Raw genomic sequence first — 141535 nt, 5'->3', positions numbered from 1 at the left:
AAGCCCAGTAAGCACTAAAATATGCTGCTAAAGTTCTTAATTCAGTTCTGGGGTTGGCTGAAAGTGTAGGCAAGTTAGACTCCCCAGGCTGGCAGCTCTCACAGTTTACATACAGGTGAGCTTGAGATGGCTCCCGCCTGGACAGGGGCTGCCGGGAAGAGGTGAGGATGTTCATGGCATCTGCAGCGGCAGCCTGTTCCTGCAGTTAGTCCTGGAGGGACTCCTGGTCCTCAGGAGTAGCATAAGAAAGTCCCAGGGAAGGGAGGAAGGGGCAGTCCCGCTGGCTTTCTTTGTTCTGTAGTTGGACCTTTTTCTAACTGGAAGATGAACAGGGGCTGTGGAGCAAAGAGGAAAAGTTACTTCTTGCAATGGATGTGGGAGAAGACTGGTACAAGGGTACAGAGGAAGTCTGTGGGCCCTGGAAAGAAAAGAGCAGCCAAAGGGAGACATCCTTCCTCCTACCTCCAATCACCTGGAACCTTCCCGCAGACCCAAAACTGCCTCAAAACTCTGGTATTCCTTTCCAACCCCAAAGCATCTATGAAGTGTTGAGTAACCTCTGATTAAAGAGTGCCCAATGGCACTAGCTGTGCAATAGCCAGAGTCTGCAGACCACATCTTCTAGATCTGATGATACACAGCCCTTGACGCACTGTGTTATCCTTATAGTGCTCTACTAGGTGACTTCTTAATGTGCTTTGTGCATGTGATCGTTATTAACAATGTTATTTGGTGATCTAAACTTGGGAGAGATTGACTTTCTCATTATGGAAATAAAGGTCAGTTGCAAAACTCCAGATCTACCCTAGAATTTTGGATGTCCCTAATGTCCAGGATTTTTCCTCAGATTCTTTTCCAGGACAGACTAGAATTTTGAAAGTATTTAACAAACTATGCTAAGATCAGAAACATCAGAAAATCGGCAATGTTTAGAGTTTATGTCTTCATGGGTACACGGAAAAGGACAGATAATGGTTAAGGACTTAACCAGAAGCAGCTGAAGTTTTTTGTATTGCAGGGAAAGTTATTTTCCCTTTCCTGTGTTCTGAAGACTAAGGAATAACTTACACATTTTGAAGTGATTTGAACTTCTGCTTCCTCATCCTAGTGAACACTGGTAGGAACAACAGCTCTTGCGGCAGTTTCTGTCATTATATCCATCAATGGACATGCGTATTATCCATTGATTTCCTGCTTAACTCTTTCAGTTGTATGATTTCTTGCCAGTTTTGTAACTGCTTGTTTTGCTGTTGAGAGCAGGATCTACCTACCAAGGGGTATAAAACATGCACCCTTCCTAAAAGTATTATGTCTGTTTTAATTTTTTCTCATTTCCTCTTATTTTTCTAAAAAAAAAAAACCTAAAATTCAGACTTAGGATTGTGACTAAGAAAGTGTATAAAACAGGTTGCTAAGGCACATGGAAAATAAGGAGGTGATTGGTGACAGCTGACACAGCTTCACTAAAGGCAAATTGTGTCTGATAAATTTGGTGGCCTTCTACGATGGGGTTACGGTGTTGGTCGATAAAGGAAGAGCAACTGACATCATCTACCTGGACTTGTGCAAGGCATTTGACACTGACCCACACAACGTCGTCATCTCTAAATTGGAGAGACATGGATTTGATGGATGGACACTGGGTGGGTAAGGTATTGGCTGGATGGTCGCACCCAAAGAGTTACGATTAATGGCTCGATGTCCGAGTGCAGACCAGTGACGAGCGACATTCCTCAGGGATCAGTACTGGAACCTGTGCTGTTTAACACCTTTGCCAGCGACATCAGGATCAAGTGAACCTCAGCAAGTTTGCTGATGACACCAAGCTATATGGAGCACTTGACATGCTGGAGGGAAGGGATGCCATCCAGAGGAACCTGGACAGGCTGGAGAGGTGGCCTGTGTGAACATCATGAAGTTCAACCAGGACAAGGACAAGATCCTGCACATGGGTCAGGGCAACCCCCAGCGCAATTCCAGGCTGGGTGGAGAATGGCTGGAGAGCAACCCTGAGGAGAAGGACTTGGGGGTGTTGGAGGATGAGAAGCTCAACATGAGCCAGCAACATGCGCTGGCAGCCCAGAAACCCCCCACAGCCTGGGCTGCATCCCCAGCAGCGTGGGCAGCAGGGCGAGGGGGGGATTCTGCCCCTCTGCTCCGCTCGGGGGAGACCCCCCTTCAGTGCTGCCTCCAGCTCTGGGGCACCAACAGCAGAAGGACACGGAGCTGTTGGAGCGGGGCCAGAGGAGGCCCCGGAGATGCTGGGAGGGCTGGAGCCCCTCTGCTGTGAGGACAGGCTGAGAGAGTTGGGGGGGTTCAGCCTGGAGAAGAGAAGGCTCCGGGGAGACCTTGGAGCCCCTTCCAGTCCCTCAAGGGGCTCCAGGAAAGCTGGGGAGGGACTCTGGATCAGGGAGGGGAGCCATGGGACAAGGGGGAACGGTTTTAAACGAAAAGAGTGGAGATTTAGATGAGATCTCAGGAAGAAATTCTTTGCTGTGAGGGTGGTGAGCCCCTGGCCCAGGTTGCCCAGAGAAGCTGTGGCTGCCCCATCCCTGGAGGGGTTCAAGGCCAGGCTGGACGGGGCTTGGAGCAACCTGGTGTGGTGGGAGGTGTCCCTGCCCAGGGCAGGGGGTGGCACTGGTGATCTCTAAGTTCCCTTCCAACCCAAACCATTCCAGGATTCCATGACTTAGTGGTAAAAAACTGTATGTAATTTTGGCTACGGTATTTAGCAATCTCCCTTCAGATACACATAGGATTAATTCCTAATTTAATTAAGGATAAATTCCTAATTTAATTAGGAAAATGAATTTTTTCTTTGAGTTTCTTTCCAGAGCATAGAAATTGCTGGAGTCACTCACCCGGAAGCAAGAAGTTGCTTTGCTCAGCTGCCATTGAGCTGTCTGTGGAACGATGGAAGCTGTTTGCATTTACTACGAAAAGCTGCTGCAATTTATTTTCACATTTTGCTAAGTCCAACAAAACTAACCTTCGTGCATGACAATTGTCAATCCACAAGACAGATTTTCAGAAAATGATGAGCAAATAAAACACAGGATTGGGGATGAATGTTTCTTTACAAGCAGCTTATATTCTATTTCCAACGACTTTTGTAGGCAAGTGTAAAATGTGGAAAAGAATCCCATATGCTGTTGAGTAAAATATTTCTACTTAATGAGAATCCTTGGGACGACGTGGCGGAGGGTCCTCGCTCAATTCACCTAAGAGCGCTTCTCTGTATGCCCAACGCTATTTTGAGTCCTGCTAAGTTGTCACCTTCAAAAATATCTGACACTACTTAGTTCAGTCATTCTTTCCCTATTTTTCTTTCAGATTTGGAGGGAAGTTCCCCCCAGATTAAACATAGATGGAGCAATCCTACACTCACATATATGACTACACTTTATCCTCTTCCTGCATCAAGCACGACGAGATTGATGTGGAATTTCTGCAGTTTGTATTCTACGTTTCCTACTAAGGAAGGTGAAATACCAGATCACATAACAACTCAGACTTGTAAACCATTTCCTGACTCTCATCTGTCACTGCGAGAGAGGGATGCATCACACTTAACACTACCGGCCGCGTCATGGTGAACCGCTGCTCACCCACAGCCCTGCGGGCTCACGCTGCTGCTGGAAACACTCGAGCAGACACGCTCACCACCAGGCTGGCATGGCCGCAGCCAGCCGGGCAGCAGCAGCAGCTCCGGCGATGCCGTGCCACCCCTTTGCATGCCGGCGGTTGGTCCTGTGCTGGCTCTGCTTCAGCAGCGCGTAATGGGCAGCGTGAGCGGACACCAAACCCGGCGTCGGAAATGCGGTTTCTGAGCCAGCAGCACCGAGACAGATTGCTGCGGGGATCCGCAGATTTGCCTTAAAAGCAGGGCTCGGCAGCGCAGCCTCATGCTCCCTGCAACTTCGTTACCCCCGCTCCGTTCATCACTTAAATCTGTCAGAAAAAGGGGGCTTGGCGTGGGATGATTCGCTGCCACTTGATGACGGGAGATCTGTCTTTCAAGAGGCGCCCTGTCGGCTCTGGGGGTGAGGGCTGCGGCCAGCTGGAAATTCCCACCGCCACGGCTGCCCCCCCAGCACTGCAGGGGCACCGAGCTGGGGCAGCAGGCTGGAAACAGTGTTAAAAACCTTCTGAAAGTATGGTTTTGCAAATCTTTCGTGTCTTTAATAAAAATGCTAATGGCTCCTCAGCCAGGGGGAAAATCACTGGGTGCCACTGGGGCAGGCTGGAGAGGTTGGGGCTGAGGAGAGGGGCCGAGGGATGAGAAGGGGAGTCACGGGATGAGGAGAGGGGCCATGGGATGAAGAGAGGGGCCGAAGGATGAGGAGAGCCGCCGGGGGATGATCAGAGTGGCCATGGGGATGTGGAGCGGGGCTATGGCGATGAGGAGAGGAGCCGTGGGGAAGAGCTGGAGCGGGGTTTCCTCATCCTTGCCCACTTCCCCCCCTCGCCCCACACGGCCTGTGGAAGAAGCGCCGGCGGGGGACCAAAGGCAAGCGGGCGGCCAGGCCCATCGGCGGCTGCGGGCGGCCAGGCCCGGCGGGGGGCGGTACCGAGGCCGGGGCGGGGCGGGGTCCGCCATTGCCGGGGCGTGGCGGCGGCCGCGGTGGCTGCCGGGGCGCGCGGGACGGCGGCGGCGAGCGGAGGTGACCGGGGCGGGGGTGCGGGGAGGCGGCGGGCTCGGGGAAGGGCCGGCGGGCAGGGGAAGGGCCGCGGCCGCCTCCTCCACTGCGGCGGTGCCATCGCCTCTCCCTGGAAAATGTCCACCCCCGCTGCAGCGCGGGGCTCCCGGGCGGGGAACTCCCGCTGCCCACCTTTGCCCCGGCGGCGGGGTTTCTCCAGGAAATGCCCGTTCCCCCCGCCGCTGCCGCCTGTCTCCAACCGCAGCGGTGGCTGGGCAGGGCCGGGCCTCGCTGGGCCTTCCCTGAGGCGCCTGGGCTCGGCCTTGCCCGGGGGAGGTCAGAGGGGAGCGGGGAGGGCCCTGAGCTCTTCGGCCGGATGAAGCACATCTGAAATATACATATTTCACCATCCCTGGAGGTGTTTAAAAAAAGGGTAGATGGGGCATTTAGGGACATGGTTTAGAAGTGGCTTTTGTCAGGGTAGGTTAAAGGTTGGACTCGATGATCTTAAAGGTCCCTTCCAACCTCAGCGATTCTATGATTCTATATAGGTGGGCTTGAAATATACATATATATGGGCTTGAAATGTGCGTCTTTACCGTGGGTCAGTAACGGGCCCTGGGGTAGGAGTCGGCTCCCTCAGCTGATGCTCCCACCCGTGCACAGCCCCGGGGCCCTGCCTGCACCTGGGGCCTCCAGAGCCCCCTGCCTTCTTCCTTCCCCTCATATGGTGACAAGGGTAGTTAATGCTGGCTGTCCCCTACAAATTGGAATGCGGCCCTGTGAGAAACAGGGGCCAGAGTGGGGCTGGCTCAATGTGTTGCAGTACCGCAGTGGATTTTTAAAGGGGGAAAAAAATATTGTGGCCTCTGTTGCTTTTCGGGGATTCTGAAAGCGCGTGCGTGGCATTTGTGTTGTGGAATAAAGTATGTTTCTCATACACTTCAAGGCTTATTTTTGGCCGTTGTTTTTTATTTAATGATAAATAATATGGCAGCTTGATTAACCTGGAGTTGATTAGCTTCTCAGTTGAAAACAAATTAAGAGTTTTGCCTTCATATGTTCTGTACCTTGAGCCACAACTGAAGAGCCTTAACTGTGTTTTTTTTAAGATGTTCATAGTATTTTGTGCTTGGATAGATGTGTTGTCAGCTTTCAGTGCTGATATGCTGTGATTTTTGCCTTTTAGATTTTTTTCACAAAGCTTTATTTTACAGGATTTGTAACGTTTACACTTCTGACTTTGGAAGAGAAGTTGTTCTGCAGAAATGTCAAAGATTGAGAAAATGAGTATCCTCGGAGTGAGGAGTTTTGGGGTAGAGGATAAAGATAAACAAATTATCACTTTTCTTAATCCATTAACTATTTTGGTGGGACCAAATGGTGCAGGAAAAACGGTAAGGCTTACTATGTGTTTGGTTTTGAATTGCAAATAGCTCAGAAAGGCCTCAAAATATGAATAATGATCTCTACATAAAGGTATAATATTGCATAAATCTTGCTGTTTACTGAAAATATTGTGTTGTTTAGCATTAGTAGAGATTTGCTTTCACACCAGGATTTTGCAGAGCACTGGTTGATATTTTACCTGGGAAATTGATCCAGATCCTGATTAAAACTGATTTCGCAAAGTACCGTATTCTCATGATACTCAAAAATTAAAATGTTATTTCTTATTTCTCTGTCCTTGCATATTTAACTCATTTATAAATATTTGGGCTGTCACTGTAATTTTGCCTGTGGTCCATCTTGTTTACTCTAAATTGCCGTTATAACTATATACTTACTTCTCTTTCCTTAGACTATCATTGAATGTCTTAAATATATATCCACTGGAGATTTTCCTCCTGGCACCAAAGGAAGCTCATTTGTTCATGATCCGAAGGTAAAAGTCATAGTGACTAGATTTGATGTGTCTTTACTCCTAAGTCACATAATTGACTGCCTTCAGTGTTGTGATGAAAACAGGGATGCTCAAGTTCTAGGGAGACATGAGCTGACCGTATTGTTTCAGGAAAAACAAAGAGCTGGGGGAGATTAGAACATTACCCACAGCTGGGAAGGCATGTATTCATTTGGATGTTGAGAAGAATTTCCCTTACTCAGTTTTTTTGTTTCTACTAAAGGTTGCCAATGAAACAGATGTTAGAGCTCAGATTCGATTACAGTTTCGAGATGTAAATGGAGAGCTCGTAGCTGTTCAGCGGTCCATGGTCTGTACCCAGAAAGGCAAGAAAACAGAATTTAAAACACTTGAAGGTGTCATTACTAGAACAAAGTAAGTTGTCAAGTGTTTTTTTTCCTGCTTTGTCATGAAGATTGATTTGGGGTTTGTATCTTTTTATGTATAAGAAAAAACTTGATAATGTATTCCTTTTGAAGTCGCTACCAGTGCTCTTAAAGTGATGAAACTACATAGCTTTAATCTATTAGTTGATTCAGAAATCCTACATTTGATAGCCACTGCTTTAAGAACTGCTTATATCTATTAACTTGCATTTATTTGAAAATTGTATTAATAATGATACAGTTTAAAAGTAGCATTGTGTGGAGTATGTAGGCTTTACTTCCTTTAGCACCGTTTTCACTTTCAGATCATCGTTGGTCCTTGTTTAACTCTGATATCCACTATTTAAGAAGTGCGTTTGCTTAACTTCATTCGAGATCGTTTTTGCTCCCTCTAGCGGTTTTGTGTAGTTTAAAATGTGTAATAGTCTTGACTACAAATATCGACAGTGTTAAATGCATATGTTGAACATGGTAATTATATGCTTAAAAACTGTTACTTGTCAAGTTTTTGAATTGGTACGTTATAATGAGATTATACTGTTAATAATGCAGTTAACTTTTAAAAGAATTTGCTAGTAACTTTTTGTGGATTTTCTTTATCTGTGTTACATAGGCATGGCGAGAAGGTTAGCCTGAGTTCCAAGTGTGCAGAAATTGATCGAGAGATGATCAGTGCCCTTGGTGTTTCCAAATCAGTGATTAACAATGTCATTTTCTGCCACCAAGAAGAATCAAACTGGCCATTAAGTGAAGGGAAAGCCCTGAAGCAAAAATTTGATGAGATCTTTTCAGCAACAAGGTTTTTCTCTTTACTGTAATTAAATAAAAACAAAGTAAGAAAATGTTTTCTTTAATAATGTAGGTGTTAATGAAAATGTCTAAGGCATTGTTTCATACATTGGTATTGCTATATTGCCAATAGGATCTGAAATTCTGTCTTTTTTAAAGGTATATTAAAGCACTCGAAACTCTCCGTCAGGTACGACTGAAACAAAGCTCGAAAGTAAAAGAGTGTCAGGCAGAACTGAAATATCTAAAACAGAATAAAGAAAAAGCACAGGAAATCCAAGATCATCTTAGCAATAGAGAGGCTCAACTGGCTGCTTCTAAGGACAATGTAAAATCAATTGAGAATCAACTTGATCCTCTAAAGGTAATTTGCATGACGATTACATTAAGACTTTAAGACAAAACAACACATAAGTACTTAAGAACACAGAAAAACATGGAAGCTGTACAAATTTATTGATTAAAATCTGTGTCATCTAATTGTCTACTCTGAAGCAGAACCAACTATACCTCAACAAACCTGGCAGATGCTCTTCTAATCTGTAAACAGTCATTGGAGGTTTAAGAACATAGTTTGTGAAATTCTTGTAGTGGCATTGTTTTTCCATAGCTAAATTTAAAATCTTTCTAAAATTTCCCTGGTAACTGAAACTATTATAAACTGCAACTAAAACAAAAACTAAACTAAAACTTTAAAAACCCTATTTAAAAAAAATACTTTATAAAGCTGAAGATTTTACACTTAGACTAACTATATTTTATAGAACCATTGATTATGGAATTCAAAAGCAGGTAAGATATTTTATTTACAGCATTCTTTCCTTTGCAGACTTCTCTGGCAGCGGTTGAACAGAATCTCATGAAAGTAATGAGGCTCGACAATGATGTAAAAGCCCTGGAGAGCCGGAGGAGGCAGATGGAGAAAGATAATCAAGATTTGCAACAGAAGATGGAAAAGGTTGCCTTTTAAATTCCACACTGCCATTCTTTGTGCTGAAGAATCAGTCTGTGTTTTGCTACCCAGTGAACTGTGTATTTTATTATGCATCAGATGGTGGTGAAGAAAATTTTCATAGCCCATATAGCTCACCTGATATTATCAGATGTTGCAAATATGGCTCAATAAAGCTGTATTCGTTTCATGTAATTTGGGTTAAATTGCTTTTTGTAACTTTTTTCTCCACCATAGACTAACTTGCCAGGAAGACAAACCTGACAAAAGTTTTCATAAAAGTGATAATTGCTGGTAACAATGCCCTGTGGTGCGTAACTTGGAAATATCTACCTCTCTCACAATATGTTAATGATAGTCAGCACTTGTTTTGACCGTTATGGGATGTCTCCTGATGTTAATATTGTTCCTCTCCCTGGAGATTTTTTTTTGTTTCTTTCTCTTAAAATAAGAAATAACAGTCAGCCTTACATTGTGATTGTGCTGAGGTATTGAAAACTATTTTGACAAACGTGAAGAAATTCTTTAGTGGTAAAAATTTAAACTAATTTGTTTTATCAACCTAAGAAAAACAGGTATTCCAGGTTTGCTTGTAGCATATATAATTTTTCTCAGTATATGTCTTAGTATAGAAATTGTGTATGGGAGGTGTTTATCTCTTATTTCTTGAATTCTGTTCTGGTGAAAACTATACTGTTTTATAAACATCATTGATTGGCTTATAAATTAAGTTAAAAAGCTAACTTTATTCTGTATTGTATTTGGCATACAGGTTTTTCAAGGAACAGATGAACAACTAAGGGATAGATACCAGAACCACCAGAAAACAGTGAAGGAGAAGGAGACGAGATTGTTGGACTGTAAGCGTGAATTAGATAAAGCCACTAAAGAATGCCAGAGATTTAACAGTGAGAAATCAGAACTACTTATTGAACGAGGTATTTTAGACTTAACCTGTAACTTTGTATTTATTTTTTAATGTAATTAAGGTCTGAAATGGAACTACTGATAAGAATCGAAGAGATTTGAACTGGACAAACCCCCAGAATGTGTATGAGGTTGGAGTCAGCTGCACAGTATGGTGTGAGAATCTCACAGGTGGACAGGTCTTAGTATTCCTCTCCTGGAGTTTCTAATGTGCACTTGTTGTTTTGAGGTATAATTATAACATGTAGTACCTTTGTTCTTAAATTGATCACTCTTTATACAAATATTCAAAATGGATAAGTTATGGTGGAATAGAACAATGTCAGTCTAGCAATTTACAACACAGTTGTTTTCACTGTCTGAGCTTGTACTTTCTTTAGGCAATGAAAATGCGTGCTAAGCAGATGTGATTGTGTATGTGTGTTTTAATCAAGGAAAAAGTGAAAGCTCAATGCTCAGGGTCTCGGGGGGCAGGGGCCTAGTCAGAGGGCTTTAGTATAATACTCTTTCATATATCGTTTATTCTCTTTTAGATGGTCTATGGGGATTTCAGTAAAGCTGTAGGAGTTAAGACACAGAATATATGCCTACACAAAATATGTTTGGGCTTGCTTTGTTTATATTTATCAGAATAATATTTTCAGTGTTTTAAGAGGCTTTGTTTTAAATTCTTGATTTACTTAATTAATAAAAATTTAGTTGAAATAGCAATCTCTCAAGCTAAAGCTTGTTCTTATTCTGGAGCTTTTTGTGTTGTTTAAAAATATCTCCGTTTCAAAGACTTTAAGAAAATGGTTGCAGCTGTTTTTGAATCCCAGATACATCTTCTGCCTCGGTTTTTGAGCATTTATGTCGTGTTTTCTTTTTGTGAAGGTCGTCTTCAAATGCAAGCAGATCGTCACCAAGAACACATCGCAACGAGGGATTCATTAATTCAGTCTTTGGCAGTACAGCTGGAATTAGATGGTTTTGAGCGAGCACCTTTTAATGAAAGGCACATTACCAATTTTCACAGGTTGTTGAAGGAAAGACAGAAAAGAGATATAGAAGCCGCAAATCATTTAATGGTAAGAATTTTGTTGTTTTAGTAGTGTAGTTATTATTGGTTATTAGTGTGTTATTGGTCCAAAAGTGTCTTCATGGTGCTGGGAGGAAGAGTGTTGGGGGGGGGGGGTGGAACTGAAACCATTTTTTTTCTTCTAGAATTCTTTATTATGAGTTGCCTGAATCTTTCCATGGAAATCAGTTTTGGAACTAAGCGTGGTCATCAAGTGATCGGAATTGCCAAAGCTATTGAACAGGCAGTTCTTCAGATAGGTTTTGCTCTGCAGCCCTCTCAAGCAGGTGGATCACTGACAAGCTAAAAATGGGCAACTGGTTAGAAAATAAGCAACTTTTTGTTGAAGTCACCTTCAAAATGGAGTTGCTCTCGCAGAACGCTAACACTATGATGCATCTGCGTTTTCCTATTGAAACATTTAAACAGAAAATGTTTTGACAAGTTCTGGTTATCTAAGTATTTCAATATCTTGTATTACAGTGGTGAATATTTGCAAGCAAACGTGAAGAAGTGTTTTTAAATGTTGTTTTCCTGTGGAAAAAAATAATATTATTGCTAATTTCTTTCAGAGAGAATTTGCACGAAAAGAAACAATGAAACAAAAACAGATAGATGAAATAAGAGACAAGAAAACTGGATTAGAAAGAACCATTGACCTGAAATCAGACATTCAAAATAAGAAACAAGTTGAGCTGAAGAATGTAAAATACGAATTGCAGCAGTTGGAGGGGTTTTCAGACAGAATTCTGGAGTTGGATCAGGAGATTGTCAAGACAGTAAGTTAATGTAATGTTTACTCCATCTGCTGCTTTTTGCCCTTTTAATACCCTCTCTATGCTTTGTTCAGATGGTGCACCCTTGGGGGCAGGTAGTGTTTGCTATTTTGTTCTTTACAGTGCACGTATAGAATACACTGCTGCTGCTTGGTGAGTTATAAACAGGGTAATAGCCACAGCTGATGATATCATAACATTAGTCAATCTTAAATTATTGGGCCAGAAAAGTATGGACTGAAGTGCTCTGCTACCTACATTTTTCTATATAACTTGTCTGTGAGATGTGCTAGTTGGTTGTGTTTTATCCGATGAAGTATTATAAAGTTACATGCATTTATATCCCAGTTGAACAGCTGGTTGTGCCTTTGTAACCAAATATTTTATGTTTGTTAGGGCTGTATTAATTCAGTGCTCGACAGTGTTCCTTCCAGACTCCTCACTAGGATAATTCCAAGTTTAATGTACAGTAGATGCTAAAATACAGAGAATCAATCTAAATATGAACGAGCTTCCTGAAGCTAAATCATGTGATTATGGCTTGTGGTAAAAACATGAGCAACTTGGGGCAGTACTGTATTTCAGAACTGCATCCAATGCGCCCAGTATCTGTGTTATTTTCCCCATGCCAGCATCCCAGCCTTTGTCCTTTTTCATGTATTCTTTACAAATCTTGTGTCATTCCTGTAACGACTAATGATACTGCAGCTGGGCAGCTTAAGAGCTTTTTTCTGTCTCCTTTAGTTAGAAGTGTATTGACCAGTGCAATTATTTAAATCTTCTGGGCTTTTATTTTTTGTTTAGGAACATGAGCTGGAGAAGGCTGAGAGGAACAGCAATGTAGAAACACTCGAACTGGAAGTACAAACTCTGCAAAATGAGAAAATAAACCTGGACAAAGCTCTTCGGAAGCTGGATCAAGAGATGGAACAGTTGAATCTACATACCATGACAATTACCCAAATGGAGATGCTGAAAAAAGACAAAGTAATTTTTCTATCATCATCTCGTAAGAGAGGGGCGAGAAATTAATATAGTCCCTTCAAGATTTGTGTATTTTTCAGGTGTTTAGCAACAGTTGTATGTAAAGTTTCTGTCTTGACTTCATAGAAGCCATTAACTCCACAAATTAATTGAGTGACATAAACTTGAAGATATGAAAAAATTAATGGAAAATGCTTCATTTCCACAGGCAGAGAAAGAAGAGCAGATCAGAAGAGTAAAATCAAGACATTCTGATGAGCTGACAGCACTGTTGGGATACTTTCCAAATAAAAACCAACTTGAAGATTGGCTTCATAATAGAAATAGAAAGATTAATCAGACAAGGGATAATCTTGCTGTCCTTAAGTAGGTATTAATTTAACTGATGATGTCTCCATAAGTATTTTTTAATTATGAATTTAAATGTTGGAAAGTTTAATATGCTTAACATACTTGTTACTTTAATTCGTTACTGTTTATTTAAGTAGCCGCAAAATCAAAGAAAGCATCCTGCAGAATTTTGGTAATGTATAGCTGATACAGTTTGTGCTAGCTAATAAGATCATAATGTTTGTAGTACATCAAAGGCAGCATTAAAGGCAGATAGCAGAATGTTGTGGAAGATCCTTAATTGTTTATACTAATCCTAGCTGAACGAATGTGCTTGGGGAGAAAATATTACTGGTCTTCTGATTTTCTATTAAGTCAGAGGGTAGGTAGTTGCTCTGTCACGAGTTTATATGTGAGTACCTGCTCCTGATTTCATTTGATTATATAAAACAATTTGTTAGAAAGAATAGGTAACATCAGCACACTATGCAATGATGCACATTAAACTTCAACAAAACAAAACCCCCAGAATTTTAATTGTAAGAATATTGTTTAATTCAAAAGTATGGAACATAAATAGAAGGATGCTAACATTCTTTGCTTAAGAGGTTCAATAATATCTCATAAGCAATAATTGCAGTTGGGGGGGGGGAAGTTGATAATATATTATTCTAGAAAGTTTTGTATGGCTTTGTCATTAGAAATTAGTTTCTCATCATTAAGCATCTAGAAAACAAAAGGGAATTAAAATGGAACACTTCATGCTGTACTTTGATTACTGAAAAATCGATGCAATAGATTTCCTGAAAAATCATTAAACAAGAACAGCAATACCAATTTCAGATTAACTTTCCTGTGTTTTTGGTTTTGCTTGAACAGTTTGGAATCTTTTTTTTTTTTTTTTTTAGCAAACGACTGGCATCTGTAGAATGTGATAAAACTCATTTCAGTAATGAGCTAAGAAAAAAAGAAGAACAATTGTCACTTCATGAAGCAAAGCTCTTTGATGTTTGTGGAAGCCAAGATTTTGACAGTGATCTGAACAAGCTTCAAGATGAAATTGAAAAAAGTTCAAAACAGCGAGGTAAATTCATATGTAGCTCTACTTTTTTCCCTAAAGTTTGTTTTAAGTGTAAGCCACTGATACTGAGACAGTTTGCTGCTTGTGCAGGCCAAACAGTCAGCACAGAAGCTGATGTAAGGGAATTACTGAATCTTACTATTTTTGAACAAATTTTCCTTTACTACTATTTCTGTTTTATGCATAAGCAGGATCTGTTGTTTTAATTCTTTTAGTTACTTCATTTACACGTAATAAGAGAAATACCTGCTTTGGCTTGCTGTGTATGTAGAACGTGACATTCTCAAAGCAAAGGAAACGTTTGAGTGCTTGGATCTGCCAGGTGTGAAGACAAGTGCAGAACCAGCCGTTTGGCGTGGGGTTGGCCCATAGGGCCTACTACTAACTGAAAGAAAGTAATTTCTGAAGGAAGTACTCACTTCCACTGTTAATTACAGCAGGATGAGCTTGGTTTAATAAAAGAGGCTTGTAGAATAATTCAGGTTGACGAGGTCTTCGGGAGGTTACCTAGAGCAACCTGCCGAAAGCAGGGGCAGCATTGAATTCAGACCAGGTCACTTAAGACCATTTCGATTTCCAGTCCTTGTGATTTTGCAGGTTATAATTTTGTCTCATTTATAGTAAATGCATATCTAGTTTATATCTGATTATGCACTACTAATGTTTTCACATGAAGTCTTTTGTTTGTTTTTAAACCAGCTGTGCTTGCTGGAGCCACTGCAGTTTATTCACAGTTCATTACACAACTGAGAGAGGAGAACCAGTCGTGTTGTCCAGTTTGCCAAAGAGATTTTGAATCAGAGGCCGAGCTGCAAGATGTAATTAGTGACCTGCAGTCTAAACTGCGTCTTGCTCCAGACAAACTGAAGTCTACAGAGTCTGAGCTTAAAAGAAAAGAGAAAAGACGTGATGAAATGATGAGCCTTAAACCCCTTAGGTAAAGTACTTAGCAGACGGTATTGTTGCAAGGTGTTTTCTTTCAAATGCTTTTTTTTTGATTATTAAAAATTATGTGGACGTCAAGGAAGCTTTATTTTAAGGCTAGCTAATTCATTCAAAAATCTCATAATTGAGAAATATTTTGCTAGAACTTGTACTCTGCTCATTTGGACTTTAGTATTAAACTATTTTATATTTTTGGTATTTCTGGTCCTTTGGGGCTTCTCATGAGAGTGAGGCAGAAAAAGTGATTATATACTTACTGTTCTACCAGTTATTTACGCTATGCAGGCACAGTTCCCCTCCTTGTTTTTTATCATTGTAATTTAAAATAGACAGGTTGGTTCTGTTGTTATTGAAATGTTTTCATATGTCACCTTAAATATGTTTCTTAAAAATGCTGAAATGGAGGTTGTATAGACAATATGGGAACTGAATCTATATTAAACAGCCTTTAATAATGTCTTGATTTGTATCTCCTTTAACGATAGTTTTTGTTGCTGGGAGTTTTTTATGAATTGTACATTCTAGAAAGGCATCTCTAGAATTTATAGTGGATTCTCAATGTTGTTTATGTTTCCTTGAGGTTCAGTCATTTGCAGTTCCATCATTTGGGAATGCATCTCTGTTTCTGATAATGATAAACCATAGACTGAATTTATTCCTCTATTTTAGTTATTTAAAAAGCCTTTTTATGGTTGGGTTTTTTTGTTTTGTTTTAATTTCTAAGATAATACAAAGTGTAGGTAATCTTAACAAATTCAGAAAGGGTGCCTACGGTATTTTCCAGTTTCCAGGCTGAATTTGTCTGGTTTTTTAAAGCTACGAAAACATTAGACAGCTTGGTTTGTTGTTGCCTCCCTTCTCTCTTCCCCCTTGTCTCCTTCCAAAACATAAGCAAATAACACTAGCCCTAAGGAGATTTTGTCAGACTCCTGTTTTCTTTTTCTTGGCATATGAGCAGCATTTAAAGTAAGAGTATGCAGGTTTCCTGCCAGTAGGTGAAGAGGCTCCAGTCTCAAGAAATTTGCAGTGTTTCTGAGAGAATTTGCAGACTATATGTTAGAGGGCAGACCTTTCCTTCGCAAGAGGGCACTCTTGTACAGTGGATTTAGACCCTCTCGTGAGCACTTGCTGTAATTATGTTAAAAACAAACAAAAAACCTTATTTGCTTGTTTGTTTCATTTCACCTATCTAAAATGAGGGATGTATTACCTTAGCTGGGCATATAACGTAAGCTTAATTGAACATTGGCAAGGTTAAGGGGATACTATTTTGCCCAAATTTAGTCTGCTACTATTAAATCATATCACAGATTTTGTCATCATGAACGTCTTGAATTCATGCTGCTGTTTTTAACAAGGGAAATTTTACCGATTTGTATTTCATCGAAGGCGAACTGTACTTGACCTCCATGAAAAGGACATACCAGACTTGAGGAACAAGATACAGAGTGCAAACAGGGATTTAACAGGCCTGAAGGTTGAGATAGAAGAACAGGAATCACTCTTGCAGACAGCTTTGTCTGAAGAGGAAGGTGCCAAGGCATGTTTACAGGATATAACACTAATGGAAAGGCACCAGGTATGCTTTGGTAATTCTTTTAATATATAAAATGATACTCCCTTGCTAGCTTTTAAACATGTAGTTATTCAATAATGTGACAAAGCTTTGGAGGCCTTAAGGCTTTTCAAGCAAAGTAAAATTACTTTAAAAGACAGCATAACATAGGTGATCTCGGTACTTCAGATTTTATGTAATGATTTTTGCTTTTGAGGACCCATGGAGTCCCTGGAGTTCAATTCAGTTCTGTGCTATAGTACCTGGGAAAAGAAAGAGGTGTAATCCAGAACTCGAGCATGACCACAAGTACACCAAAGTGTTTTTCAGTCCTCATAGTCATTATAGTTCAGTGTATTCTCAGCATCTACTCTGTCTACTTTCTGAAATCTTGTCACGTGTGCTTCCGACCAACAGAGACAAGTAGCACATGTTCTCAGGTAGCCTGGGGATGTCAAAAGCCCATCCATCCCTATTGACTGATTTCCTCTCATAATATGGAATCTCAGTTTCTAGCAGCCTGTGGACTGACGTAACCTTGCTGCTAATGATGTGACATTGCTCCAGTAGAGGAGATAAATTTGAAGGTCTTGAGTCGTGTGTGCCTCAGGCCCCAGGCTTGTTCTTGTGTGCCAAAGATAAAACATATTGTTAAACCCTAATACAATAGTAAAAGTACTTTTCCTCATACTTTCAGACTGATATTAGGGATGTTGAACGAAAAATTGCTCAGCAGGAGGCTAAGCTGCTAGGGGTTGACTTAAGTAGAACTGTTCTACAAGTAAGCCATGAAAAACAAGAGAAAAAACACTTGTGGGATACAGGTAAGTCATACAAAGCTGGTATTTCATTTTTATATTGAAAATAATGTTCTAAACTTGCTGCCATTAAAATGTAAACTTTACTTATTTTACATTCTGAAATAACTGTATTCTAAGCATTGTTTTGATTTTTTGGGGTCATACTAGCATAAGTTAGAGTTAAATTTTCATAAGGAAGACAAATGTTCTTAGTAATAGATTGACTCTTTCACTCTGTGTTTGTTTTCAACCACAGTTACTGGTAAAATTGAGTTAAATCAAAAACTCAAGCAAGACCAGCAAAATCAGATTCAGCAGCTAAAGAGTACAGTTAATGAGCTTAAAGCGGAGAAACTTCAGATTGCCAGCAGCATGCAGCGTCGACAACAGCTGGAGGAACAAACAGTGGAATTAACCACTGAGGTTCAGTCCTTATGCAGGGAGATCAAGGTAGGAGATACTGTTAATTGTTAACCTTTAGCTTTGTTGTCCTGAAAAAAAAATATTTTATGTTTAACATTGTCTGTAATCCTAGCAAATAAGGTGTATTTTTAAATGTTTGTTCTGCTATGGCATATCTTTAGGAATTTCCAGAACTTTATTAATACATATTGTCACATCTTTTTTTTTTTAACACACCCCCAAAAAAAGAAGTAACAACATGGCTCTTTTTTTACCACTTGAGAACTTGTTGATCTTTAATGGAATGAGAGAATAAAAAGGACTTTCTCCAACTGCTTTTCAGGAAGCAAAAGAACAGGTGTTTCCTTTGGATGCAACTTTAGAAAAACTGCAGGAGGAGAAGGAGGATCTAATGAATAAAAGGACTGCAAGTAATAAGGAAACACAAGAGAAGGTCTGTTTGCTTTTGGCGTAGCTGGGAGATAGGATTATATACTGTTTTTCAGGCATGGATGGAAGCCACAATGATGAGTTCGCTTTGAGGAAACAGCAGTGACTTCAGCAAATGCTCTAGATTGGCGCAACTTTTAGGGAAGAAAAGGAGCGTAACCAAGTCAGGAGATGAACTCAATTGTAATTAACCTTTGGCAGCCTTGTCAAAAGGCTTTTGGGGACATTTGGCAATATTTAGTGACCAGTGGTACTAAAAGCAGTTCCCAATAGATCTAAGAGAAATAGCCAGGATGTATATAACCTGTCTTTGCCAAGAGACAAACCTGTTTTTCTTGGGTGAAGTGGCCCTCTTGTATAAGCACAAATGAGTGATTTACCACTTGCTCCTTATTACTGTGAAAATGTTTTCCAAAGCATCTGGATTTCAAAAGCTGAAGTATTTATGATAAGTAATTGTACTTTGACAGTAGTGTTATCCAGTATCTAATCTTTGATACAGAGTGTATCACTTCTTGGGCATAAGACTGTTCATTTGAAATATTTTCCCTGCAGATAAATGGCATAGAAGAGAAAGTTAAGGATATAAACAAGTACATGAAAGAAATTGAAAACTATATTCAACAAGGAAAAGAAGACTATAAAAAGGTAACCTAAAAACCAGTCAATAAAAAGTTGACATTAAAAGTGCTCTTGGGTTTAAATCGTGTACTGTTTTATTTCTTTAGCAAAAGGAGTCTGAACTTGATGAAGTAAATTCTCAGCTAGCTACCTGTGAGAAACAGAAGGAAAAGATAAGTAAAGAGATGGAAATGATTCGACAAGATATTGACACTCAAAAGGTAGATGTGTTGTTTTACAGTAAAGTATATTTTGCATAGTTGAAATAATTTCTGGTTTTGGTTTAAGTCTGCCTAGGTCTGTAGCATTGCAAAGTTTGTCTCCTGATTTACTTAATCAGTTGTTAGTCAGAATAGCTGCTATACATGTATTAGGCTGAAAAACGTCTTGATATTTTTATATGCAAAAGTAGATTTTGCATTTTAAAAAACTTTTGTCTATAATTATCGTTTTGTGGTATTTTCAAAAAGGTTAAGTCTGTTGGGATGTAGCCAGCGTTTGCAAAATTATCTTTGTGTGGAGAATACCTGCCTTCTGAAATAAGGTACCAAATCGCAGGTACCAAAAGTTGCTAGTTACTCCAGATTTTGTCATGTACTTTAAATTCTTCTGTATATATTTCAAATATTGTTTACACTCTTTATAGGAAAGATGTCTTTCCCCTTTCTACCCTACCACTTAATATCTAACTTTGTAGAACTGAGATGGGGGACTTTGTTAAATCTCATCCTAAATTATTTTCTGAGTTTGAAACATTGATTAATATTTGCACACGGGATCGCTCTTGTGTTTGCCTGTAATAATACTGTATTGTTTCAGATGGATATATGAAATAATACTGCTGATTTCCATTATACCCTATTTCTAGCACCAGATAAGTTCTCCCTGTCATAATTTCTGTTGTTAATTATTTTATGCTTGTAGCATGTTTCAGAGTTGTGCAGCACTCATACTTTGTAATTGAGAATCAGTGTACTGAAACTTTATACCACTTCTTGTTTTCTGTGGAGATAGATACAGCAGAGGTGGCTAGAGGATAATCTTACTTTGAGGAAGCGGAATGAAGAGCTAAAAGAGGTTGAAGACAATATAAAACACCTGGTGAAGGAGATGGGAGAAATGAAAGTCCCACAATTGAAAAAGTAAGCACCTTCAAAACAGAATGCCATGTTTTGCACAAGAATTCACTGAATATCTGAAGGTACTATTCACTGTATTTCAGCGTGTTTCCTGGTCCGCCTTTCTACCCATTCAGGTAGAACTCTTCCTCCTTCAAACTCACGTTTGCATAATATCCCCAGAATGACAACATCAATGACTCAGTGAAGTTATGTAGTGCTTCTAGCTAGAAATACATATCCAAAACACAGCAGCTACTCGGAAGAAAATTAACTCTGTCCCAGCTGAAACCAGGACGTGGCCATGTGCATGTGCCTGTTCCAGTCTAATGCATTTATTTTTTTTTTTTTAGTGAGTTCCACAGTTAAATCCGCATTTACAAAATAATTCATGTCTCTGGATAAGAATATTTAGTTTTCACTTTCAGTCTGCTCACTTAGGTCTCAGCAGCAAATGTTGTGTTTAGTTCAGTGGTCTAATATTAATTCCTTAGATAATAAACACCTTTGAAAAGGAATTAACCCAATGCTGGTTCTTATGTGTGAATCCTTTATTTAGCTTTCTAGAGGTTACCCAATTAATTCTTATTTTGCACAGTATCCTAATTTAATTCCACCTATGAAATAATTATTTTATATGTTTCTGCATATAGCACTTTGGCCCTCAGACTTGGTAAGTTGCTTCTCCCACTCAGAGTAGTGATTTGTATGTGTTCTTAACAAACTTAAAAATATTTTTATTTCAATGTCTTAATTTCAGTGACATTAATACTATAATTTTAACTGTTACAGACTTTATAGATACAATATAATGAGCTACTGTCTCATATAAATTTAAAATTGGAACCCTGATTGTGAAACACTAAATACAAAAGACTTGTATATCAACTATGGTTTCAGTGAACAGAAGCATTTAGAGGAGAAGATAGACTCTCTGAAAAGAAACCATCATGTTGCACTTGGCCGACAACGTGGATTTGAGGAAGAGATTGTTCGGTTTAAAAAGGAACTTCGAGAGCCACAATTCAAAGATGCAGAGGAAAAATATAGGGAGATGATGATTATTATGAGAACAACAGAACTAGCAAACAAAGATCTGGATCTTTATTACAAGGCTCTTGATAAGTAAGTATATGAGGGTAATTCTTGAATGTTTTAGGCTTTATTACTATTGAAAACTTCGATGCAAAAGCAGCTTTCAATTTCAGACTTCTGGGTGTAACTTAAATAGTAAATTGATATAATTTTTTGAGATATATAATTATTTCTCTTTATAAAATCAGACATTTAAATGTTAAGATAACATAACATGGTACACTTTTTAAAGTAAATTAATGAAAATATGCTACAAAATGCACAGGATTGGTAGGATGTAGGAAATTTGTAAGTTAATGTATATAATGTGCATACAGTAAATGCATTGGTGGTTGTAACTGGAGTTTAATATAGTCATAGATAAGTCCAGTGATCTTTATAATTTTATTCCCAATTCTCTGTAGGACTATCTGAGTTATGGTTGTTTGTGTTAGGACTCATATTTGCAATGCAACAATTCAAGTTGAGAGACAATAGTGAATGAACCCAACATACCACCCACCTCTGCATTCTGTGATGAATTCTTGGTGTGAAATAATCTTTTGCTGTCTTGCCTGTGGTGGTCCAGACAATAAACACATTCAATTTTGTTTTTCATGTGAAAACATGGAAGAGCCAGCGGAGCCATAGGCTGTTCCTCTGATCTTTTTCCTCTCTAGCATTTTTTTTCCACTTGAAAGCATTTTTAGGAAGCTTTTGTAAGTGTGTCTCCCAAAATTGCTAATGGTTTTCCTTTCTTACGGTAATTGTTGGTGGGATTTTTTGGTTTTGTGCCTTTTTTTTTTTTTTTTTAGGAAAGTATTACAGGATACACAGTGGGAGAATGTGTTTCTTAAAAGTCTGTCTTACATGTTCTCTCAAAATATATAAACTCCTCAGTACGAGTTTAGGAAAGGTGAAATCTGTGTTGAAATCCTTCATTATTGAACTGGATCTTTCTTGCGTAGTCTCTCCTACTAGTTTCTTTTCTACAGCAGTATGTTTTAGTATCTTTTGGTCATACTTCAACATGCCAGGTAAACTACATCTTTCCCATGATCATCTTTTCAGGCAAACAATTGTGTTTTCGTTAAAGAATATTACAATATAGAGATGTTTTTTCCCCTTTTCCAGTGTGGGTGGGTTTGTGTTTACATTAGAGAAGGCAAGATCAAAAGAAGCATGTCTTGCATTTGATGGAAACTGTAGTGAAATTTGTGATTGTTTCTGCTTCCTCTGGAAGCTTGTATTCTAGCCTTGGACTGACTGGCCAAAAATAGTGTCTCAAAATTTGTAAACAAATGCAAAGTAAAACTATGGCTCCCTAAAAAACCCTGTAAGTTCAATTATAACGATGGAATTGCAGTGAGCTGTTGCAACTTGATGGACAATGGTGAAGGATCAGTGCATGTGCTTCAGGAAATACAAAACTGGTGCTCAGTGACAGAAAGATAAACTGAATATTAGGAATAAATAAGAGAAAGAAAGAGAAACATTTTGGCCACTGTATGAATTCCCAATACACCCATGTCTTGAATATAGTATGGAATTTTGGTCCCCTGTATTAAAAAGGGTCTGGTAGTGCAGGGAAAAGAAGCACAGGAGAGCAGTAACGTGGTTGAAGGTACAGCATAATGGTCAAGAAGAGAAACTAAGTAGATGAGAATTTTCCAAGTTGAGAAGACAGGTTTCAATGGTTATTAAACACAGGGGTCTAGAGGAACCCTGTTTTAAGCAGTATTAACGATAAAGTAAATATCTCTCATATTAGAATGTAAGATAATCCAAAATTTATTTTCTGAAGATGGAAATTGTTCAGAGCATGTATGATTCTTCCTTTCAGCTTAAATGGAAATGCACTCCAAGAATTTCCCTTTTAGAATTCAGAATCTTTTTGTATGGTATCAGATCGTCTATTGTTTCTATTTAAGGCAAAACAGGAAATCTGTCTTGTAATTTCAAGAAAAATAGATAAGCATCACTTATTGGTAATCATCTGAAAAATCGGTGAGACGAAATGTTAATGGTCAGAGATTGAAAACTATCTGTAGCTGGGAAAACCAACATTTTGGGTGTTTGTGCTATCAGTTGATCTTTATTGACTTAATATTCAGAAGTTTTTGATAAATATTGATGAGGAATGCATTCTTGGGTTTAATTGAGTGAATAATCGAAAGCAATGTCTTCTTTCTTCAGACTTAACAATTCCTATTAGAGTTGATACTTCAGTATTCCCCAGAACACGTGGAAATAATTCCTGTAAGTGAGGAAGTAGGAAAAGTGTATGTAAGAGTCCATTACAGAAATACATTCCACCATGTTTTTTTTTTTGAAAGAAGACATTGGCATAAATTGAGCAAGCATTTTTTTTTTCATTACAGAGCACTTTTTCTTTAAAAAGTCAAGTTAGAAATGTAGCATCCTGTCCTTTCTTGAGTGCTTTCATAAGGAATCGTCTATTATTGAACTGAAGTCCTGTTGATATATTAACCAGAGAAATTAAATTGAAGACTATTAATGACATCCTGTGTTACTTTTGCTGCTGAAGAGGAAGGTATCTCTAGTCACAACATCTGTTAGCGTAATTATATTCTCGATACAGAATTCTCTGCTCTGAGGAAACTTCACAGGCTCTCCTTTCCTTCTGAGACACAATTATTTGCATTGTTGGGGGACCGTGCCAATGAGTAACACTACTGTTGTTTTGGAAGACTTAACATCAGATTTGTCTTCTTGGTGTCAGCCTGAAAATATACCTCATGCAGAAATTAAAATCTCTTAAAAAGTCAGGTAAACTTGCTCTCTGAGTGACTGACTGCCAATCCTTTTGTCTTCATTACTCTCCTACTTCTTGAGACTGAGCTCTTTGTGAGAGTAGAATTATTTAGGCAGTAGACTGTGGTTAGTCTTTAGATACTTCTGCATTCAAAAAGAACTAGTATTTATTACATTTTTAGTAAACATATTTAGGGAATGGAAAGGGAGCTGCCGACTGCCTTAGGGGTCCTGTAGTCCATAGAAGTCTGTGACTGCAACTGTAACAGTTTACACTTTTTGTTCTCTTCCTCGTTAGAGCAATAATGACATTTCATAGCATGAAGATGGAAGAAATCAACAAAATAATTCGTGACCTTTGGCGAAGCACCTACAGAGGACAAGGTATGTATTTTTTATTTTTGTTCACACGTATTCATTTAAGACAGAGCACAGCATACTGAAAAGTGTTTGTTCAAAATACTGAAAATCCGGGGTCTGAAAATAGTTAGTTTCATTCTAAAGGCTGCATCTGTTGGTCACCCCTGTAACCTCCCTTTTATTACAGATTATGTAGTTAGTTACAGGATAAATACAGGTAATTTTCCCTTTTCGATATTTTCCAAAGTTAAGGTTTCCTTGAGACAGGGGAACTGCACAAGTTCATTTCTTCAATTTTGGAAAAATTAATTTCAAAGATGTATGTATTAGTGGGAGTTCTGAATAGAATTTTTGTGGTTACTGTGTATTATATCTTTCAACTCTGTTTAATCCTGTGATATTTTTGAAGATAGTGTAAAAACCATCTCCTTCCCATTTTCAGATATTGAATATATAGAAATCCGTTCTGATGCAGATGAGAATGTCTCAGCCTCTGATAAAAGAAGAAGTTACAATTATAGAGTGGTAATGATAAAGGGAGATACAGCACTGGATATGCGAGGAAGGTGTAGTGCTGGACAAAAGGTAATAGCATTTTATTTTCAGTACACAGGAAAGAGAATTCTGAAAACTGACTCGAGTGAATGCAAGAGAGCAGTAACACGTTCTGAAGTGATGGTGAAGAACAGGTGGCTCCAACTCTAATTTACAATTCTTGTATAACTTTCCTTCACTGTATCTGGATTTTGCTGACAGTATGCAATATATGATTTTGAACATCTGAACCCTATTCTGGGGTGCCAAAATCTGTTGCTTCAGTTGGGAACTGGTCTGAGTCCCTGCAGGAGGGAAGGGTTCAACTTCCCTCTCTCCTCAAGTTCCAGTCCTCCCAGTCTCTTGCTAGTTACCACTAAGGTTCCCGTACCATTAGGTCTGTTGCTTTGCTCCCATGTTTTTTCCTTCTTGAGGGCTGGCCCTTGGTCTTCTTTTCACAACTGCATCTACCTCTAAGTATGATAAGGTTTCTTTTTCTCCAAGTTATGCTACTCTCCCCTGCTGCTGATTGTGACCTTTCGGTTCGTGTCACCAAACACCATACCATGCCATACTTTCAGGCGTTGCATTTGGTGCTGTCCTGTCTGTGTCAACGATCAGCTCTGCAGTCTGGCTGCTCAGCCATCTTTGTACTTGAATAACGCACACTGGCCAAGTGGCCTGATACCACACGGCCTTGACAGTACCAGTGATCAGCAGTTCATCATAGCCTGTTTCATGTTGGGACTCCAGAGTTGTTTCCGCCTGTCTGTTATGTTATGACAGAGCATCTAAAATATTCCTCAGCAAGAGAAAAGAACCAGCCTTGTTCATCTGCCTCCAAAATCACTATCTGTACTGTTCTTTAAATTTTTTAATATTTTTTTTAAAAAGTTGAGCTATGGAAAAAACATAATACTTGTAGCCATTTGACACTTAGCACATTGGTTATGCAGCTTCGGCAACCAAAGCTACCTGCAGTATTACAGCAGGAAACTCTGCCTCTTCCTTAGATGAATCATTTCCACCAGAAGAAGCAATCTTCCTAAATGCAGAGATAGCAGAAAGGGACAAAAATGCAGCCAGAGCTGCTCTTACTTCTTCCCTGCTGGAACACTTTCTGCCCATCCTTTGTGCCTGCTGCACAGTAAATAGAAGACCTGGATTGCTCTCCCCAACATTTAAATTGCATTTGAGGCTCTCTGCAAGGTGCCGGTGCCAGCCTAGCCCGAGGACACTGCAGCTGTATGAGGGAGGCACATTCTTCTTCCTCTTCTGCAGTGGGAGCTGGAGCTTTCTAGCTCCCTTTCCTCTGCAGTAGCTGAAAGGGTTGTGATGCCAACAGATTTCTGTCTCTTCAGTGTTGAGGAAGAATTGCCATTATTTGAAGTAACAAACTCCCTACTTCCTTACCTGCAGAGTAGCAATTCCCACTGTTGTTGTTTACTCCAGCGGAGATTCATTGGCAGACAGGCCTTTTCAGCGACTAGATGGTACAGACAGTAGTAGAAAATGAAATCAAGGAATGGAACAAAACGAGACACAATATTTTTAAGCACATACAGCAATAGAATCATGAAAGGATAGTTTGTGAGAAGATGAGTATTGTATTGTTGCTTGAATATAAAAAATGTTCTCAAATAAATTCCCACCTGAGTGTGGATGTGCACTTGGTTCTGAAAACTCCATACTGATTTGGGGGGAAATCCAGATCTTATAAAACAGCAGTACAGGCAAAAAATGTGTCCTCTCCTGAAGTAGTCTAGGATGTTACGTTAGAGTCCTATGTAAATGAGAGTGAAACTTGTTCACAGTTTCTTAGCCTATATTCTGAGAATTCTTTGATCGTGAACTGTGATGCCAGCAGTTGTGATAATTGGAAAGTATTTTTGGCAGCAGTTTCCATCAAGTGTTCTGTCATTTTCACTAGTTCAGGAGATCTAATAATATTAGGCATGTTAACACAAAACTAACATGTAAGGTGGTCAATTCTACTGTCTTCGGTTTTAGGAAGTAGTCAGGAGTTCAGTTACTCAAACTTAGTGATATGCATACAGATTTCCACCATCCCGGCTGCAGTGGGGCAGGGGGCTTGGGGTGTAGGGGTGATGCAGGCAGCAAGGTCGTAGTACCTTTACCTCGGATTGGAAGCCTTACTTCCAGTATCTCCTGAATTATTGAGTATTTGACTTCTCTGATATTTTCCCAAGAGTACTTTGTAGAATGGATCTTTCAGTTCAAACTTGAAGACTTAATGTAGTTTTTCAGTCATTAATTAGTTATTGTCATTTTGTGAACTATCAGTAGTTTACTATAAACTTCAGTCATGGTTTGTAATGGCATTGAAACAGCATGTTACATGTAGTTCCTCCATAAACACTTTGAAAAGTGAGATTTTGGTCATGTGGGGGTTTTTTTTGTTTGTTTGTTTTTTTCCCCATAGGTGCTTGCTTCTCTCATTATTCGTCTTGCTCTAGCAGAAACGTTCTGTCTCAACTGTGGTATATTGGCACTAGATGAGCCTACTACCAATCTTGATCGAGAAAACATAGAGTCCCTTGCACATGCCCTGGTGGAGTAAGTGATCTCTTCTTCTGAAGCTTAAAGATGGATATTTTTCAAATATTAATAGTAATCGGCAGAAGTGAATTATATTTCAAGCTGACATTTCTTTGTTGGCAGCTGTAAATATGCATACAGAGCAGTAGCTTTAAATTTCCTATCCTTTGTCTGGAAGAGGAAGAATATTTCTTAAATAATTTGGGATTTTTTTATGTAGGTAAAAAGAGTTGCTAATCAGCATTAGTTTGCTTGACAGTTCATATCATTCATTACCAATAATTACATATTTTTGTACTATGTATTTACGGGTTCTCTAAAACTAGAATGTGATTTAGATAAACATACACTAAATGATATCTCTTTGTAGGATAATAAAAAGCCGCTCACAACAGCGTAACTTTCAGCTTCTGGTGATAACTCATGATGAAGATTTTGTTGAACTTCTGGGCCGTTCTGAATATGTGGAAACATTCTACAGGATAAAGAAGAACATTGACCAGTGCTCTGAGATCATGAAATGCAGTGTCAGCTCCCTGGGCTCATATGTTCATTAGAATTTCTAGTAATTACATATTATAGACTGGCTTAGCTGCTGAACTTGATAGAACTCAAATGAAGGCATCTGAAAATCTAGTTCCTTCATGTCATATACTACTGAAGATTTCTGACAATTTTAGCTAGAGTCTGGAACTATTAGACTTTTAAAACTTTGTATCTTCCTACATATTTCTGTGCCTGGGTTTAAGCATCTCTATGATTTGCAAGAATTTAAATGAATACAGCGCAGTTAACTTTTAGATGTATTTTATGCTTTGAAAGTGAAAATAAAGTTGTAGTGTTCTTTGTGTATGTTGTGGTGCGGAGATCCAGATGCTGGTTCTTTGGAACATCTGCAGCTCTGCCGATAGAAGAAGGCTTGCTCTCCATCAGTGCGTTAGGGTGAGTTCACCATTGATTTGTGTCTCTAGTCAAGGCATGTTCATAGCTACCTGCCCAGTCTACACAAAATTCACAGGCTTCAAAGAGAACTTTCATTACTTCTTCTACAAGATAACATTGCTCAGGCTTCACAAAATATAGCAGCTTTCTTCAGAATAACAGAAATTACAAGGTGAATAAGTGAATGGATGCCAGAAGCATATTCTAGCCCTATTCTCTTTGCTTTAGGGTCATTTACCTTTCTGCTGCTTTAAGATGGTGACATTTATGAGAGTTATGTCATATTCTGATTCTCGATGAGATACAGTCAAGTTCTGTGAAAATGATACAAAAATGCCTTAGAGAGTTAATTTGTGTGAATGCTGACCTTCATCTGCACCATTCAGAGTTCTTCCAGAAGCTGTTTTGCTTGGTACAGCAACACCCGACGGCCCTGCAGAGCACAGGCCAAGGACAACCTAAAACTCCGACTAACAACGGAAAGCCAACAGCGCTGGCACGCTTCAAAATGCAAAGGACCTAATCATCATAAGTCCTGAGATTTCAGAGGGTTCCTCAGCAACATGCCTTGCTGCCTCTGAAGCCACGCGAGCCCTGGGGGATGTGATTTCTGGGTCTCTGTTTCTTCATAACCGGGTAAGGGGGCACCTCCTCTACCTTGATCCCTGGGTACCGGGTGCAAGTCCACAAGCAGAAGCTGCATCTACAGCTTTTTAAATCCTTGCAGATAGCAGTGATTGGCAGAACCTCCTTAGCAGACAGTGTATGACCAAAGCTCAATGTCAGAGGAAGAATCTTTAAACCACGGTGAAGAAAAATGTTGATCACAGTAACATCAGGACATTTGCCTTTGGTAAATAGGGGATTGAGCGTGAGAACGTTGCACACTGCCTTCCCCACGCTTCAGGATGCAGGAATCCCTTTTTTGCACATTTCCCGGGGCTGAAGGGGGTGAGGACAGGGTCTGGAGTGCGGGTGCAGCTGGTGGGTGCCACCAGGGCCTGGGGACAGTTAAGCACCACGGACAGAGGCAGCCCCAGGGCCTTGGCCCGAGGGGACGGTGACGTGTGGCCCTGCCAGCCCACGGGGCCTCTGCTGAGCCCCGCACCTTAAACCGTCTCACCTGCCAAAGGGTGTAGGCAACACCTGCACCAGAAAAGACAAAACCCAACAGTACCCTGGGTTGCGTTCTTCATCTCGGTGTTTTTCATCCTTCTGCGTGGCCAGAGGGTCAAGCGAACTTGGCAGCTGGTGCCTTCAAGGGTAACACCAGAAACTGAGCACTTGAACTAAGGATTATTTCCGCCTGAGTATTCTGAAACTGCAAGTCACTAGAGTCAGGGTGGCCCCAGCCATTGGGAAACCACTCAGAGATAAGTGAATGAATGGGACTTCCTAGCAATTATGCTCTTTCACCAATCCCCCTGAAAAAGCAATTAACACCAAACTTGGTGGGGGGGCGGGAGGGAAGGCAAAGGAAAATGCTACTAACGTGCATTACGTTTGCAGTTTTAAATAAGAAGCTTCACTGAGTCTAGTACTACTTCCTGAAGGGGAATTTTCTTTAAGATATAATCAACAGAAAAAAAAAAAAAAAGTCTTTGAATTTTCAAATGTTCCTGTACTACCTGTTTATGTTAGCATGACACATACATCCCAACTCATGAAGAATTACATTGTCTTCAGAAGCAACTCCCCAACCTTTGTGAATTCTGTGCTTTTTTTTTTCACCCAAGTTAAAGCTGTGATTTGCAATTCCTCTATAAAGTAGTTTTGGTGGATTTTTGCCTAAATCAGCCCTTCTCTGTTCCTCACCTACAAAGTTTAGCCTCACACCCGTATTCTGGGGATTAAACTTTTTGCCAGAATTTGGAAGAAATACAGAAAATGTGGTGGGAAACTAACTTGTCCTGTATCAAGTGTCAGTGTTAAAATGACAAAAATTCATCCATGTAACTATTATTTTTTTTCACACCTTTCATCTGAATAATCCATAGGCTCCTCTGTAGCTAACAGCGGGGGAAAGAGATGCCACCAGCCCTGTGGTTTTGATACGGGGCCAGGAAAACAAAAAAATATGCTCATGTGAATGAAGCGTAGGAGGAACTTTAAAGAATTCCATGATCTGCTGCTCGTGGGCACCTCAGGGAGAGCGAGGCGAGTGGTGGTCCTCGCTGGGACCGCTGGAGGAGCTTCTCTGCTGCCTCTCCTGTGGCACCCAGAGGAAGCGTCGCTGCCAGTAGGCGCCGTCAGCCGCCCCCAGCCCCACGTCAAGGGCATCCCTGCTCCGCCACGGCTTCCTGCCTGCGGTCCCGGCCTCCTCACCAGCCTTCTCCTGCGGGTAGAGGGCTGAGGGTGAGGGTGGTGAGCGGAGCAGAATATCAGGGAAAATGTTGTTGCCCTTGCTGACATACGTGATGCAACACAAAGTTCACACTGTCTATAGTACAGAACCAAGCAAAGATATTTCAAGGTAAGTGAGACAAATTTATTGTGGTGACTCATTGGGCAGGTGACAGCAGTGCAGAAACGGGCTCTCCGCTTGTCATTTTGGTCAGAGCTGTGGTGGATTTCCAGCAGAGGAACACCAGCGCAGGAGAGTGGCTCTGCAGCAGCCATCCTCCACCCAGCGATGCACGGACACACCTTCACAAGGAAGGCACAGCCACGGGCAGACACTCAGGTATGCCATGATTTAAGAACAAAAAATTATAGAATCGTGGAGTCATAGAATGGTTTGGGTTGGAAGGGACCTTTAAAGGCCATCTAGTGCCACCCCCTGCCCTGGGCAGGGACACCTCCCACCACACCAGGTTGCTCCAAGCCCCGTCCAACCTGGCCTTGAACACCTCCAGGGATGGGGCAGCCACAGCTTCTCTGGGCAACCTGGGCCAGGGGCTCACCACCCTCTCAGCAAAGAATTTCTTCCTGAGATCTCATCTAAATCTCCACTCTTTTCGTTTAAAACCGTTCCCCCTCGTCCTATGGCTCCCCTTCCTGCTCCAGAGTCCCTCCCCAGCTTTCCTGGAGCCCCTTGAGGGACTGGAAGGGGCTCCAAGGTCTCCCCGGAGCCTTCTCTTCTCCAGGCTGAACCCCCCCAGCTCTCCCAGCCTGTCCTCACAGCAGAGGGGCTCCAGCCCTCCCAGCATCTCCGGGGCCTCCTCTGGCCCCGCTCCAACAGCTCCGTGTCCTTCTGCTGTTGGTGCCCCAGAGCTGGAGGCAGCACTGCAGGGGGGTCTCCCCAGAGCGGAGCAGAGGGGCAGAATCCCCACCTCCCCCTGCTGCCCACGCTGCTGGGGATGCAGCCCAGGATGCGGTGATGACCTAGAAGTAATTTTAAATGGTTTCACAGAACTCTCAGTGTGATCGCAGCGGGTTCAGGAGCCAAGAATCAGGCAGTAGCCTGGGATGGTGGTTTCATAGCCAAGCAGGCACCCAGCACCCCTCTGAGAGCACCAGGTACCTCCCAAACAAATGCTAGGAGCCTGGGAAAGGGCACTTGGGTATGAATCCCTTCCCAGGGATTTGTCTGGCTGCAGCCTCAGCCCTGGCAAACGCTTTTGGAGCCAGGAACCTGCAGCAGACTGAGGGCTCCAGCATGCGCCGCTCAAGCAAATGACTTTCCTCCCAGCTCCACACACATCATTGATTTCTTCAGTAACAAAACTTATTCTCAGTTTATCTGCACTTAGTAGGCGAGGTGGCAACTACTCTCACTAGAAAAAAAATGGCCTTAAAGGCATCCTTATCTGAAGAGTCTTCTAAGTGGAATTAATATTAGCAGTGGGAAACCAATACTTCAGCGTTCTGGTGCTTCCGTCACTATGATTACGTATCACGGTACCGCGCTCTCTGCTTACAGACTGCTGCAAAAGCTGCTTGGCCCAGAGTGATCAACTTCAGAGATGACTTTTTAATTTCTTTTTTTTTTTTTTTTGCAACCAAAACGGCTTTCTGACCTGCCCGAAGTAACAAAGGGACTTACACAGCCTGTAACTTGGTACTTCCAGGAACGCCAGTTCCATAAAGTTCCTAGCTGAGGAGGTCCAGTTTTGCTACTGCATGCTACTTTTTAGGCAAAGAGCTTTTGTATGCCCTAAAAATTAAAAAAAAACAAACCGATCCAATCAGCTGTGATTATCTATAAACAAACACCACACACCAAAGCAATAAATATAGATGATGCTTTCAAAAGCTTAATCATTTAATGTCTCCTTGTAACTTTGTTAGCATTTAAATGTCACAGTAAATATCATTTCTAATCTATTTCAGTATGACGGTTTGTTTACAACCCCCCTGGGGCGAGCTGCCAGGAGCCAGCACTTACTCTCTACTCGCTGCAGGTTTACACCTTCGGGAAATATGATGCAATTTGCAAGTTCTCCTTCATCCGGCTTCATCCTACTCTGTGTAATTTGATTTATGCAGGAAAAAACCCCAGAACCTGCTGTAGCTGTAGCTCACCTTTGCCTCCAGCTGCACCAGGCTGCAGTGCCATCCCAGCTCAGGGTCTGAAACACTCACAGTTTGTAAACTCAACCACTGATTCAAGAGATATTGCATGTGCTGATGCTAGACATTATATGGTGACCCACATTTGGGTGTTTTTTTCATGTTATAAAATGTTTTCTTTAACTTCTCCCCCATCTTCTGAAAGTAAGGAACAGCACACACCAGCAAACGGCTTGGAGAAAAGCGTCGTGGCTTCTCCATGAGGATTTCACAGGAGGTAAGGCTGGAACTGTGTTGGAAACAGAAAATGGTCAGTAGGGTTGTCCAAAGTCAGGCCCTCAGAAATGATAGAAGACACCCACCGTTGTTTGTATCACCTCAATTACAGCATCCGCTCGACCTTATGAGTTCTGACATTGTTTCTTAATTACACCATCCCGCCCTGTCCCTCCACAAAGCCTGCGGCTCGGGGCAGCCGGGGGGGGCCATGGCTGCTGACGCGGAGGCGGGAGGTGGTGCGGCCGCTCACCCGTGCCCAGAGAGCCAGGAAGAGGCGTGCAGGGCCCTGCCGGAGGAGGACGGGCAGCCGGGCCCTGGGCATCGCCCAGGACAATCATAGAGTCGTCTCGGTTGGAAGGGACCTTTCAGATCATCCACTCGAACCATCAACCTAACACTGCCAAGCCCACCACTGAACCGTGTCCCTCAGCACCGCTTCCACCCGTCTTTTCAATTCCTCCGGGGTGTCGGGGTGCTGTCCCCACCCTGGGCCGGGAATGGCCAAAGGCAGCTGGGCGGGAAACTCCTCCCGCTCCTCCTGCTGCGACTGCCCAGTGCTGAGACAAAGCTGCCGCCTGTTTCACTGGAAAGGTACGAATTCAGCCCATCTAGAACTATGGACCGCCGTTCCTCCATTTCCTGCAGAGCTGGGAAAGAGAAGGGGACTCTGCCACTGGGACCTGTAGCCCCTGTAAATCTGACTTAGCCACCAGCCATACCTCTTTCTTACCATTGACTCCCATGGATTCCACCAGTGCCCACTGATGCCGTCCCGTGCTGGTGGTGGCCACAGCTCCAGCCTGTCCCCCTGCTCTTCATTTGTGTGTGATGACTGTGGGCAACCAACCTTGGCTTCGCTGATAGGAAAAAAAAAAAGGAAAAAGAGAAAAAAAACCCCATGGCTTTGGGCACAGAACAAAGCAAAATTTCTGGTTTCGGTTGCACTGAGGGTCTCTTCAGGTGGTTCCTCTGCTTTCTGGTGTTATCACCCAGAGATGCAGCTACGGAAAGGTCCAACTGGCGCCAAGCCCAGTGTGCACCTTCCCCCTGCCCGGCCTCTCCTGCACATGGCGGCAAGAGGAGCCTGATGGGGAAAATTGCAACACCTAAATCAACCACTTGCATTATTTTTCTGAACTGATCGGGGACCAATTTGGGGTGGCTTAAATCAGGCATAAGAGCGTGGGCGCCCCGCCCCGCCCCCACCAGCTGCAGGACCCCCGGGACCCTCCTGCGTTCTACCTCTGGCCACAGCTGGAAGCAAAACTGGCTCTTTTGTGAGGAGGCCGGGGTCACACCCCTGGGGTTCTGCGTCTACCCCAGCCGGCAGCAGCGGGCGCGGGGACGTGGTGTCCCAGCCCATGCACCCTCATCCTTAGGGAAGGGCTGCTCGGCCGGCAGCGCCCGGCTCAGCCCCGGGGGTGATGCACAGGCAGAAATTTCCCTTATTACTTCACAATCACCACTGGGTTTAGTGCTCAGAGCGGCCGAAGATGCTCTGAAGGAGCTTTTTCGGTTCCCTTCAGGCCAATGACGCTCCCGAAGGGCTGCAAGCCCCTCTCCCGTGCTGCCTCCCACCCGAGCCCCCAGCTCGACGCCGTTTCTCAGAACTGGGCTCCGCATTCTAGCTATCATTTGCCACCCACACGAGCCAAATTGATACATGTCAGCTTTTCCCATCATCAGGTTGTCTTTACCATATCAATAGTTTGGGGGAATGATTTTATCTGCCTTTGGGGGAGGTGACACACGCTCTCCTCGCAGGGTTTGCAGATGCAGGGTGTTCCCAGCCAAAGGCTCCCACCCCCCCGGAGTCCCGCAGTTCCCCTGGGACCACTGTGCCAGGGCACAGGGCACCTTCCCTGGGGCCACAGTGCATCCTGCTCCGGCATTCCGCCCTTCAGCTCAGCTCAAGGGACCCGGGGACACCGAGTTTGGGACACACGGACACTGCCCTGGACACACACCAGCTCCTGACCTTCCTCCCAGTCCCAGGCTCCCGTCTGGCTCTGACCCAGCCTTTTGATTTTGCAGAGAATTAAATGATTGGGAACCATCACCATCTTTTTTTCCAGGAAAACCAATTTTTTCAGGCTAATACAGGCAATGAACCTGGAGTGCTGCAGCCCAGTCCTGCCACTGTGCTGATAGATCTTCCCGTCCAAAAAGAACGCAGGGAAATGGGAAAGGGCTGGTTTGAGATGCGAAGGTGAGCGCTTCCTCGGGCTATGCAGCACCTCAACTTTACTGAAAAAAAAAAAAAGCAAGCTGGTTGAAGTTCAAATGTCTATAAATTTAACAATTTATAACTACTTGCAAGCCTCTGACCAGGTATAAGGCGACGTCTGGGGCAGCGTTGGGTGTTGGCGTGAGCAGAGCCATGAGGTGCTGCTGGCACCGAGCTGCTTCTCCCGTGCTGGCAGCAGCGCCTGGGAAAAGGCATTGCAGAATTTGGGGAACAAATGAGCCATTTTGGCAAGTCAACTTTTTTCCCCACAATATTCCCACTAACAGTTCAGCCACGTTGGGAAAAAACTGTGGGTTCTTGTCTGCTCTTCTGCTGACAGATGCGGGGGTTTGAGTCTCTGTTGATTTTCTGATGTCCTCTGGGATGGTGTGGGACATCGTGGGATGGCGTGGAATGGCATGGGACAAGCGTGGGATGGCATGGGACGGTGTGGGACAGCATGGGATAGTGTGGGACATCACGGCCCATGGGCACAGCACCACGTGTGGCTGAAAGGCGCCGTGCTGAGCCAGGCACTGCAGGAGCCATCCTTGCAGGGCGGGATACGTGCTACAGAGCTGAGCAAGTCCTAGTTAAAACCCAAACACCCACACGCCAGAAAACCCCCTCAGCTACTTCTTCCTTTACATGCAAGAGCATTTTTTTGTTTCTTTGCAGATGTTTAACATCTTGATAAAAGTTTTGAGGTTTTCTTGTCTTTTCAAATCTGACTTTGGCTACCTGAGCTTGCCGGAGCTGTTTGCCATTATGGCCAAAGTTTTTGGCATGAATTTTTTTCTGACTCACGGTTCAGCTGTTCCTCTGCGACAGCAACCGCGCACCATTTCCTTCTCCGAAGTGTTGCTGTCACCACCGGCAGTGACCAAGCTGCGACACAGGGCACTGTGGTCCTGTAAAGTCTCCTGGGCCACCATGGGGTGGGAGCAGAGGTCCTTCACGTCAATGGAAAAGATGGCAAGTGGTCGGGGTGCCCCGGAAAGCAGTGCCGGGCACCGGGGTGCTCCCACCCGCATCCCGTGATGGTGTCCCCGGGGCAGGTGGGTGTTGAGACGGTGGCAGGACACTGTGCAGGTGGCAGAGGGGCATGTTCAAGTGCAAAAGCCAATAGCTGCTTTTGTGTCACTTCAGCTCCTGGATATCTAACCTGAGGGTGATGCCTATCCCCAGGCTGCAGCCGCAGCACCGAGGCGCAGACCCACCTAGACAGTGGGGCTGGTCTGGCTTCTGGCACACAGTGAGGAAACAACTCCAAATTCAACCAGACACTCGCTGGGGTCATATTGTCCCCCAGGAGACATCGACAGCCAGGGCAGGAGCCAAGAGCCCAGCAGGCATCCAGCCACATGCATCCCGGAGCCGGTCCTTCTGCGTAACCCATTGTCTTTTGCACCAACAAGACAAGGAAAGCTTCGGCAGGTATTTCTCCACACGTAAGATCATGGCTTGACTTCACTCGAGCCTTGCAATGGGCTTGGTTAAGTCATGGACACGTTCATGGTTTTCTACATGCAGCACGTTACAAACACGCTCGATAGTAAATAGATCCTCAGACATCAAAGAGAAATTCTCAACTTTTCATCCCAGTATCGCTTCATCTATCAATTAGGTGATTAAAATCTGCACGGTAGCTGAATAGCAGATAATGTTGGTTAAGGGCGAAAAGTCTTCGCTGTCATTACATAATGCCCTTCTTTGGGGTGAGTGGCACTTCCCACTGTCACGCCTGATCAGCACAGGAAGACACCTATATTTGGTAGTCAATGGAGACTATAAAAATGGTGCTGTGCCAAGCAGCGAGGCAGAGAGGCCCTGGCCAGCCAGCCCAGCCGGCACGGGAAGCACTCAGAAGGCGGCGGCAGGATGCTCCCCTCGCTGAAGGCTGCTTTCGCTCTCCTCTCCCTGCTCCAGCTTGTTTCTTCCAGACCACCGATGACTACCTCTCCCAAGCTAAAGCTGTCAGAGATCACCCACCGCATCCAACGGCTCAACTCAGGAGTGCAGGTAAATGCCGCTACACCTCCTGGCGTGCGTTTGCTTACAGACCAAAGGAACGTTAGTGATGATGATGATGATGATGATGATGATGATGTTCCTTGCTGCTTTGGGCACCCCAGCCCATTTCAGCCTAGACTTTGTGTGCTCAGCACTGGACTTGGTGGTACAAGTGGCTGCTGGGGTCGGGCAGGGTGAAGTTTTCCACCCAACATTGGGCACATTGCAGAAAAACATGCTGAGAAACAAGAGAACCTCCCTGTCCAACAGGCAGAGCTGTGTCGGGGTGACTGGGGCAGCTCGGTGATGGGGACATGGTGGCCCGGCACTGTGTCAGCTGCCGGGGGGTCCCTGCTCTGCGCTGGTCCATGGCACCCCCTGAGCACCCAGGGACCCTCCTGCGCTCCCCAAACTGCTCGCGAGGGCTGTACAAACCCAGGGCCTGTCTTCCCAGGAACCTGTTTTGAAAAAATTTGCTGAAATGCAGGTCTTGGTGGTGGCATCAGCTGGGGTACATCCATGCGATGTACCCATAGAGAGGGATGGGGACATGGTCCTCCTTCCCAGGGGAGGGTGCAGCCGGCGGCTCCTCAGGGACAGCCTCATAACGATGGTCTCATAATAGCGATCTCGTAATGAATGTCTCATAATGACAGCTCTACCTTGTGTTGCCTCTCCAGGTCCCCTGCAATGACACCCGAGTGGCACAGGTCGCCTTCACGGATCGAAAGGTAAAAGATGGCGGAGAGATAGATGGAAAACGCATTTGTTATAAACACAGACACAGCCGGCGCCCTCCTGGCCGCGGTGCACAGCCCACGTAGCAGGGGTGGTTTCATTAGTCACCCAGCAAGAGCTGCTCGAGTGCCAGTGGCTGGGGCGAGCACGGAGCTTGATGCCTCCGGTGCCTCTGCCCGCCCCGGCCCCCCCGAGCCCAGGGTCCCAGTCACCGCACCGGGGCTGCCATCGCAGCCGTAAAATGAAAGCAGTTTAGGGAGTCGCTGCGGAATCTCCCACCAGCCTTGGACACTTTGATAAGTGACATCAGCTTAAATCAACTACTTGGTTGTAATGAAGTTTTTCCCCCACCGTGTCTCCCAGCTGTCGGAGCAGGAGCTGCTGTGCCAGGCTGCCACGGCGCTCACCAAAGTCACCAGATGCAAGAAAGACTACGAGCCGTTCATCGTCAACCTGCAGAGCCTGCACGGCAAGATGGTAAGCAGGAGCTGCAGCCCCCCCCCGGCTCCCCCTGCGCTGGCTTTGCCCCGCATCAGCCCCGCTCCGCTCCCAGCTCCCCAGATGGACCCCGGGGACGGACCCAGCCGGGGTTTGTGACCATGCGTGGGGCCAGACCTGGGCAGCACAGCCCTGCAGGACAACCTTCCTCATGGGAAGAGGCTGGATGTCCCCACCAGCCCCCCCACCCCCGACCAGTGGCCCTGGGGGGGTCACACCGCTGGGCACCGGGGCCAGGTGCTTTTCCTGAGCAAAGGACAAATTCCCAACCTCCTGGGGCAGCGACCTCCCAAATCTTAACTCAGTTATTACAGAATATTTATATGGGAGACACAGGCAATGGCAACAAACCATCTGCTTGGGCTGGTAGCCTGGCTACCTGCTGTCTGAGCTGCCAAATCCTGCTGTCAGCTCTAATGTATTCATGCCTTTCCTTCCCCAGAACTGCTCCCTGAGCAACGAAAACGAGATCTACCTGCGCAACTTCTTGCCGGAGCTGGGGAATTTCACCCAGGGGATGTACAGGCGCCTGGCCACGTCGGCTGCTCAGTGAGACGGGCACCGCTCCGGCCAGAGCCGCCGCTGCCAGCCCCGAGCCCAGGGACCTTACTGCTGGTAGCTCTGAAAATAGGTTTTGCAGAGTTTGGTTGTTTTTTTTTTTTTTTTTTTTTTTTTTGCTCCTCGTCGCATGCATTTCCTCAGCTCTGCCCCAGCCCTCCTAAACCCAGTGCAACCCCAACAGCAAGTCCCTGCGATGGGAAACGTCCCCTTCCCGGCATCTCCCAAGCTTTCTGTCCGAGTGCCATGCGTTAGGCATTACTCAACCTCTGCAGGAGATGTCTCCTCTGGACAAGGCTGCCCTTACTGCTCCCTCGCAGCCCTGTGGCTCTTCCAGACGGCACGAGGCGGGATGTGACGCCTTGGGAGGGATGGATGCGACCCCTCGAGAGGGATCCAGCCTCTTAGGATGGATCCAACCTCTCAGGATGGATGCAGACCCTTCGGGAGGGATCCAACCCCTTGGGAGGGATGCAACCCCCCTGGGAGGGATGCAACCCCCTCAGGAGGGATGGATGCGAGCCCTCGGGAGGGACGTGACCCCCAGGAAGGCTGTCGGGAGGGTTTGCAGGGCCGGGAGGAGCAGAGCATCACTCCTGGACCAGGCGGCTGAGGAGGCTGAGCTTTTAACTCGTTCACCTCCTCCTGCAGCACCTACCAAAACCAAAACCAAATTATCTGCTTCCTGTTCCCTTTCATGAAGGGAGGCTTCTTTGTAATCGCCTTCTCTTCCCAAAGAGATCACAAGCTAGGCTGAAATGATGCATTTTTCGCTAACGCGTTACTCCAGCAGCCCAGGGCGGGAGGACTCCCTGCCCGGTGGGAGAGGAGCCGGGGAAATGCAGTGTCTGGGAGCGAGAGGCGGGAGGGGAAACAGCGGCGGGGGGGACATGCCTCCCCAGCAGCCACAGCCGGTACCAGAACCTTTAACGTGTCGCTGTTATTGTCGGTGGGCTTTTAAGTTATTAATATTGAAGACCGGGCGAGTCTGTAGGATAACTTTGGATCTAATGGGTGCTCATTGGCATCGTTCTTCTAGAGTTTATTTATTATTATATTTTATTTAAATAACTTATTTTTATACTGCGCAATCTAAAGATTCAAGACCACAAAGTCCCAGCTGTTGAGAGCTCTTCTTCGCTTGGGACCCAAAACAAAAAGGAAAAGCCAGCGTTCAGAATAGAATAGGTGTTTTATTTGTAACTTATATAAGTGTAGTTCTATGGAATACAGCCATATTTAAAATACTGCTACCTCATTCCTAGGGAACTATTATTGCCTAATTGCCTTTCCATGACAACAAATGAATGTGTGCTGTAATTTATTGTTCTTCCCTCTATTTAAAGTATTTGTATTACAACAGAGTTAATATATTCAAATTACCATGTATTTGGATGTCTTCGTTTTAATTTTTTTTTTTTCATTTCAACTTTGCACTGATGTTATAAAAGTGTCTCAGGGCTTAAGCAATAAACTACTGAATAATGAGCTCTTGGTACGAATGGTTTATGCTGTTGATTCCCCTCGTCTTACCTTCAGCAGTCAATGAAGAGCATCGGAGGGTGCTGGCTCCTTGGTCAGTCGGCACGGCGGGGGCAAGGGGATGGGGAAGGATGGAATTTCTTGGGGCAATACCCAGCAAATCTACCCAGGCTTCCATCAAAGAGCAATATTCCAAGCAAGCAAAAGGCACCAAGGAACATACCTGGCTTGTGGCTCAGGGAAACTCCTACGCCAGTGGCTGGACGGTCGCATCCAGAGGGCGGTGGTCAATGGCTCGATGTCCAGATGGAGAGGGGTGACAAGCGGTGTCCCTCAGGGATCCGTACTGGGACTGGTGCTGTTCAACATCTTCATCAATGATTTAGACAGTGGCATCAAGTGCACCCTCAGCAAGTCTGCTGACGACACTAAGCTGAGTGGTGCTGTCGATGTGCCAGAGGGACGGGAGTTCATCCAGAGCGACCTGGACGAGCTAGAGTGGTTGGCCCGAGCAAATCTTATGAAGTTCAACAAGGCCAAGTGCGAGGTCCTACACTTGGGCCGGGACAACCCTCGTCATCAATACAGGCTGGGGGAGGATGTGATAGAGAGCAGCCCTGCGGAAAAGGACTTGGGGGTACTGATGGATGAAAAGCTGGACATGAGCCAACAATGTGCACTTGCAGCCAAGAAGGCCAATCGCATCCTGGGCTGCATCAAAAGAACCGTGGCCAGAAGATCCAGAGAGGTGATTCTCCCCCTCTACTCTGCTCTGGTGAGACCCCACCTGCAGTACCGTGTCCAGCTGAGGAACCCTCAGCACAAGAAGGACATGGACCTGTTGGAGCGGGTCCAGAGGAGGCCACAAAGGTGATCAAAGGGCTGGAGCACCTCTGCTGTGAGGACAGGCTGAGAGAGTTGGGGTTGTTCAGCCTGGAGAAGAGAAGGCTCCAGGGAGACCTTATAGCAGCCTTCCAATACCTGAAGGGGGCCTACAAGAAAGCTGGGGAGGGGCTGTTTGCAAGGGCATATAGCGATAGGACGAGGGCCAATGGCTTTAAACTAGAGCAGGGCAGGTTTAGATAATCTTTAGACATTAGGAAGAAGTTCTTTACAATGAGGGTGGTGAGACACTGGCACAGGTTGCCCAGAGAGGTGGTGGAGGCCCCATCCCTGGAGACATTCAAGACCAGGCTGGATGAGGCTCTGAGCAACCTGATCTAGTTAAAGATGCCCCTGCTGACTGCAGGGGGGTTGGACTAGATGACCTTTAAAGGTCCCTTCCAACCCAACACATTCCATGATTCTATGAAACACGGGGTGAAGGGAAGGGCTGGAGGAGCGGGGATGGGAGTCGGCGCTTGGGAATAGGGTCTTGATGAAGGGGGGGGGTGTGTCAGGGCACAGACCATGGTCTGGGGTGGGGGGCGGCAGGGCTGAAATGGCACCCAGCGGGCGGCAAAGCGGCGCCAGTGGGGCAAGGAACACTTTGCCCATGGGAGAGGGAAGGGACAGGGCCGGCTCATGGGACGGGCACCTGCTTGGGTGCCAGCAGTGGCAGGTACACGGGTAGGAAATAAATGGGCAACCCGTCTGTTGGGAATCGCTAGACATGCAGGACATTGTTATAAATGCAGGAAATTGCTATAAATGCATGTGATGGGGGCGTTAACTGCAGCCTTTGGATTTGCTCTGGATAAACCCCAGCATTATTCACACCAGCTCCAGATACGGCAGGCAACAGAAATGCATGAGAAGTGCAGCACATCCCTGCCGCCACCAGCCAAAATGTCCCCTGGGCAGCGCGTGACGCCCAGGCAAAACCTTGTGGCTCTTTCTCAGCGTCTGTCCTGGAATCACTCCAGCTTGGGCCAAGGAAAAAAGGGGGAAAGCCGAGCCGGTGGCTGTGGCTTTCAGCAGAGCCCTTGGCTCGGTGGCTGCGGGGACACCAGTGCTGGGAGCCCAGGCAGGATCCTCGTGCGATGGGGAGACACTTCAAACCCCAGAGCGCAAGGGGCAGAAGGGCAGTGGAGAAAAACTGAGGACGTGTTTCTGAACCAAGCCCCTTCCTTCGGCAGGGAAAACGGCAGCAGGGGCATCCCCTGAAGGATGGAGGGACGAAGGCACTGCCGGGGCTCTAGAAACGACCCTCTCGCCCCGCACGGGCAGAGTTGGGACTGTGCTGGGGCCGTCCCTCTGGCGAGCGATGGGGCCGTCACCACCATCAGCCACATCCCACCCTCGGGAAAGAACATGGGAATTTTTTCCTTCACTGGTGACTTTCCCATCACACAGTGATGCAGTTTTCCACCATGATTCAGCCCCGGTAGCTCAAAGGTTACATTTTTCTGTTAATATAGCGTTTTCTGTTCATTTACTCCACCCTGATCACTGGGGAAACCACTGGGGCTGCGGGATGGCACCACCACCTCCATCCCCTTCTCCAGCATCACTTTTAGGCAGGGAGCCTCCCACCACCATCCGTCCCAGACCCAGGGGGGCGCTCCAGGAATCCCGTCGAGGAGCCCGGCCCCATGGCCACCATCGGCAGAGGCCACCGCGGCGGCGCAGTCCCGCAGCCGGGGCTTATCTACTCTCCATCGCACACGGTGCAGGTAGGAAACGGCGCAGCACTCCACTGGCAAATCCCTCGCAAAGGTCTTTCTGAGTCAGTGGCACTAACTTCATCTGGGGCATTTCGTAATCAGACAAACAAAATTACTCTCAGTCTGGCTGCTCCTGGATTAATCGAGCACTCGCAAACTCTTATCAAGCATCTGATGGCAAGTTGCTATTTGAGTTAGAAAAATACCTATTAGTTATTACAAAACTCCGAAGTTTCCCAGCTCAGCGGATTTCTCAGCGTGATTTCCTGCGGCAGCGCTGGTCGGTGGTGCCAGCAGAGCCCATCATCGCTGAGCCCATCACTGAGCCCACCACTGAGCCCACCATCACTAAGCCCATCATTGAGCCCATCATCACTAAGCCCATCACTGAGCCCATCATCGAGCCCATCGCTGAGCCCGTCATCACTAAGCCCATCGCTGAGCCCGTCACTGAGCCACCAGCTCCCCGAGACGCTGGGTGCCGAAGCAGAGTCACAAAACCCCATTTTCCCCACACTCCCAGCACCAACGCCGCAGGGCCACCAGCTCCCTGTCCCTCACCCACATCACTGCAGGGTGCCATGGGCAAGGACACTTTTCGGGGGTCCCGTTTGGCCAGGAGGGCCCCCAGCTCTCCAAAACCCCCTGGCCCCGGGAGGCGATGATGCCCCGCTCCCGTCCGGGAGGGTTTTGTCCCCACGGGCCCCAGACAGGGCTCTGCCGTGCTTTCTGTTTCTCCCCGGCACAGGTTAAGATAAGCATAGATAGAAAATAGTATGCAGATGAAGGATGCTTTGCATGATTTGGAGATATTCAAATGAAACGCAAGATGGAAGAGCTTGCAGGACAGTTAGAGGAGGAAAAAAAAAAAAGCAAAGCTCCGTTGTTTGAGCGTGGCCGGATTCGGGGGCTCCACTTTCACCTCACAGCACAGAGAAAGTCTTGGGATACGGAGAAATGAAGAATCCCCAGACCGGGCAGTTTACATACTTTCTTTCGTATGTGACCTGTCTCTTACCACCGTTATCTTACGGTGGAAATTTCCTATGTTGAAACGTAATGCAAGATCAGAAGAAAATCTTGACTTTTACAAAAAAGACCTGTTGTCCTAATTGGATAGGAGCAACTTTGGAAAGTGCAGATAAGGGAAAAATAAGTTTTTCCTACAGGTTCAGCAATTTTACAGCCATAAATTGAGATGGTGCTTCCAGAAAAGCACACACAGGTATAGATCACCAAAATATCTTGAAACTACAAGCCAAGGGGGTTCGGTCCAAGCAGGCCATGAGCATCCCGGTCCCGGTCCTGCTCACCTTCCTGGTGCTGTCAGCCTGCCAGGGCCACATGGCGGCCCTGCTCCCCACCTCCACGCTCCTGAAGGAGAGCATCCGGCTGCTGGGCGAGCTCCTGGACACCAAGGTAGGGCTGGTCCCCGCGCCGCAGCCTTCACCCGCTGATGGGAGGGAGAGAGGGTTTCACCGGGCTCAGCGAGAGCGATGCTGAAAGAAAGGCGCTGAGCGTGCAGCGGGGCAGCGGAGCACCCGGGGGACCAAGGGCAGGTGGATGGACAGACAGAGGGACAGGGGGGGTGTGTCTGCGTGTGTGTGTCAGGATGGACCCGCGTTAGCGCTTTCTGATCGCTCCTCTCCTTTGTGTCTCGATAAAGGTTTCCTGTGACAAGATGAACGTGACAAATATTTTTGCAGGCGATAAGGTAAGGGAGAAAAAACTAACTCGTCCTTGTTGGGAAACAATGCTGCGCCAGGATGGGTATGGGGAGAGGATGCGGGGGCTGGAGGAAAGCCCGGCGGCAGGCGTGGGAGTCCTGCCCGTCCCGGTGCGGCACTGCAGGGGAGCAAGGAGCCCATGGCGAGCCCCGAGCAGGGATGCTGGTGGCTGCCAGGCTGGTCCTCGCCGCTCCCGGTGCCCAGCATCGGTGCCCGCACCCTCCCGCACCCATCGCCACCTCCAGCCGAAGCAGCACCGGCGGCTCCCAGCCACCGCGGGGGCGAGGGGGAGGCCAGAGGGGCGGGCGGGAATGGGCAGCGTGCGTTTGAGCAGCGGTACAGGGTTTTTCAAGCTTTTCAGAAAGGAAGAGAGGAACTTCTTCCTTTGCCTTGGAGCGGTGTGTCACCATCTCACAGACACCCACACGCGCCTATCGCGCAGCATCTCGAGCTCTGGTTAGACGCACTATCCCTCTTCAGCCCCTTATCTGGGGGAAAGCTCTTCAGTTAGCAGGAGATTTAATAGCAGATAATAAAGCCTATTTCTGCTCTGAAAAATTGCTGCCTAAGCCAAGCTCCCCGGCGCAGGAGTTCCTGTTTTCACAGAAAGCCGATGCCCTCGCCCCACGCTGCTGGGGCAGGTGGCAGCCGAGGGGCACAGCGGCCTCCCGGGGGGACTGAGCACCCCTCGGGGGGCTGAGCGCCACTCGGGGGGTCCCCACACCCCTCCTGCTGCAGGGACCGGCCCTGGCAGAGAGAAGAGACACCCGGGATGCTGCACGACCTGTCCATGCTCACAGGGACGGGCCAGTGGCTTATTTGATGGTCCCCTGGGACCATTGCAATGTCCTGCCCACCCTGCAGCAGCAAGGCACCAGCAGGGATGTCCCCCAGGGAAGACAACTGAATAATTTTCTTATTACTGCCATCACTTATAGCTCCTCACCTTCCGCATGTCGCTGCTTCGGGGCTTTATCTACTCTAAGCACCTGATGGAGGCAACCTCTTCCCAGGGGCTTTTGTTATTCCCGTTGAGCCTCTGCCCACCCAAACCAGCGTCGTTCCCGCGGGCCGCCGCAGGGAGCAGGGCACAGGGTCCCCACTCTGTGCCAGGAGCAGGATGCTCCAAGCAGGCGGACACTCGCTGCTGCGCCAAACTCTGCCAGGACATCGCACCAGCGGCTGGTGGCACCACGCTCCTTGCCGGGGCCAGACCATTAGAACGGAAATGTATTACTTACGCTGCTTTAATCTGCTGCTAATGAAGCCACACCTGTACAAAAGGGTTTCTAAAAAAAAGCCACATGCATCCTTTTCCAGCAAGGCGACGCTATGGAGATGCTATGCAAAGCCAGCACGGTCGCTTTGGAGGGCCGGAGCTGCCACAAGCAGCTGGAGGGCATCCACCTCAACCTGCTCAGCCTGGTCCGAAGGGAAAGCGCAGTCTACAGGGTAAGACAAAGCTCGACCCTCGCCGCCGCACAGCCCTCAGGCTTTCTGCACACCCACCTTCGCATTTTTGCTTTTGCCCCCTCCTCTCCTGCACCAGCAGCGGCCAGGACCAGGCTGCAGCACCACATCCCTCCTCCAGGATGCATCCTAACAGCCTTCTTTTCCCCATCCCAGGCCCCGTGTCCCGTGGCAGCAGGAAACACTACCTCCCTGAATCAGTTCCAAGAGGATTTACACAGACTCCTCCGGCAATTAGTAAAAGACCAGAGTTTGAAGTGAAAAAACACAGTTTGTTTTTGTTTGTTTGTTTTTAAACTATTATGACACTGTATTTTTTTCAAAGATTATTTATAATAACTCTTAAATAAATAAATAAATGTATTTTTGGACTAAATTAGCTGATGTTGCACAAGATCTTTCTTGGCCAGACACTGGTGAGAAGCCGAGGAGCAAGACCTCTCAGGCCTCTCCCACCACCCCCAGCAGAAACAGCCAGGGGCCAAGATGACGCTAGAGCTGGGACACACACCATGCCCAGGAGTGACAGGGACCAGGCTGATGGCAACAGAGGGAAACCGCAGGGCAGGGAAGGAGGGATGGGTATTTTCTATCCACGCTGTTGGAAAGGGGCAAGTTTGTGACTGGGTTGGCAACCAGGGCATGGAGGGGCAGCGCTGGCTCTGGAGAGCGGAGCAGGGGCTTTAGCTGGGCATTTAAAACCATGAGCCATATGGCAAAGTAACAAAAGTGACTTTTAAGTTGCTAGAAATACATGGGGCTACAGTGAAGAGACTCCAGAATCCACTGGCACAAGGGGGGTGCTGGCAAGAGATGCTGCAAGAGATAATTTGTCCTGCTATGGGGTAAAGCTTGTACTGAGACGAGGAAAGCAGGTCTGAGCAGAGGAAAAAGCCCAAGAAAAGCCAGAGTGGAGAACAGCAGCCATGAAGAGAGGCTGCTTCTGTGAGCAGAACTCAAAAGCGTGCGCTAGAGCTGAAAAGGGAGATACCAAGTCCTTCAGCTAAGCAGGCCCTTAGTTCTCCCCTCACTTTATATCTAGTTATAGCCTATATTTATATTATAACCGTGTATTTATACATATGCCATTTATATATGGCACAACCCTTTGTGGCCCAGGAGTAAAGATGCTCCAGCAGCAACAGCAGTGAAAGGTATAGCAACAGGGAGCCAAACTCTCCTGCTGAAGGCATGACTCCAGCCTGCAGCACTCACAGGTGGTGGTTAAAGTCTCTCCAGCAGCAGGGGACCGGAGTCTTGCAGGTATTTAGGTGTCTACTGTTTTGCAACTTACTTTGGCACAGCGTGGGAGAGCACTTTGGAAAGTCCCAGGACTGTGCAGGGTTTGGTTCGTGCATTAGCTGAGTCACAGTACTCAGGGGAGCTGCAGAGTGAGCAGACCACAAAAAACCTGTTACCTACTACACGAGCAGGCTGAAACGTCTTCCAGAGGAAGAAATGCACTGCAGCACAACACAGTTTATACAGCAAAGGAAACAGAGATGAGTATTTCCAGTCAATGCAGGAAAATTCACACCATCTGCACAAATACAGGGTGTGACAGGCTTGCTGTGTCGCACAAGGACACCTAAAGCCAGAGCAGCATGAAAGGCCTCCTCCCCACCAGCTGTACCACCCGTGAGTGCACACACGCGAGAAGAGGCAGAACAACAGCAGCACCGACTATTGCAGCAGAGGAGAAGCTGCTCTCGCAGTGCTCTGCCTCCGCTGGGCTCCCTCTTCCCCAAGGGCAGCTTGGGACAACCCCAGCAGAGGATGGGCTTGAACAAGGGGCTCACCAGCTCCTCGGGGTACATATCATCTGCATCCTGGCCTCATCCCACCAACCTTCTCCGAAGCCTTGCAAAGGGTCCTCTTTTGTTCCACCCATCCACATTGCTCCACAGGAGCTTGTTGTCCGCTGCCCTGGGGCTTCTCCAGTGAGTGCTGTCTATCACAGAGCTACCCAGCCGACTCCAGCTACCCTTCCCCTGCCGCACCTTCTGACCCAACTGAGTCGGAAAGATGCTGTAGTATGAAGTTATTTGAAAAACATGCACAGAGGTGGAACTAGGAATCAAGAATTTTATTTCATGGTATGAACATGCTCCAGGGACACAATACTGATATATACAGTGTAATGAATAAAGTTTAATCATAAAACAAAAAATAATCAGAAATAAACAGTTAGAAAACCAATAAATAGGAAGACAAATTATACACGACGAGCAGTTTTTCCTGCGTACAGGACTGGCTAAGCAGAACTGTTGAGAAAGGTGACAGCTGGACATGTGCAGACAGTGTTAAGTCAGTGAAAGGCACTAAGGACCGTTTTCCCCTCCTCTTAAAGAAAGGATCAGGAACAAGTTAAATATGAAATAATTTACACAACATCAAATAACAAAGCGTCAAAGACTTCAATGTTAAGGTCGATGTTCTGGAATGACAGGAATTTTCTAGTAGCAATATGCAAAGATGAGCACGCACAATATATTTTATGGTAATATGATTTTTGATAAATACTATAGAGCATGTACTGACCTGGGATGAGAATGGCTGTATTAAGCTCTTAAACCCACATGAATCAAACCCCTTCCACATTAAAACATGTCCTGGACCCATTAGACATTCACAGATTGTCCAGGGCTGCAGAGAGGGCCCATACGGTAACCCTGCAAGCTACTCCCCGGTTTTAAAAGAAAGTTCCCAGAACTTCAACAAAACACACCAGTTAAAAGGTAAGCTAAGCTGACAGAACATCACGACCATGATAGTGTTCCACTTAAAGTCCTCTTGGAAGAGCATATAATTTGTTCTCCAAGCCCCTGTAACAGGAGATTACAACCAGTTTCTCCAATCTGCCAATTACGAAGGTGTGCAAGCAATTATTTATTATTAAGTGTTTTCTCTGCCCCAAGGCTCAGTTAAATACGTAGAGTACTATTGTTTTCAGCAGCAGGACTGTAACATTAAGTCATAAAGCATATGCCTTTATAGTTAAGTTTTAAATATTTTAAATGCAGTGTCATGTTCACAGTAGTATCTTTAAGCCACTGATGTCTGTCAGGTAAAAGACTTTTCAATAGTCTTTTTGAAAGCACAGTTCAGGAGAAACTCCCTTAAAAACAGATCACTCAACCAATCTTAGCATAAGACATAACACAAAGGGAAATACAACAGTTATCCCAACATTATGCATCTGCTTGGACTGAGAAGTGACACAAGGCCTAAGACAAAAGAGCATTTAAGCCATTTTCAGTCTGTCTTGTTTGATGAGAAGTACGTAACATGAGATCACCCAACCCTTTCCAAGCACATTCAAAGTAAGGTCAGCTCTTCAAGGGCAAAGCCCACCACAGCTTAGATCAGACAATTCTGAGTATTTACCTCTGTAAATGCTAGGCTAGAGAAAACGAATGCCAGTTTTGTATTTGTATCTTGTATGAACTCAGGTGACAAAGCCAGATCTTGTATGAACTTAGGAGACATTCCCTCCCCCCCTCCCCAAAAAACTGAGGGCAGTATGTTGTTCTCCTAGGTCATGATCCTGAAAAACACATTTAAAAAAAACAGGGAAAAGGTTACAACTCATTTAGAATAGCTCTGAATATATCTCCAGAGCAAAATATGCCCTTACAGGACCAGTTTTAACTATTACAGATCCTGTTACAGAGTAACATCCAGTTAAGCATCACAACAGTAAGAATGGAATATCAACTTTTAACTACTCTAAGTACTTCACAAGAACATTCTGGTATTTGCAAACGTGGCTACTAGTGAGAACTCAGGACACCTAAGGAGCTGTCTTGTTCTTTCTGGCATGCCTAAGGACTCAATTTCTCTTAAGAGCAATCACAGCTTTTTAAACCTCTAGGTAACACTAAGATTAGATGAAGTTACAGCTAATTACCACCACCCCGGCGTGGGAACTGTTACGATGCCTGCAGCTGATGTGCTCCAGCATGAGTTACAAAGCACACACAAACCAAACGAGATGCATTTTCTCTGCGACACAGAAGCAATGTATTAAAGTGATACGTGTCTATTAGCAGCATAAATATCAAAGAAAATGAGCAGCCACCACAAATCAAATGGTTATCATCAGAGACCAGAATTTTTCTCCTCCCAGAGCATAGCCAGAAACCCGAGATGATGTGATCTACACAGGAACACAAACGGCATCAGTTGTTTCAGGGGATGTTACCGTTCTAGGGAAAATCAGGCAATTCATGGCTGATTAAATACAGGAGACTCAAATCTACCCTCAGTTTAGAGCACCGGTCCAGTGCCCTGGTAGCCAGGGATGAGAAAATGGAGCCATAACGCTCACAGTCCCAAGGCTGAAGCCAAGTCCTAGCATTATAGCATTCCCCGTAAGTAATCTCCACTGTTCAGATTACAAAACAATTCACATATATTTAAAAAATTCCAGCTCAGAAGCATAAAAAGCAGCCAAAGCAATGCTGCAACACAGCCCTAAAAGGAGGGGGGGAAAAAAAGCACTCTCTTTTGCCTCTGCAAAGGCCTCATTCTCCACAGTGCCAGCAGATCACAAGCAAATAGGCAAAAACAAAAGCACTACTTAGACACACTTGTTTTCTGTTGCACTTAAACAGAGTGTGGTCCCTTCCCAGAAGTCTCAGACTTTTGTAGTTTGTGTTTCCACTACCCAACTACTTTTTGTACAGCAAGACGGCAAATTAAGGGGAAAGGACTGTGTATTTGATACACACCACGATCGGGTTAATAGCCACAGTGAGGAATATTTAAATAAAAGGGTTTGATGCTCTTAATTCAAAGGTTTGCAGCAACCACATTCAAACATAGATCAGTGCAACAGAGGACACGAGTGAAAGCTGCCAGTTATGTGCAAAGCAGGGCATAAGTCAGATTTACCAGCCTTAAATTGTAGGATTTCATCAACCGTTTTGAGCTAACATGTCTAGCACTTCAACACACATCTAGAACCCTTATTTTCTATACATTTCAACAAGGAGTGCCAACAACAGTTTCCCTGCACAACACATTTAACACATGGAATTTCACAACCATCTTATATACCAGTTTAATATTATGTTAATATAACATACAATATATGGGCAACTAAGGAAAAATACATTTTTTTTTTTAAATAAAGCTCCATACCAGCAAGGCATGGATTTTACAGCCATGTCAAACTGTGCCACCTCTTGAATTCCAAACTCTGGCCAAATCTTACACACTCACTGATTTTTACGGCAATTCTGACAGGTCACACCTACTGCAGCAGAGAGTCAATGACGGCTCCTGGCTTTGCCGAACGTTTTCTGTTTGGAGAGCGGAAAGGGAAAAATAACACCATACACACATCATTATGCCGTCTAGAAAGGACAGGGTCCAGCCACATTTCAAGTCAAAACTACACAGTGTTACTCTTCCACAACTATTTGTCAAAACCAACCAACCAAAAATAACCAAGAAAACCCATGCTGAAATCTCCCCCAACAGCATATTACTTTCCAGTAGTAACAGTAGATGCACTGTCAACATGTCAGATGTTGACCTCAACCACAGAACACAATAAAATAAAGCAAGAACCCAGAAGAGGAGGATGTGGCAAAAGGGCATCAGAAAAATTCCCAGACAAGTCTTTCTGGACAAGATTTTACTGCAGCAAAGAGATTTCAGCTTGGTTCTCTCACACTTGGCACCAGTAAACACTTTATACTGCACAAAATTTTAGTATTTTGTCTTCTCATTACACAAGTGTTTGAAGACTTACGGTAAGTTTGCATGCACAAACCTAATCCTTCCCTTGGGTAAATCCCCCATTACATATAAATACTCCAAAGTTCTTCACCTTCTACCCGTCTTGGGCCTGGATCTTCCTTTTGAAGTCCTCGGCCTCTCCAGCTTCATCAGAGATTGCCTCAAGCTTTCTTCAGTGTAAGCTAGGTAAACATGGGAAAGGTCCACTTCAAAGGGCTAAAGAAAACCAAACCAAAACAAAAAAACCCACAAAACAAAAACATCAGAATCATTTTACACACTGATCAACAATGCTTTTGTAACACTAGATTCATTTCTTCAAAAGAAAACAAAATTGAAATAGGACAGTTTGCCCATAAATATGCAGTGGTAGGTGCAGGCAGAACTTAGACCTGCGCAATTCGATACATGATTATAAAGAGTCACTCACATCTTTTTCTTTTTTATCCAGGACAGGCGTCTGTTTCCTCATATTGTTTCCTGTATACGCAACACATTTCTTAAAGAAAGAAAGGTCTGTTAGTATAGTCTACTGTGCACAGTAAAACTGACTACAGCTTTATCGATTCACTTCTGGGCTCAAGTGAACTCCTCAGATGCTTGCGCTAACATTAGCTTGCACACGAGTCAGTCGGTTGGCTTACCAGCTGCCATTCTCCAATGTCTTCATTCCAGTGAACGTAGTTTTCAATCATTTCCTAGAAATAAATTAGAACAGTAAGAGTTATAGACTTGCACGATTTACCTTCTAGATGCATTTTCCAGAACATACATCCCTAAAGACCTGGACAAGCTGCTTAAGAACAGTGTTGACCGTTCCAAGTTGTTTATCAGGACAGCCATATCATGTTCAAAACCCCCTATTTACACTCTGAAGACTACAGAAGAGAAAAATACCAATTCTAAATTGTATCCATCGGAATTCCCACTAAAGCATGGGTTTCCCATTACACCAATGTCATCAGGATAGCACACATTGTAATATGGAAAAAATGAAAGATTAAGCTTTTACATTTTCTATTAATTAGTGTGCATCATACTTAAGCTCCTCATGAATTTTCTGGATATTGGGGTCACAAAGAAAACAAGAAGTGAGAAGTTCCAAGTTCAGTGTTACTACTTTGTATTAATATCAGACATCAGAAGCACAGCTTCAAGCACAGTGGAAAAAAAGGAGATTTTGAAGAGACACAGAGCGTGGGCACGCAGTGAATATACCAGTTAAATACACAGTGAATGTAATTATTTTTTTTTTTTTTAAACCATTAGGAAAACACGCTGAGAGAGATCTGAGATTAGTATATCCCTCTGCTTACAATCCCCAACGTATTATACACTGCTTCCCTAAAACAGATTCTGTAACTATGGAATTGTAGCTAAAGTTATCAGAACCTCTGAGAGATACACCAAAGCCATTCTGCATTCATTATTCACATCGTTGTGCTGGTTTTGGAGCCAAAGGCACCCACTAGTTCTGATCATCTTCCAACAGAACTTCAAGCAGAAGTCCACCAGGTTACAAGAGTCATTTGACAAAAGCATCTTTTCCTATTTTAACATCATCTGGTTCCAACACTCCAAACAATGGCACAAATACTTGAATGCAACCAAGTAACACCTGCTCAGCTGAGCCACAGCAAACAAAGGCTCCCAGAAATACACACCAACTCAGCAGCCAAATGTCAATCAGTTCACTCTCAATACCTCATGAAGGGAAAAACCAGCAACTCATTCCATTTTTTGGACAGAAATAAAGCCAGAGGGCTCAGTGTGCCATGCCTAGCACAGTCCCATGTCACAGCCTTAGGTTGTCTTTACCTGGTAGTCCTGAGGAATGAAGTTGTCTATGATAAGCATCTGAAGACGAAGCTCCCTGCTCAGCTGCCGAATATTCTCTAGTAATCCTTCAATCTCTCTCTGGTGCTCCTGTTGCAGATCCGCCATCTGAAGACAAACCAGGCAGTTGAGAGGCATCAGAACTAGCTTAACACATGGTAACAGCCTAAAAAAAGAACGGTCTTCTGCTTGTACAAGGTTTTTGTGAAACTAAAGCAAATTCTGGTTACAGGTACTAGAATATTTATCCCTGAAGAATAAACCCTCTGAAACGTTCCAGTTCAGAGCTGGATGAAAATAGCATAAAGTTCTCAATTTCATAAAAACTGGCCTTCTGCCAATCCAAGCTCTGCACCAGCTAAGAGCAGATGAAGAGTGTGCAGACAAGTCACATCCCTGGCAAGATTTCAAGGAAAATCTCTGAGCCCAAAGACAAAATGCACTTTTGATGAAGCAGGAACTCTGGATACCAGCCAAAGGACACATCGATCCAGTGTGACTGAGGAAGAGACAATAAGGGCAACAGGCAGAAAGGACAGAGAGCTAAGAGCAGAGGAGTATTTGGGCTGCTGCAGAGCTGGAGACTGGGCCACCAGCAAACAACTTTTATTTTGTTTCGGAAATAACCAGTGTTTTTCCTTGAAGTTCTGGATATCTCAGGGTCTTGCACATACCCCCTCTCAGTTTGGCTTGGGGAGAAGCTCTACAACCTGCCCCTGTGAAGCTCTGACACCAGACTTAACTAGGTCTTTTTGAATTACATGAGCCAAATGGACAGCACGGAAAGACATTTCTAAGCATACAGCACTCTTTCCAGCGTTACTAAGTCGATGGCTTACCCTTCCCAGCTACAGTCCCTCCCATGATCACAGGCTGAGGGCTTCAGACACTAACCTCTGATTTTGCGGCCATAAGCATGGTCCAAACTTTCTTCAGCTTTTTGGTTTTCCCCTGGGCTTCTTCCTGGAGGCTGGTGTACTTCTCCTCGATGTCCAAGCGTTCTTGCTGTGTGCAACAATTAGTACAGACATCCACACATTAACATAATCAAAGAAACTATCTGCAATAGTATGAACAAGAGGAGAAACTACTTGAATGAAACAAAGCATTTGCCAAGGGCACAAAGACCTGGCTTAGCCAGGCTGGTTCAGACCCCCAGCGACTGCACTGCCCTACAGCTGAGCACTGCAACGTGTGGCCTCCAAAGCTGTTAGTTTCTGCCATGCTTTCAGAGTAGAGCCACGTTTCATCCACATGAGCAATGCCAAGGCACACAACATGGTGTGTCCTGCCATTGCTGTTTTCAGACAGCTACAGCATATAACCCCACCTCCTTCTCCTCAAGCTCCTTGCGAAGCTGTTCTGCTCTCTTCCTTCGTTCTTCCAGTTCCATATTTGATTCTTCTAGCAGCTTCTCTTGCTCCTCTGCTTTTGCCAACAAGTCCACTCCTCCCACAATCACCTTTTTCTCCAACGCAGACAGTTTCTCCAACAGGGACTGGTGCTCTTGTCTAGAGAGACAGGTAAGTGTAAAACTTTTATCCCACAGTGCTCACAAGGCAGCAGGTCTAGCTCAGTTTTACAGCCCAGACAGCATTCACAGGGCTGGAAAAACTTGTCCTGCTGCCAAGGGTTTAAGTGGGGGTGAGGCAGTGCAAGTGAATGCAGGGAGTTCCCTGAGCTCTAGCTCCCATCACTGTCTCACAAGCAAAACCAGGTCAGCAGAGAAGTCTCTCCTGCTGGAAGTCCCCTCTGTGAGGGGTGGCAAGGCACCAGCGGTATTACCAGGCTACCCACGGTACCACATCCCCAAGGGCCCTGACAGCACAGCGATGCCCAGAGGCAGCTACAGAAATGGAAGTGAGCAAACAGATATCAAGGCAGAGCAGCTGAGATGCAAACCGGGAATGCTGGCTGCTGTTGGAGAGGCATCTGACAGCAGGATTGTCCTATCTGCGTGGGCCAGTGCAATCTCAGCAGCTTCTCAGCTCCAGAGTGGAGAACCCCTACACCCAAAATGACATGCTCATGACAGTGTGCTGCAGGAAACCTGGCTTGCTGCACAGCTATTGCCCACTGACCAAGAAGTACAACAGTACTGCTGCTCTTCACAGGTCTCCAGGCTTTGGAGGATTCATTTATGTTTCTAGGCTATCTTGGACAACTAGATAAAGTTAAGAGAAGAAGGAAGTGATAAAAGGATAAAGTTTGTCTTTTCCATCTGCTCCAAACTCTGAAAGCAGAGTAAGCTTCTCTTTCACTTTGATAATAGCAAGAGCTGGTGTTCAGTTTATACAAAGTTTGACAGGCACCTCACCATGTATCTCCAGATGCCCATAACTGAGTTAAGGAAGGAACTGATTATAATCACAATCATAACTGATTAAGGAAGGAAAAACCCATACATACTGCTCAGAGCAGGGTACTCACTGAGCTTTAAGCAAGTCTTTTTCTCTCTTCTCCAGTTCAGCTCTGGCTTTATTTCTTTCTTCTTCTTCCATATCAAGCTTAGTTTCAAGAGCTTTTCTCTCCTCTTCAATCTTCGCTTGCATCTCTACCATCTTATCAGGGGAAACCTTCTTTTTGACTTTGGAAGAGATTGGGAAAACAAATCAGTTCACAGAAAAATAAGACAGCCTCTGTATCAGAGTATTTTTTCCAAGTTCAGATTCAATACTTGCATTTAACAAAAATTAAAGTTAACTAGATGTCAGCTCCAAACTGGGCACGACTCAATCTTTCAAATCCCATTTTAACATTGACCAGTTGTCACCAGTTCCTACAGAAAAGGAATGCTATATAACCAACACTATAACATAATGCTCCCGAAATAGAAAACAGTCGGAGAAGGAACACTGCCTAAAGAGAAGTCTGAGCTGGAAACTCAGATGATGTAACTATGCAGATTAAGCCAAATGAAGGACAACAGAAGACCGCCTTGATCTACAGCAACAAGAGTTAAACTACCAGGAGTTACATACTCAAATTTCACATTAGCATCCCCACAAAACCCCTCGTTCACTGCCCTCCTTATGGGCTTACCAATTGCAAAGTCAGCATGTAGCTATTTCAAGAACACACTACTATGAAAATACAGACTAGGGAAATTCAGAACAGCCCTATGAAAAACAGGCACTTAAAGGAACTTTTTGATGGTATCCCATCTATGTAAAAAGTGACAACCCACAGATTCAAAAGTCCTGATGTTTGCTGTGGCTTATCAACTGTGTCTTTACAACATAACTACAGCAAACCAGGTACATTTCATTGAGGGTTACAAAGGAAGTGGCCAGAGCAACTCATTGAACTTGGCCTGAAGGGTTGGTCCCAAACACCTGTGATTTTGAAACAAAGTGAAAGGTTGCTGCTCTTGGAAGTCACTCCACCAGTCTTGAGCTAATTTTCATTGTAATCCCAAGGTGCCCAAGGCAGATGAATACAGAGAACCTCGGGTGCCCTTTGAGTAAGCCAGAACACAGCCTACATGCATTTCCTCAAATCCACAAGTCTCCCAAAAGTCCTAAATGTCCCTTTATTCACTACAAGTGAATTTTTTTTTTTTGTTTTGCTCTTCCACACACGAAAAAAAAAAATCTCCCTTAGAATCCAGATGCCTAGAAACTAACAGAAGCCATAGACTGTAAAGGGACTGTTTTTCACAGTGACATAATGCATATAGTCAGAATGTGCTCAAGGAAGTAGTTCAGTAAAAGGCTCCCCTTCCCACCACTCTTTGTGGCATTCAGCTTTATTTATATACATATATGACCTCGAGCAGACAGACAAAGTGCACTGTATTTGCAAACACGCATGCACATATGTGCATACCTGTATATGTTTGTTCACACACACAAGAATTAGTTTTGCAGCAACGTAAGGACTTCATTGTTACAGCAAACAATGCCTTAGTTTCCATCTGCTAAACTTTGGAATCAGATAATAAGCACTTATTTCTGGATTTGTGGTGGAAAAATCTCTCTTTCTAATTAGTCTGAGCAAGAAGCTTTCTGAAAGTGCTATACAGAGCTCAGCTTATAAAAAGAGATAAGCCAGATAAAGGCTTCTTACTGTTAGCACACAGCCCTTATATGCTAAATTTGGAAGAAAAAGATGAACTAAATCAAGTTTTAAAACCCTTTCACAAGCTCTGCAATTGTATTCTAAGGAGATGGAAATCAATTACACCAACCTGCTTGATCTTGCATTAACAGGAAGTAGAAAGCAAATCACAGAGAGGCAGCATATGCATATAAAGGGGAGGAAAGAAAATGTATTATTGCTTTGATCATTTTGGACAAAGATCATTTGTATCAGAACAAACATTAATTTCATATGCACGTTTCTAGAGTAGAAAACACAGGATAATCATCACTAAAAGACTCCATTACAGCAAATATTAATGCATCATGATTTTATGCTAAAGCAGAGAAAGTTCTGTACTTCAGAGTGCTTTGCATAACCAGGATAATCTTCAGCTCACTCTTGCATTCTTCTGCCCATTCAATGCAATGCAGAATCTAAACATAACATTACAAGCCTGCCGCAAAGATCATGCCCTAAGAAACAATTAAAGAGAGTAGATTTCTTCTTAAGAAACTTAATGCTTCCCCCCCACCCACCCAAGACAGCCAATTCTGCTATACTACCTGTAAAATATTAGCATACGGAAGACTTGTTCTAAGTTTTAATCAAGTTTCCAAGCCAATTCTTTGCAAGATACATGACAGTTACACATAGGGAGTCTCAACACAAGATTTCTCCATTTAATTACACAGGGTATTAGTAGGTTAATTTGCAGTAACTGATGCTTCCATAGAGGTATATAGCCAGTTTCGGTTATTCAAGCAAGAGCAGCAAAAAAGGCAGGACAGGAAAGGGATAATGAAAGACACCACATGCAAAAGCATCACGCTTGAGGACAGTTAATATCCCAAACCACATAGAGCCACACTTATCCTAATCACCAAAAGACCAGTGCAACTTCCACAACAGAGCTGTCTCCAAACTTGCAGGAGATGGACTCATCCACCCACTGCCACATCAGCAGTTTGCTATTAACTGTCCTCATCCAAATAAAATACTCAGGTTTCAAGCAAGTTTTGAAAGAGCAAGTTTGAAGCAAGTAGGTTCCAAGCCTACCATCACGAGACCAACCAAAGGGCTCCCTTAGGTTGTGATCCTTCTTAACCTGCTACCACACTTTCTCTGATCTGATGCTTTCCACTAACGTAACTAGTCTAAGTGCAATTCAACTATACAGCAATACTCTGCAGACTCTCTCCACACAGAACGGAGAGCAGGCTGCATCTATACAGGATAACCACAACAGTGTGTGAAGTCCCTACAAGCCAAGTCCTGAGATATGATTTATTTCTGTAGGGTTTTTAAAGGCCCAGAGCCCTCTCTCTGACCAGGAGCAGACCAGAGTTTCCTCACTGCTAGACTAAAATCTAGATCCCTTACTTCTCCTGAACTAAGTCCCATAGTGATCAAAAACTTAATGTCATGGGGCAGTTAAACCACAACCACCACTGAGGATTTTTTTTCTTAAGTACCTGCCAAAATAAAGCCAATCAACAAAGTATTACCATCTTTTCTTTGCAAGTATAAACCTTGTATTGTTTGATTGCTGACTGCTCCATTCATTTTCTCCAAAACTAATTATGAGAAGGCAGAGTCCAATATAACAAAGCACAACCCATTTCAGCTGTCTAACTGTTACTATTACTTTAACAGTAATATTACCTATTACTTCTTAATTCTCTCTCACACATCCAGCTAACAACGTGCACATTGAACAACTGTTTCAAGCGTGGAAGCAGCAAAGGAAAGGCATGCTTTAGCACAGTTAAAAGTTCAGGTTTATCTTTCCAACAGACATAGCAGGGAAGAGTGCAGCATTGCAAAATGGAGTGTGCAGATTATGGAAAGGCCAAAGCTTAAAGGACTTAAGAGCTCCCACTCACTAGTGAAGGACTTATCCAGAGGTTTCTCTATGACAGAGCATGTGGAGTCTGAACTACTGCTGCTGCTACTGCCTGGAAAACAGAAATGCGTCCCACAGAAAAACCCAGAGAGGAAGAAACATGCAGATGGGAAGTTAGTTCTAAAGGAAAGAAACCCAGAAGGGCCAGCAACCTAGTTCAAAAGGGCACAAGTTCTCATTAGGAAGCATTTACTAGGATCCCTCCCAGACTCAGCCTGCAAAGCCACCATTTCCCAGCCCAAAACAGCATGCTCAGAAAGATACTTCAGTTAAAACCCATCTTAACCAGCCTACAGCTTAAACCAACATGCCAAGGCAGCTTCCATTTCAAGCAACAGCACAGAAAACCAGATCACAGTGGAGAAGGCTGTGGATATCTGCAGTAGCAGAGGATTCAGTGACCAGGAGTCCTTTCCAGTCTTATGTACGTGGCAATGTACACTTTTCCCTCTGCAAGGCAGAATCAGCTTGCACAGGGACAGTTACTGTGCTTACTCCTGCTGAGCAGCACCCTCACTTAGAGAACTTAGAGTAGCTTGTCTGGAAGTTGAGAAAGTCACAGTTATTTGCCCTCTACTCCTTTCAAGCAGCATTTTGAAGGTAGTCTCCTCTTGGTAGGAGATTTGGGCAGGACTTAGTTCTTGATGGAGACAGTTGTCAACCTTTTTGCTTCTAGAAATTACCAAAAGGTGAAAAATGAAGTAAACGCTGTTATGACTATCATCAAAGGCATGACAAAGGTAATTTATGACTCTATTTGGACAGATACCAAAATGAAGAGAGTGTATCTAAAGCAAGAATTCTTTAACAGGAATTTTTAAACAAATGTGGGTGCTTCAGGACAAGAAGGCAATTTGAACGTCAAAATTAGTTTACTAGAAAAGCTGAAGTTGAGGTGTAGCACTGGGTTTGACTTCCCTACTCCCAGCGAAGAAATATCAGGGAGGCTCTAGGGGCAAAGCAAGCTCCTTGGAAGCCACAGCATCCCATGGTACACAGTGACCTGCAGTTCTAGGTTCAGCAACATCCCCTGGGGGTTAGATGTTATGCAGAAGCTTAAACACTTGTGTAGGATAAAGCAAACTTCACTATGGGATTTCCACAGTGCTCCCAAATGAGGGATGTGCAGCTCCCATTCAGCTTTTCAGCTTGCACATAGACACCCAAAAGTCAAGTTTTTCCTCTATCAACATCAACCAGAAGAGTCAGTTACTGAACATCCATGAGACAGATGAATCCTTTGCCTAAAGCACAGCCAGAATTCCCCTCCAACCATTCCCATTGTTATAAAAAACACATCTGCCTACCATTGATCTTTGGTGCCTTCTTCCTCCCACCTCTGTGAGCAGGGGAAGTTCCACAACACCAGTCACAAGCCATACACAGCCACCTTGCGGCAACCAGGGAGCCACCACAAAAGAAGATGTTACCACAAGCACAGCTACCCAAGTGGAAGCAGATACTACTACACACGTTCAGAGCTGTCCATCTACAGAGATGGCACCAAACAGCTTCGTTTCTAGGAGAGGCATGATAATTGCAGCGGCAGTAGGGCAGCTCTACACCTCCACTTTTCCCCTACCTGGCTACAGTTTCTGACACCAGCTCCTGGATAAGAGGAGACTGGTGGCACTGACAGGAGTCTCTACTGCCTTACCCCGCCGTTTCTTCCGCTTCTCCCCATCCTCTCCAATCTCCCCATCCTCATCTTCATCCTCCTCTTCAGAATCACTGGTCTCAGAACCAGATATCTCTTCCCCTAGAACAGAATAGTATGGGGGTTTTTATGCATTTTCTTTTACCTCATATCAGCTTGTTACTGTGACAGCAGCATTCATCCAAATCCACCAGTGTTCAACTGCAGCTGATGAGCACCTGCAGAAGTCATTAACTGTTGAGCAGACAGACAGCTTGCCATGTCTCAGAAAATTTAAGGAAAATCAAGAAAAACAATTTAATGCTGTGAGGTCAGTGTATATATGTTAAAGCTAAATTGGATGCTTTTCATGGGAAATAAAGCATCAAGCTACAAAGTTTTCATAGCAGGATCTCCCCATACCTTCTCTCCCAAACAGAAAGTCATCTTGGACTGACTGCTACAGCTGTTCTGTGCTGTGAGCATCCCTCTGGGGAGAGATGTTATGCCAAGGTCACTGTTTAGGAAGCACCCCTCTGGCAGGGTCCTTCAATGTTAATGGACAAATAGTGTCACAAGGCCATGAAGTTACAGGGCTTAAAGAAGTTTCTTCTTTCCTTATACATTGTTTGAAAGTCAGCTCCAGTTAAATTTGGTTCATGTTTCTCCCAAAAAATGCATCCATCAAACAGTGAAAATATTTCCTTTTGTTATGGTACATTTTAATTCCCTACACCATGCCCAGCTGTGGCCAGAGCCCTCCTGCTCAGCAGGTGAGGCTGGGCACACCAGCACAGCCCAGAAGCCATCACTTATCCAAGTGCCAACTGCCACCTAGAGGACAAAGCCACACTGCCGGGCCACCACGAGCACCCTGCTGCCCTCAGGACACAGCTCCTGGAACAGAGCAGGGCAAACAAAGCCAGGAAATTCACTTGCACCAGCTACCAAACTCGTGTGACAACTTCAAATAGCGAAGAATGTTCACACTCAAACAGAATAAGCATTGGTACAGAGAGAGGAGGAAGGGGAATCTCACCTTCTTCCAGCTTTTTCTTAAGCTCTTCAATTTCTTTTTGAAACTGGCGGAGCAAAGCATCTTTGGGATCTTCATTAATCCTGGCCTTGTTCTTTATGTTCTTGGCTCGGTTTGCATACCTCAGAGTGCTGATAGTCTCATCGTAGTTGTAGTCTGCCGGTCCAATGTTTGCACACTGTGACACACAGAAGACTGAGTTACTGGGGGACAGAGTGTCAGAGCCCAGAACAAATAATTTCAGGGACCTATACCCAGCTCTGCCGATCTCACCCTGCTACTCTTTCCCAAGCTTTCCTGCTGCTTCTACACCAAAGCTGCTTTTGTCTACCCAAGCACAGCTTTTACTTGATTTTATGCACGTGTGTACATTTGCACTGTGTTTAGAACCTCATCTCTACAAAGGCAGAGAGAAAAGATAGAAAAAAAAAAAATCACATTAAAAGTTCTGATCTGCAAACAGCTCTGAAATAAAGAGGTAAATGCCAGGCTGTTTCATGGCAAAGTCACTATGCTAGCTCTGTAAAAATGCAGCTCGATAGCTGGCACTGGAAAAGTCATCTCAGCTTACCATCATGGTTTTGGAGTTGCCCCCCAGAGAATCCTGAAGGAGACGTGTAAGTTTGGAGTTACGGTAGGGCACATGAGTGCTCTTGCCATCCACCAGCGCAGAGATAACGTTCCCCAGTGTGGAAAGAGAGAGGTTGATCTTAGTAGCTTCCTTCAGTCGCTGCCCTGTGGCTCCAGTTTTCGCCTGTCTTTCAGAACCCTGGAAAAGGAACAAGAAGCAGCAAGAGTTACAACGGATCCTCTAATACCTCACCCTCCTCCAAATAGGATCAACTACATGCCAGTAGCCATGGCACTAACCTCATCCATCACCAGAGAATCTGGCTAAGTACATCAGACATTGTTAAAGAGACAAGTCAAACAAGTCTTAACTGATAATGTAGCTGGGAAAACAGACATTTTGTTCCCATGAACAAAAATGTTATAAGAAGCAAGTCAAGCAGCCACAGGGCGCCTCAGCTGGAGCTGCTAAGTACCATCTCCAGCCCTTTTCTATCAGCAGATCAAGGGAGAAAAGCAACACTGCAATTATTTTAAAGAGTTTCATAGAGTAACCTAAACATACATCATGTAAATAAAGTTAACCTGCAGACACTGAATCCCTTTAGTCTCCCCTTGCCTGCATCTTCTCCAAGGAAAGATACTCCAGTGTAAAGTTTGGGCTAAAGACACATTTTACCAGCACAATTACATTGGTTCAAAGTGAGCAACAGAGGGAGGGAACTTGAAAGTGATGAACTGCATGGTCACAACCCCCTAAAAAAAAAAAAAAAAAAACACAAAAAAACCCCAACACCACAAAAACTCTTGCAAAGACCCAATTCTGCTATCCGGAGAGCTCCTTCCAATGTCGTTTATCCATTTAATGATTTATTTATAGAAGCAAGAGAGCCCTTATACTGGGACAGTATAGCTACTCTAAAGACTCTTCCTGGTACATCTCTGATTTCAGGCCCCAAGTGAATACTTCATAGAAGACAAGTGTGAAACAGAAGTCCAAGCTTTAGCTGTGAAACAAGGGACATGACCTTTACTGTGCCTTCAGTGCATACATAAGCAGCAATGCCCACCATGTGTTACAGCAGACCTGGCCAGTCCTACTTACAGCAAGATCAACAAGATGCAGTTTGCCCATGCGCACGTGCATGTTTCCATCAACCCCCTTCTCACTGCACTCAATAGTGATAGTGAAGATGGCGTGCGAACGGGAGCTGTGCTCATTCATATTTGTGGCACCAACAGAACCTTTTAATAGAGAGAAAAAGCAATGTTGTCTTCAGAATTAATCACATGCTCCTGTAACACCATTCCTGCTCTCAAAGGAGACTTATCCCCACCTCTTTACCCAACCCTGTTTTTCAGAAGATGGAAAAGGGATGCTCAGATTCAGCAGCAAACTGTATTCTTGAGCGCTGAAGTTGCAGCACATTTCCAATCTGGCTGCAGCAGAAGTGTTACAGCCTGCTTTATGTCTAAGTGAACCACAGACTCCCATCCCAAGAGCAACAGTAGTTCTCATCTGTTTCTTTAAGGCTACAAAGATCAGTAGCCTAAGGCATTCACAGCTGATCCCTGAAACCAGCTGTATTTTGAGAAATAAGAACACAGCAATCCATGCTAAGAGCAACAGCAGTCAGAACTTCAGATCATAAAAGGTCTGAGCTTAACTACGAAGCCTTCCAGAAAACATAAACCACTTCCCACTCACAGCACAGCACTAACTGTTGCTCATCCTGATGAGAACTGAAGAGGGGAAAAGGACCAACACACACAGTAGTAGTTCTGACAATGCTGACTGCCCTCTTTGCATCCTCCCCTTTGCTGTTTCCAGCACTGGCCGATGTGGCAGGCACAGCCACCTTTACCTGTCCCTGCACAAAAGGGGCTTGCAAGGAGATATCCTTTTTGCTCTGCTCAGCTGAACAGTCTTTCTCTTTCCAGCATTAGGACTAGGATCGCTTACTGTGGTCTCATAACCAGACCTTCGTTCTGTCTGAGCTATAAACCTGCCCACAGCAAGGCTACGTACGGTTCTTGTGGCCCAGAGTCATGATTCTGTCCATATCATCTGCATTGTTTACGACATAAGCTGAAAGGTCTTTGATATAAACTCCCACATCAGGTCTCTCTTTAACCTAAGAGAGAAACAGTTTAGACTGAACATTCTTAGGAGATCCCCGATAGCAAATTTCAGTGGTATTGTGATAGTACAGTGATTTACTCCTCCAGGTTCTTTTGCACATTAAACACTCCAGCTGCTCTGATTCTGAATGTTAAGGAATCAAGACTCATGCAGGACAATATTCTACTGGTTTCCCCTGGTGGCAGATATCTCAGTCTCCAATTCCTAGAAAGACTGCCGAGGGGCCTTTGGGGTAGAATTGCAGGCACGAAACTGACTCAGATGGAACAGCCAGCTTCTCACTACACAACTGATTAAGTGGAAAGGATTCAGAGAAGTCAGTAGTCCTACCCAGCTACTGCATCTTAAAGGAAACAGTACATGTGCTGAGCAGCCCAACCTCCCACTTCCCTTCAAGTGCTTCTCTGGTCTTTAAAATAAAATATTGCTCACTGATTTAAAACAATCACATTCAGGACAGCAGGCTCACCTCTAATCTCTGTGTCTGGTCTTTTCCTAGCAGATCCCGCACTTCTTCATTGTAAATTTCCAAGTAAGACACACGAACTAGAAACCTGAGGACAAACAGTTGGGTAGCTTTCTTAGCAAGATACTTGTTCAAGTCCAACACACACAATAACAGATTGCAATGAAAATGTAGTGATATGCAAACACAATTGTGCCCCATCAAGAACCACCTAAGCAGGAATACTTTCAGCAAGGGCCAGAGGTACCATTTCAGTCACCATTGTCAGGGTCAGGCTCCTACTACAGATGGACACACAAAAGACAGAAGCACTGAAGAGAAACTGTTTACCTTGTATCCCCCTCTGCCTTGGCAATGTGACCAAATATATGGGCAAAGGAATTGGGAATGATGCCTCTAAGCTCAGGAACTGCTCGGACCCCTTCCATAGTGAAAGTTTTGCCTGTTCCAGTTTGCCCGTATGCAAAAATAGTACCTGAAGGATAAGAAAATATATGAATAAACTCTAAGAAATTGCTAACTACAGTTTTACTTCATCCCTTCTTAACCTGAGAGCACTAAACACCTCTATTTTTAGAGATTTGAAATTTTCCACCCACTCCAGTAGATACCAAGGCTAGGAGTGACAGAAGTGCTGGACAACCACAGTGAATACAGTTGAGCCACTGTTTTATCCAGCCTGCAAGATACCTAAGAAAAAGTCAGCTTGTTTTAACTGCACAGAGTGATTAAAGTATGAAATGCTAGTACACTTAGGTCTCACACACAAATAATAAAGGCAAGCCCAATTAATAACATAGTCAATTAGAGGAAGATGATTATAAACCAACTGCAAAACCAATTATTGATAGCGCTAAGCCACAGCAGAAACAGCATGAGGCTTCTACAACACAGGCCACAGCACAAGCCCAGTTCTGAACCTGCAGAGTCAGCTACAGTTTAGACTAAGTAATCAGCCTGCACAGAAAGACATCCAGAAAATTTACTGAGATCCCAGACTCTGGTACCCCAGAAATATACTGGTTCTTAAGTTTAGCCTAGCACTGCTGAAAACTCCTATTTTCCTTGTCAAGCCACTGACATTACAGTTTGGAAAAAGCTGAATAGAATATTTCAGTTGGAAGTGACCTAAAATGATCACGTAGTCCAATTGCCTGACCAAAAGTTAAAGCATGTTGTTAAGGGCATTGTCCAAATGCCTCTTAACACTGACATACTTGGGGCACCAACCACCTCTCCAGGAAGCCTGTTCCAGTGTTTGACCACCCTCTTGGTATAGAAATGCTTCCTCATGTCCAGTCTAAACCTCCCCTGGTACAGCTTTGAACTATTAATTTCTGAACCATGAATGTTCATCAGCTGAAACCTGGGTGCGTTAGCACAAGAGCTTATTAGGCATTTTACAAACCTCTAAGAACTTTGTAATCTGTTGTTGTTTATAGCATACTGTTATGGAAAGCAATAATTTGCTTCCTTACTAGTATCTGCTTTCCTTTACAAAATACATTTACATGCATAACAGACACACACACAAATCATGGTCATACTCTTCCCAGCTGTAGGAAGCAACAGATTATCTGTGGAGCAGGGCAGATGTGTTTAACTAGTCATCTTAGTTTAAAACAGCAAAGTTTAGCAGAGGATATGCAGCAGTTATATGCACAAGTCTGGTATGCATACCTAGTTACTGCAGGACCGTGGCAGCTGCCTGGTTACTGAAATTGTATAGTGAAGAGCCGCTGAGAATTCTGATAATGAGATAAAGCGTATATCTTTTGCAAACAGAAGATACAGAATAAAAACATACAGCTGACTGACCTCAGCTGAGTCTTGTTCATCACTGATCTCCCACTGCTAATGATCATACTAGGTACAACCACTAAGTACTCAGAACAGCAAGTACCTTCAGGCTATTTTAAGTTAGAGGCCACAACAGAAACAATACAGGGCTACAGCCCTCAAAAGGTGAAACTCCTTTCAATAAGATCAGCAGGAACTCCACCAACACAAAGATTAGGAGATGGGATCCTTGACTTAAAAGAACAAGGGACTTACCATTGTAGCCTTCTAGGACAGAATCAATAATAGGTCTTGCAGTTAAATTATAGACATCCAGCTGTTTACTCTCTGGTCCAAACACTGTGTCAAATGTAAACGTCTTGGGAGGCTCATTGGAAGAGTCTGTTTTATGAACAGTTATTGTTCCTCTCATTTCGTCTACGTTGACTGCCATTTTGTAGCCCGTAGCTTTCTCTCGGTCATTAAGAGGCCGGCACCTAACAACAACCTTGACATTATCACAGCTTTCTGGCTTGTCCAGCTTCTCAGGCTTGTTGATCTACAATTATTGAAAAAGAAAAAAAAAAAAAATCACACAGGCTGTAATACTACTGTTAACACACCTGTGTGTTTGAGCACAAACACTGTTCAATCAACTCAAGTAGATGCATACATCTCCATAGGATCGTGAACTTGAGGACTTAAAACCAGAACTGGTTTATAATTAAAGCTGAGAGAATAACATACACTTACTTAGTCAATACAATCTTCTTCTGTTTGCTACCTCAGAATCTGGAGAATTTCACATTCAAGATCATCTATGAATTTCTTCAGGAAACAACTTAATGCTTGCAAATAACCTGCAAGCAGTTTGCTACAAGTAGGTGCAGCCGTGCCATTCTTTTGAACTACCACTGACCATGCTCTCACTGGAGCACACAAGTCTCACACCTTACAGATGACATAAGCAGAAACCAGTGAGCACTGGCTGAAGGAAATTCATTTAAGTAACAAGCTGTACTTGATGAATTTTAAGTTCAATAATTTAGAAAATTCAAATGCTGTACTGTAAATCCTCACAAACCTTTTCTTTCACAAAGTAGTTAAACACAAATTTTGAAGCACCACTGATTAATCTGATGTCATGTGCTTCTCCTGATTAAAGAGGTCTAAAACCCATTTGATCCAGTAAAGTCTAAGACACAATCCTTGGTGACAGGTACTGTAGCTGAGCAGCTACCTTGGATGTCAACAAGAAACAAACCCCGTTTCCAAGCACCTCTCCCACCAGCTGCACAGATTCCTCTCAGGCCCCAGCAGAAGCCAGGAACAGCTTCTGCTGCCCTGTGAGAGCAGAGGGCTGCCCAGTCTCACCTCAGCGGGGGGAAGACCCTGCAGCCCCATTCCACCACCACAGGTACCAGAGAATTTCTGAAATCAGCTACAGAATTAGCAAGTCCGATGAACCACACGCTACCCCTCCATCGCGCTGTCACCCGCAGCCTCCCAGAACCACGCAGGCCGAGGAAGGCCGCCCGAGCCAGACAAGGCTCTGAAGGGGCTGACAAGGCTCTTCAGCCCGGCGAGACACCCCCGCTCCTCCCACCCGCCGCTTCTCCGGTCGCGGGGGGAGGCCGTTTGCCGGCGCACCGTCCCCGGGGACTCGGGAGCGGAAGCCAGACCCTGCCGTGAGGCGAGGCCAGCCTTAGCCCCTCATCGCCAAGGGGTGGCCCCCCCCGGGGGACTCTCGCCACCCGCAGCCCTTCGCCGCACCGGCCCCGCTCAGCCTGACAGATCGGCACGCGCCGCCCGCCATCTCTCACCCCACCGCGCAGGCAGCCGCGGGGCCTGCGAACCCAAACCCCTGCCTCCCCCCACCCCACCCCTCGCGGCTCCTGTCAGACACGGCCTGAAGAACGGGACAGCACCAGGGCCGGTCACACCGCGCCCCCGGAGCCCAGCGGGGTCTGGCCCCTCCGGAGTCCGCCATGGCGGCAGAGCTCACCGGCATGGCGGCGGCGCGCGGGCAGGGAGCGGCGCCGGGCGCGAGTCAGCCGCCGAGCGGCACAGCGGAACAATAACAGCACCGCGCCTGCGCCCGCCCCCAGAGCCCGCCCCCCTCCACGGCCTTCAGCCAATCCCCGCGCGCTGCGGAGGCCGCGTAGCCAATAGGTGACGAGGAAAGGAGGGGCCCGGCCTGCCCCGCGCGGCCATAGGTACAAGGCCTCAGCCAATGAGAGGGGCGGGCGGGGCGTCGCCATGGGAACGGCGGGGCCGCAGGGCGGGGCGCCGCCGGTGTCACTGCGGTTCGACGGCGGAGGCCTGGCCCGGTGGGCCCGGGGCTCCGGCACAGGGCTGCGGGGGGGCGCCGGTTTAGGCCTGACGAGGCTCCGGGACTGACAGGCCTCCGTGGGGCTGACAAGGCTCTGGCGGGTCTGACAGGGCTCTGGATCTGACGAGGTTCTGAGGGGGCTGACAGGGCTTTCGGGCTCTGAGAGGGCTTCAGGGGATCTGACAGGGCTCCAGAGGCTCTGACAGAGGTCCAGTGGGTCTGACGGGGCTCCAGAGACTCTTACAGGACTCCGGGGGCTCTGACAGGGTTCTGGGGCTCTGGCAGTGCTGCTCCAGAGCCGACCAGGCTGCAGCCCCAGCCTGCTCTCCACACAGGCAGAAAATCCATCTCCTTCTTTTCCTGGCCCCTGATCAGTGTCTCATGTCCCTCCCTGGCATTTCTGCACACCCAGATCCTGGCAAGTGTTTGCAAATCCTGCACACCTGAGTCACTGCCTTTGCTCTGGACACTGAGGCCCGCGATCCCAGAGCAAGGCCAAGAATAACCAGCAGTGAGCATCAAGCACAAACAAACTGAGAGCTGTAAGTCAGTTGTGCCATATTTTTGCCAGAGGGCTGTAGGTGAGAGCAGGAATGTGGACAGGATTGATGTGGGGCTTTCAGAAGTGTTTCTGATCTCCCCCACCACACTCTCTGGTGTATCACAGGGCTGGGAACATGCCGGTAATGACAGGATGGGGCCATTCCCTCACACCCAGCTGAGTGTCTCCAGGTGAGTCAGGAAGCTTAAGGACAAGGTGTTCAGCAAATACAGTCACTTTGCTATTTATACATTGCCACAGTATTACTCAGAGCTGTACTGTATCCAAAGATTTGTAGACTAATAGAGTAAATTAGCACCAAAAAATGTATAACCCAGAGGTCTAGTGAGAGAACAGGGAGTCGTGTGTGGGCAGACAAAGCTGAGGAACAAGAAAAGGTTTAACATAATATATTGGAACTGGCTCCCCAGTAGAAAATGCTGCGTGAGAAAAACAAAGGGAACAAGGAGCCAAGGGTGAAGCTGAGGAGAGCGGCTGCAAGAGGTGGAGAGACCCTGGTTGGAAGCAAACGTGGGGTGAAACACAAATGCTGGCAGAGCAGCCCAGCCCTGGGAGGGGACAGGGGTGCATATGCTCCATGAAACACAAAATCAAGGATCCTTCCCAGTGTCTGGCAGGAAAACAGCTCCTGACAGGTGTTGGGGGTGGTGTGGATGCAGCAAAAGGGTATTTTGGACATGGCAAGTGTCCAGATGGGGCAGTGCACTTGTTGAGGCAATAACTGATGCCAGTAAAAGGGGACGGGGTGGAGCTGGGGGCTATGCTGAAGGTTACCATGTTTTGCACCGTGGCAAAACTTCATCCCGATCCCAGGAACGTACAGCTTTGCCTGACACAATGATCTCTGTGCAGGTGAGACAGACCCACGTGGGCTGAGACAATGTTCACCTGGGAAGTGCCAAGCGGTTTGGACTGGGAGACCAGTGACCTGATGATCCAGTGGAGCCATTCCCCACGAGATCACCCCGAAGTCCTGCTTTCAGTGAAACACACACAACACAGTTTCAGCTTTAGAAAAGTCGAACAGTTTCCAGAGGATTCATGTCACTTTGGGGTTTTTAATGGCCTTGTAGAGATAATGGTGTGAGCTTCCTAAAATCACCAGTGAGGAAACCCACATCCAGCACTCTACAAAGAAAAGCAGAAATGTTATATCTAGTAACATCTTTTTTCTGCTGTTAAAGAGACACCAAATGAGAGCTGAATGTGTGAAACAAGGTAAGGGGAGTAATACACACTGCTTGACCCAAGGTTACTCAAGCAAGCCTTTCCACAGCCTGGGAGGAAAAAAGCTTGACTGCACTGTTGTTTAGCCATCTGACATGTTTGCTTTCATCATGGGCTTCCCCTGGGGAAAATCGATGACAGGATTGCTCTGTCTGCAAACAAACAAGTCGTATGGCTCCTCCCAACTTAGTTCTCAGCGTTGGAAAAGCATCACGAGAGGAAATCAAACTCAGCACAAGGAGCTGGGATGTTGCTTTGTAATTCTTCTTTTGGTTTTGACAGCAGCTCCCATCAGGGAAACTGCCTCAAAGCCTTGCCACCACGTGCCCTGGGCCTCCAGAGAGCTCAAGACTCACCTTCTTCCTGGAAAATGCCTTAGCCAGAGGGGCTAGGATTTGGAAAGTGTCAGTTTAGCAGAATCTCACCCTGAAGATATTCTCCCCTGTCCTCTTTGGGAGTGCCTAAGGGCCTCTGCAGATGCAGCTCTGGTCCTGCCATCTAATCCACCTGAATGCAAAAATCATCCCGTGTGGACTAAGCTTAAGGAATGGAGGCGGAGGAGGGCCTGTATTTGTCCCATCTTACATCTTATTAATGCCCCTTGTAAACCACGTGCTTTGCATTTTTTTTTTGACTCAAGTAGTTTTGGGAAATCGAGTGGAGCAGGAAAGAGCAGACGATGATAAAGCCATAAAGATGTTACGTTAGAGCTAATTGTGCTCAACACCATCTTTGAGTCCCATCTATTCATATGGGAGAAGAGGGAATTCACTGAAGCCTAACAGAAATGCAGTCCCATTCCCAGCTGCTGAGGCGAGTCTATCTGCCACCTTGGGAAGCTGCAACACTTACTGGCTTCTGCGCACAATGGGGACAGTTACGCTCAGCTGCTCCTGTGAAGTGCATCGGATCCATGGAAGAAATGCACAGAAGTGCCCTGCCAGCCTGGTCTCTTTTTTGCAATAGTGTAGAAACGCTATTTTTTACCAAGTATTTTTACTACCAAATAAAGCAAAATAGTGACAGGGATAATGTAATGAGTAATATTAAATGAACTGGTGGTAAATGTTGTCTGTTCTGTGCAGCTACTTGGCCCTTTCAGGTCAGCAATAATGTCCAAATACGTGCCATGGGTCACGCATGACATTGTAACGGCAGCCACAGTAAAGTCCTTCCTCTCACCTGAATGCATCTTCAAATAAAATATCAGAAAGAAAAAACTGAGTACATTGTGCCTTGGGGGAGTCAAAAACCTGCCTTCTGTTGTCCAAACGCTAAGCAAATTCAAGGGCTGTTAAAAAAGAACTCTTGAAGAGTAAATCAAAACCTGCTCCCAGCTCCAGTTTCTCTCTCCCTGTGGAGGCTGTGGGAATGAAACACATGGTGCCTCAAAGGCTTCACGTAATAATGAACGTACTCAACACTTCATTTGTAAGAGCTCGGTTTGGTGGCTCACACGTGCTGTGCAAGGGGAGGGCTGGTTGCTTCCCCATTCAGAACTCCAGTGCAGCCCAGTACATTCAGCATCCCACTGGAGCCTGACTGGGTGGGCAACACCAATGAGTGCTTTAAACTGCTCCGAAATTCACCCTTGCCCTCGCTCTGCAGACACAGCCCACAACTTTCTCCATTTCAAGCCTCCAGACATCTGAAATGTTAATTAGAGCACTTACTTAGAATGATTTGAGTCTTCCTTTGGAGATATGTTAACAAAATCATCAAAGCGCTAAGTGTATTCTAACTTTTTCTTCCCCTCAGGGCACAGATACCTCTCTGTCGTGTTACAAGAAAGCAGTTCTCTGGGTTGCAGAAATAAGCTCTCGGTTCCATTTTTACGATGAAACATTTGCCTTAGCTACCAGCATCCTTAACCGGTTACGTGCACCAGTGAAGGTAGAGAACCTCTGTCAGCTTTTTCCTGGCTAGATTACTGATTGGGGATGTAAGGGGAATGTAATCAGTTTATACACAAAGCAGGTACTATGTTTGGCAGCAGATTTAGGGAGCAGACAGGGTCTTTGCTGGGGAAGGTTTTTAAGCACATATCCATGTACGTGAACTCCAGTGTCTGATGAGGTTCTACTGATTTACAGTCCTCGGAAAAAGTGTTTGTGCGAGTTGTAGTCCAAATGCTGTGATAAGTACAAAGAACTCATTATCTGCTTGTCTCTGCTAAACAGAAAACATTTGCATTATCACTTTTAATATTTTAGTTTTGAAACTACTGTTTTTAACCAAACCACGGGGCTAACATTTTCTGCCGTTGAAGCAACAGCAAAGTTATGAGTTGAACTGCGCCTTGCAGCTCTCAATTAGATCCATACTACCATTTGGCAAACGCATATTAATTAATATTTCATCTGAGAAAAGGAATAACATTGCATTGTAAATACTGTGGCATTGCATAGTCTAAAAATTGTGGGATACATGAATAAAAATTGCACCAAGAGGATTTATTTTGTTTCACTTTGGATTTCTGTGCTCTATTTCCAGCTTCAAATGAATCTTTCTGCAGCTGAACTAATTCAGAAGCAACTGTAACTTAAATGAAAGCTTGAAACTTCTGCATCTGTCGCAGAATGACAATTATTTTTCCCCCAAGACTGTTATCTTATCTTCCTTACTCAGCGTTTTCTTCTTCTCCCTTCAGGCCCAATTAAAATATCTTCAGTGCATAGCAATTTCCTGCCTCGTCCTTGCAGCAAAAACCAATGAAGACGATGAGGTCTCTGTGTTTAATTTTAAACACAATAAATTCACCTCTTGTGCTCAAGTTGTTCCAAGCCTTTCAACAACTTGGGCATGAGGAAAGGTTAACTTGTTTACCCTGAGTGGTCCGTAAGGGGCGACAGTAACATTTTCAGTCCTGTTTCATCGTTGTTTACATGAATTGTGACCTTTATGGATGAAGGACTTGTGTTTGCTTATGTAATGGATGCATTTCCCTCCTCCCGCCCTTAGACGTCTCTCCTCTATCCAGAATCCTTGGCTCACAGTAAAGCTTAGTCGGGGTGGGGGGGACAGGGGACAGTCAAGATGCACAGGCAGAGTTTTGTGCGCACAACGTCAGAGTGCCGTAGTCCCTTGTTACAGGTCCTGGGAGAGTAAGGTAGGCAAGACAGACAGAGGTTCTTCAGAGGAAGCTTAAAGTAGAAGAGTTTGCTTAGAGTCAAAACTGGTTTCTGAACCTGGTGAGGAAACGACTCAGTTCTGCACCTCAAGGTGAGCATGTAAAATCAGCAACCACTGATAGACTCCTTCAGACACCCACAAACATGAGCCAAAAGTATTTCAGATTGCATTTCTCCACTTGCCTTCATTCTGTTCTGAAACAGAACAGGAAACCGAGGAGGTGGGGTCTGACACGCAGGTCTCGTCGAACACCCCCTGCTGCGGTGCAGTGCTCTTCATCGCCGTTCTTAGGATGCATCACACGGAGCTTATTCTTCTTTTCCCCTCAGCTAAAAATGAGAAGTTGAGTCCATGACCGCAGGAAACAAGACGACCACAGAAGGCCCCATAAAACAGACCGATAGGAAGCCGCCTCCTTGGCAGAGGAGCAAAACTCATGAGACTGGCAGCGGGCAACGCGTGTCACTGATGCAGCGTTGAGGAGCTTCACGGTGCTGGGGAGGTGAACAGCATCATTCCTGCCGCGGGCTGGCTTCGTAGCCAGCTGCCCTGTGGCGAGCGCCCGTCAGTCTCCATTTAGGATGGGAGTTATCCAGGAAAGCGGCCTCCTGAACCAGCATTCCGCTCACCACTTTGGGATGTGTATAAACTTGTCAGATCCCCTCGCAATGCAGAGAAACACACACGACACAGTGCAGGATGTTGGCTTCTTTATTTTTTTTATTTTTTTTTTTTACAGGTAATACCATCGGTGAAGATGCTCGCAGTGCAGAGTGGCTGTAAACGCTCTCCAGCTGAGATCTTGAGAATGGAAAGAATTACACTAGATAAGCTTCACTGGGATTTTTACACAGCAACACCAATGGATTTCTTAAACATTGTAAGCACTAAGTTTTGCTGATTTTTTTTCTTTAAAGAAACAGCTCATTATCAAATAAGACTAGAAAACACAGATGCACACACACACACCCCCACACATCCTTCCCCAAGATGCTTTGCAAACTACCTGTTCTTAGCGATCTGCAAGTCTTTCAAAGAATGTTACAGTGATTTTTTTTTAAATTTATTTTTAAAATTTTCTAATATTTAAAACCTTTCATTTTTCTCAAAAAAATTACTTTCATCTTTAAAGGACAACTAAAACAGACGTTAAAAAGATTCTCATAATGCACAACTATACGCCATTTTTATTTTTTTAAATACACACTGCAAAAATATTTCTAACTATTTCCATTCTAGTAATACTGTACATAGAAAGCTGTCAGAGTTTTGCTACATTTCACACACAGGTTTTTTCTTAAACCATTTTACTTTTCATCCCACTAATTATTCCCCCTTGTTTTAGGCAATGAGACTACCCCAATCTGGCACTTGGTTCACGCTGCAGTTACTAAACATTTGATAGAAACAATTAAACTTTGTCTTCAAGAAACGATCATGTGCTAGTAAGGCAAAAATCATGTGATACGAACACGTCCTGGATCCCTTTTTTAAAGTTATGTGCAAATATTAAGCCACCTTAGGCTGCTGATTGTGAAAACTGCTTCTCTTAGGTGCTTGTTTCCTCAGCAAATTCAGAGCGCAGTCATTATTATTGGTTTTACTCTACTCGTATCTGCTGGCCTGAACTGAATCTCCTGGATAGCAATCTGGACAACGTAGAAACTTCAGAAATTGTTAGGAAACACAGACCTTGTACATTCATTATAAGCTCAAAAAAACCAGTTCAGTGGTTGGCAAGTACAAACACAGAACACAAAAAAAAAAAAAAAAAAAAAAAAGAAAAGGGAGCGGGAATCCTTTAGTTTTCCTGATACGAGATGAAATTAGTCTCTATTTCTGGTTGATAACATATGAAAACATACAAAGTTCACTGACCTCTGCTTTTTTTTTTTTTTTTAAATATATATATACTTTATCTTCTCTCCAGTTCCATGCCATGGTGATGTCCAACGGGCCCCATCTACTACATGGGCTGCCTCAGAGGAATCCTTCCCGCCATGTCGCGTTCTTGACCAAACAGCTACAGCACTGTATGGCGTGCCACCAACTAGTGCAGTTTAAGGGCTCCACACTGGTTTTGGTGATCATCACCTTGGAGCTGGAGAGGCTGACTCCTGAATGGTTTCCTGTTATTACTGATCTGCTAAAAAAAGCACAGGTAGGAATCAAAATGGCCTTTGGTCACAAATCTTGAGGCCGGAACACCGATAAATTAATACAGCGCGCGTGTATTTCCAACCAACATTGCACTTCAGCAGCCGCCTGAGAAGCGCGTGTCCATGTTCTGCCTTTGCTGCAGACCTTGCTAGTGCCAACAAAAGGGAATAAAACTGCAGTTAAGGGCTGGGATCGGGGAGAGGGCCTTGCCTTTGGCAGGGAAGGCAGGTTTCCCCCTTGCTCGGCCGCAGGTAGCCCCTGCCTGCTGCGCAAGGCGAGATTCTCTCCCAGTGGAGCGTCCGGGAGCACCTAAAAACCTGCCCACTGTCCCCAGCCTCCCACTGAACACTACAAAAACTTCCAAGTACAGTTACATTGCTCTTAAAATACAGTCAATTTGGCTTCTGATGACACACATTAAAGGCAAGCTCTGTTGGTTGGTTGGTTTGGTTTTTTTAAAGCTTTTCTCTGGTTTCATAAAACACACACCTTTTAAGAGAGCATACCTGGCAGGCCGAACACCCAGGCTGGCAGCTTACCCTCGACCCATTTTGTGGTCTTGAATTTGTGTGGAATAACCCAGCCTCCTGCCGTCCCTCTGGACTGTTGTCCCCTCCTGAGAAAAGGGAGTGCTTGCCCACCTTTTTTGTGGAGTTCAGGAGCTCCTGCTTAAGCGTTTTGCACCAAGGCCAACACACATATTGCCGATATGCATCTATGGAGGCATCCAGTGCAGCCTGTCCCTGCCCTCCCTCTAATTACAGAGATACAGGAGCAGTGGCCAGAAGAGAGAGTAATTTATCATCAACTTACAAAAACCCTGCATCTTTCCTTAGGGGTTAACAAACAGCACTGAAATCATCCACTGCCAAGAGCGTGTGGCTCAAGAGTTAATGTGCTGGCAGCCGTCCAACGCAGGAGGCTATGAACGGCACCAGGGAGAACCAAACACCTCAGAATTTACTTAATGCGTTAACTTTATTTGTGATGAAGGGCGACAGACTGAGCCTTTCATCCAGCTCAGTCCATTGCTCTCTAATTAGAGCTAATTGACTTGCCCCATGGGAGAGTGGAGAAGAGCTGCTTCCGAGGAAGGGGGAGCTCCCGCTGCTGGCTCGGTAAGAGCAGTCCTCAGGTGGAACCAAGGTTTGGATTCACAGTGAGAAGACTGAGAACCAAACCCTGCAGTTTTTCTTAGGGCCTTACTCTGGAATCCCAGAGGTCTGAGGTCTGTGCCCCTTCCTGCTTACACCATTACAGACCCAATCCCAGCTCCTACAGCCGTGGGAAATCGCTTCTTGTCCACAATCACTGTTGCCTTGGGCCCTCACCCCAACCAGCACGTGCCATTCAGGGGTTTTTGAATTTATTCTGTTTTACCAGACTAGACAATACAAAATGCCTTTAATTAATTCCCCACCACCACGTTAGATTTTATTAACTGCTAATCTCCATAGCAAAGCATTTTTATAAGTTACAAAGGTCAGTTTAAACCTCTACTGCACTTCTTAAAATCAGCCTTACACATTCTTTTAAGATAAGTGTTTTCTTTAGGTTTTTATGTTGCTGTTCTTGTTTTAAACAATAGGGCCAGCATTTTCAGGTGATTGTTATCCTGGTGTGAAGGTGCAATCCAGACAGTACTGGATGAATAACACCACCACACCTGCCAGTCCTGTCACAGAGCAGGAAAGGGTTTCATAGGGACCGGCACAGGCTAAATGCTGAGCAGGTGTCTCACCTAATGACACAGGATAAATAAATATGGGACAGGGATGAGACAGGAGCAAGGAGACCCTCACGCTGCATTACAGCAGCACTCATTAGCGCAGGAATAAAGTTTCTGGCCTTCCTCCCCTTGCTCATCATCTTACCTTGTAGGAGAGGAATTCCCGAACACCGGGCTGAGCAGGACTGATGTCCCGCGCAGCTCCCCTGACAGATAACGCTTCCTAAAGTATTATGTTTGCCAGAACTGGCACCGAGAACAGAGCGAGCTTTGTGTGTGTGCAGGGAAAAAGCCATGCTTTTCTTTTTAAACCGCAAAGAAAGTGGTGCCAAGTGTTCCAGAAAGAAACATTTAGTAGTAGAGACTCATTGCAGATGCCACGTGTGAGCAGATGTGACTTGAACCAGCGCTGAAGGAGATCCCACCAGGCCAGGCAAAGCCAACACAACCTGTGACTGCTGTGCTGCCAGGGCAGCTCTGCCCTGGCACGGGGATGCCACAGGACCAGGAATCAGCGCCCAGTTTTAGACCAGACGAGGTTCCACAGGTACCTGCGCAGCCGGCGGACAGGCGGCAGCATATTTGTTCATCCTGCCTATGGACCACAGGGGTTTTGATTGTGTAATAGGGCTCTCCTCTCCCCCCAGTGCAGCACCTTCCTTTTCTATCACAAGCTGTGACTTGACTGCCTGATTTTTTGAAGGAGGCAAGTTGTCTTTTGTAGTTTTCATTACACAAAATACAAGTTTGGTCTGCACGTTCTTGGTGTGCTGCTTGAAGAGTCCAGCCAAAAGCCCACAAAGGTCATCCTGGGGTGTGTGTCTGGTGCTGCTTTCCTCCCATCCCTTTGCCCTGTCTCAAGCACCACCACCAGCTGCGTTAACCAGTGGAAGTGCTAGCAGAAACAATCCACACGCAGTAATTAACATACTGTAACTTTATACCACAACAACCACATGTGATGTTTCTCCCCCCAGCTTTGAGCCTACATAACATGGTTTCTTGCCCATAAACTGGATGACACATTACAAGCCATGAACAAACCCGCTTTTCCAAACCTCTGCACATCTGTATGATCAACACTCAAAAGGATACGTTAACAGGGGGTTCATTCTAGAAGATGAAGTCAGTGCTGAAAGGCCCACCAGAGTCCTGTGTTCCCAGTCAGGGTGCGAGGTGCCATACTGGGATGGGAACAGTAAATCTGGAGCCTGGCTGCTCTCCCGGGACATGCTGCTGCTTCTCTGGCAGCACAGGTCCTTCCTGCACACCCATTCCCGTGCCGGAGATACCATAAAGGAGCTAACGCTTGTGGCTTGGTCTCAGCAGCCTAGAAGTGCCGCTTACCTTTGCGTTCCCGTCATCGTCAAGAGTGGAGCTTCCTGCCCTAAAGAACAAGCTGCAAAGCTGCTGTTGCAAAGGGATCATTCTTGTCATGGAAAAAGCATTTTTGACAGCAAGAGCTGCACAAATTCCCTTCGGACTGGCAGAACAGAGTCTTAGGCTGGTAACATCTTTCCCCTCTCTGCCTGGACAGGTACCAGTAACAAGACCAACACACCACACGCCCGGGTCACAGCAGTAACAGGAGCAAGCATTTTGCCCAGCTGAGTTTCACAGGTGATGAATATCCCACTTCTGCGCCTGCCTGGACGGCGCACAGCCTGCACGCTGCAGACACCTGCAGCTAAACTCACCCCTGGGGGTCCCATAACCGTTTTGCTACACACCAGTTACTGGCAGGAACAAGCCAGGATCAGCCGGCACAGCAAGTGCTGGCACAGATTAGACATATTTAGGGCTAATTTTGTAAGGATTGCTGTTTTGGGGAAGATTCAGTCCCTGTAAAAGTCCAGAGAACATTTACAGAGTATTTCAAAGAGTTCTTAGGGTGCCCCATCTTGACCTGGTAAGGACGGCTGCTTCCTCCCCGTCTCTGGGCACAAGCCCAGCGCAACTCCCCGGCCCTCGGCAGAGAAGTGAGGGGAGATTCATGTCAGCAATAGCAGGAGCCCATCTCCAGTAGAGGCTCAGCCCAGGTGAGGCACCTCTCCAGCCCAGACCCGAGGCACCCATCTTTCTCCAGCCCAGACCCCGAGGCACCCGTCTCTCTCCAACCCAGACCCCGAGGCACCCGTCTCTCTCCAGCCCAGCCTCCCTCTGCTGCTGCCTTACTTCAGGACAGATTTCCAGATGCCTGAAGTTAACGCCACCCTGTAAACAAAGCTGCAGTTACATCCGAAATCCCCTACGCTAAGTACCCATGGAATTGTTTCGTCCTTCAAGAAGTTTCCTGGCAGACACCACTGCTGCTCAGATGCTGAATCAGAACCAAGACATAAACCAAACATTAAATCATCCTCAGAAACAGCAAAGCAATTTAGAGTTATCTCCAGTTACCACCGCATCTCCGATTCATAAACCACCACCAAAAGGAAACGTGTCACAGATAAATTAATGAGAACCATTACGAGGAAGGATGAAGCTGCCTCACTGCGGACCCACGTTCACCACCGCGTTTCAGATAATAAACCTGACTCAGCACTGCTACTTACGGTGGGCGTGCGATGACCTAGAAGAAGAGTTCATTTACACAGTTGCACAAATAAAGAAACTTCTGTGGTCAGAGAATTGATCAAGATAGAAGAAAACAGCAGAGGGAAGAGTAATACTCAATCGTCATTTTACCGTATTACAGGTTTCTGACAAAATTCGTTGATACATCAAAGAAACGCAGAGAAGCGATTCACAGCAACCAGCACCGGGGGCACAGGAAGCCCCTCCAGAGCAGCCCACCGCGGCACATCACCGGTACCAAGTGCTTTCAGACACGTATAAAGCCTTTATATCTCCTTTGTGGGGTTGCCTCTATGTGGTTGTTTGGGATTTGTTTCCTAATTGTCTTTAGTGTTTTAAATTCAATTTGACGAGTACTTACAGTTCAATTCTTTAAGAATGCGGAAAAGTGCACTTGGATCGAGTGATGCATTAACTCCCAGCCGTTCTCAGCAGCTCCCCCTCGCTCTTCCTCGGCAAGGCGTGCAACTTGAATCCCACCGGTGACCAAACTATGGTCATGGCAAAGAGAACTTAATCAAATCTCCTGAGCAATCTGGGGGGAGGGAGACCCAATTCACCTGTCTGGGTGGGAATCTAACTTGACAATAGCTCCAAAGTGGATTAAAGTTTTGCCAAGGGAATTTGCCTCAAGAGAGAACAGAGGCAAGTTTCAAACGGCCATCAAAGCAGCAGCAAAGGGCGTCTCATTGCCCAGCTCAGCCCGATGGACACCGCCTGCCCCAGCTCTCCTCCTGCTTGGCGCAGGCACAACAGACACGCAGGCAGACAGAGCCACCAGAGGTGGACTTCCAGCCCTGAACCCCCGAGAGACAGCCTGGTCAGACCCCGGCTGCTTCTCACTTGGTCCCACTGATGGCCATGATGCCTCGGCCCCGCGGGCTGCAGCAGCGGGGACAGGCAGGGACGAGCCGTGTGGCGTGGACACCCTTGTCAGGGGGCTTAGTGCCTCCTGCCTGCAAGCGGCAGGAGTTTCCAGAACTTCCCCATGTGCCCAGTTTGGTTATTTTCAGACCACATACCTGTTACTCACCAAGACTTATTCCCAAATTCTAATTTATGCCAATGGCATCCAGAGGTTTCGGTGACTGTTAGGTACAACGCACCCCGGGGACGGGAGCTCAGTGCCTGCGGCAGCCAGTGCCTCTACACCATCCTCTCGGTCTCAATGAACTCCTGGGTGGTGATGGAGACCCAGCCTGCTCAGCGGGAACCCCCCTGGGCTCCTGTCACCCACCCCGCTGCTCACAGCCAGACTGTGTCCCACCCCGGTCACCCCACACAAGGCGGGGGTGCGGGGGGCGAGCGTCCTCCAAACCTCTGCCCGAGGGCTGGTCTTCTGCTGGCCCTACGCCCCCAGCACCGTGTCAGGGCACCCGGGGGCAAACAGCCGCTTGGGGAAGGGGAGGGGGGTCTGCTGGCAGCAGCCCCCCCAAATGTATAGGGACACACAGGGGACATCACACTAAACACAGACACACAGGGTAAGGGGGTTAACAGAGAGAAACTGGAATAACAGCGAGGGTTGTGAATTTGGACACAGCACTCTGTGGTTCCAGTGAACATAACTAACACACAAAAGGTGGTTTTAACAGATGTTTGTTAAACAAGTCAGCTTTGTTTTTATTAAACCCAGCTTTGGTACAAGCAGGTCATTCCTGAGATTCATTTACAAGGTTGTTTTAAAACAAAGATCAACCGGGGCCTCTCCCTGTTCCCGTGTGAAGTTAGACAGGGGCACAGACAGCACACTTTTTTTCTTTCCCCTTTTCTTTTTTTTTTTTTTTAAACAAGTATTTGTGTAAGGGGAAGTCAGTCACAAACACAGAACCCATGACCAGGAACGTTGAGTCTCCAGATTTAAACCGCTTCCCCTCCATTAACATGTAACATTTAGTTGTCCTTCAGAATGGTTCCCTTCACCCCACCACAGCGCGGGAGATGTGGCGGCGCGGGGACGGGCCAGGCAGCGGAACCGACCCCAGGCAGCCAGCGGGGAGGTGGGCAGGGAGCTCGGGGCGGAGGGGTAAGCGGTGAGACACCTCTCTGCAGCCCTGCGACAACTGAACAAACGAGGGTTGGGGGATTTTGGTTACAAAACCCGTAAGTCTATGGGGAAAAAAAAGCTGCCTGGAAGAGTTATTGCTAAGAAACGTGAGAATCCAGCGGAATTAGGGACGTTAGGAGCTTCTCCAGTTACACCCCAAAGCCAGACGGAGGAGAGGACACGCGGAAACCCCCTTCCAGCAGCAGCACAAGCAGCAAGTGAAAACTCGCCTGGCGCTAACCCGGCTGAGTCCCTGCTCTCCCCGAAATCCCGTCAGTGCAAACTGCTTTGCACGGGCTCTCGCCCGGAGATTAGCGCTTTGGTTTAGTGCAAGCCATGCAGCAGCCTTAATTAGCAATTTATCTTTTGGCAAGTATCTTAGATTTCAACCTTATCAAGAAACCTGATCAAGCAAACTTTTCCCAATCAAAAGATACGGTGCATCTTAGTCCTTGCTATTTAATCTCTTCTGTGCAATATATTGCAAGCTTAAAGGTGAAAGCACCAATTAATTTCTTCTGCATGAGATGTTTTGGCCTTAATAAATCTTCTAATTAACATGTCTTCCTGATGTTATGGAGCACGCACTGGGAAGACTAAAAAAGCTACAGAAAGAACAAAAGAGAATCAGTGTTTAAGTTTCAGTTATTTACATTACATAAAGACAGCATGAGAGGTCGAAGTACAAACCTAACACGTGCCGCCTGGCAGCACGCGGGGCTGGGTACGGACATGCCAATCTGAACCACTGCAGCCTGGAGACACTCTCACGGCTGCCAAGACCTGGTTTGGAACTGGTCATCAGAGGACTGATGTAAAACTTGAATGAGGCAAGAGCGCTGACTGGGAAAACCCGAGAAGTCCTGTGCTATGGAGATGCGGGATGGGGTGATGTGGGGAGCGCCTCCAGCCCCGCCAAGACCATAGGCGCCGCCGACCATGACGGGCAGCCCGAGCCAGGCCTTTGCCCTGTCCTCGCCTGGCCGGCCACGTCCCTCTCAGCCGCGTGGGTCTCCCCATGGAGCAGCCTCGGACAAGGAGACGAGGCTGGGTTTGGGTTGTCTCCTGAACGGAAAGCACCAACACGTCCTAGGGCCTGCGTCACCGGGCTTCATCTCTGGAACTGCAGCACACGGAGAGCATCTACCTCAGCGCTCAACTGCCTCTGTAACAACCCTCTGCACTTCCCGTGCGCTTGCAAGCATCTCTAGGAGCTTTGTACAAATATCAGTGATATTTGATATCATAATATCATATCATGATATTTGAATTTTTCCACTCCTGTGGAAAAATTCCCAGTGTATATCATCCTGAATCAGCTGGTGGCCCCACCTTTAAGATGACCAGCCACTCTGCCACCTTAGTTTCCCCATTCGCATGTACCTGAATGCACTTTGTCTTCTGTGGCTTCCTAATTTGGCTTTAAAAAGTATTGGGATGGGAAAGTTGTAAAACATTTCATACAAACCACTTGGTATCAGCTGTGAAGTCCCCACTAAGGCTTATCCTTCCTTAGGATAGGCTTATCCTAAAAATTTAATGGGCTTAAGCGACACCTCTAACCCAGTGCAGATGCAGACTTTCTCCTGCACTTTGTCGGTGACCACTACAGGCAACGTCACCCCAGTTCCAGCCACTGCCCCCGGCAGCGCTCTGCAGGGGGACGTACAGCGTCCGCACAGCACGGTACCGCAGGGGACAACCCTCCCAGCCTTGGAGGAAGGTGGGATGCAAAGAGGTTGCACAGAAGATGACGGGAACCACCCTCTGCCTTTTACGCAAGCTGTGTATTATATACAAAAAGCAGAGTTGTGGCACACAAGCCAACTCCTGCAGCAACAGCACAGTCCCACTGCATGTTTCTAAGAAGATTTCAGAAGCAGCCAGTATCATCAACTTGGTTTTGTTCTTGAAACTGGGGCTGCAGGAGCAGCTCTCATGAGAAGTTCCACTTCAGCAAACACCGGCATCAAACTCCACTCGGTGGTTTTGCCTGAAATGCAGCGTTGATCTCAGTCCAATACCAAAATAAACCCAAGAGACACAGACACCCAAAGATAACTGAACATAACGTGACACGTAGCGATGGCCCACGGAACAGACACCAAGAACAGGCCTTCAGGGAGAGCTCCAGCAGCTCTGAAAAGAGAACCCCAAATTAAAGCTCTGCTCTTTTTTTGGCCTTGATCTAAGTGTATGATGTGCTTCTCCAGAAAAAGCATAGAGCTTTGGAAGTACCCTTCGGAAACTAGCACCCTGCATCTCTGCTCCCTTCCCATCCTACCCTTAAATCACCTCTTTGGGCATCATTACAACAGCGAAACTGCTGGTAAATCCACCCGCTCAGTCACCAGATCCCAAAGGGGAAGTACAAACAAGCTTAAAGGCAACTTTTGCCCAAATAGGGATGGCAGTTGAATTAATACCTTAGAATTTCTCCCCAGATTACAGATGAGGTGCTTCTTGGCATACTGTACGATTAGCTAGTTGTTAATTAATTAGCTAATTTTATTTTTGAACATTCCCAATAGTCATAAGACATCCTGTGACTGGTAAGCTTTCAATCATCACAAGCCATTATTTCAACAGAGAGGCACTAGGTAAGACAGGAAATCCACCGCTAAATAAACGACACCACAAAAACTCAAAATACATGTGAGATTTAATAAAAGAAAAAAAGTACAAAGTGAGTGGAAAGAACTGAAAGTCAAAAAAAAAACCCAAAAAAACACCAAACAAAAAACCCCAACACATTTGGAATGACGAAGTGAACGGACACAGCGCGTCCAAGGGGCTGCTGCCCCCCGGGCAGGTCCCCAAGTCACCTCCACCTGCTCCGAACCACCCCATCTCCACCCCCGGGGCACCCACCACAGCCAGATGCGAAGCCCACGGAGCTTAGAGCCCCGCAAAACACATTTTAAATTAGAAAGTAGACAACATACATGATGGTAAATGTTTAAATGATTAAAAAAAATGGATACTTTTTCCCATTAATACCAACCTTTTACAGATAAATGTATAAACAGTGGAAAGACACGTAACTGAACAGCTTCAGTCATTTCTGAAGGGTTTTTCTTTCACTTCTAGCCTATGAGATGTAAATCTTCGGACTGGAGCGAGATTAGCATCACCATGCACTTGTAACTTGTTAAATAAAAGTAAGATACAGAGCTACCCTATAGAACACATACTTAAACCTTGTCGCAGCCAAAAGGAAAAATCAGTACGAGAGAGAAAAAAAAAAAAAAAAAAAAAAAGACTGAGTCCCATCGGGGCGATTATGATGTCAACTGCTCTAAGGAACAAGTAACTACAAGGAAAAGGTATCTTTGTCACAACATAAAGTCGTTGTATATATAATAATCATCATATTAAAATATTGTTACATACATTCTGAATGTCTTCATCAGAAAAAGCTGGAAATTTCTCCACAATGCCCACGGATTTGAAGGTTTTTACTCTTCCATTGTTATCATTATTTGTAACTACCTGTTATTCTAGGAAAAAAGAATTGATCTCTGACGAGCCAGGGCAGATGGAAGTGACGTGCATGGATCTTGCTGGCAGCAGCACGAGATCGGGAGAAAGCTATCGACTGGAAAAGCGATGGCGAGGCAGCTCTTTGCATACCCCGTACCACCAGTTACTGTTTCATCCCAGCTTTCGTAGCACTGGCCTCAAGAAGCACAACAACAAACCAAATAGCGCTGCTTACTTGTGCAATTAGTGCACCAGAGTTTCTCTCATTAGCAGAAATGAAAATCCTGCCGCTAATTTGCTACATGTCTGGACTGGAGTCAGTAGTGAGCCGCAATTGTCTTCTTGCATGTAACAGGAGGTTGGGTTCCTCGTACGGTTCTCTGAGAAAAACACATTAACCCTCCTAACATTTGACAGTTACTTTTTAAAATACACCTAACCTGGAGGCACAGCCTTAAAAATTACGTGTCCGGCTTTCAGCAGACTCCTAACAAGTGCACATAATTTTTAGTCTTCGAAAAACGGCCTGTTCCAAAAGGTACCTGTGGGCTCTTCGTGAGGTTCTTACGTGCACCAAGTAACACTGACATGACTTGCAGTATATCCAGAGAAAAGGCCAATGGCCATAAGAAAACAGTTTAACACCTGAGAATGTATTTAGAAAGAAAGAGGGAAAAAAAAAAAGCTGCTTTAATAGGATATGCAAGTTAAAGAACCTCATTTTCAAGTCCTGCAAAATGCTACCCTCGCACAGAGCCGTAGGGCTCGGATGCCAGGCCGTGCACCGCCACCTGCAAGTCAAGTAAGGAATTTGCTGACAGCTTAAAGACAAATCTTTAAGAAAAAAAAAAAAACTATCAGAGAAATCCTGTAACATTAATAACTAAATAAAAATGCACACACTCACAACTAACACTTAGCCAGCCAGTGTTTTTATAAACTCCAAAGACACTATGTGGGGGTTAATATAAAATATTTGCTTTCATCTAGCTTGTTATCTGATGGATGGATGGAATTGGGTCCAACTATTTTTCCATGACAACATAGCTCTTTAGTTTCTATTTAGTTATCGTCCTGCCTTATCACAAAATGGTTTGAATGGAAAAAAATAATATTGATCCTAATTATTCCTCCAAGGTCAGTCGCTCAGGAAAACAAGGCCACGATTTCTAAGCATGAGGAGTGTTAAAGGAAGCACCTGCTAAGAGGAATAGAGCCCAACAGCATAAATACAGTGCATAGCTCGAGAGCAGGGATTCTCCTTATTAGGCACACAATAAGTTTAAGGTTAGAGTAAAAGTAAAGATGACCGCTTAAATAGTTTTTCCACAACAGTAAAATACATTGGTAAATGACAACTGAAAAGTTACACAAATCCTGTAGTTCCATATTATACAACAAACTCTTATGAAAAAATCTTTCTATATAAGTGTTCTACTTTAGCAGTAAAGAAAATTCAAAACATTGTCCCATGAATTTTATTAACCACTCTCTCTCTCTTTTTTTATATATATATATATATATATATATATTATAAATGATGTAGAAAGTGTTTAGAGTAATTCAGGATTAAAATATATAATCACTGGAATAAGGGTTACTCTGACTAAGATTCCCCAGGCAGAAAGTACTGTGTTTTTCTACCCATTCTAAAAACTTATTCAAATCAAGAATTTTGTTAGAAAAATAAACGTTTCAGCTTTCTTCATACCACTCCTCACACTTGTGCATGTACAGAGGAAGACAGATGAGCCTCAAGCAGCCACCTTAGCCAATTAAAAAGAAAATAAATCTAGAAAGCGAGTATTTAGCTGGTGGATGAGTTCAGACAAACAGTTATGGTCACTTTATACACAGCTGCTCAATCACTGGGTTTAGAACATCTTACTTTAGGGATTAGTTGACTTTGTTTAACAAAATGTACATGGTAAGGTTACTTCCTTAAAACCTCCTGATAAATTCTGTACAGATAACAGCGAGTCGTTACACCGCAACCACCGAAGATGCTCATTTTCTCTTTCACTTTGGTCCACTCACACAATGTTATGAGAAGGGTCACAGGGTGGGAAACTCAAGCAACTTAACACATGAAAGCACCAAGTCCACTCTTGGCCTGAAAGTCTGTGTGTGATTAACTGAAAGAAACATAAAAAAAAAAAAAGCATAAATTAAAGTTATGAAAATTAAACTAAAGCAAAACGTAGCGAAATATGTTAAAAAGAAAAAAAGGAAGAGAAGGGCAAACACTGCTCGGGCAGCTGGAGACCCACAGAGGAGAGCACCCCCTGGCACGCGGAGCCCCACGGCAGAGCACAACCTGCCCGAGAGCTGCAGGCACCAGAGTCTCAGCACCAACGCTTTCATTTCCCCTCCACACCTGCAATTCTTCCAGCTCCATTTTTTTTTACTTATTAAGGTACTAAAAACACTGTGTTGAAAAAGGAGACGATAAAAGGTTCAACTAGCTCTCCTAAAACTTGAAACAGGAAAACACCACCCCCCACCCAAGATCCCTGGCTTTATTCCCCCTCCCCAATATATTCCCAGGTCCCAACATCTCACCCACAAACCCAGAACGCGTCTCCACCCGCATCCCCATCCCCTGGGGGACTGCAGGGCCTCTCCCAGCAGCGACACTCCCCTGGCACCCTCTGGGTCCCCCTTCCCTGGCACCGCCCCGGGTGGGCGCCTGCCCCAGTGCCAGCCCCCAACTCCTATCACACCCGGCCCCCGCAGCACCGGCTCCTCACTGACCAAAGCCCCGGGCGGAGCCTGACCCCTGCGTTCTGCCGGGGGGGTCCTGGAGGAGGACACGACACTCCTGCCACTAGCTCCCCAAATCCCAGCTGCCTTCCAGCCCGGCTTGGTTGGAAGACTTCGATAAGAAAGCTGGCAAAGACATTCCTGCTGCTTCCCAGGGAATACGCAGATCCTCATAACACTCAAGCAGTCGGTGGGGTCCGCATCAAACGCCTGGGATGGGTTAAGGCTGTGCTCTCTGACACACAGGATTCACGAGACTTCCCCGGCTCCTTCTGAGGCCCCCAGATGAAGAGGGGGTCTGGGAAGACAGGTCACTGCCAAGGCCAAGGGGAGGTACCTTCCTTTGAATATTTTATTACAAATTTTGTTATCTTGCTTGAGCAGAAACCCCCGAATACCACATGCTGAAATAGCTCACAGATTTGCAAAAATAACCCAACAAACCAACCAACCCCAAAACCCAATCCAAAGCCACTTCCTCTCCCTAATTTATTAATTTTCTTCCTGGTGACAGTGCACCTCCTCTAGCTGTGCTCCAGAGCTGAAGAGAGCCCCCGCCCCAGCGCCGCGCGGGGGTCCCCACCGCACAGAGCACACACTGTGGGTGCCCCTTGGCCCTTCGTACGCTGCCTTCTCCTGGCCCCGCTTCTGACCATGGCTGCTCTCTAATCACCACCTAGAAGAGGAAGGGCGTCTGGCTCATGGCTGCAGGTGGCCTAAAACCAGCAAAGCGCAGGAAACTTACTTCTATCGCAGCCAGACGGAGCAGAGGGGAAGCTGTAGCGTTTCCACCAGGCCAGCGCACCCAGTGCATCACCGCCGGAGCATTGCAGCGACCGGCACTGCTCGTGCAAGGGAACAGCGTGTGGCTTAGTGTCCTCACCTTCTTCAAGGCAGACCTGAGCCCCAGGCTGCCCTGGTATTCAGCCCCTAATTCATGTCTGAGTTTAACTGGATTATACCCTATTTTCAGCAAAATAGAGTCCAGAACAAACCGTTCTGGACTCTATGCGTGCGGTGGGACATGCCCAGAGCATGCTGAGAGGTCTGCAGGGAGAGAGTGCTTTGGTTTTGTTTTAACACCAACACTTTTCATTCCAAGGAAACAGGTGAAGTAATACACACTGTTATCTTCCAAAGGAAGACACAAGTTACTCTCATGTCAGTACGCAGCATGAGCTGCTCCAGTGCTGCAGTTCACAGCAGAGAAATGACAGAGCACAAGACCTCATCAGCAACGTGAAGCCGAACACTGTGCTGTCAAGAGCAGCCTCAGGTGTTGCTATTCTTGATGGTCGTTTTTTCTTTTCATCACTAAAAGGCTCAGAAAGCATTGCCACCAGCCTGTTCCGGATTTGACAGAGTGCAGTTCAGACTCTTCAGCCCCTAGCCACTGTTCCTTGAAGACTGGCTTGAATGGAAGCAGGATCACTTCCCCCCACCTTTTCTTTTTAAACCTCTTTGCCCCATTCCTGCTCTATCATTACACAACCAGGCAGCTGAAAGAGCATTATTTACATGCCCTCGCTCCATGTTCTTGCTGGCTTCAGCAATGTCAATTAACTTGCAGCAAGCTAAGATAAGAATTCTGCCTCTAGGGGAAAAGAGCTTTCTCGTAAGCAGAACTGTGTCTTGGAGCCCTATTTCGCATGGAGCTCTAATGAATTTCGAATGCATCTTCACTCTAAGCTGCTGTTTCCCTCTTTACAGCTCGGCCTCTAAAAAAAAAAGTAAGCGCAGCCTCCAAAGAGGGCCCCAAGCCCAGAGATCACAGTGAGGTAGTGTATGAGGGGGGACTTAATCTGTAAGACATTACATCCGTGTCACACTTGTCCCCACTCCTCTCTGCTGGGGAGAGGATGCAGTTTATTTCTAGTCACCTTCCCGGCTATCTCCAGGAGGAAATGTCTCGTCTCGCAGGGTCACTTGAGCTGGCCGTCACAGAGCCAAGGGCAAACCCCACAGGACTCTCAGCCCTTAGGAAATGGCCCCAAAGTGCGAATCCCTCCCACCTGCACCCACCAGGACTCCCACAGGGCAGTGCCCGAGCACAGGAGGACCCTGTCTCTCTCTACTTTAAGCAATGAGTCAGACGAGTAGGAATTAGGGTTCCAAAATTCCCTTTTCCATTTGCTGTCTAAGTAACTGACCAGACATTAAAGCGTCTGAACAGCCACCCAGCTTCCCAGTGGCAGAGGAGAAAGACTCAAGTTCAGACACTTACTTTTTCTTGTCTTTGTCCTTCTTCAGCGGCTGCTGTGAGGTAGCCTGCAAGGATTGGGACTGCAAGGTTTCCACCGCTACTTTTCGCCTGTTGAAGGCGTTCATCTCTTCCTCCAGCTCCCTCCTCTTCTCCTCCACCTTCCTTTTCTCTTCCTGGTGTATCCTTTTTAAGTGCTCAAATTTCTCATGCAGCTGGTAGGAGACAGATCCTCTGAGCATCACATGCAGCAGGACCGTCCGGAGCCAAAGTCACACCTCCCGCATGAATCCCACCACTCTACAGACACTGACCAGCTAGCAGGGTACAGCAGCCAGTGCCCCTGCATAAGCCCTGGCACTGAGGATCTTGGCTCAGTCTGCAGCCCTGCCACGGGGCTGTGGGCATTGCGGGCTCTTTCATTCCTCACTAATTTTGAAGATGGTCCATTCATTTCCTCCCCAGTCACAGCAGCTGCCCGTGGCCTCACAGCACTGACCTGGGGGACTTCAGCCCAGCTGCCCCCTTTATGCACTATCCGGTGAGCATCCGGGGTGAAGTCTACCCGACATTGATGCTCACCAAAACGTCCCGCATTGCCCTTTACTCACCAAGCGGTGGATGAATCTCCTACACACTACACAGGATGGGGAAGACTCTTGTTCCTGAGGCACCTAAAGCAGTGATGCTGTTTTGAAAACATTACCCCGCGTCCCCTCCTCTGAGTGGGGGAAGTTGTGTGTGTGTTTGTGCTTTGGCTGGTGAGGTGTGCTCAAGAGCTGCATGTGCTTTCCGGGATTCATATGTTGCCCAGACCAAAACCCTATGCTGGCTGTATTTTAGGCTCCTCTCACAGGTTTTTGGCACACCCACCTCTCTCTCCTTCTCCTTCAGCTCTGCCTCTGTCTCCTTGACTTTGTTAACAAACATTTGTCTCATTTCCTCCTCTTTCTTCTGGAGCTCACCCAAGAACTCTTTCCTTTTGGTCTCGTATGTTTCTTGGAGGCTGGGGAAGAAAGCAAACGAAATCCAGACTCTTTGGACACCAATGAGTTAGGGATGGGGAAATGCACGCCTCTCTGTGACGCTTAAAGACAAACAGGCAGGGAAGGGAATGCCAACAAAGTCAGCTGCAAAGTTCAAACCCAGTGCTAGTATTTTGCAGCCCAGCATCGTGGATACCACCTACAAACCTACCTTTTTTGGGGGGCGTCAGTACCAAACTACTGCCCTAAATTGATGCTAGATGTGTAGGCCACTCACCTGAAGGGCTGGCTGTCTGGATCCGTGTCCTTAAAGCCCATCTCCTCCAGTTTGCACCTCCTGTACAGCTCGTAGTGGCGGGTGTGAGTCTGCTCCCGAAGATCCTCCATGTTGACTCGAATCAGCATTTCCCGCAGTTTCACAAAGTCACAGTGACTTTCATTCTCAACTGATGGAAGCAAAGGGGGAAGTCAGCAAACTGCACACATGGTGGGGGAGCACAAACGCACACACAGATTCACTCCAGAGACTCCCCTCCCAAAGACCTCTACCTGTCGTCCCGCACAGGGCACAACACAGCCCCTTGGATGCAGGGATTCCTGCTGACCATTACAACCTGCCAGTAGGAATGGGAATTCAAAGGAAAGATTGGCCAACCCACAAAGGCTGCACAAGACATTTCTGCACAGTTTAGCACCTTCATGCACGCGCGCTGGCAGGAGGGCAGAGCTGCAGAGGGTGCCAGTGTGCGCACACACAAGGGAGTGGGGGGTGCCTGGCTCACAGCGCCTTACCTTGCACCACTCCCCACGGGTACTGCCGAGCTCTCACCAGCTTGTTCCCAACCTTCACCTCCTCTGTGCTGCCGACCACAGCGAAGGGCAGATGAGCCTGAAACAGAGCCAAGGCCAGCGACTCAGTGCACGGGCTGAGTCAGAGATCAGCCTGACCATTAGGATCCCCCTCACCCAGACACAGGATCTACTTCAAAAAGTCCTTCCTCTGAAGCTGACAATCTCCAATACTCAGACCAGTTTCTACTATGAACTGGGATATTACAACAGAGAGCAGCATAGGGCCCTATCACAGCTTACTAGCAATGCTGCCTGGACTGAACTAGATGAGGAAAATATTGTAGGAACACCATGATCAATACCGATCTCCCTCTATCCGTTTGTGAGGTTGTTCTTGCAGCTGCAGTCCCTCCACATGCCAAGAGCAGGGCGCTCCCTGCCTTGCAGAAAGCACAAGCAAAGACATCCGTAAACAGGGCTTGGCACAGCAGTTTGCGTGTGGGCACTGGAGGGGACATGTGCAGGATACAACATGTGCTCGCTGCTTGCCAAGTCTGCAAAGCATCGGGCACAGAAAGGAAGCAGGGGACCATCCTCAAGCACGGCAGGAGAGGAGCCATGGAACAGGTGCTTCAGTGGGACGAGGTTGACAAAATCCTTCGCACTTAGGATTACTGATTCCTCACTTCTGGATCCATGTTAAGAGGTGGCCAAAAAATATTTTCCTGGGGCGGAGAGACAGGGGGACGCGGGGACGGGATCAAGCAAGCGTGGCTCTTGTTTTCGTCCCCGATGCACGCAGCTTGCAATTATTTTTAAAAAGAGTGCATCCTCCAAAGTTTTCATGAATTCCACAAAAAAAGCACTATTATAGTGAAAACGCGTACCTAGTTGACCCAGAAATGACTTGGTTATTCAAAGTTGGTTGGTTTTGGCTTGGTGGTTTGTTTTTTGTTTTTTTTTAAAAAAAGAGGTGTGTGTGAAAGAAAAGACAAAGCATGTAATCAGAAACAGCTATGCAGGAAAATGTTCGTTCTGATGAAAAAGCTACTTTTTATTTAAAAAATTAACATTCAGCTGTTTCTATTGCAATAGCTGCCCTCTTGATTTGGGAGGCAGGAAACTTGAAAATGTTTTGCACATGCTTCAGCCAGGTCTGAATTTGATCTCTGAATTTCAAAAAAGACGAAATAGAGTCTAACAATTTTTCCTCTTTATTTTAAATTGGGTGTTCTCTGCTTAGCCTCCTTAAGTCAGAAGGCTAATGTAAATCTTAACTGTAAAATTTTTATTCAGAGTTTATCCTTCCTCAAGTGAAAAGTAGCCTAAAAGCAGACAGAATGAATTTCAAAGAAAGTATTTTTCAAAAATTCGATTAAAAAAAATTTAGAGCTGAGCTGAGTTTCTCCAGAGAGCCCACAGATTAAACAAGAGCCACATTTTAATTAATTCTGTATGTAATAGCCTTAAGCATCTGTCAGATCCACAGCTCAACTTTCAAACAGATTTAGCGTCTGGACAATCCCAGTGAAACTTGCCCTTCAAATGCATTTTTGTGCAGCAATTTAATTTGTCACAACTTCTGGCATCAATGCCATTGGCAGCATTACTCACATTCATCACAGAGTTGATCTCAGCGACTGCTTCGTCATCCGTTGGGAACTGATAGATCTGCACGCCATTGCTGACCAGCTCGCTCATTATCTTTATCTTGAACTTGTGCAACTCGCTCTTGGAGATGGTGTCTGCTTTGGCAATGATCGGGATGATGTTCACCTACAGCAGAAGGAAGGAAGGAAGGAAAAATAACCAGGTGAGCAGTGGGGCAAGCAGCTCTGTTGGGAGCGTGGGTGCCCGTGGGGTGACCCGGGTCCTATCCCTCTGGCTACTTTACATTTCATAAAACGACAAAGCTGCTACGTTTTGCATGTGAGCTGCAGCACAAGCCCAGATGAACACTAGAGGGAAGCGTTTTCCAGGACTAATTTGTCTATGAGACTTCCAGATAAACCGAAGACAAACACCCTGCAATAAATACACAATGAGCAGATCAAAGCCTCTGCTCTTGCCTATGTATTTTGTCACACACTTCGAGGGAGGCAGAGACAGCGTAACTGTCACATCTTGAGTTATCACCTATCCACTCCTGGCTGTGCTGACAAGCCGTTTTATAAGACAAGTGCGAGGATGAGACGCTGCAGCGAGCTGATGTGAAGCCTTCCCATGCTTAAGCAGAAGGAGCAGGGACTCCTTACACACTTTCACAGCGGCTGTGGATCCCTTCGAGGACTCCCCGGGCCTCTCCGTGAGGATCACAATTCAGGCGTGCTGTGCGGATTACACGGACCAGCTGGGAAAGGCGCAGGGTGCCACACAGCAGGCGGGAGATTTATTTTCATGCTGCTGCTGTTCAGCTCTGGTTTCACACCAGCAGACACCGCGCACACCACGGTGCACAGCTTCATCAACCCAGGTTTCACAAAGCCACCGGCAGGGTGGGGAGGTCACCCCTGTGCTCGGTACTTACAGCAAACGAGGGCCACGTCCCACATCCTTCAGGAGGGATGTGGTGCGCTATGACCCCGTGCTTCGGAGAGCTACAGTGGGGCAGGATCTGTCACAGGAACCTCTATTAGACAATGCTGCTGTGACCAGAAAAGCCAAGTGCAAAACTGCAAACCTGCTTAAACAAACAACAACAGAACTCGTCTGTCTGAACAGCGGCCAAATTCAGAGCAGTAAAACACAAGAATTCAGACAAATGAGGGGAAAGTCTGATTTGCCATCGAACATTTCCCAACAGCCAACGCTTTTTGTCCTACAGAGCAGAAATTCATAGCAGCCATTTGGTCTCCAATGGGTGCCCATTAAAATAAATAACCTTGTTTCCCAGCTCAAGTTCTCTTTGTAGCTAAGCCTTTTTTCCACAGTTCTTGTTTCCACCCTCACCCCCCACACACCCTGGTTTAGCACTCACTAAATAAAAGAGCATTTACTTGCTCCAAAAGAAAATAGTCTTAATTTGCTCATTGCAAATTTATCTGAGAGGATAAATTCCTTCTTTTTCTCAGCCACTGATACGACCTCTTTTACCAAGGGCCACAAGCCCACACCGAACAAGGTCTGCTGCTGACTCCACTCATCAGCAGGCCGATGGCCTCATTACAAAGGTGAAAAGGGCCATGACCACAGCTGGGTGCCTCGCTGACCTGCTAAGAGGCAAGGAGGCTTGGATCCACCATCTCCCACAGGAAAAGGGTCAGCTCAGGGCTCACGTACCACCTGCTCAGGGAAAGGCACTGCCAGGGAGCTGCTGTCTGCAGGGCTTCGCGCACCCCAGCCAGCCAGGCACACTGACAAACCAGCACAAGAGACGATTTTAGTCCATTTTCAGATGGTCTAAGCAATTCCCCCTCTCCTTCCAAAAATCACCAGCTCAGCCCTGCCTACGGCAAGGCAGGGATACAGAGCCTGGAGCTTGGCACGGCTCTCCCAGCAGCAGGAGAAGGCAGGCCCTGGGGTCACAGCTGCTGGCCCCAGCAGTACTCAAACAAGGTGCAAACTGAGGTTAACTCAAGTCCCCTCCAACCATGTGCTCCTCATGCTTTGAAAAGGCAACTCAGTCACAAAGTTTACAACCCAAAAGGATTTTACAAGTTCTCGTATTTCCAGTAATCGATAGCCAGCATCCATATTGTGGAGTCCTGGAAATGACATTTGAGTATATCTCTCTCCTCCTCTCTTCTTCCCTTGTGAGTTCCTTATTTTTTTAAATTATTACTATTTTTATTTTGATTTCATGCATGCCTTGGAAAACCATGAGCTGGAATGCCACAGTTAACAAGTGACACCTGGAGCACCATTTAATTATCTTCCTGTTTTCCTTTCTCTGATTTTGAGCATGCGCACCCAAAAGCTGCCTAAGTCTAGAATGAGCTCATCCCTTTCCAATAAGGAGAAAGGATGGAAAAGTTTGGAAACAAAAAACAAACAAGATATGAGATGCTACCAAACCAAAGTGCATGTCTAATCCTGCACTCCTGCAGCACCTTCCACACATCCATTTCTATGCAAAGGCCCACTGTCTATGCAGTGTCTGTCAGTTCACATGCTGGAAGTCTTTGCTGGAGCTGAAATTATGACCAGAGGAAGTCTATGCTTCAAATAAGACAGTGAATTTACAGGCACACACAAAAAATGCACCTCATTCTCAAGTCATTCTGACCACAGAGTTATTTCTCATCTCCAAAAATAAAACTTAAAAGAACAAGCCAAAATAAGTCAGTTGGTAGAAAATAATTTTGCTAATATAACAAGGGTACATGCATTTTCACCACATAAAATACAGCTGGATCCTTCTGCATCTCCAAAGTGGTCCTGAATGCAAGTCCCAGTGAAGCCAAAAGGCAAATCCCACCTTGGAAACCAAACAGCAGAGGCACAAACCAGCCTGAAGCATCCCCACTGGCCAGTGACCCGCCTAGGATGTGTCAGTGCACGAAGGGCAAGCAATTAGCCACAGCTCGTAAACAGCACACGCTGACTGGAAACCATCCAGGGACGGCACCCAGGGAGCCCCAGGATGCCCATGCCAGCACACAGTTGTGCCATCACTTTGCAGGGCAGGGCTGTGTTTTAAATCAATAAATCTTGTTCTCATCTGATACAGATGCAATTTTGTTTATCTTATTTATTTGTCCCCTCCTTTTCCCAGGTTAAATCCAATGGAGAGCTAACCCTTGCCAGGTCATATGTGCTTCCCACCTGCCAGCCACATTTCACCTACCTAGAACCACTTCTGAAGATGCTTCTAGCTCTGTCTGTAATTAAATACCCTAGACAACAGCTGCCCATGAGCTCAGCCAAACAAATATTGTGTTACAGTACAATGGAAGATTTTATTTACAAAACAACTTTACCCAGAAAGGATTTTGTAAACTTCACACTAAAAGCAAGATTCATCACTGAAATTGTCACGCAGATTCAAAAGCCTGCCCAACCCCTGATGCCATGTCACTGGTGTGCTAAAGCAAAGGTGTAACTGAGCCTGGTTCCTACCAAAACCTCGGTAAACTAGCCTCAGCAGCTGAGCACGCAGCAAAGCATTGCCTCTGATACACCTTTTGTCTCCATGGACTCCACTCCTCAACCATAAAACAGGAGCCAGCAGCCATGTAAAGCTTTTCCAGAGGAAAGCCAGGTTCAGGTGTGCTCACACGACTGCAGACGTGAGTCAGAGCACGTCACCGCTCTGCTCAGCCGCGACAGCCACTCGCTGTCACCAGTCTGGAGCAGACAGAACGCTGCCTGGGGTTTGCTGACACCCCACTTCACTCTGCACACACGCTGGCCCCCAAGCACGAATGGTTCATGTGTACTGGGAAAGGTGCACAGCATCGTCACATACAAATCTTTAAGGAGTGCCTGGAAAGCACCTTGATGTCCTGGGATGACACTGATGCAGGAATGCAACACAAGCCCCTGACACCCAGAAAATATCAACGGTCTCTACTCGCTTGTTCATTTCCACGTGCGTGAAGCCACCACACGATGAAATCGAAGATGGTCTCAGACTGTGGTAAGAAGGGAGATGAGAGCAAAGGGATAAAATGACTTCAGAGACAACTATTTAAGTGGAAGTTTAGAAGTATAAAAAGCTCGTGTGCGCACAAAGTTCCCGTCTCTACACAAGTCCAAAGGATTTATTTTGGTACTACCCAAGGACCACATTAAAGACAGCCACAGGGAGATGTGAAAAGTAGGGAACGCAGAAGGAAAGGAAGAGAAAAGCTTTGTGGGACCACCAGCACCAAGGGGAATCGTGCAGAAGCTTTCCTCCGAACATATTTCTGGGAACATGTAATGCTGGCACAGCACCAAGAGACAAGAGTTTATTAAGGGAAAGTTTTCAGATTCCTGATGAAGTCAGTGTAACAGCCACCACGGTTACAAACAGCCCACTGCAGTGGGAAGCCAGCGCCTGCTCTGGAGCGGGGCCAAGGAAAAGCAGGCCAACAGCCCCGGGTGGCCAGGGCAAACAGCAGGGACTCTGCGAGGGGGAACTCTACCCGCCAGGAAAGTCCGATAGAGCTGCACGTGGACAACAGCCAGAGAAGAGACCATTCCCTAAATGTAATCCAGGGGATCCCCAGCTACTGCAGGGTCCCAGCCGCCTTCCCTGCCCCCTCTGTAAACTGGGCAGCATCTGCCATCTGAAGGGAACCACCACCTTGCTGCTAAAATACTGCTCTGAAAGACAGGAAATTCTTGCAAAGAAAAGAAGAGATACTGCTGCCACTAGTGACCTTTGAAGCCTCCTGCAGTTCCCTGGAAGCCAGCTGGAACAGCCAGAAGTGTGTCAGAAACCTCCTCCGAGCTACAGGAATACCAGCAGTAACCAGTTAAGTAACCCACTGCCCCCTAAGGCAGAATAGCTTATGCACAAAGAAACAACCCCCAGCTAGACCCTCTCATGACCCACTTTCAGGATCCCTATGACCTTGAGAACTTCTCACCATATTTGCATTTTCAGAGGACATTGTGATCTGCTATTCAGATCATCCGGCACTAGCAGCAGTGACGGCTCATATACTCCCTGTGTGCCAGCATGCACAGCCAACGCTCCTCTTCAACCCCTGTCTCCTCCCTACTGACCACCACCTTAGGACGCCTACAGCTTTAGTTGCTCTCAGCCCCTCCATCCCTGGTCAGGACAGCAGAGGTGGCTCCGCAGATTCCACACTTCAACTGCAGGAGCTGGAACACATCCTTACCTGCACACCTGTAAAGAAGAGCTAATAAAAATGCAGTTGATGGCTTTGATAAATATAAACTAAACAGTGATGGACACTCTAGATTTCCCACAGCTAGCTGGAAAACAAGTTTTTCACCTGACATTTTCAGGAAAGCCGGTGAGAAAAACAGCACAGGACTTCAGCAACCCACCAGGGCAGACAAAGTTCTAGCAGAGTCCTAAAAACCGGTCAGCTATCATGCAAGAAGGACTCCAGCACTTACATGGAAGGAACAAAACCTTCCACATGACAACCAATATAAACAGAAGTATCACCACTTCCAGAAAGAGGGACCAGGGTCTCCAACCCCTTACCTTGCTGTCCAACTTCTTCATTGTCACCAGGTCCAAGGACTTGAGCGAGTGTCCGGTTGGGGTGATGAAGTACAGGCAGACGTGAATCCTTGTGTCATGATAGTTGAAGAGAGATCGGCGGATTTTCAGCTCTTCTTGCAAATAGTTTTCAAACTGCGTATCAATGTACTCAACTATCGGCCTGTAACTAAAACCATACAATTAGCAACCCAGATACTGGACCTCAAAATTACACAATGTGAAGGCTTAAGGAGTTCTCCTACACATACCATGCTATCATTTAAAAAGTAGTTATAAGACTCAAACAATTTAGCCTTACCACAGGAAAAGTGTGGCATTTACACACAGACCTTATAATCCAAAGGTTGCTGGAGTCTCCTGAGGCTGCACTGCAAAGCCTAAGGACAGCAGAGCATGGAAAGATGACTGCTTCCACAGAACAGACTTTGCCCAGATCTCAGGGCCGAGCCATCTGGCTGTAGCAATGCAACATGACCAAGGAGAGACCTTGGAGTCCCAGAAAGCCTTTACCTGGGGCTTGAGCAAGATGTCTGTGTAATTAAATGAGACGGGTCCAGAGACACTGGTCATTGCCAGAACAGATAATTCCCAACCCTGCACTGAGGACAGCTTGTTAACTGCTGATGCTCCTGGAGGACACCATTCCCTGCTGGAAAGACCTCCTGTGACCTCTCTTTCTGGCTCCTCACCCAACTCCCTCTACACTCAGCCCCCAGAACCAGAGCCACTGCAGGGAGCTACTCGGTTACAGAAACATGGACACCGCCTCTGCAACACTGCAAGCAGCTCACATCTAAGCATCAAAGGCCAGCCCAGAAATGCCAAGCAGATGGCACGAGACCTGCCTTTCATCTTTATTTATCTGATCCCCAAATCCAACCGCGTCCACAATTGTTAGCTTCAGGTGGACGTTGCTCTCCTGCAGGTCGTAGGTCCGTGGCCGCAAGCGAACTGCGCTCTCATAGTGACTGGCTTCCTCCGTCTCAAATGTGGTATTGAAGAGGGTATTCATTAGTGTGGATTTCCCAATGCCGGTCTCACCTAGGAAGGAGAAATCATCAGCTCACTGCAGCATGAATCTGTCACAAGTACTTCAAAGAACATTAATTACAGAGCAGAACTAAATTATACTGTGAAAGGTTACTACAAACTGCTTGTGGACAGACATGTAATTGTCACAAATGTAACTGCATTCTTGAAGGCCTCCCACGCTTAATGCAAAGCTAACGCAGAGCACTTTGGTCTCATCTCCCCAGTGAGGATCTCACAGCACAGCAAAACATGCTATTTTCCTTTCCACGTACCCTGACTTTGCTTGGGATTCTGCACCAGAGAAGCTGGGGAGCGCACAATTTTAGTACAGTCTTTTGTGTCTTCAGATGAGAAGGAATAAAACTCAGCTGCTCCTACTGACAAGGACTGTCTGGTCAGTTGTTGGCTGTCCCAAACACAGCGACAGCTCCAGGTAACACCGCAGCTCAGCGTGAAGCCAGGGGTGTTTGGTGGGCTGTGGAGGGGACAGGGAAGTCTGACAATGAGGATTCCTCTCACTCCTTTCTGTGAGATTCCAACTTTAACAGGCTTCTCTACCATTTTCTCTCTTTCCTTTATCTTGGCATTAAAGTCTCCGGGGACCTGCCTTTTTTGAGAGTGGAGATCTCTGTGAGGAGGGAATCTGGGGGCCTGTTTCAGTGCAGAGAAACAGGCACATAGCTCCGGACCTGCTGGGACAACTTGCCATCAGACCAAAAAATATCTTTTCACAGCAGAAAAGACGCTGGATGAAGGTTTCAAGATTTCACTGTGCAGCTGAACTTTGGTCCGCCTGGAAGCCCTAAAGCAGCTTGTCCCTCTTCCACAGCCTCAACCCTGCAGTCCCACATGTCCCATTAATAACTGCCGAAGGACTAAAGCCCATTCTGCTGTAACCCTTTCCCACTCCATCCACACAGCAGCTACACCAAAGCCAGCTCTGTGGCTCATTTGCTCTCCCCTCTGAAAAGCACCGCAAGCTCCACACAAGGCACTGAGCGAGCTGCTGAGATCTGGCTCGGTACATGCAAACTGTCCAAGATGGTCCTGTTCCGCACAGACACATCGCAGGCAGCATGTCTATGCTTTGAGATGATGGGGCCACCCGTGCAGCAACCAGAATTGGCCAAACTGGAGGAAATAAGCAACAAACTCTTCCATCACATCAAGCATGAGCTTCCACAGGCATCCAAACCATCTCAGCAAGACGTCAGCTGTCTGACAGAGAGCAAGAGGTGCTGCTCTGCCCTGAAGAGCTCCAGCTGCAGAGGGAGATCTTGCAACCCAGGCCAGATGATGGTGTTTGTTTTCAACATAGCCGGTTTCATCTCGTATCACTCTTGATTTCTGGAGTTTCCCTTTAGTATTTCTGCTTCCTTCAAGGCTGCCCTGTGGCCTCATGATTCTTCACGCCACATCAGCCAAGGGGAGACAAGAACTCTGTTTTAGGGGAAAACACAGTGAAACCAATACCAAAATGCTATATAGCATCTGTGACACAGAGGCCAAAGCATGACAATGTTCTCAGAGGCCATGTTCCACGGTGCGTTTTTACTACGGACGTCAGCAGATCGCTGGGCTCAAGCAGGGCACTTCCAAGGCATCTTCATCTTTCCAATAGCAGAAAAAATTCTGCCAATTTGAACCTCTGAGATACGCAGAGGGAGAGAACATGGAGTCAGGAGGGGATAGCAGAGAAACTTGATGGGGAGAGAATCGTTCTTAGAAAACCAGTAGGGGCATGATTAGAAGTTTCCCATCTGCAGCCCCCCTGTTCCAACAGCCATTGAATGACACCTGGGATGCATCACAAACCAAGCTCCATCCCAGAATATTTGGCTCTCAGGCTGTTTCTGAGACAGAAAAGCTTTGAACTGCTGCTCCTGGTAACAAAATGAGACTCTGACATTTTCCAGATTGGCCTTCTAGGGGCCCCATTTAAACTCCTCATTCACTACAAGCAGCCCTATTGGCCAAGGGAGTGAAGAGAGGCAAAAATCCAACGAAACAGCCTTCGACTCCCTGCTCATTTCCCAGGCAGTCCATCGTATTACACCTTTGGCATTGACAGCCTTCTACTGAGTGCAGCCCCTCTCGCTGGACCTGGCCACCTCCAAGGAGTCCTACAGCGGACACGCCGATGAGAGAGCAGGAAGGTTAGTGAGTATCTGTTTGAGGGAGGTGCCATACCTGCTGCCAAGGAGTCTGGGCTTTTTTCTTCTCCAAAAACCGCAGGTTGTGCTCTTCACTAGAGAATAAATACCTCATGGTGCTCAGAACAGGGCAGAGGAACACACTGCTTCCTACCAGCTGTGCCTAAGAGTCATGCAAGGAAATAAAAACAGCTTGGTGCTCCAGATTAATCTGAAAGGAAATTCATATGGAGATAGGAATTCTCCTGTTCAGTTGTGGGCACAGTTGGGAGCAGGAACTGGCAAACAGGGGTACCGTTTCTTTTTTCCTCTTATCCAAAAAAAAAAATTGCAGTAATTTTTTTCCAGTGCGTTACAGATGGTATGGCCAGGTGAGAATGCAGGTGTATCCATTCTGGTGTCCCCAAGAACATACTGCCTTCTGCTAAGGAACACGTCTATGAAGTTCAACTGTGATTTCAGCCATGCTTTTTACTTGCGGTTGGATATGCAGAAGTGGCTTAGATATGGCTCAAGCACCTTGTGCAAGCTGCCAGGGTTTCACTGCACAGTCTGTACAGAGCCATATTCTCTTCGGGCAGATGAGGGCCAGGCAGGGATCTGCTGTCTCTAGATGTATTTCTGCTGGTCTAGCAGGTTACAATACTTCAGACCTCACACACAATACAAGAACCAGCCAAAGTAAAAATAATGCTCATCTCATCACTGGAAGGAATTGGTTTCCAGTAGTCTAGCCAGCATCGTCTACTAGGTCATGCCAATACCAAAAGTAAAAAATAAGAATATAATGAGGTTATTTTAAAGACAGCCTCTCGTACCTGCTCACAATCTTCAATGCAAATACTTTGCTATCAATAAAAACAGAACACTCCCTTCCCTTTTCCTAGCACAGAGATGGTCATGCTTCAGGCCCTTTGACTTGCCCTGGGAAATCATTAACCAGGCACACGCAGCTCAGATACAACCCTCTCATCCCCAGCTTCAGGGTGCAGGCTGATGCTCAGAAATGACCGAGTTACTGCCAGCAGCTCCCAGCTAACACATGGTGCCTCTGATGCATCTACTTGGACACCGCGTTCACCAAGAAGCTGCTCATACCAGCCACCCCGGTTTGCAAAGGGAAATATTTAACTTGCCACACACAGTCTTCCCTTAATCCTTCCTATTGAAAAGCTATTGCAGCAGAGGAGATGAGCAACACTTCACTGACTGCGGAAATTCCTCTGGTTCAGCCACTTGGACCTCCCTGCAGCTCCTGCAGCGGTAGCTCAGCTCAACGCACAGCTGGGCAGTCCCACACCTGTTTCCTCCCCCTTCCTCCTAACCAAAGGCAGAAAGCTGATATATTAAAGCTTTTCCCAAAACTCTCTAATTTTTGGCAATGAGTCTCCAACAGTTACTTGTGAAAGTCACAACTCAGAAGTATCAAGCTCCAGAGAGCTCAAATTCACTGAAATTAAAACATATTTAAGAGAGTTAGGACTTTCTGACTTGCTAAAGCCACTGCCGAGCCCCGTGGTGCAGCAGGACACACAACAAATCCCGGTCCCAACGTCACCATGCTGCCTGCCCAGCCCACGCCTGTTTGCAGAGGACTGTGCTCACCCACACAGAGGATGTTGAAGCTGAAGCCTTGTGTGACAGACTTGCTGACCAGCTGATCGGGGAGACTGTCGAAGCCCACATGGCCCCCCAGGGAAAGGTTCCTCTTCTCTTCATTCTGGTAGGGAGAAGAAGACAGATTAGCAAACTGCACTGAGATGGCAAGTCAGATTGATGAGAGGAACCACCAAGCCCAAGAAATGACCACGCCCCCGGGCACTACAGAGCCACCAACACAAACCCTAATGCTGCCCACAAGAGCTTGTGTTTGAGCACGCCACAGTGCAAACCCTCTGACAGCCGCCACCACCAACAGAAAAGAGAGGGGAAAAATACCGATCTTAATGGGGAATCGGGAGAACCAAGCTACCAGGCTACAAGGAAAACACCGGCATGAGCTCCAACTATACGCAGCTGGGAGAGATTAGCAAAGAAAAACCCACCACCACATGTTTTAGCACTCATTTCTCCTCATCCTTTTTTATTTTATTTTCTTAAACCCTCCAGCACTGAATTCAGCTCGACACACTCTGTATTTCACCCCCCGAGTACTTGATTTTTTTCCTTTGCTCTTGCCACAAGCAGCATGGTTTCATTCGCTCATGCGTCCAGGGGTGCTGGTCACACAGGCAGCGTGAGGAACCCTCTCGCTTTACCATCTGTGACCGCACGGTTTTCCACCGTTTCTCTGCTGTTCCTGTTCCTGCCTCCCCATATGCACTTTGTTCTTCCTTCTGTCTCCTCCCTCCCCCAGACGAAGGCTAAGCCGATCACCTGTACTAAGACAATAAGCATCCAAAGAGACAACAGGTCTATGCCCTGCCTCATACAGACAGGCAACCCGGATCTGCTGCAGTTCCAGAACAGAGGAGTTGACAGAAGGGTCGTTTCTGTTTCTAGGAGTTACGATGGGGAGAGTTTGGATTTGCACAAATATTTCAACTGATGTTGCCACTTCTCAACGCAAACAAGCAATGCTGTCCGAGCCCAGGGACAGGAGCACTGTCCCTGCAGCCTCTCAAGCACTCTTATCCTTCCATGGAGAAGCAAGGATACATGATTTCAGAGCAGGATTCATTCACCTTCATAGTTTCTTCGGTAAACCACTGTTTTTCTTAACCACCAGCATGCAGTGAAAGATGGGGATGGAAAAAGTGTCTGCCCTTTGCCTGGCTCTGGCTCTTCTGTCCGTCCCTGACAATTCGGACTTTATGTCCCAGCACTAAGACTGCGTGACAAGAGCATATCCTGAGAAAATCCTAAGCTGGCTGTCAAACTTCAAATTAACTCAAGAGGAAAATAAAAGAAATGACGTGACAAGCCTTGAGTATTGCTCTCTGCCTGCTAAAAAAAAACACAAACCTTTGCTCAACCGCATCTCCGGTCAAAGCCTCCTTTAGTTCTGCCTTTGGTAGAACAAATATTCTCAGGTTTGTAAAATAAACCATTTAAATCAAAAGAATAACTCATGAACAGCTGAAGCAGCTCCCATGCCTCACATACAAACCTTCTGGATGTCCCGGTTAACGTTTGTTACCAACTTTCAGATTATTTTAGCCCAGTGCTCTCCCAGGGGACTCCCTGGACAGAAACACAATCAAACTGTAGCTGGGCTCCTGCGATCAATTCTGTTTCATCCCATCAGGATCCATCACACTCACTAACTAAGCGGAAATAGCAATCATTTAAGGTTTTCCTGTGGGAGAGACAGCATCAATTAAGGTTTTAAGGTGGCCAAGAGCTTAGGTGAATAAAAAAGGACCCCTAAGACAGGGAAACCTCCGAGTTACACTTTCTTCTGTTCATCTGTCACCACACGGAGATGCTCAAGCTCAGACTAACACCTCTGCAGGGCCAGACCCCAATGGCAGGATGATTCCCCGGCACAGGGAGAACGGCAAGTCCATGCTGAGCCGGCCAGCCCAACGCTGAACTGCAGATCCGGCACAGGATGGTGCAGCCGCACCGGGAAGGGGACCGCGGACGCACGTGTGCTGGGAAAGGGCTCAGAGTTGTTCAAGTTTGGTTTTCCTCTTAAGCAGGAGACTATCACAAGGCGCAGGAGGCCACTGCGTGTATCAGCAGGGCTCGGGGGGCTTCCTCGGGCTCTCAGCCCTCGCTTCTCCTCTCCCCCCGCGTCCCTCCGAGCCACCACCTTACAGAACTTCAAATGCCAGTTCCCACCACTGCAATGCAGTGACAGCCCAGCAAGCCGTTCCCACAGAAAGTCACCGAGTTTGACAGTTACACTTTGTGTCTTTTCATTTTAAATCATAAACAAAACCAAGCAAACAAAAACACAAACCAGAAGCCTGGGATGACATTTTGGAAGGGAAATAAATAAAGGCTGCCGATGGCTATGATTAGGCTGAGAGTGCCCGAGGCTGCGAAGAGGTTTCCAGGCAACAGGCAGCACCACTGCTCGGGATTTTAAAATAGGCTCCAGCTCGGCGAGGCTGCATTTTAAAATAAGCTCCAGCTAGGCAAGGCTGCATTGAGAACTCAGTCATGCTTCGGCCGGAGGAAACCCAAACGCGTTCGCACAGGGCTTTCTTTTTCTCTTCTTTTTTTGATGTTCGGTCACTCTTCGTTACGGGACAAGAATACGCTTACTCAAAACTGCTCGCCATCTCTTAAAGCGGCTAAACCAACGAGCCAAACTTCAGTGAAATATTTTTGTCAGTGACCTTGAAATGCACAGTTTCCTTTTATTTCTGTAAGCAGCGATAATAATCTGGTTCAAATCCAAGACACTGCTGATACCAAAGCAGAAAACCATTTGCTGTGCTTGCAGTGCGTTCAGCTGTCATTCAGCCTCCAAAAGGATTTTGCTATTGTTGCTATGTTAGGACAGACAACGGCAACAACTACTGGAAAGTAGTAAGACTAAGAAAAGAACGTGAAAAAAAAAAAGAAAGAAAGAAAAAAAGTTTTCTCTGTTTTATTCTTTCCCTCCAATCCATTGAGCTCACAAACTTGACAGCCTTGCGAACACAACCAATTTTTCTGCTCTCTTGTGTTGTTTGGTGTGCTGACCTGCCCTGCAGAGGAACTGACCCACCACCCCGATGAGCAACCACTGGCACTTCTTCCTGCATCTACCTGCAACTGATTTGCTAGTCTCATCCCGGATGACAAACCCTTTTAGCCAGCTCCCGCTCGCCCAGGGTAGCTCAAGGACAGCTTGACATGGTTCACCTACTAGTAAAGACAACAAGGTCACACACAAAATTGAATTCTTTCCAGCAGAAGCAGCCAGCCTGCAACGCTCAGCATAAATAATCAATCCAGAATACAAATGCTGCAATAAACGAGGGCAGCAGTAACACAGCAACGTGGGGTTTCTTTGTTGTTTTTGTTTTAAACAAGAGCTAGGAATTTCAGTAGGACTTTTTCCACCTTTGGTGCCAGCAATGCGCCTGCCCTGCAGGACGGGAGCAGGCAGGTTACGTGGCAGGGCTGGATGGGATCGGCTATGGCGAGAGCCAGGCAGAAACACAGCCCTGCCCTTTCCAGTTGCACTGCTCTCCGCAACACCCCCGCCCTCCACAACGCCCCATGAGAATTAGGTTCCTCATCTCACAGCCTGGAGAGACGACTCTCCTGCTTCTTACCAGGCAAGACCTCATCCTGGGGCTGCAAATAACCATGAGGCAGCCAACTTTTCCTGAAGCCCATTTGGTCATTTTGCAACATGATAATTAAGAGTCCGGGATGGCTCCGAGTGTGAACTCCCACCACGAACAACCACTGCGGCCCTGAACGTTCTTGGGTCACTAATGGCATCCAATGATGGGCAGCTACCAGGGTTTTACTGGGTGCCTTTGAATGTGTTCTTCGAAGACCTTCTGTGCCCTGAGCTTATCTTCAGGGCTTGAAGCAGAGAGACAAGGGGATGATTTGTATTTTGAATCTGGAATTTTGTGGGAAACAAGAGTCACCAGAAGGTCAGAGCAGAATTTATTAATCCAAAGTCCTTTAAACATTTTCACAGATGCTCTGGCCAGGCCGAGAAGCAGAGTCTGTCAAGGCAACAGGCGCACAAATGGCATCGGGGTGCACAGCCACGGGAACAGCCACCCCGGAGGGAAATCGATCTTTGGCTCTGGTTCCACAGCTACGTCACAGGACCCTTCTCCTGGCATGCAGCAGACAGACAGATGTGCCCTTGGTAGCACACATGGCCACACTTAGCTGAGCACCATGAGAACCAAAAAGAAACCTCCAAACATAGTGCCTCAAGCCTGCTGTAAGGCACCAGCCACCCCGGCTGGTGGCCACGCTCTGCTGGAGGCTGGGGATGCACTTGGGATGCATGATGGCACGCTGGCCCACTCCTGAGGCCACACCAGCACGAAGCTGCCCAGGCAACCGAAAACAGCATTTCAAACCCACATCAGCTTCCCAAGCCCATCCACGGCAGGGCCGTGCCATGCAGTGGGACTGCGGGGCTGGGAGGACGCAGGGGGCAGCATCGCCGCAGGCACAGGCAGCAACACTGCACGCAGCCGCCCACAAACCACATCCGTAGAAGATATGTTATTTGGCCCTTTATTGCAAGTGAGACAAGAAAAGGCAGAGAAATACAATCAGAGAGAGCAAATCCAGATCCCTTTAAGAGGGTCCACACAGCATTCACATATTAATTAGGTTCTTCCTAGTAGAGAGAGGGATTAAAGAAACCTGTGAGGAGAAGTAGCACCGGCTACAGCACCATCCAATGTGCCTATGATCCTTTAAAAAATAAAAATCTGATCACAGTTTCTCTTCTTCCAGTCTCTTCATGCTTCACCTCCAAATTAGCATCAGTTTCACTTTGCGTCATTACATTTTTCAGCTACTTGTACCAGGAAAAGTGGCTTTATCACTGCCTGCACAACCCATGGGGGATGTCAGCAGCGAGACGATCAGCTCCGCATGCAGCTGCCCCTCAACTGCACAGTTTTCCTGGCTGGGGCTCCTGGTGCCGAGCGGAGCAGCTCACTCTGCTTTTAGATGTGCTGCCCCTGTTCTCCTTGCTTTTCACACCAGGAGCAGTACAAACTGACTGGAACTTGGGATATAAAAAACCATTCTGACATCAGTTGGTTAAAAAAAAAAAAAAAAAAAAAAAAAAAAGAGACATATGATCTTTCAATTAATCTCAACAAGAAGTGGTCTTTGGTGACATATGCTGGTGTTTTCCGCTTGAGACAACCCTGACTTGTTTTACTGAATGAAGCAGGTGAAAGCATACAGGTAATCAAAAGCGTAATTAAGTGCCATAATCATAAATCGTGATATTTATTTTTTTTAAATGGTGATCATTACTTTTTAAGACCTTGGCACGATGGGAGCTGTAACAGCAGACTCGCCAGCGTACAAGCAACTTGTGAATACGTCCTGTAAAACGAAGAGCAAAAATCAAAAATCACTGTTTATCAGCTAAACCATGACTTGAGTGAAGACTCCTGGTTTTATACCCTGAGGCACAGCACTTTCCTGTATCTAAGGTGCCTTTTCACTTTTCTGCGGCCCAACAAAAGAAGAGTGAGAAAGATGAACAGCTGACATTTTGCAAGGCAAAACAGCAAAGGCCTACAGGGGAAAAAGGAGGGGAAACTCAGTCCTTTCTTCATTCTGCAAGATGAAAAAGGCTTATACTTGAGCAACAACCTTCAACCTGCTTCTCCCAAACGCTCCCTCTGGCAGCTCCGTAGGCTTCACACCGCCAACCTGGGGTGTCCTGGAGCTGTGGCCAGGCTGCAGCTCCCCAAACGCCAGCCCCGCGCCCAGGGGAGAGGCACGGCTGTTCCGGTGAGAGATTTTTTGTTCCAAGAGCTCACAGGCAGCGGTATCACAGGTCCCTCTCTTCTGAGCTTTTTCCATTTACGTTTTCCACACACACTTATAAAATAGTAAGAGACAACAAACCAACATCTGCACAGCACTTTTCCATAGCACTTCAGTTCCCACTGCCGAGGCACACTTTTGTCGATAAATTCCTCAATCCTGGATGACATCTTGAACTTAAATAATACCAACTCCCACAGGACTGTGCAGCACGGGAACCCTTCCAACCTGGGTACAGTCCGTTACCTTCTCACCAACGCCTTGCAGTAGCTCTGTAGCACTGGGTATACACACGGGCGCATCGTTTCGCACTGCAGTAGCACATGCAGACATGGAGTCACGGATCAGCGTGCCAGGCACCCTGCAAAGTGCAGAGCACAGACAGATCCTCTCCCTTCCAATTTACAATCAAATCAAAACAGAAAGATAAAATAGCGCTAGCAGACAGATTGCAGCTCCCCGATCAGCGTGACTCAGAGACCAGCATGAGGAAAAGCAGGGAAAGCTCCCATGGGCCCCCCTCCACGCGGCTGCGGCACCTTTGGCAGCGCTCCCGCGACGGGATGGAGCAGTCATCGCCCTGCAGAGCTGGGCACCCAGCACAGCTGGGGACTGCTGTTAGTCACAAAGCAATGACTTCACCTTCTTCATTCCCCATCCACAATCCACTGCCACAACAGGGCGTGCAACAGAAGTTTAATACTTATACCAGTGATGTTTGTAGGATGCTGTTCCCTTGTCTCCTGAACGGAAATGCATAGAATCAGGAAATTATTTGGTCCTGATGCAAGGAGTTTCATTTGCAACTGAGCAGAGAAAGGACTGAATGAGATCTGGCTGTTTATTAAATCCAAGCAGGGAAAGCTGGTCCCACACACAGGCTCACACACACACTGACACCCCGAGCAACCACACTGCCAACAGCTGGCATTGCTCTGCCCCTCTCAGACCAGTTCAGGCAACGGGGCAAGTCCAACTGCCCACACATCCATGGAGCAGAGTGCTCTGCTTCAGGGTCCAGCACATGCAGGGTCCCTACCCTAGTCCCACAACTGCGTGATGCTGAGGGGACCTCCCCCAGACATCCCCCAAACATCCATCCCTGCAAGACTCCTTGCAGAGGCGCTGGTAGTTTTATCGTCATTTCACAAGTAAACTGAGTCATGGAGCAGTTGAGTGCTTGCCTAGAGACCTTTGGGCAAACAGCGTCAGAAGCCAAATTCAGCTTATTTGTCCAAGCAGGCACTCCCTGGGGCTTGGCCCGGTTTCTGGATCAATGCAGAAAACTCTGGCAAGTCACTTCTCTCAGGAGATCCTACCCCATCTCCGAATACTGGATCAACAAACGCCACTTGACATTTTCAAAGAAATAGCAGCAAGTACAGACTGAAGTTTCCACAAAGAAAACACTTCTTTTGCCAAGCTCAGCAGCTGAGGGGTAGTAACAGCACCAGAACTGACATTTGAAAAGCACCTCTGTGGTGCTAGCAACGTTCAAAGTAGACACTGTCACACACCAAAATACCTTTCTTGTAGTCACAGGTTAAAGACTATTAGATGTATTACAGCTCCGATGAATGAGCTCGCACTTTACAGTCTACTAAGCAGGAAGAGATGGCCGAAGAGAGGTAATAAGACTAGATTTGATGTTGTCTAACAACAGTCAGAGGATGCTGAGCATAGTAAGTCTTGGCAGAGGGCTTAGGCACGGTACGCGTGACCCCGTGGGTGCCTTTGGTACTGGAGATGAAAGGAAGCACACTTTCAGCTGGGGCTGACCAGTGGAGATCTCAGCACCTCTCAGGCTAAACTTGTTGCACCCAAATGCCACCTAATCTCAAGCAGATTTGCAAAGCGCAAGCACATACGCAACTCTGAAGGTTTTCAGTTAATCTTAAGCATGTGCTCAAAACTCCAGATCCCCATTGTGGAGCACTTAATAACAGGCTGGGGGAAGAATGGAAGAAAAAAAACCTAAACCCTACAGAAATAATTTTAGATGTGGGGTTTGTACTGATTTACCACTTGTCTTACAATAGCAACCTGCTATGCTTCAGCTTCTCTGCTGCCTCTCACTCCCAGTCCACTCTGGTGGTGGTACATGGCCAGTCAAACAGGACACATCTCAGATGGCATGAGTAACTCTGCCTTCACTGTGCCTGTGCAGGGAGGGCAAAAGTGTTTTCCCCACTATGGCAGCCCTGAAGAGCTGTAAATGGTAACACCGCAATGCCTAACACTGGCCTTCCTTCCAGCAATGGCAGGACAAAGCCTCCATGGCCTTTGCTTCCTTCTCTTTTCCAACACACAGCATAACAGAGCACAGCCACATCTGAACCACCCCTCCACGTACGGGACGCCATTCCAGCCACTCATCTCCAGTTGCCTCATGCTCACAACAAGCTCCCAGCCCACACTGTAGTCTCCCCCAGTGAAAACCTCACGCTAAAAAAACCGCACAATTCCCAGCCCCCCTTTAAACCACTCTCCTAAGAATGACAAGAATTTTCCCAGACACTCAAGCCTTTATTCATATCCCTCCCGGCTCCCAGCTGCACTCCAGGCAGGCAAAAACATCACTGAAGAAATCAGATATGGAGTCACCACCAAGTCATGCCAAATCAAACTGAAAGCCACTCTACGTTACAGAGGCAAGGCGACTCAAAAGCTGAGGTTCTCTCCTGTAGGGCTCACTAAAGGTTACGTTGGCTGAAGTGATGCCTTTCTTGAAAGCTTTTGGATTCATTTTTAAGAGCTATTCATAAACCCCAAAATCAGTCAGGGCATTGTGAAGAGCAATGTTCAGCATTTGGAAAAACAAACAATAAAAACAAACAAACAAACAAAAAATCACTGGTCCAGTATCAATGTTTCATATGCCCCAGGCTAGTCTGGGAAGAAAAGGCGGTGCTGCACACCTGTAAAAATCCAGCGTGCTGAACACGCACTTGTAGTCACCTACACATAAGAAGGTGGACAGGGATTCAAGTGAGAAAGCAAAACTCCTTTTAAGGGAGGAACTCCTTCGACAAACTCCTTAACTGCTTTCCTGTATCCAAGCCACTGGTGCCAAATGGTGTTTTGATTCCTGCGGCACACCTTGTACCGATATCCCAGCAACACGCCGGACGGGAAGCACTCCCAGCAGTGAGCCAGGAGCAGGGATCTGCACACTCAACATATTCCCCTTCTGCAGCCAGCCTGCTCACTCGAACATCTGCAAGCAAAGAGCTAAAATGAACTGCAGACACTGCCTTCAGCTTTGCTTCAGTCTCAAGCAGCCTTTCCTCCTTAAAAACCCACAAAAAACCCTGCAAAACATCAAATAGAAATCCTACACACATCTACAGAACCAAATGAATTGGCACAGGCTTAAAACATCAGGTTTTGCTGAATTTCGGAGCTAAGTTTGAAGGGAGAGTAAAGCTTCTCATCTTTTCTCATACAACACACACCCAAGATGATATTCCCAACCTGTGAATGCAACATCGGTTTTAATTTTCTGCAAACAAACTGACTGTTTCTGGCTTAAATTCCTCTCTGACTTTTTACAGTAAAAGCAAAATTCCCACATGCTTCCTGTTCTTAAGCTGTTATTTAGTTATTTCTCTATAACATTTATGAAGCTTAATTAATTAATTGTGAGGTCCTTCTTAATTAAGAAAGGATTAAACATGCATTTTGTCCCTATCGCAAGCCCCAGCTGAGAGTTTACCAAGGAGCAAAACAGGATTTGCTGGGCATTATGCACACAATGTTTTGCAAACATGAATGTTGCCTTTGAGAATAAGGAAAGTTGGTTAAAACAGAGAAAACTATGGAACCAAAAATGAGAGACATTTCCTTCAAAATGACCTTGAAGGATGAGAAAGTTCAGCCTTTCGTCAGCCTGAGAATTCCATCCCCCATGAGCTATTCAAAATCAAGAAAGCAAAGTCCAAAACACAAACATAGCTCTTCCTTCAGCCTGTTTAAAAAAGAACCCAAAATACAGATAAACAAGAACACACCAGACTACGCCAGTTCGTTTCTTTTCAAAATTATTTATTCAGAAGGTGCTGAGGTTTTTAATTTAATGGAATTTCCCAACTAACCCTGACAAGAGACTAATCTTATCACCTTATCTACTAAGAGACTTTCCCAAGTTCACCCAAGGCAGCAGATGCATTCCCGGCTTGCACTCAACCGATCTGGCCAGCAGGACCTCTTCCCTTCCCCACCGTCCCTCCACGAGGAAGAGGAGGAGATACCTGGCACATACAAATGGCCATGGGACAAAGCCAAAAGAGAAATGGAGTGCCTGCCCCTAAGGAGTGGCATGGAAAAGGCTTGGGGAAGTTTAAAAGAAACGTCGAAAAGGGAAAAAGGATCTGGATCCCCATCATGCCAAACAAGCCATGCTGGATATCAGCCACCACAACTATTTGTTTTAGTTACCACTTAAAATAAACACAGCTAATTCCCACATACATTTCCAGAATTTATTGCCCAATTACAATAAATACTATTATTCAGCATATTTTTAGACAAGGAAACAGAGATATAATGGGAACCCAAGAGTTTTGGTCACCACTGCATGATTTTTTTCCCAGTTTGTCTTATGCAGCCATCTCACAGCATCTCCACAAACAGCATTTCCAGCTACTGGACACGTCTCGTAATACTGCCTGGAAGACACCAGAAAGAGAAGTTTTACATATCCCAGCCACTCAGCTCCAAGAGCTACACCAGAGTCATCATGCTAATAAGCTGACTGCTATATATCCTATTAACACATGCCTCCAGAAAGCCTCAAAGTGTATTAGCGCAGAATACCTTTAAGCTGAAGACTCAAGGCCATAGAAAAAGAAAAGAAAACCTCTATCTGAAATAAGTGCATTGCAAAAAGAGAAGCTGAAAGAACTATTCATTCTGTACGAAACTACAGAATAAACTTATATCACCAATGCAAACTGGAAACATCTTTGCTGCAGAAGATGGGGGAAGGAGAGCGTTCCTGGGAGCCCGGCTCTGGCAGCCCTTTTTCAGACAACCTTTTTACTGCAGCAGAGCTGAAAGCCAGGATCGAGTTGGATTAGGACCCAAGATCCGGAGCAGCCTGCTGTAAGCAGGGTCTGGACCAGAGACCCAGCAATGTCCCTCTGACCCGAGCTGCCCCACAATCGCACCAGGCACCTGCAGGAATATACATGCAATTTAAATGCCATGCGGTCAGTCTCCTCTCCCAGCAACCGACCTGAGCAACCTTGGCTGCGGGAAGGTTCGATTTTCTAGCATGAACACCACGAGCTCCGGGAACATGCTTCACGCCAGCCCACAGCTGAAGGCATGCCTGTACAGTCCTTTGCAGGCAGACATGAACTCAGCCGAGCAGAAGCCAACGGATGTGTCCTGCCTCTCCGTTACAGCAAGAACCAGCCGAAACGCTGATTGCCTGTGGAGGACTCTGGATGCATTCCCCACATGCTTCCTCACACACGTAATGCAGTGGTGGCACAGACTCATCACAACACCTCATCCAGCGGCGAGGAGAGGATGGGAGCAGCCCGAAGTCCCTCCATGGAAATCCAGCCCAGGCTCTCTCGCTCCACAGCTCCCTGCGACAATCTGGTTTTGAGGCTGTGCGAGCCAGAGAGGGCAAGAGCCCCGAGGCAGGGTGCTCCATGGGAACCTCTCTCTAGCCGTCTGACATCTCTGGAATTTCATGTGTGTGGGAGACAGACGCTTTTTGGCTTCACAAAGGAATCCGAACATCTAAACAGTGGTGCCTCCACAACCCCAACCCCATCTATGGGCCCTGGTCAGCCCGTAAGCCAAGACCAGCAACCGGGGATGTATCTGAGAAGGCTGTGGTTCTCACTGACGTTGTTCTCCCCCAGCCCTCTGAAAGTCTCCACTGTCACCCCATTTCGGAGGGTGCAGATTCCCTGTCTGGCTCCACCTTTCACATTCACATGTCACAAGACGGAGGCGAGCACAGCCACTTATGCCGGAGAAAAGACTCTGGAAGCAAAGCATGTGGCTGGGACTGAGGAGAAGCAGCACCTTTAGGATTCTTTTTCTCACTTGAGCTGCTGTGGGAGCAGAGATGGGCTCTCCTCCCCATCTGACGCTTCTACGATACATGAATACAAATGCAAAGTTTCAGGTATAAACCCAGAGCTCACTGCTGCTACACTGATGGGAAGGGGACAAACAAGTAGGCTGTGCATAAACACACAGGCCTCACCTCATCAAAACACAAACACGGGACAGGACAACATAATTTCTAAGGGCTGCAGCTAATCTGAAAAGAGCAGGACAGCTTCTCCCAGCCACAGCCTGTGATGTGCCCAGGACATGTTCTGAATAATCAGAGTTAATCACATAAATGTGCCCCTACCTCACACAGGCGGGGTGGAAACAGCGTGCCCACGCCCTGTGCGTCTCCCTCAGTCCCATGGCCGCCCAGATTCCTCCTCTTAATTGCACAACCCATGAAAAGCCAATTTAGCATCATGCCATTTCTTCCCCTCCCAACCTCTGAGCCAAAGGAGCCCGAGAAGGAAAGGAGATGAGCATGACCACTGCTCCTGCAGACAGACAAACAGCCCAGTCCCCAGAGCACTCCGTTTGCACGGTGGTGCCTCGAGACGACGGGACTGGGGACAGCGGGGGCACTCGGAGACAGGGCTGTGTCTCTCCCCGCAGCTGGCAACAGCACTGGTATTCTGCTACAGAAGATAATATTTAGGGAGCTTTTGGCCTTCCAGCAACGCTGGGGACTGGCTGACAGCTGCCACCACAGCACTGATGACGAGCCCTGACACCATGCCGGCCTCCTGAAAGAGAGTTATTCTTCAGGCTTTCATTTGTTTTGCCGAGGCAGAGGGCACACACGGCTTCAGCATTTGCCAGCTCACGTCCTTCCACCCACCGCCTGGGCGCTCGCTGTGATTATAAGCGGTTAAGAGCAGCTCTGGAGCTCCCACGCAGAACAACATGTTGCATCTCTGCTGCAGGAGGAAGAGATGCTCCGGATTCACCGACAGCAACAGAACCACAGCGGGGAAGGAAAAAAAAAACAAAAACCAAAAAACACACACACCCCAACACAAAACACCAACCCAAAAAAACAAAATCTTTTTCTGGGCAACATTTGTTCCCAGCACATACATTCAAAATAAGTGTTTAACTGCGATGGACTGTGGTTGAGCTAATTGGTCCTGCGGTTGAAACAGTCAGGGCTGGCTTCCTGTCTGAGCACAGGCGAGCCTCCCGGGGAAGGATTGCGAGGCTCGGAGAGGCAACCACCAATTTGTCTTCTCCCATGGAAGACCATTTTCCCCATCCCTCCTTCCCAAAAAAGCATACGCTACAGGCAGAAGAGCTGGCCAGGGCAGGGAGGGAAAGGGCTGCTCCCGCTGGGCCCGCTTCCTGGTGCATGTTACCAGCTTGGAGAAAAATCTGTCACTTATGTTCCACACTGCATGGGGGATCACTTGAGTTTTTCCAGGCTAAAGGTAAAATAATTGAACGACAAAAACAGACAAGGAAATTTAACCCTGGAAATTCCAAATGGTGCTGCTGGCTGGGCAAAAAACAGGGCAGGAGGAATGTCCGAATCCAAACAAACCCCAGTTTCCACTGGAATTGAGCCATGGAAACATTTTCCTCAAGAGTTTGATTAAAAGAAAATGTAAGCCTATGCTTAGGACCTGTAGCGATTAAGTCTTCTGGCAACTGCTCTGCTCCAGCCACAGTACGCAGAGCTGTTCTCAGCCCACTCCTCATGTCCGTCTTTCATGGACTATGGTGTAACACTGGCCCCCTCACACAGAGGAGCGGGTTCAGGCTGTGCAGTCAGTAAGAGAAAACACAAGCTCACAAGCTTACAGAAAACAGCAGAAATGCATGAAGTTTATCGCAACCCAGGCGTTGTGGCAGGACCAGGCACAGTTCAAAGGTCCCTCTCCTCCCACAGAGTTGGGAGCCGGTCACGAGAAGGCAGTGGTGTGTAAACAGGTAACGCTCACGCGAAGCTGCCAAACTGGCCAGACCCCCCCAGCTCAGCAGCTCCCTGTGACAAAAAAAACTCCATTGTCTCTTCCCAGCAAGGAAGATGTTGTTCGTCTTTCCTCTATATAAAGTGGTGTTTTTTCTGGCAAGATCTTCTAAGGGGCATTAATTTACAGTGAAGCTACCAGTAAAAGCCTAGCTATCAATCACTGACATGAAGGGGCATCTTCTCGGGACTGCACATAGACAGCTGCCCCGCAGCCACAGCGCACACACAGCTACATGCACGCTGTGCACTCTTCACTGGGCGTCACCATGCCCAAATCCCTTGTCCGTGCACAGCGTCACAGTATGCACACAAAGCAAAGAGCCACAACATTTTTAAAACTTATGGCATAATGTTAAATTCTTCTTTCAGCCCAACCTTAAGGCTGAGGACACCTGCTCCTCCTCACATGCATGCGTTTGAGAGCACGTGGCCGCCTAGTTTAGAGACCAAGCAGCTGCCTTTGCACTTCCAAGTCAGACAATAGGTTAATGCAGTTCGTTAAGCAACGGCATTTCGGGAGGTCGACAGGTTTTATTCTAAAAGAGAGAAAGCAACAGATTTGGGGGATTGAAAAAGCTTCTCAAAAGTAAAACAGTCTTACAGTCTCAGTCTCACATCTCATCCCATTTACTCTCCTACGCATCTGCAGTTGCTTCTCCATCACTTCTTCTCCTTCCAGCTTTTCTAGCTTCCTCCAGAGCTTCTGCATTTCCCTGCTGCATTTCACGCACTTTCTGGCTTCCGCTTGCACGTGGTGGTTCGGCTGTTTCCCGCTCAACATACCAACATCTTTGCTAATACTGCCAGTGTCTGCTCCAGCACACAGTCATCACACGTGTGCTAGCTCAGCACCAGCCAGAACAGGCAATGGAGAAGCTCTGAGCTTTGGTGACAAAGTATTTCATAATAAAACCAAACTTTATCAGCTTGCTTTCCACTCTGGTGGTAACTGTAATGATGACAACTGGCCTCGGGTATCTAGTAGTGATGCTTGCAGAGCAAGTACCGAACGCAGCAGTGGTGAGACACTGTCTCAGGGCAGATCTGCAGAAAACTTCAGTCTCCAGGGGCTGAAGCCAATCTCTCTCACAAGCCCTACATTCACAAAAACAAAGGCGGTCTTGAGCACCGCTGGTGTGATTCTGCTGCCTTAGAGGCAGCTTTCTATGGGCGAGCTTCCTTTCATTTGCTTTTGTTGGTCATTTCCAACAGCAGCACTTCAAGGGAACTTTATTGTGCTGGAGACAGAGGCGTTCTGGAGGACTGTACAAGGGAAGCGTGCATCTGGGGAGTTTTGAAAACACATTATCCAAACCTAAGGGTCACTACATTCCAGGATGTCAGTGTCAGCTGGACACTTATAAATAGCTTCACCAATCCAAATAGCATGACCTATTGTATATCAAAAACCTCCTTCAGAGGCTTTTTCAACGTTACTTCCCACTGCAGATACAAACAGACAATAAAAGTAAATTAATTTATCATCACCTTTTCTTGGCAGTAATGAGCTATTTCCACCCAGACTTTGTGCTCAGGAAGCTGAGGCACAGTGATATAAAGTGGCACCAAGAAGGCTGTAAACCCTGCAGAAAGAACAACTCGGAACACCTTAATCATGAGGTTTCTATGATACTGGTGGAGGAACAGCATCAGAGCTGAGACACGCGCTGAGGATAAAGGAAACAGCAGCTGGGACAGTCCTCTGCCCTACATCAAATGGAAACAAGATGCTGCTCTCCCACACACTTCTGCCAGATCCATGGTTCCAGGCGAAAGGCAAACTAGTCCAAAGCAAAGATCAGCACATCACCAGATCTACTGGGCCTGCAGATCCCTATAAACTCTCCCCAGCTCCCCGCACAAAGTAAGCAGATTTTCTCCTAATGGAGTTGGGCACTAAAGTCATGTTGGAGCCCAGCCATTTCACTTTGGTGCCCAAATGAGAGCCCAGCACCTTTCCCCCACTCCCCCCTTTCTTTTTTTAAATAAAAGTGACAGAGTATTGGCACAAGTACACCAAGCATTCAAGTACCCACACCAAAGAATGCAAGATTCATTTTACTTTTCTCCCAGGCTACGCAGTATTTTAGGTTCCTGTAACACCTATGAATATCTGCACAGGCACACCAAATCAACATTAGAAATATTTACATATGATATAAATGCCAAAAGAATTGCAGTGAGACAGTTAGGGTGTTCCCATTCCCTGACACTGAAGCTTTACCTTAATCCGCTCTCCCCAGAGTTTAGAAGCATTTGCTTTCTTAAATAAGAGCCCACAATCAATTTTCCTTTATGCAAGTTTTAAGTAAGTTACAGTCTTGCAAATTCATTCTTGAGCTGGAAACTTTTGGGCCAGGATTCAAAGAAATGAAGCAGAGTTTGAGATTCCTGGCAATAAGTAGTTTACAGCGAAAACAGTAGCAGGGACTTGTTTGTGCTCAAACGGCATGCCTATAATTCAGACAACCACCACTGCTGTTCCCATTTATTTAGCAATATCACACCAGACATTTTTGACTTTTGCGAGCCATGCTATTTAGTGTGGTAAAAATGTTTTTAGCTCCGAAAGGCTGCAAGATGCATCACCGAGTTACTCAATCACAACAGCCGTCCAACGACAACAAAAAACTCAAGCCTTAGACAAAGAATAGTTTGAAGCCGACACAGATTTTAGCCAGATTGACTTCCGATAGCAGTTATACAACATGTGAGCTGCAGAGAGGCGGCGGTGCACAGGTCACGCTCCATATTTGCTGTACAGCATTCTTCATACATTGGCTCAGAGACCAGTTAGCCTCAAGGGTTTGCTTTGCCCGTGTTTGAATCAGTGTGCCTCTCACAGTACTATACACACACCGTTAAGTTACTCACTGTTTTAGTGTTTGGATACCAGTGGTATGTAAACAATTCTTATTTAGGAAGGTCTGACCCCATTTCTTTCCGCCCCTCATTGCGGGGCGCTCTATGCCTGCAGACACAGGGATACGGGACACCCTTTGTGAGCATCTCAGGCATCCAAGGAGCGCTCACGGAAGGTTTTCGTTACCGGTTTCAGCATCAGACCGAGCACCAGGGCCTCGGAGCCTCCCAGCCCCCGGCGGGACCTTCCCGCACGGACTCTCCCCGCACCGAGGACACCGGCTTCGTCCCTCTCCCAACCCCATCCCGCCTCCTCCCGGCTCCGCTGGCCGCTGACAGCATCCCCCCGGCTGCCCTGGCCCCAACACCGCCTGCATAATTTCCACACACACCCCCCGAAGGAAAAAAAAACCACCCAGTGATTCCCCCCAGGAGAGGCGCGCAGGAGAGCGGGGCCGCTGCTCACCGAGAAGCGCTCCAGGTCGGTGGCGGCCATGGCCGGGGCTGGCGCGGCTCCGGCGGCGGGAGCGCGGCTCTCCCCGCCGCGGCTGGATGCGGCTGAATGGATCCAATATGGCCACTTCCTGGAAACTCCCCTCCGCCCGTCGCAGGCGCCGCCCGACGGACCGACAGACCGACCGGGGGACGGGCACCGGCACCGGCCGGGGGCGGGACTGGGCGGGGGCGGGCGGGCTTTAGCCCGGCCCCTTCCCTCCCTCCCGTCCGCTGCCGCAGGGGGGACACGGAGCCGGGGAAGGTCCGGGCGTCTCCGCTTCCCCCCTCGGGACCGGCGTCGGCCGCAGGGACGGGGTGGGAGGTGCGGGGAGGGGGACACGGCACTGATGGCGTTCCGCAGGTGGAGGGGGCTGAGAGAGGGCCGTGCAGAAAACCTTAACACAGACATTAATCATAGAATCGTGCAGGTCGGAAGGGACCTTCCAGATCGAGTCCAACTGTCAGCCTAACACTGCCAAAACCACGTCTCTCAGCACCACCTTTACCCAGCTTTTAAATATTTCCAGGGATGCCGAATCCACCACTTCCCTGGGTAGCCTGTTCCAATTCTTGATAACTCTTTCAGTGAAGATATTTTCCTAATATCCAATCTAAACCTCCCCTGGTGCACCTTGAGGCCATTTCCTCTTGTCCTATGGCCTGTTATTTGGGAGAAGAGACCGACCCCCCACCCCTCTACAACCTCCTTCCAGGTGGTTGTATGAAGCTTTGAGTGTGACCATAGAGGTGCCAGGAGCATCCTCTGCAGGGTTCAGAGGATGCACACAGAGACCCATTTCCCTGCCTCGAGGAGCTCTCATGCGTCCAGCATGCTGGAAGATACCCGGCCTCTGCACCAAGGTGCCTCATCGCACATGGGAGTTACACCAAAGGTGCAACCTGAGCATGGGTTTGCACAGGGATGCCAAGACCTCATGGCCGTTACGCTGCCTGTTTTCATGGCAAGTTAAAGTATGCAACACAGGACTGTCGAGTTTTTCTTCATCATTCCTTCCCACATAAAGCACAAAGCCAATCCCATCACCCTCAGTCTTTGTAACCCACAAAGACATTGGTATTTCGCAAGCTGTTAGCACAGAGCAAAGTTTTCCCTGCTTTCTGGTGCCCTCTGCTGCAGCGCACCGACCAAGGAACAGCTCACCAGAGCCACACGTTCTCCCAGTCACACAGCTGGTCACTGGGCCAGACCTACACCCCTAGGTGTGTACACCCCTAGACCTACACCCTAGACCCTGCATTAGTCGTTCCCCAGTCTTTCGATCAGACGCTGCGTCCCCCTCTTTTCTCCTCATCCTCTCTCTTGGAGCAATGCTCACTTCCAGATGGAGAGCTGAGTTTGAGCAAAAAGATCAAATACTTTCCCCCCACAACACTGACTCTGCGTGGGGAAAGGGCTGCTGAGGATCGTTTTGAACCCCCCAAGAAGGGCAAGGTTTTGCAACTCCCTGCACACGGGAGCCAGAGAAAAGCTCCTGTGTGCGCAAACGGGCAGCGGTTACTATGGGATTGCTGAAGGCACAGCAGAAACGCCCCCTCCCAGCAGCTTTGGACACAACACAGAGCCCTCCCTTTCTGTTGTTAGACATGTCTGCTCAGCGAGCTGCTCCTCAAAGCCAATCCTCGGGGCTGCTCCTCCACTCAGTGCACGCACCAGTGATAAGGGAGCTTTAAGGAATGCAGGTAACTCTGAGAATGGGCTGAGGTTTGATGTTCCGCTCCCCTCCTCAGGTAGGGCTAGAATCTGCCGTTCCATCTTTGCTGTCATTGCTGGTGAGGATTGTCCTTCAAGAATCAGTTCCCAGCCTGAACTTCCCTAAATTATGCCAGATGTGGGATGCTAATCCCACCGCACGATGCAACCACCTCTGAGGGAACGGACAAGGGAGAAGTTACCTGGAGTGACCCTGTCCAGGAGACTCTTCCTTGTCTACTCAGGTGCTCCTAGATCACCTCCAGCATCCTGCACAAAGGAGGGCCACAAATAGAGTCATTAGCTAAATATGATACAGCTAAAGCTCTGAGCCCCACCCCAATTACTAGGAAACAGTGAGCAACTGTGCTTAGGCCCCACTTCCAGTTATTTTTCAAAAGGTTTGCCAAATTTCAACTTTTTGGCAAGATAAGGAAAAGGAAAGATAGCCAATATCCCAGTTCCTTTCATTCATTGCCCACAAAAGCACAATCCCTGGAGAGCCCTAAAGCAGGACTGAAGTATTCAAAGACAATCAAACCTCAGCGACCAAATTAAAACAGAACTTATGCTTCATTACAATAGCCTACGAGCTGCACTTCGTATTAACGTCTGTCTTCTCCCTTACCTGCTATTTGTGATCTTAACAAAGGTCTCTTGCTCCCACGGCCATTTAAATAAACGAGCCCACGCTGTGCTGGTGGGCACTGAGTTGCTGTGTTACAGCAGGTGCGTAAGATTGTATGTTCCTTCTCTGCATCTTTGATTCTTCCCAAGACGCCTTGGGATCCACCTGTGTTGCGCTGCAGGAGCTCTGGGAAGCATTGTTCACCCCAGAAGGGGACTGTGCTTATGCTGGAGAAATAAAACAGGTTGTGAAAATTAGATGTAGGTAATTGAAGGGAGGGGGCAAGGGTTATCAAACGCAAGTGCTTAGAGGGGTTAGAGATTATGAAGAAGGTTGTGTTCTCCCTTGAAGCAATTTCAAGGCATTTTCTGAGTGTTATCCAAGTGATCTGCTTTTTGCAGGTCAAAAAAGCTGGGTTTCTGTCTTTCCTGAGTGAACTGCCTACAACCAAATTAATTCTGCTAATCCATGTATCAGTTCTGGCTAAAGATAGGTTGCCAAAATGTTGTATTTTTCTAAAAAGGACATTGCTGAACACCATCTGTTAATTTATTTTCTTGGGTCACCAAAAATGACAAAAAGCCCCACAGCTCGTCACTAATGCTGCCTTGTACTAGAGCTGCTGGGGAGTTAACTTTCTGGGCCTTCTTTACATATCACAAAGAAGCAAAAATAAACAGGTAAAAAGGTTAAAAAGTTACTTTTTTTTTTTCTTTTTTACATTACAGGCACACTTTGGAGTCCTGATTTAAGACAACGTAAAACTCCTGCTTAACACACACTTAAATGCCATTATAACAGGTACTTTGGGAGAAGTGATTGACTTAGATTCATTAAGAGCTCTTTTCCCTGCCAATAAAGCGCAGACTGTAACAACACGAGACTCACAAAAGCCGATTCCCAGACAGCTACAGGTTTCTGCGAGCTGCAGTCAGATTCATGGCATAAAGGGAATTCTGAGCCATTGGAACAGATGAAGGGACAGCACTGCTGTCACCTGGCTCTGATTGAGCTGTGCTGCTGAGACCTTCTGCAGCTGGAGTCCTCTCTCCCTTTGTCCATCGGCACTGCCACCAGCATGGGGCGGATCTCTGGGACAGGACAGCACGGCGTAAAAGCTTGCAGTTATTTTTAAACACCTTGTTATTTCAAAAAGCACACTTTTTCTAATGCCAATTCAAGAGAAACCCTGCTAATTTCAAAAGCTTCAGGTGCATAAAAGCTGCTTCAAGAGAAGGGAAATGGATTTGGTGGCCCCTTTAACTGCTAAAGCATCAATTGTTATGCAAATTATTCCTAATAGCTCGGAACTCAACGTATATTACAGTGCTGGATGCTTCTGCAAGGATTTTAAACTCTGTGGAATATTTGTACCTGCTAAATGCACGGTGAATTTAGGATGAGCTCTGAATTTTCTACAGTTAAAGAGCTGGGGCAGAGAGGCACAAATGTACCCTGGAACCTCTTTGTCCAGGGGAGGGGAAGGAAAATGCCCCTTGCTGCATGCATGGTGGCATGGCAGTAGCGCATGGTGGGGAGGTCAGCAAGAGTTGCTTTACTTTTTCATGTTGTCACCCCAGGTAAGGCAATGAAAATGGAGAGAAACAAATGTTATCACAGCCCCTTTTACGTCACATGCAGACACAGCGAGTAAGTGATCATCCTACCTGCCACATGAATACCACAGCAACACCAAGGCCTTAGAAGATGGCTGCATCTTTCAAGGCTGAGTAAAATCCTTGATCTGCAAATCCAGGTGGTGCAGACAAACAGAACTCCATCACGTTTTTCAACACAGGCCGGAGGAAGCAGCTTATTGGAAACTCTTCATTTCTCACAATGCGTCCTCTGGGGATTATTAGAAATCCAATGGTTTCATAGCTACTCTTTTAGCAGTACTACCACCAAGCACCTTATTAAACTTTCACTGGTTACACTAACAATATATCGGATGTATAAGGCATTTCTACAGAAGTGCTGTCCTAAGCTGAAAGTCAATAGGAGCTGCAGGTCCATTGCCCCAGAGCAAACTAAGTGGTCCTGGTGAATGTAAGTGGGATGGCTGGAAGCAGACCCTGAATTTCCCCAGCTCCTCACGTCAAAGGGCAGAATTACCACACTGCGCCTCAGGCCAGCTTTGCATTATCCTGCTAGAAATCCCATCAAGTTCACAGGCATCACCTGAAAACCAGAGGATGGTTGGGATGGGTCCTTGCACCACCTGTGTGGAACAAGCAGTATGTAATAAATACACACCCTGAGGTACAAGGAAAACTGCATTTAAATGGTTGTGGTTGAGAAACATTGTCCAAACTGGTTGCTGAGGTCCTTGAGTTACAGCTGAACCTTGCTCATTTATGAGAAAATGCCTTTTCTCTGCAAATAATCTTCTCTACCTCTCCCTGCCCCTTCACAGACTTTTGCTCAATTGTTTATCTATGGAAGGTTACTGCATTTCTCCATGGAACAAAGGAAGAGCTATTTTCCTTCACAATGCATGCTCTTTGTTTCACACGAAAATATCAACAAGGAAAGTGGAAAATCATGGCCTTTGTCATCCTATTTATTCCGCGAACGCTGATATCATTTCAGAGGAAAACAAGTTTTCCTTGAGGTACAAACCCCATCCGCAATCAATAGTACCTAAGCTTCACCTCCCTGCAAAGCACCAGCACCCTCTCCGACTATGACTATCCCCCTTATTCCCTTTTTCGTCCTCCGTTGCTTCCAACCTGGCACCTGACCTTCCCTGTGGCTCTGAGAATGTCACACACGAAGAAGCAGGACCTGGGATACCACCTCCTTCAGTTTTGAAGTGTCACTAGAAACTTCTTTGCTCTGACTAGATGCTTTGCTTGATCTCCCACTTCATTTCCTGGTTTTGTGCGGTGTGAATAATTACACTCACATAACCTTTACCTTCCTCCCCCGAGGGGGTGGCAAAAGGCCCCAGATCTCTATGTTGATTACTACACTGTAATGTTGGTAGTTTGAAAGTTTGTGAAACTTCTTCACTGGAAAGATAATTCTCCTCAGTTGTACAGTTCAAAATAGAGGCCATCTATGGCTTATGACGTAGAACTAGCAAACTGCAATATTTGTGTTTAAAAAAAGCAGTAGTAAATTAATTTAATCGTGGGTTTCTGTACATTGTTTTTGTCCCAGCCAGTAAATTAAAAATATCAAGACAGTTGGCTTGAAATCTCCTACGAAGCAGCCCACAGTATTCCGTAAATAGCCCCACAAAAAATACTTGCTTTGTAGGTTTTTGGTGACACAGAAAAAGAGGCAAAACTTCTCATGCTTTTGAAGACTGGAAATTTCAGATGACTGATAAGCACAACACCCATAATGCTCCAGGCTCTTATTATCTATATTAATAAAATTCATTCAGACAGCTTAATTTCTGCTGCACAATCTGATCAGAATATGACCAGTGCTCAGTAAAGTAAGAGGAGCTCACTGGGATCTGGTCCCTGGGTGCTTGGCACTCAGCCTGAAAGGTGGGCAACCAAAAGGCATCAACGGATAGAGGGAAAGGTTGGCAAACAGGATGCACCCCATGCTGCAGTCTGGAAACGGTACGCAGGATTAGCCAGAAGTGTTGTTTCCTTCTTAATTACAGAAAGTACAAGACTAACATAACACCTACTGACTGTGAAAAGGAACACAATCACACGGCACGGGTTGCCCACAAAGGAGCACGCATGGGACAGGTGGTTGGATGCATGACTGGAAAATTACCTGGGGAAAGAGCTCCTTGCGTCAGGGCAGTTAAACGAGAGCAACCAGTTCACCCCTGGCATGGCACAAGGTGCGCTTGGAGACATCCTTCTCTCCTATTCTAGGACCTCCTGGGGATGTGCCCTTCTGCTCAGTGGCCACAAGGAATGCCAGCACCTGCAGTGGGGAACAGTCTCAGTAACACCCCTCCTTCGGGACCCCAACCCAACGCCCTGGAGAGGTGATGGGACCTCAGTGGCCCCAGAGTTGCCCCTTGGGTGCTGAGCAGTAAGGCTTCCTGGGGACCACGGAGATCCCTCTGCAGGATAGATGCCAGGCTGGGGATAAAACAGGTGGGATCTGATGGCACCCTCGTGGGTCTCAAAGGATACATGGGTGCAGGGGGCTGATGCTTTCCTCAGGCTGTCCAGGCAGGGAGGGAGCACCCACAGAAACACCCTCCGCGCAGCGGTGAGCCCGAGGACATACCCTGCCACGCTTGAACCTATTCAAGCAATAAGAACAACTTCTCCCTTAACATTTGTAGCATAAGAAAATGTTGCGGGCTTTTTTTTTAAAAGAACCTATTCTCCTGAATTATTTTCCCTCCTCGCTCATTTGCAGATATGAACTATAATCCTAGGGTATGGCTGAAAGTTTGCAATGCAAAAATCATAGACTGCTGAGATTTTCTTATGCCTGCAATGGATTCTAGTAAGGAAAAGAAATCAACACTGAAAGCAAGGCATAGCAATTAATGTTTGGATGCATGCTCATTATTAGCTCTCTACAGTAGGCAAGGCAGAACCGTGGCGATGCCATAAGCTAGAAAGCATTGCTAATGCAGTAAAACGCTAGACGCAAGTGGCTGCTTCAGCAGAGGGTGAGGTTGCTGCGTACGCCGTGTGAAAAGGCAGTAATAAGAGGTGTGCGATTCACGTAGAAGCACTGAATTGCTACAAGCAGCATGAAGATTACATGCTATTATGCGAAAGAACATTAGAGCAGCAAAATGATTTTGAGGAACTGGCTCAGCGCCAGCTTGTTAGCAAGAGATAAAATAGCTTTTCAGAGATTTGCACAAAGATGGAGAGGGAAGGGGAAAGGCTGCCAAAGGAAGACTCTGAGCAATCTGTGGGAAGAGGCTCTTCCACCACCAGGAAAAGGTGTGAAGAGGTAGAAGGGAGGTCAGCATCAACAAGAAGGGAGAGAGATGCACTGCGTGGGGATCAATGCACCTCAAATTGTCTTCAAAATGGAGACTTTGGCACAGGCTGATACTCCATTTTATTCAAGTTCTAAGACAGTGAAAACAAAAACGAATCTGTTTTCTTATCCATCCTTCTACAGACAGTTACTTTTATCTGTCTTCATACCACACCGACTGTGTTCATTCTGTGCTCAGTCTCTCTTGCTGTTTTCCTAGACAAACTGTTCAGTCATTCAGGAATCAATTTAGCGATCTCAATTGCAACACTCTGTGGAGGAGAAAACAAGTTTGCAGGCTGAACGCCATCCCTCCAGGAGGTCTTCAGCCCTACTCCTTCGCCTGGGGAAAGGCATTTGTCTGGGATTTTCTTTTTTTCCCCCTGTAGAATAGAGAACAATAATGTTAAATGCTTAAGCAGAAGTAATTGATATGTCTGCAGAGACAGCTTCTCGCTTTAGAAAAAGAGCTCTGTCTTCTCCAGGTGTACATGATTAGATGCAGGCATGTTGTAAAGATGTAATCAATTATATAGTTACACATATGCACACTGGAGATGCAATGTAAGTAAAAGACATATAGAGAATAGATATAATACATGTAGTATCACATAGAGTGGAATATCTTTCAAAAAACTGATCCATCCATCCATCTTCTGACTTATGTTGAGGCAGGAAGCTGTTAACCCAGAAGAACTGCAGCTCCTGCCCAACACCAGAGGCTTCTTGGAGAGCGGAGACCTGACTCTGCAGAGCGATTCCTACCTAAATCCGCACCACTTATTTACCATTGAAAAAAAAAACCAACAAACAGCCAACCAGCCAACCAACCAACCAAAAAAACCAACAAAAAATAAGCATTTTGGGAAGCTGGAAGAGGAGTAAGTCAATGAAGCGTTTTCCCTGCCTGAGGAGTCTCCCAGGAGCTGACACACCGGTGATACACCTCCCCGACGCTCTCCTCAGCTCCCCGACAGTCAGGCCTTCCCGCCCGGCTCCTCACCTGCCGCGGGGATCGCCGGCCCCGGCGCGGGGCCGGGCGGGTTCCCCTCAGCACCGCCCCGCGGGAGGAGACAGGCGCCGGTGCCGCTCCGCTCCCTCAGACGGAGGGCGGAGGCGGAGGCAGGGCGAGGCGGGGCGGGGCGGTCCGGCCCGGCCCGATCACCTCAGCGGGAGCGGCCGCCGCAGGTGCCTGCAAACCCCGGTGAGTCCCCGGAGGGCGGGCGGGCTCCCTCACCTCCGCCGCGGGGAGTCGGAATAGGAGAAGGAGGCGGCGGCGGCGGCGGCTCCACCACCACCTGTGGCGGCGGGATGGCGGAGCTCGACATCAGCCCGGCAGCCGTGCTGGGTTTCCTGCGGGAGCGCGGCGGCTGGGTGCGCAACACCGAGCTGGTGAGCACCTTCCGGCCGCTGCTGGAGGCCGGCGGGGAGGCGGCGGAGCGGGCGGAGCGGCGGGAGCGCTTCAAGGCGGCGGTGAACGCGGTGGCGGTGGTGAAGGAGCGGGACGGCGCCAAGGTGGTCGTCCTGAGGCGGCAGCTGCGCACCGCCCCGGCGCCAGGGGGCGCCACGCCGCCGGGGGGCGCGCTGGCAGCGGAGGAAAATGGCGGCGCCCCCGTCGCTGTCCCCGTCCCCAGCGGGCGGCTGTCGCCGGTGCCCCCCGAGGAGCTGCCGTCGCCGCGGGCCGTCTCCGAGCTGCGGGATCTCTTCCAGGGCGGCGGCGGCGGGGTGCCCCTGCCCGCCGGTGCGGGTGGGTCCAGGCGGGAGCCGCTCCCCAAGCCCTGCATGCTGCCCGTGCGCTGCGTGCCGCCCCCTGCCGCTGCCGCCACCACCACCACCCCGGGGCCACCTGAGGAGCCGGCATCCCCCTTGTCGCCCCCAGAGGAGGAGGTTGGGTCCCGCTCACCTGGCCTGCGGCGGGGGCCCAAGGCCCATCGGGCCAGTGAGGAGACAGCAGCGGCGGCGGTGCCGCTGGAGGAGGCCGAGCACCAGTGGCTGGTGATGGCAGCTGGCGGGCAGTGGACCCAGCAGCTCCACGGGCTGCTGCTGGGCGACGCCAGCTTGGCGGCCCGCAGGGACTTCATCTCGGGCTTCACCGCCCTGCACTGGGCTGCCAAGAGCGGCAACTGTGACATGGTGACAAATATCATCAGAGCGGCCGAGAAAGGGGGGACTCGTGTCAATGTGGACGCCAGGTCGCATGGCGGCTACACGGCGCTCCACCTGGCTGCCATACACGGCCAGGAGAAGATCATCACCATGCTGGTCTACAGCTACCACGCCAAGACCGACCTGAGGGACTACAGTGGGAAGAAGCCGCACCAGTACTTAAAGGAAGGGGCGTCCTCTGCAGTCAGGCGCTTGCTGGGGGACCCCAGCCTTTCCCACAGTGCGGAGCCCTCCGTGCCCATCAAGAAGACCACAAAGCTTGCGGCTTCAATCTTGAGCTCCACTAGCACGTTTCTGGGGGTCATATCCGATGACATGGCTTTCTACGATCTCACCAAAGGTTTAAGGAAGCCCTCTTCTTTAAACAAGCTCCTGGCTGCCACTACGGGCCCAAGGCGGAAGCCAAAGACCAGAGGGGGCTTCCCTTCATATTCCTCCCTCTCCGAGGTAACAGAGGAGGAGGAAGAGGAGGTCGTTGTGAAACGCAGACCCGTTTCTGAGCTTTTCTTTGGCCACTAACCTCTGCCTTCTTGGGATCAAAATTGTTTAATAATGTGACTGGGGTCTGGATTTTTCTCTCACAGAAGCAGCTTGGATTTCTTCTCTCCATGTCTGTCTTTTTGGATGTTCAATTAAATCAGTGATAAGAGGCTGGCTCCAAAGGCCGCTGGATGAAACCCAGCTCACAGACACCTGTGGAAAGGGAGTGTTACAACTGCTGTATGTACCATCATGCTGCTGTGGCTGTGTTGGTGGAGACTGCAGACTTTAATGGTTGAAAAACTAAAACAACCTCTGTGTGTGTAGACAGGTTAAAATGCTTAAGGTACTGCCTTCTTGATCTGTGTTCCTTGGATGGAGAGCAAAAGTAAGGTAAAGAATGGCATATCCTACACTGTGAATAGCAAGCTGGTAGCTGGCTACTTTAACATGGCTTGTTATATAGCAGGCTTAAATTATTAGAAGCAAGATTCATAGTTTTCTATGATGTTTCTGATTATTTTGGTAACAGAAGAGGAATATTTCTATTTAAAAAAAATTGTGTACTTTTTCAAAACAAAGCTTGTCACTATCAGAAATACTAACATAACAATCTCAACTGTAGCCTAAAGCATTTTATTAGATGAACAGGTTTAAAAAAAAATAAAACCCCAACCGTCAGCACTCAAGTCACCGTGACCTGTCTACCTCAGTTTCAAAGCTAGGTTAGCATTTTAAATTTTTTTTCCTCTTCCTGAAAGACTTTTTGTCCAGGTGTGACTAGCCACATGTCTTGATGATACTGTGAACATTTAAACTTGACTGTAGTTCAATCACTTAATCTGAATAAAAGCCTTGGTGGTGTCTGACAGTGAAAAACTGAACTGAAAACCTGGGAACTGGATCCTGCAGAGTTTCCAAGTAGCCAACTGGAAACAAAGTTGGGCTTGTATGTCTGATTCTTTTTATTTAAAACTTGGCCTTTGATTTTGACCTGTTTACAATAAATATTTATAAAAATTGGGCTTTATGTTATGTTAGGTGCTTCATGATAGAATGTCTGCATGACTTCTTAAAGCAATGTTTATCTCAACAGCATGAATCACTGACCTAAAACTAACTCTTCTTCTTTTATATTATAAACATAATTGTTCTATATATAGAACTACACGTAGCTCCAGAAAGCATGCTAACTGCAGGTTAAGTAATACATTTGCAGTGAGATTAACCAATAGTAATTAAAAAAATAATGATGTGAAGAGGCAGAGCTAAGAAGAGAAACTGTCCAATTCCTGGGGCCAGTCTGGTAAACCATCACGTTTTCTCTAAAAATGTAACAAAACCACCTGTATCATTCAGAGGTGAGGAAGGTGATGGCAATACTGCCCTTGCTCTGCTTTTCAGCACTGTCAGGTGTTTTGGTTTCCGTACTCAAACACTTGTTTGCATGCTTTGCCTTTCTTTCCAAGCCAGTGACTTCAGGAATGTGTTTTTTTCAGCCTTGAATTAAGCCTAGTACTTCTAATTGGCTGTAATTGGCTTCTCCCAAATGCTGGGCAAGGAATGCCGTAGGACTGTGCTGAAGGGGGAAGCACTGCCCTCTTTTACTTTAAAACGTTCTCCTTGGAGTTGGTGACATTTGCTCGAGCATCATCAGCGATTGCAGAGGGGTCTGCTCCGCCCGCTCTCAGAAGAGAGTGGATTATTCTGCACCGGGCTGCTTCCGTATTGAACTAATTAAGTTGTTAAGCAAACGTTAATGATCAAGCGCCTCATGACTTCTATATCTGGAGTAGGGTTTAAAAAAAAAATCCTATTTGCTCCCTCGCTGTTGGTGTGACCATTGACCAGCATGGTCATTTGAAACCCTGATTTGTGCTGCACTGCGTCAGCATGCAGAGTTCCAGGAAAAAAAAATTTGTTGCTCTGTTTTAAAAAGTCTTTCCAAGTTTATTGACATTAAATACTTTTTTCTGTATTTTCTGAAACCAGGGGAGCCTGTGTGTGTGTGTGTTACATCTGAGGCACTGGCAGGACTGACATTGCCTGGTAAAAGCGTTCGGTTTCTGTGTGAATTGGAAACACTCTCCAGTTTGACTTGGCCTTATTGGGAAGTTTGTTCATTAGTTATGGATACGAGCTTGATACCTGTTCAAGTCACTTAGCTGAATTTTTAGTGATAATTCTGAGTAAAACCTACGTGAGTCAGAGGTAAGGTTCCAAGATGGAGTGTTTTCTGTTTAAGAAAAAAGCGAACGAACCAACCAACCAACCTATAAAGTGCAGTTCTGACTTCACCGTAAGGGAAGCAGGGAGAAGGTCTCATTGCTCTTGTATTGTTGTGTCAAAGGAAAAACAAGAAGTCACGGCTGAGATAAGACTTGGTTGCAACACGTATCATCAAGGAAGTTCTCTGCTACTCCTTCCTCAGAGGCATCACAGCCACGAGCTAGAAAAATGCCTGGCAACAACCACAGCAGAGCCCTGGTCCTTTCGGTGCTCCCCGGGGCGGGGGCTGGGAGTTGGCAGGGAGGTTGCAACACAAAGGTGGGGAGCTGCAAGGTCAGGTGCTGTGGGTGGGGTGGGCCAGGCTCTGCCAACAAGTCTTCGTGGTGACTCAGCTCATTCCTCCTCCTTGTTGAGCAGATGAAGGAAAAGATAGTATTTGGGCAGGCTGTGATTAGTATACCCAGTGCTGCATGACTTCAGGTGCAAACAAATACTGAGAGGTATTGAAAATGCGCTGCTGTAATCTTATAAAAATATACATCACCCTTAGTTTGAAGTAAAACCAGTCCATCAGCCTTTCTGGGGTTTGCTTTCGTATGTTGCTGTTTACACTGTGGAAGGGGCACCGTAGGATGATCATGGGAGTGTTTTTCTGGCAGAGACTGAGGCTGTGACTGTTTCATGAATCCCTCAGCTTCATAGATCTCCTTAATTTCACTCTTTGACTTAATTTCAGCCAAATCTGTCTGAACACAGTAGGATTTTCACGTGAATGAATGAGAGCTATGAAGTTAAGCCAGGATGCTTTCACAAGTGATAGAGGACATGGCTCCTGGTGCTGCTGGCCTGGGGCAGAGGCTGTGTGCCACAGCCTGGGCGAGCAGCCTTTTGAACCTCTGGCCCAGCCCAGAGCCGGGAGCTGCCTTCTGCACCTTCAAAGCTGATTGCAGAAGAGGATAAAACCAAAAAACCCTAGCCCCCTGGGCTCCTGCCCCGGGGAGATGGCTTGTGTGGTGGGGGCAGGCTGGCAGCAGGGTAGGGCTGGAGACGGGAGGTGCAGATAAGGCACAGGACCACGATTCAGCAGCTCGGGGCTGTTTTGCCTTGGTTACATCTTTTCCCTGCCTACTTGCCACAGCTCAGTTTTCCTGCTATAAAATGGAGATAATCATCCTGGACGCCGCTTTAAAGCGTGCAATATTGATAATCCAAATAGAAATCAAGATAATTTTTTAGACCTGTAGGCAGCACAAGCAGTGTCATCCGCAACCCATGGATGCTGCGCATTCAGTGGGGCGCCTACGCAAATAAAACTGGCTCAGGTTTTAGCTCGGCAGCATCAGAGATCAGCAAAGCTAATGTTTGTCTGACCCTGGCTCAGTCCGTCTTTCTAAAGATAACTCAGTTCATCTATTCCTCAGCACATTTTGTTCTGAGGCGTATCAGCTCAACAACCTGCACTGGAGAGGTCTGCAAACAAGCTTCCAGCCGCGATTATATACAAAGGGACAGACTTTGTCCTCCCGGATGCGGCTGTTTGAGCAGCATGCGGTGGAGCGCTCCTGCTCCAGCTCAAATAGGTTTTTGGCTGTCTCTGTTCCCTTGTGAGTGCTGCACAGAAAGACCTGTTCTATAGAAGTCCTGGGAAATGCTGCTCCTGCACTGCAAAGGAGACTTTATGAGATTTCAGGTTCATCACAAAACCAAGGTCCGGAAGAGTCACAGAATAACTCCAACAGACCAGCAGCAGCCGCCAGCTGAAGGCAGAGGAGGCCTTTCGAGACAGTCCCCAAGCCCCACAGCTTGTCCCTTCTCCTCCCGCTCCGCAGGTTTCCACTGTGACCTACATTCCTTGGATGCACTTGCCTCCCGATTTGCATTTTAATCTGAGTAAAATGGCAACATGGCAGTTTTTGCTCTTTCCAGTGATTTGTGGGACTCCCCCCAAATTAAGAAGTTGTTAACAGGGACTTGGCCAGCACGTAGCACGGGCACGAACAGCAGGGTGTTTGTTTGCTGCAGGGGGAGAACAGGGCCAGAGCAGATCAAAAGCTCTGCATCGTAATGAGGAACATTCATTCTCTATTCCAGTTCTGAAGTTTATTTCAGTAATTTATGAGACAAAGCAAATCACTAAGCACATGGATGCTGCTTGTGCAACACTGAACTGAACCATCACCAACTGCTGGTCACTGAACGACGGTGGCTGGTCACCGACTGGCCGTTTTGGAGTGAACTACCAGAAAAGTCCCACCAGGAGAAGCTTTCTGATGGTGATGTAGCTGCCAGCAGTAAGACAGGGTCCTTGCCAAATAATCTAGACTAGTTTAAAAAAAAAACACATTTAGAGATAGATAAACTGTTCTCACCAACCTCATTCCACTGATCAACACTGTTGCACCTGCAAAGATTTCTAAACCAGACCTGCTGTAGAAAGCCCCCATCGGAAGTGCTCTGGTCCTACTCACTGCCCCCAAAAGGGACATTAAGAAAAATGTTTTTTTAAAAAAAAAAAGCCAATTGCACTGCAAAGCACTTCTTGGTAAATATGTATCAACAAACGCTTCTGGTAGAAATGCAGATTTTACAAGGGAAAGACTGTTTGCGTAGAACTCGCACCATTCCTCAAGTGGAATAAAACATACTGGATTTTCTGGCCAATCTGAGCGTATCCACCAGCACAGGCGCTGGGACAGGATTTACCACAGCAGCTCTGCCAGTAACACCCCTAATCTAGGCCGAGCCTTGGCAGCTTCTCTGAAAACACACAGGACGCGCAGCCAGAGCTGCACCCAACCGCTTTCCTCCCCGGTCCCCACGCCTCACCTCGCACCCATCGTTTCACACCGTCTCTTCATCCTGTTTGAATTGGCCGCCGCAGCATCCTTCCTTTTGTGACAGCCACAGCTAAGAGCTCGCCTGTCTGTGCTTCATCAGGCTCGAAACAAAGCCTAGATGTAAAGGGCCTGTGGTGGTGATAACGCTGCACTCGGACGATGCCTGAAAGCCTGCTGGTTTGTGTCGCGGTCTTCAGCGGGGCCACCAAGCAAAGGTGCTGCCTGGACCAGCAGCACCACGGCCGGGCTGGGAAAGCCCCAGCCTGGCTGCAGCCCCCCCCCGGCCGGCAGAGCTCTGCCCCTCTGGGGCTCACTCAGCAGCCGCACCGCGCTGCCAATCTCCATCCTTCCAGCTCAGCACAGGCAGCTGGGGTTTTTTTTTAATTATTACTGGGATGAAAAATACCTCTGATCTGAAGGCCAAGCAAAACAGATCCGTACTGTTAATATCAGCACAGCTTTTGTAGGTCAAAAAGCGGTGCTGGAGCCATTAGCCATCCCACCAGGAGCTGCCCAGGGGCAGGGATCTCGGGAGGGATTGTTTCACAAGTGGTTCCTTCTTGAGGTAGTTTGGGATGTTCTTGTTCTCACATGACGGGCTGAAAGCCATTAGAAAGACACCTGCCTGTTTCCCACACATTTTTAGAAGCGTCTCTTATTCTCTAAATCAAGACTATCAGTTCAGCCCATATTTCCTCTCCGTGGATTTATCTATGAGATGACTCAGCTTCGAGGCTCATGTGACATTTAAGAGTCTCTTTGATAACCTTTAATGCCGTTTAGCACTGAAATTCATGTGCCGCTTCTTGAGTGCGTTTTGTGAAACCCAGAGGTTGCGTGATTCCTACAGCCTGATTATTCGTTAATGTATACGTGGGCTCCCTTCAGGCGCAGAAGATTAGCTTTGCAATGCTGCTCTGGGTTTATTTTTAAAATTTTATTCAGATGGTTGCCATGAATTCCCAAAGCAGAGAGAACATCCTTCTACTTATTAAATGCAGCTCTCACAAGCACCAAATAGACCTTCTGCAGAGTACATTTACATTAACCCCTGCACACCTCCATTCCTTAATAAGCTCCACACGCAAAAGTCCCAGAGCATAACGCCCCAGTGAAGAAAATGAGGCCTGGGATTAAAAAAATAATAAACAATCCTTCAGTTTAGTGCCGGAGAGGCTGAAACAGCAGCTCCGGATCCAGCAGTGACTCCCACACACTGCAGTGGGTGTTAAATCAAATTCTAAATGAGCCGCTATGTCTGAAATCCCAGCAGCTGCTGCCAAGGTGCTGTCAGAGGCGGGACGTGATGCTCACTCTGCTCTCGCTGGCCACTCGCTCTGGCCCACACCTGTAGTGCTTGCTCATCTCCCTGGCGCTAGGCAATAAACGGGATCTTTTTACCCCGAAATCAGGCCCACCTGCTTTTGCTCAGCAGAACATACGCTACTGCAGTTTCCTCCCCCTCACTGCTTGCGCGTGGATGGCCACATGAGTTACAGAGATGGTTCCTGGAATCCCACCAGCCTCCCACAGCGTCACCCCCAGGGGAGACCTAGGCTCTCAAGTTTTGCCTGTTCCACCTTCTTCCTTCTCCTCGGCACTATTATTTTGCATTCTCCTGGATGTAGCCGCAATTAATTCAGACAGAGGCCTCGCCGCAGGTCTTGGATAGCAGTCCTCTCACAGTGGCGGGGTCATGTTACCTTCTCCCTGGGATGCTAAGAAGGAATTAGACTTGCAGGCTGCAACAGGAGACTCCCAAGCGTTCCTGCTCCCACTGGGGATTTCCTGCCTGCTCTCCCCAGAGGGTCAGGTAGCAGGGAGCTCCTTCATTCCTTACATTCCCCCAGCACACACGCCTGACTTCGTCTGCATAAGAAGTAGCGCGGCAGGTCTCAGCACTGGTGAACTGCCGAGGCCCTGCAGCCCCTGAAGCCACCAGCTTCGGGAGGGAGAGCAGAGCATTAAGGCTGCCCTGGTCTCACGCACGCTGGGCACAGGCAACTCGGTGTCATTTGCTGGAGAAGTCACCAACGGAAGGCTAGTGAGTGGTGATATTAACAGTAATTACGTACACACACCGCACAGGGTTTCATTTCCATAATCCTTACATTTGCAAGATTTGCCTTCCCAAGATCACTACGTACTGCCATTTACAGCCCAAATATCAGACAACAGTCTTCTGCTTGTATAGGGTCAGACAATAGCTGTCCAGAGAAGTTTTTCATAGGATCACAGAAAGCGTTGGGTTGTAAGGGACCTTTAAAGGTCATCTAGTACAACCACCCTGCAGTCAGCAGGGACATAGAATCATAGAATCGTTAGGGTTGGAAGGGACCTTAAAGATCATCTAGTTCCACCTCCCCTACCATGGGCAGGGACATCTCCCACTAGATCAGGTTGCTCAGAGCCCCATCCAGCCTGGCCTTAAAAACTTCCAGGGATGGGGCTTCCACCACCTCTCTGGGCAACCTGTTCCAGTGTCTCACCACCCTCATGGTGAAGAACTTCTTCCTAACACATCTTTAATGGATCACATTGCTCAGAGCCTCATCAAGCCTGGCCTTGAATGTCTTGTCTGAAGAAGGGGAGCTGGAACTAGATGATCTTTAAGGTCCCTTCCAACCTAAACCATTCTGTTATTCTATGGAGTGTGGGATCAGTGTTGTAAAAAGGTGCTCTGCTCTGGCCATCTTGGTTTCTGCACTCCAAGAGGGAGGAGAGGAAGGCAGAACAAACGGGGAGCCGTGCGAACGTGACCGCAGCAGTGCTGGCCAAGGCTGGGGTCGGGGTCGGCTGCCTCTGCGCTGCAGCAATGGCAGATGCAGCAGGTACTCGGGGTTTTGGTCTCCGTTGCTGCAGGAACCTGTGGAAGGAGGCACCCAGCTGGAGAAGGGAGAGCCCGGGAAGGCTGTAGGAGATCTGTTTACAGAGCTCCTCAGGCAGCTTAGGCTGGAATATGAAGTCTTCTCATGTCATCTCCCAGAATAAAGTTAAGAGAATATCAGCTAAACTGCATGACTTGAAGTTGGGAAAAACATAAGCAAAGGTTATTGGTATGGGGATGTACTTAGAGCTTTAAATACTAAACCTTAAGAAAAAGGTAGTCCTCTTTTTTCCCCAAGTAGGATTCAAAAGCAGGTACTTAACCATTTCTTGACTTCAGTCCATACTTCCAAAGACTACAGCTGACCGGAGCGGAGAGGGACACTTACTTTACGTAAAACAGCTGAGCTGCAGGATGATTCAAGGTCTCACTCACTGGGACGGCGTCCTGCAAGCCCCGTGAACAAGCTCAGTCTGCACGCTCCACTTCAGAGAAAGAATTTTAAACAAATAATGTAAACTGATGTAAAGACAAGATCACCCAGAGGATGCAGATGCCACCTGCCTGACGTGGTCCTCTCTGCCAGCAGCTAAGATCCCTTTCTCCTGCAGGCAGTGGCTTTCACCAGTCCCAGAGGCACCCAGGGCTGCTCCTAGCTATTAAAAAGGACCCTCAGTGAAGCTCTTAAGAGGGGATCAGATTAAATCATTATTTGCATTTGCACATCAGACTGTGACTTTAAAAGCCCACATCTTAGTATGTCGGAGTGCCAGGAACGCTGCACGTGACTTACGTCCAGTATGAACTACCATCGTTACCTTGGGCTTGGCCCCCAGTAATAAATTGGTAACAAATGATCAGTGCCAAAATCGGGACCCACCTGACAATCCAGACCTGCTGGTGCTTTGGAAAGGGGGTTTCTGCTTGGCAGCGAGGAGGTCTCCATGCCATCCCTGTATCCATTTTTCACTTTGCCTGAAATTCATAGCTCTAACAAAGTAACAAGGAGCACAGATATGTGACTTTTTGGAAAAGAGATTAAAAGTTATTTCTGATTGTTGCTCTTTGAAGCATACCTGTGAATGCCAGTCTGGGAGGAGCAGCAACCATCCTTCCCATGACAGGAAAGACCAAAAAGACAAGAGAAACTAAACAGGGCAGACCCATTCTTCCCCTTAAAGGCAAGCATTAGCTTCAATTATCAAACGTTTCTTTTCCCATCTGGTGGATTTTCCTCAACTAGGGATAATAATAACAGAGCGCACCTCCAAGTCAGGTTTCTCAAATAACGCAAACAGCTCATTTAACATATTTTTTAAATTCTCCACTGATTCCGTTAGCATCAGTTCTGTTATTTTAAAGACCATTTTCAAAAG

General features: G+C 46.6%; 6 protein-coding genes and 1 long non-coding RNA gene across 9 annotated transcripts; 4 read left to right on the top strand and 3 right to left on the bottom strand.

The window, feature by feature from the left end:
• Positions 1-4606: 4606 nt before the first annotated feature.
• RAD50 (RAD50 double strand break repair protein) lies at positions 4607-27870 on the top strand. Its single transcript, XM_063349140.1, has 26 exons — positions 4607-4664; positions 5858-6037; positions 6442-6525; positions 6767-6918; positions 7543-7728; positions 7878-8082; positions 8548-8676; positions 9443-9608; positions 10471-10664; positions 11227-11433; positions 12235-12417; positions 12623-12780; positions 13653-13828; positions 14525-14762; positions 16160-16349; positions 17023-17149; positions 17382-17575; positions 17871-17981; positions 18533-18625; positions 18706-18819; positions 19613-19740; positions 20617-20841; positions 23864-23949; positions 24368-24510; positions 26903-27036; positions 27389-27870. The coding sequence occupies exons 2-26, from the start codon at positions 5909-5911 to the stop codon at positions 27573-27575; spliced, it is 3939 nt and encodes a 1312-aa protein (XP_063205210.1). The 5' UTR covers positions 4607-4664; positions 5858-5908; the 3' UTR covers positions 27576-27870.
• Positions 27871-42741: 14871 nt separating this feature from the next.
• IL4 (interleukin 4) lies at positions 42742-46271 on the top strand. The gene is made up of 6 exons (XM_063349453.1): positions 42742-42822; positions 43089-43291; positions 44025-44232; positions 44480-44527; positions 45861-45992; positions 46167-46271. Exons 1-6 carry the CDS (start codon positions 42742-42744, stop codon positions 46269-46271), a joined length of 777 nt encoding a protein of 258 aa, XP_063205523.1.
• A 1806-nt stretch (positions 46272-48077) lies between these two features.
• Positions 48078-69314, bottom strand: KIF3A (kinesin family member 3A). Of its 2 annotated transcripts, XM_063348900.1 has the most exons (19): positions 69216-69314; positions 67487-67769; positions 65762-65906; positions 65435-65519; positions 64852-64957; positions 63928-64067; positions 62824-63021; positions 62256-62430; positions 61238-61339; positions 59561-59632; positions 57784-57792; positions 56025-56181; positions 54925-55105; positions 54489-54599; positions 53577-53702; positions 52403-52456; positions 52189-52257; positions 51850-51974; positions 48078-51316 (listed from the first exon to the last, which is right to left on the bottom strand). In XM_063348900.1, exons 1-19 carry the CDS (start codon positions 69219-69221, stop codon positions 51268-51270), a joined length of 2193 nt encoding a protein of 730 aa, XP_063204970.1. In that variant the 5' UTR covers positions 69222-69314; the 3' UTR covers positions 48078-51267. The 2 variants fall into 2 exon arrangements, with proteins under 2 accessions (XP_063204970.1, XP_063204968.1); XM_063348898.1 differs by lacking the exons at positions 57784-57792; positions 59561-59632.
• A 155-nt stretch (positions 69315-69469) lies between these two features.
• Positions 69470-82598, top strand: CCNI2 (cyclin I family member 2). The gene is made up of 5 exons (XM_063349451.1): positions 69470-69540; positions 73861-74056; positions 75203-75343; positions 76394-76630; positions 77472-82598. The coding sequence occupies exons 1-5, from the start codon at positions 69470-69472 to the stop codon at positions 77589-77591; spliced, it is 765 nt and encodes a 254-aa protein (XP_063205521.1). The 3' UTR covers positions 77592-82598.
• Positions 82599-83375: 777 nt separating this feature from the next.
• SEPTIN8 (septin 8) lies at positions 83376-122502 on the bottom strand. Of its 2 annotated transcripts, none has more exons than XM_063349573.1 (10): positions 122324-122502; positions 105120-105234; positions 101175-101370; positions 100309-100495; positions 94815-94976; positions 93201-93297; positions 92686-92854; positions 92296-92428; positions 91447-91637; positions 83376-83581 (listed from the first exon to the last, which is right to left on the bottom strand). In XM_063349573.1, the coding sequence occupies exons 1-10, from the start codon at positions 122351-122353 to the stop codon at positions 83527-83529; spliced, it is 1335 nt and encodes a 444-aa protein (XP_063205643.1). In that variant the 5' UTR covers positions 122354-122502; the 3' UTR covers positions 83376-83526. The 2 variants fall into 2 exon arrangements, with proteins under 2 accessions (XP_063205643.1, XP_063205644.1); XM_063349574.1 differs by lacking the exon at positions 83376-83581 and adding an exon at positions 85621-88594 and having other exon boundaries at positions 122324-122501.
• A 2195-nt stretch (positions 122503-124697) lies between these two features.
• LOC134522020 (uncharacterized) lies at positions 124698-130000 on the bottom strand. The gene is made up of 3 exons (XR_010072935.1): positions 128436-130000; positions 126359-126539; positions 124698-124918 (listed from the first exon to the last, which is right to left on the bottom strand). It is a non-coding gene; the product is annotated as an uncharacterized LOC134522020 (long non-coding RNA).
• A 741-nt stretch (positions 130001-130741) lies between these two features.
• Positions 130742-134738, top strand: SOWAHA (sosondowah ankyrin repeat domain family member A). Its single transcript, XM_063349494.1, has one exon. The coding sequence runs from the start codon at positions 130932-130934 to the stop codon at positions 132303-132305; it is 1374 nt and encodes a 457-aa protein (XP_063205564.1). The 5' UTR covers positions 130742-130931; the 3' UTR covers positions 132306-134738.
• The last annotated feature ends 6797 nt before the right edge of the window (positions 134739-141535 follow it).

Source organism: Chroicocephalus ridibundus, chromosome 11 (genome assembly GCF_963924245.1).
Source record: "Chroicocephalus ridibundus chromosome 11, bChrRid1.1, whole genome shotgun sequence".
Taxonomy (NCBI): Eukaryota; Metazoa; Chordata; class Aves; order Charadriiformes; family Laridae; genus Chroicocephalus; species Chroicocephalus ridibundus.
Note: the sequence above shows the minus strand (reverse complement) of the source record. Positions and strands in the feature narration are given on the sequence as shown.

Excerpts from the sequence above, each read along its gene's own strand:
- SOWAHA (XM_063349494.1), top strand. The coding sequence starts at position 130,932 with ATGGCGGAGCTCGACATCAGCCCGGCAGCCGTGCTGGGTTTCCTGCGG.
- IL4 (XM_063349453.1), top strand. The coding sequence starts at position 42,742 with ATGGCCACCATCGGCAGAGGCCACCGCGGCGGCGCAGTCCCGCAGCCG. Across the intron at positions 43,292-44,024 it reads CCAGCTCCCCGAGACGCTGG|AAAAGCACACACAGGTATAG; the intron begins GTGCCGAAGCAG and ends TGGTGCTTCCAG. Across the intron at positions 44,528-45,860 it reads ATATTTTTGCAGGCGATAAG|CAAGGCGACGCTATGGAGAT; the intron begins GTAAGGGAGAAA and ends ATCCTTTTCCAG.
- SEPTIN8 (XM_063349573.1), bottom strand. The coding sequence starts at position 122,353 with ATGGCCGCCACCGACCTGGAGCGCTTCTCG. Across the intron at positions 101,371-105,119 it reads CTTCAACATCCTCTGTGTGG|GTGAGACCGGCATTGGGAAA; the intron begins GTGAGCACAGTC and ends TCTCCTTCCTAG. Across the intron at positions 83,582-91,446 it reads AAGGACAAAGACAAGAAAAA|CTTTTTTAGTCTTCCCAGTG; the intron begins GTAAGTGTCTGA and ends TTCTTTCTGTAG.
- KIF3A (XM_063348900.1), bottom strand. Across the intron at positions 64,958-65,434 it reads ACCAGACACAGAGATTAGAG|GTTAAAGAGAGACCTGATGT; the intron begins GTGAGCCTGCTG and ends TTTCTCTCTTAG. Across the intron at positions 55,106-56,024 it reads AAAGACTTGCTTAAAGCTCA|ACAAGAGCACCAGTCCCTGT; the intron begins GTGAGTACCCTG and ends CTGTCTCTCTAG.
- CCNI2 (XM_063349451.1), top strand. The coding sequence starts at position 69,470 with ATGGGAACGGCGGGGCCGCAGGGCGGGGCGCCGCCGGTGTCACTGCGG. Across the intron at positions 74,057-75,202 it reads AAACCAATGAAGACGATGAG|GTAATACCATCGGTGAAGAT; the intron begins GTCTCTGTGTTT and ends TTTTTTTTACAG. Across the intron at positions 76,631-77,471 it reads TAAAAAAAGCACAGGTAGGA|AGCACTGAAATCATCCACTG; the intron begins ATCAAAATGGCC and ends GGGTTAACAAAC.
- RAD50 (XM_063349140.1), top strand. The coding sequence starts at position 5,909 with ATGTCAAAGATTGAGAAAATGAGTATCCTCGGAGTGAGGAGTTTTGGG. Across the intron at positions 6,526-6,766 it reads CATTTGTTCATGATCCGAAG|GTTGCCAATGAAACAGATGT; the intron begins GTAAAAGTCATA and ends TTTCTACTAAAG. Across the intron at positions 14,763-16,159 it reads ATGAGCCTTAAACCCCTTAG|GCGAACTGTACTTGACCTCC; the intron begins GTAAAGTACTTA and ends ATTTCATCGAAG.